The sequence below is a fragment of the Melanerpes formicivorus genome, unplaced genomic scaffold (genome assembly GCF_026170545.1).
Source record: "Melanerpes formicivorus ecotype bairdi unplaced genomic scaffold, bMelFor1.0.p_v2 SCAF_21, whole genome shotgun sequence".
In the NCBI taxonomy this organism is placed as follows: Eukaryota; Metazoa; Chordata; class Aves; order Piciformes; family Picidae; genus Melanerpes; species Melanerpes formicivorus.
In genome coordinates this window covers 12,860,101-12,996,886 of record NW_027142373.1, presented here as the reverse complement: position 1 = coordinate 12,996,886, position 136,786 = coordinate 12,860,101, and the positions used below count along the sequence as shown (strand labels likewise).

General features: G+C 53.8%; 6 protein-coding genes across 8 annotated transcripts in view; 4 read left to right on the top strand and 2 right to left on the bottom strand.

Annotated features, from left to right (window-relative positions):
- Positions 1-877, bottom strand: part of LOC137447820 (uncharacterized) — a 2,108-nt gene extending 1,231 nt beyond the window's left edge. Inside the window, exon 1 of the mRNA XM_068151736.1 lies at positions 1-877. This exon is cut by the window's left edge and continues 636 nt beyond it. The gene's annotated coding sequence lies outside the window, so the exon portion shown is untranslated.
- A 13,640-nt stretch (positions 878-14,517) lies between these two features.
- TMEM220 (transmembrane protein 220) lies at positions 14,518-23,789 on the top strand. 3 transcript variants are annotated; one of them, XM_068151647.1, is made up of 6 exons: positions 14,518-14,627; positions 14,758-14,787; positions 15,679-15,739; positions 21,782-21,905; positions 22,592-22,690; positions 23,212-23,789. In XM_068151647.1, exons 1-6 carry the CDS (start codon positions 14,541-14,543, stop codon positions 23,342-23,344), a joined length of 534 nt encoding a protein of 177 aa, XP_068007748.1. In that variant the 5' UTR covers positions 14,518-14,540; the 3' UTR covers positions 23,345-23,789. The 3 variants fall into 3 exon arrangements, with proteins under 3 accessions (XP_068007748.1, XP_068007750.1, XP_068007749.1); XM_068151649.1 differs by lacking the exon at positions 22,592-22,690 and adding an exon at positions 22,495-22,554 and having other exon boundaries at positions 23,212-23,785; XM_068151648.1 differs by lacking the exon at positions 14,758-14,787 and having other exon boundaries at positions 23,212-23,788.
- Positions 23,790-25,398: 1,609 nt separating this feature from the next.
- Positions 25,399-27,701, bottom strand: ADPRM (ADP-ribose/CDP-alcohol diphosphatase, manganese dependent). The gene is made up of 3 exons (XM_068151645.1): positions 26,935-27,701; positions 26,310-26,426; positions 25,399-26,058 (listed from the first exon to the last, which is right to left on the bottom strand). The coding sequence occupies exons 1-3, from the start codon at positions 27,488-27,490 to the stop codon at positions 25,772-25,774; spliced, it is 960 nt and encodes a 319-aa protein (XP_068007746.1). The 5' UTR covers positions 27,491-27,701; the 3' UTR covers positions 25,399-25,771.
- SCO1 (synthesis of cytochrome C oxidase 1) lies at positions 27,528-38,596 on the top strand. The gene is made up of 6 exons (XM_068151644.1): positions 27,528-27,699; positions 27,794-27,884; positions 29,479-29,676; positions 31,396-31,488; positions 32,305-32,420; positions 37,758-38,596. The coding sequence occupies exons 1-6, from the start codon at positions 27,544-27,546 to the stop codon at positions 37,884-37,886; spliced, it is 783 nt and encodes a 260-aa protein (XP_068007745.1). The 5' UTR covers positions 27,528-27,543; the 3' UTR covers positions 37,887-38,596.
- Positions 38,597-56,857: 18,261 nt separating this feature from the next.
- Positions 56,858-90,738, top strand: LOC137447767 (myosin-3-like). Its single transcript, XM_068151641.1, has 40 exons — positions 56,858-57,030; positions 57,699-57,910; positions 61,764-61,907; positions 61,991-62,147; positions 63,956-63,983; positions 64,065-64,173; positions 65,035-65,127; positions 65,790-65,853; positions 65,937-66,035; positions 68,165-68,268; positions 68,349-68,487; positions 69,017-69,135; positions 69,315-69,464; positions 69,915-70,085; positions 70,785-71,094; positions 71,265-71,341; positions 73,019-73,106; positions 73,984-74,101; positions 76,614-76,737; positions 76,829-76,965; positions 77,043-77,298; positions 78,606-78,848; positions 79,209-79,385; positions 79,463-79,608; positions 79,696-79,786; positions 81,006-81,395; positions 81,500-81,626; positions 81,814-81,932; positions 82,529-82,725; positions 83,602-83,785; positions 84,304-84,469; positions 85,495-85,619; positions 85,818-86,123; positions 86,209-86,412; positions 86,757-86,882; positions 89,020-89,190; positions 89,283-89,387; positions 89,463-89,558; positions 89,678-89,815; positions 90,556-90,738. Exons 2-40 carry the CDS (start codon positions 57,707-57,709, stop codon positions 90,577-90,579), a joined length of 5,826 nt encoding a protein of 1,941 aa, XP_068007742.1. The 5' UTR covers positions 56,858-57,030; positions 57,699-57,706; the 3' UTR covers positions 90,580-90,738.
- A 23,334-nt stretch (positions 90,739-114,072) lies between these two features.
- On the top strand, positions 114,073-136,333 carry LOC137447764 (myosin heavy chain, skeletal muscle, adult-like). The gene is made up of 39 exons (XM_068151639.1): positions 114,073-114,103; positions 115,372-115,614; positions 115,704-115,847; positions 115,940-116,096; positions 116,859-116,886; positions 116,985-117,093; positions 117,266-117,358; positions 117,467-117,530; positions 117,633-117,731; positions 117,830-117,933; positions 118,020-118,158; positions 119,056-119,174; positions 119,269-119,418; positions 119,948-120,118; positions 121,479-121,788; positions 121,898-121,968; positions 123,452-123,539; positions 123,635-123,752; positions 124,124-124,247; positions 124,702-124,838; positions 124,930-125,185; positions 127,392-127,634; positions 127,736-127,912; positions 127,998-128,143; positions 128,384-128,474; positions 128,563-128,952; positions 129,191-129,317; positions 129,412-129,530; positions 132,468-132,664; positions 133,065-133,248; positions 133,334-133,499; positions 133,607-133,731; positions 133,918-134,226; positions 134,322-134,525; positions 134,796-134,921; positions 135,017-135,187; positions 135,277-135,381; positions 135,518-135,613; positions 136,053-136,333. The coding sequence occupies exons 2-39, from the start codon at positions 115,408-115,410 to the stop codon at positions 136,203-136,205; spliced, it is 5,817 nt and encodes a 1,938-aa protein (XP_068007740.1). The 5' UTR covers positions 114,073-114,103; positions 115,372-115,407; the 3' UTR covers positions 136,206-136,333.
- The last annotated feature ends 453 nt before the right edge of the window (positions 136,334-136,786 follow it).

The window sequence follows — 136,786 nt, the reverse complement described above, 5'->3', positions numbered from 1 at the left end:
GGACAATCACTGCCCACCGCGGGCCCCCAGCCCCTCCGCCCGCACTGGGCATCTCCCCTGGCAGCAGAGCCAGCCGCAGCCCAGGGCTGTCCCCTTGCACAGGGAACTCGGCGGCGCGGCCCCTGCCCACGAAGCAGCTCCCAGCACACAGGCATCGCCTCCTGCTTCTCAGCACGTGGCCCGGGGCACCGACAGAGGATGCGGCAGCGACTGAGGAGGAGGATTCGTCTCGGAACTGCGGCGGCCCGGCCGAGCTGCTGGAAGGTTGGTGAGCCGCGGCAAGCAGAGCTGGTGAGGAGCCGGGAGATGGCCTGCTCAGAGAGTCTCGGGCGAGGGCACGAAGAAGAGGAGGAGCAACCAACGGGATCCTGGGAGGCATCAAGAAAATTGTGCCCAGCAGGTCTAGGGAAGTTCTTCTACCTCTCTACTCCGCCCTGCTGAGACCACACTTGCAATACTGTGTCCAGTTCTGGGCTCCCCGGTTCGAGAGAGACAGAGACCTGCTGGAGAGAATCCAACAGAGAACCACGAGGATGATTAGGGGACTTGAACAACTCCCCTGTGAAGAGAGACTGAGAGCCCTGGAGCTGTTTAGTCTGGAGAGGAGAAGACTGAGAGGGGATCTGATCGATATCTATCAATATCTGAGGGGTGGGGGTCAAGTAGAGGGGGCCAAGCTCTTTTTGGTGGCTGTAATAAGCCAGGGAACAACAGGTTCAAGCTTGAACAATGGAAGATTTCACCTCAATGTGAGGAGAAACTTCTTTACAGTGAGAGTGACAAAAGCCTGGAGCAGACTGCCCAGAGAGGTGGTGGAGTCTCCAGCTCCAGCCCCTGCCCTGGGCAGGGACACCTCCCACCAGCACAGGCTGCACAAGGCCTCATCCAGCCTGGCTTGGAACACCTCCAGGCAGGGCACAGTCAGTGTCAGACAGCATCCATCAGGCCCAGCCAGTGTCACACCAGTTCAGTATTGACATGCACCCTGCAGCCTCCTCTCCTGTCTCTGCCAGGCCTGGTGGTGCTCAGGGGCTCAATGTGTTTCCTAGATTCTGCTGAGGTCACAGAATCCCAGCATGAAGGGACAGTCAAGGTGCTGTGTGCTCTGTCTGGCACCCAGCCTGTGTGTCTCACCCAGCGTCCTCCTCCAGCACTGGTGACACTGAAACACACACGCTGGGGCTGGGCACAGCAGTGGTGCGATGGCAGAGTTGTGCTGGGAGCCTCACATCTGTCGCTGGCAGTCTTGTGGCAGAAAACCAAGTGGCCAAGTTCGGCTGTGTGGAAAGTTGTGTCACTTGGGAGCAGCCCCACAAATGGCTTCATTAGCAGCTCATTAACAGTTCATTAGCCCTTGTGGCTTGAAGGGTTAAATCTTGGAGAGCTGAGCTCCAAGCACTGCTGGACTGCTAAGAAGGAGACAGTGTTGGCCTGGATGGTTTGTGAACTATGGGAACTCAGTGCAGCAGTGCTGTTGGAGGAGGGCAGATATTTGATTAGGAGTGGTTGTTATGACCTGAGAGGGTCAGACTTCAGACATCTAGCAGATTGATGTAACAGAGTCCCTGGCTCCTCTTGTAAACTGCTTCTGCCTTGTATTCGTTTAATAAGGAAGAATTTTGGATCCTAAAGTGGACACCTGGCCTGCATCAGGCTGCCTCTCGGCTCTTAATCGCGGCAGTGGCGCCTTAAAGGAACAGCCCCAAACCCCTTAGCTCTATTGTCCAACCACTCTCTGCTGTGGTTCCTCCTCTGGGATTGCCCTGGGCCAGCAGCACTCACTGCAGTAGCTCCAGCACTCCACATGCACGGAGAGCAAGCACACAGCAGGTTACAAATGCAAGTTCTCCTGGGCAGGAGGAATGGCCTTCTGGAGCTCCCAGCCACAACCAGATGCTCAGCATGAGCCCAGAGCACCACTGGGCTGCAGGGGAGGCAGCTCCAGCCACTGGGGCTAGAGCAAGCACAGCACACTCTGGGGAACATCTTCCCTCTCCCTCCTTGATCAGCCTCTGCCTGAGGTGTCCCAAGACGAGGAGCAAGGAGCACAGCTCTGCCTGGGGGCTGGTGGCTTTTGACAGGGAAATACAAAAGAGATTTGAGTGCAGCCTCACATTCTGGTGCCTTTCCATGTCCTTTCCCAGGGCTCTGGGGCAGAGGTGAGCACACATGGGTGGCTCTCCCTCAGCTCAGCAGTGCCAACACCAGCGCACATGAAGTTCAAAGCAGTCCTCACAGGGATCTGAGCCCTCCAGGCAGCCACTGAAGCTGCCCACACTCAAGAGCTCAGCATGACCCAATGCTGTGGGCCATTCCCCCTATGGCTGAGCTTCTGCTGCTCAGCAGAGGCAGGAGCACAGAATCTCCACCTCCAGGGAGGTGGTTGAGGCCCCAGCCCTGGAGGTGTTTAAGCCCAGGCTGGCTGAGGCTCTGGGCAGCCTGATGTAGTGTGGGGTGTCCCTGCCCATGGCAGGGGGGTTGGAACTGGATGATCCTTGTGGTCCCTTCCAATCCTGAATGATACTGTGATACTATGATACTATGATAACCAGGAGAGCTGTGCTGCTGGGCCTTGCTTGAACTTAGAACAAAGAGGGTCTGGGTTTGGGAGGAAAAGCCTGGGGGCAGCCTTGGCTGCAGTGAGCAGCAGGTGCTGGAGATCAGGATCCCAGGAGGAGCAAGCAGGGCAAGAAGTAGGACTTCAGCACTGGTCTTTGGCAGGGCCTAACTCTGACCTCGTCAAAGAGCTGCTGGGAGGAAGGCCATGGGCCAGGATCTAGGCGGTAGGGCAGCCCAGGAGAGCTGGGGGATATTCAAACACCACTTCCTCCAAGCTCAAGGGCAATGCATTCCTCCAAGTCAACCATCAGGCTGAGGAGGCAGCAGGCCTGCACAGATGAGCAAGGAGCTGCTGCAAAAACTCAGAGGGGAGAAAGAAGTTCACAGTGTGTGGGACAAGGCACAGGGCACTTGGGAGGCTGATAGGAACACTGCCAGCCAAGGGAGGGAGGCAATGAGGAAGGCCAAGGCCCTCTGGCCATGAAATCTGGCAAAGGAAGTCAAAGAGAACAAGAAGGCCTTCTTCAAATGCAGCAGTGGTGAAAGAAGAGCAGGCAAAATGTGGGCCTGCAGCTGCATGAGGAGGGAGCCCTGGGCACAGAGGATGCAGAGAAGCCAGAGCTACTGAAGGGCTTCCTGGCTTCAGCCTTTGCTGCCCAGGCTGGGCCACAGGAATCCCAGAGCCTGGGAGGGAGAGAAAGGCTCTGGAGAATGGAAGACTCTCCCTTGGTCGCTGAGGGCCAGAGATCACCTGGGAACTGAGCACTCACAAACCCATAGGCCCTGAGGGGATGCAGCCTGAGTGCTGAGGTGGGGCATGAAGCCATGCCAGAGTTGTGGTTCTGCCTGTTCAGGGATCTTGTGAGGTCATGCAGAGAGGAAAAGAGAGAAGCAAAAGTCCTGCTAGAACTGCCCCTGGCCACTGTGCTAAGAGTGCCGAGGGAGCTGGCACAGGAGCTTGCCAAGCCGCTCTCCATCCTCTCTCAGCAGTCCTGGTTAACAGGGGAAGTTCCACACCACTGCCACTGGCCAATGGGACCCTAATCCAAGAAGGCCCAGCAGGGTTTCTCACAGCATCCTAGAATGGCTTGGGTGGGAAGGGAGCCTGAGGATCACCCAGCACCAACCCCCCTGCCACGGGCAGGAACACCTCCCCCTAGCCCAGCTTGCTGCAAGCCTCCTCCAGCCTGGCCTTGAGCACTTCCAGGCTTGAGGCATCCACATCTTCTCTGGGCAGCCCATTCCAGAGCCTCAGCCCCCTCCTGCTGAAGAACTTCTTCCTGAGGTGCAAGCCAAACCCACCCTGCTGTGCTGGTTTCAAAGCATTGGCCCTTGAGAGATGGCCACAGGCCCTTGCAAAGAGCCCCTGGCCAGCTCTGCTCTGGCCCCTTTCAGCCAGGTCAGCTTTGGGTTGCTCCAGGCCTGGCAGCCTGACCTCAGTGCCGGGGAAGGCTCTGGAGCAGTGCATGCGGAGGGAGCTCACTCAGCATGGGCAGCACAGCCAGGGGCAGGCCCAGGCAGCCTGGCTTCATGCAAGGCAGGGCCTGCCCCACCACCCTGGCCTCCTGTCAGCAGGACAGCTACCTGCTGGGGAGGGGAAGGCTGGGCACGTGTCTGCCTGGCCATCACAAGGCCTTTGGCACTGTCCCCTGCAATGTCCAAGGCCACAGGCAGTCACCCCTCATGGGTTTGGCCTTCCTGAAGGCTTCCCCCAGACATGCTTAGGGCAGCCAGGATGAAGCAGAGACTGTGTGAGCTGGAAGGGAGCTAAGGCTCACCCAGTGCAACCCTCTGCTGGCAGCACCAAGCAGGCCCTGGCACTGCCAGGCTCCATCCCTGAGCCCAGCAGGTGCTGGAAAGCTGCTCCCAAGGGATGCAGGGGGCTGGGCCCAACCCAGCTCCTCTGCTCCAGCAAATGGATGCTGGCTCCATCTCCATTGACATCCAAGATCTGCTGGGGCTTGTGGGTGATGTGAACCCCACTGCCTGATTCCTGCAGCCCAGAGCCAGCTGCTCTGCAGGGACAGCTGCCCATGGAGCCCCTGCCAGCCCCATCCTAGCTCCCAGGGGAGCAGAGGCTGGGCATGGCAGGGGAGGGGCTTCAGGACTCAGGTCTTGAGCCAACACAGCTCTGTTTGTCCTCCCCCAGAGCAGAGCCCCCTCAGCCCAGCAGGACCCAGCCCTCTGAGGGCTGACACAAGGCAGCAGCAAGCTGGCTGCTCCAAGCAGCTCCTCTAGGGCCTGCAGGAGCTTTTGGCTGCGTTGCTCCACGGCCTGCTCAGGGGATGTTTAGTGCCATCAGCCACCTCCTCTGCTGCAGAGAGCCCCCACAGCACGGGGACAGCTGGGACGACAGAGGCACGGCATGGTGAGTGTGCTCCCAGCGCTCGCTCCCTCCCCGGGGCATTCCCTTGCCAGACAGGAGAGAGGAAATGGCCTCAGGTTGCACCAGGGCAGGTTCCCCTTGCACAGGAGGAACAATTTCATCCCCCAAAGGGTTGTCACAGCCTTGCCCAGGCTGCCCAGGGCAGTGGTGGAGTCCCCATGCCTGGAGGGGTTTCAAAGCTGTGGAGATGTGGTGCTGGGGGACCTGAGGTTTAGTGGTGCCCTGGCCAAGGCACATCCCAAGCCATCATAGAATCATGGAATGGTCTGGCTTGGAAGGGACCTCCAAAGGTCATCCAGTCCAAACCCCTCTGCAGTCAGCAGGGACATCCTCAGCCAGGTCAGCTTGCCCTGGGCCCTCTCTCAGACTGCTGCCAAGCCCAAGCAGCTTGCCCAGAGCCAACCCTGCTGCACTGCAGACAGGAGGTTAGCAGGACACCACCAGGCTCCCTTTGGGGAGAGCCCTTCCCTCCCCACACTCTGCCTTGGACAAGGTGCAGCTTGTCATGCAGGTCAGCCTCAGCCCACAGTTTCTTCACCTCCAAGGGCTGGGAGCTTCTGCAGATGCTGGGTTTGGCTGAGATTGAAGCAGGAAGAGCAACCTGGAGACCACTGGAAAGCCCAGGGAGCCATGGGGCAGTGGGGGGGGTTTGGGGGGACTCTAACTGTGGAACAGCTTGTGGCTTTGGTGGAGCAGCATCTGGACCTTAGATGGCCAGCTTGGGGCCAGCTTGGGGGCAGCCTGGGGACAGCTTGGGAACAGCCTGGGGATGTGTGTGCACATCTATGCTCAGCTGCCTTCTCCCCAATGCTCTGTAGCCCTGGAGATGTCATTCACCCAAACCCAGTGCTGGCGCTGGTGCTGGTGCTGGTGCTGGGCAGAGCAGAGCTCACTTGTGTTGTCCTGGGGCAGCTGGCAGGGTCTGAGCCCTCAGCAGAAGTGTGGCCAGCCCTGCTGCTCCATCCAGGCTGCTCTCTGCTTCTCCCCAACAGAAATCAGGGCAAGCCACAGCTCTGGAGTGCAGAACTGTTTGGTTTAGCAGAATCTGGGTCTCCCACAGACTCAAAGGGCAAATGCCCCTTGGGGAAGGGAAAGGACTGTGCAGAGATACAACAGTTGTGCTGCTCCACTCCTCCCTTTCCACAGAGCTTGGCACAAGCAGCAGAAGCCCAGGGGCAAGTGTCACTTGCAGAGTGTCCTGACAAGGTTTGTGGCACAGGTGTAGCTTCAGCTGAATGGCATTGCCAGGAGAGAGTGAAAGGGACTTGTGAGCCCTGAGCCCCTGAAGGTGTCCAGCTGGGCTCCAGGCTGGCAGCTGCCTACAGCAGAACATCCTGCCTGCAGTCCTTGGGCACAGCTGCCCAACAAGATGTGATCCCCTCCCCAGGAGGGAAGCTTTGCTGCTTGTGCTGCAGCAGCTCTCCAAGAGCTGCTACCCTGGGCCAGGGCCTGGCTGTGAGGTCACCACATGGCTGTGAGGGGCCTGGGCCTGACTGTGAGGTCACCACATGGCTGTCAGGGACCTGGGCCTGGCTGTGAGGTCACCACATGGCTGTGAGGGGCCTGGGCCTGGCTGTGAGGTCACAAATGCCCTCTGTTGTCACAAAGCTTTGCTCCCTACAAACACAGCCCCTCAGCCCTTGGGCTCCATTGCAGCAGCAGCAGCAGCAGCAGCCACAGCGTGGAAGTTGCAGCGGCAGCCGCAGCAGAGTAGTGGTTGAGAGAGAGAGCCATGGCCCTCACTCATCACCTCTTCCTCTTCATCCTCCTCTTCACGGCCCTGCAAGTCAGGGCTGTGGCTGGAGCTCCATGGCGAGCCCCAGGAGCAGGTAAGCAGCAGGGCTGGTGCAGCCTTGCCTGGCCAGAGGCTCTTCCCCCCGAGAAGCTTGGGGCTGAAGGCTTTCCCTCCGGCGCTTCAGCAAGGGCTTGCTCTGGGTGCCTGAGGGCCCCAGGCCCCTCTGCAGCTTCAGCAATCTCCACCTTCCCTGCTCCACCTCGGCACCTCAGCCCCTTCCAGTGCCCACAGGACACCATGCAATGAACCATTCCCCATCTGGGCTTGCTTCTAGGTGAGGATGGAGGAGCCCCTGCTTATCCAGCTCCACACCTGCAGCTTGCTCTCAAGCCCTCGGAGCACCGCGCAGGTACCTTCCCACTCTCCCTTTCCTTCAAAGGACAAACACTGACAGTGTGCCAAGAGCAGCTTCTGGTGCACTTGGCCTTCAGATCCTCTCTTGCTCACTCCTCCATCTCTTGGCCCATTCTTGACCTGCAGCCAAGAACAGGGCCAGATGGGGAGTGAGGAGGGCTCAGCCTTGTGCCCCATTTGCCTTCAGAAGCTCTCTCTGGCCCCTTGGAGCAGGAGCTGCTGCCAAGCCAGGGGGCTGCTTGGCCTTGAGCTCAGAGCTCAGGTTGCTACCAGCACGCTGCCACTGCAGGCAGGCTGGAACTCTTTGCAGCCTGCTCCTGAGTGCAGGGCAGAGCTGAGTGCCGTGGGCTGCCCGGCTCTGAGTGGCACTCGCTGCCGCTGCCTCCTGCAGAGCTGTCTGCAGCTGTGTCTCAGAGGCTCTTCCCTGCTCTGCTTCTTTGCAGACCTGCCTGGAGGCCAAGGCACTCCAGCTTCCCGCCCCTGCTCCAAGACTAAGGCTCTGCCACATGGCACAGGTAGGGCCTGGCTCTTCCCTCCCTTTGAGAGCTGCCAGCTCCAAGACCAAGGCCCACCTAGCTGGGTGCCTCAGCAGGCATGAGCACACAGACCTGCCCGCGGTGGCCTCCCTTGCCATCAGCCCCTGAAGGCTTCTGTGCCTCAGTTCTGCCCAGGCAGGTGCCCACAGCTGACAGAACCTTCTCTGGGTCTTTAGGTACAGATGTGCCTGCAGTGAGGACTGGCTCAATGCCCCCCTGGCAACGAGCCCTGCAGCACGCCTGGAATCGTCCACTGCAGCCCGGCTGGCATCGCAGCGGTGAGTCTCTGCTGACCTCACAGCCCAAGCACTGCTTTTCTCTATGGCATTGCTGAGAAACTCAGCTAAACCTCTTCTGCTCAGGTCCTCCAAGAGCTATTTACCCATCTGACCGGGCACAGATGACCAGAAAGGCTTTTGAAGCTGTCAGGAAACTGCTGGAGCAGATGGAGAGAGAACAACAAGGTGGGTACCCTTCCCTCTGCTCTTGTTGTCAGCCTGCTCCATCTCTCTGAGCTGGATTGCCTCCTGGAGATGCCATCTCCCTGATGGGGAGGCTGCTGAGCTGTTGGGAACAGCCCCAGTGAGGAGGTCAGGAGCTCTGAGCCCTGGTTTCCTGTTGTTGCCTCCCTCCGTGTTCCCTGAGCCCCTTCCAGCGCCCGCAGGTCCCTGAGGCAGAGCTGGATCCCCACATGCAATGAAAGCTTTCCCATCTCTGCTTGTTTCTAGGGGAGGATGGAGGAGGCCTCGGCCACCCAGCTAAACACCCGGACCTCCGCATCCTCTTAGAGCCCCCGGAGTTTCGGCCCGAAGGGAGGACTCAGGCAGCTCCTCCCCCGCGGCGTGCACTGCAGCCTGGCAGGCGCCGCAAGGGTGAGTCTCTGCCGGCCTCACAGGCTGCCACTGGCCTTCCCCTCTGCATTCGGCTGAAACTCAGCTAAACCCCTTCTCTTTAGGTCCTCCCCGGGCAAAGGACGTAGCTGAGGAGGGGAAGATTTCCCACAGGGCTTTTGAAGCTGTCAGGACAGAGCTGGATGAGCTGGAGAGAGAGCAGGGTGGGTATCCTTCCCTCTGCCTTAGCCCTCAGCCTCGGCAGCAGGAGGCTGCAGACACAGGGCTGAACACGCTGTGGCCTGCACAGGGGCAAGAAGGGACAGGGGTCCAGGGGTCGATCCAAGCTGCATGAGCTGAGCTGGAAAGCAATGCCCAGGCTGGAGAAAAGGCAGAAAGGGAGAGCAAGGCTCAAGTGCCTTTTGAGAAGGGGCAGCTTCCCCCTCAGCATGTGGGAGCTGGCCCAGGCAGAGGGAGGGGAGGGAAGGGAGGTTCTCCCTGCTGCAGACCTAACGTTTCATTTGCACCTCCAGATATGGCTGAGGAGAGAAGCACAACTGGGGATGCTGCCCAGGACACCCAGAGCCCTCCGTGTCCCCAGAGGGTGCTGGAGAGCTGCATGGTGGCCACAGCTGCCATTGTGGCTAGTGTGCCAGTGACCATTCTGCTGTGCTACCTGGCAATACGTTGTCACAAGAAGAGACAAAAGTGAGTTGGGTCTTTTGCCTCTGCCTGCTTCCTGCCCTGGCTGCTGGGAGCCAGCCAGCACCTCTGGTCCAGCTGCTGTGGAGCAGGGACTGAGGGCTTGGGCAAAGAGCTCCACCAGCAGCTGAGGACTGAAAGGCTCTCCTCTCTGCACAGGGAAAGCAAAGCCAGGGCAGACGCACGAGAGTGGTACAACAGCCGCCACCATCCTGGCTGCCGGGGCCAGTACTAGGCCTCCTCGCAGCCCCTGCAGCCTCCACCAGCCTCCCAAAGCCTGTGCTCTGCATCCACACAGTCACAGGTGTAACATGGCACCCCACATTCCCAGCCAGAACAATTCATACCCCCCTCATTGCCCATCACTTCCCACCACCATCTCCAAAATCAGCAGAGCCTCTACCACCACCCCCCCTCCTTTGTTTGCCCTCTTCCCCATCCCTTGTGTCCTGGAAGCATCTCGGGGAAGAAACAGGAACAACCAGAGACCTTGGGTTAGGTCATGCAGAGAGAAAAAGAGAAAGGCAAAAGTCAATCTAGCCACCGTGCTAAGAGGGATCCACCTGAGAGTGCTGAGGGAGCTGGCACAGGATATTGCCAAGCCACTCTCAATCATCTAAATACATCCTAGAATGGGTTGGGTTGGAAGGAACCTTGAAGATCATCTATTACCTACTCCCCTGTCGTTCGCCCCCCATCGCGGGCAGCCAGCCCCTCCGCCCACACTGGGCATCTCCCCTGGCAGCAAAGCCTATTGCCTATTGCTGCCACAGCCCAAGGCTGGCAGACACAGCAGGGCAGCCTGCCCCTCAGCACCGGCTCCGGGGCACTGAGAGAGGCTGCGGCGGCAGACAGGGAGGAGACTTCCAATGGGGACTGCGGCGGCCCCGCCGAGCTGGCGGAAGGTCGGTGAGCCGCGGCAAGCAGAGCTGGCGAGGAGCCGGGAGATGGCCCCGGCAGAGAGTCCCGGGCGACGGCAGGAGGAGGAGCAGCTCGGTGAGTTCTGCCCGGGGAACCAAGGCTGGGCCCGGGGCAAGGGCGAAAGTGAGCCGGAATGAAAGAGCCTGCAAGCACCGAGCGGGTTCAGCCGCCGCTGCAGGGCAGCGATCGCTCTCCCGCCGCCTTCTTGTTCAGCTAAGGGCAGCGGGCGGCGTCCTCCGGCGGTGCCGCAGCACAGCGGAGCTGGGGCTGTCGAGAAAGCCCGGGGACGGGCGGAGGGCGGCCGGGGCCGCGGGGCAGGGCCAGCCCCGAAGCCGGCATCTGCCTCGCTGCAGCTGCTCGGCGCTTCCCGTCCTCAGCGTCCAGAGCCCGGCGTCGGGGTCATTCACCTGTGGCGGACAGATGCGCACTGGGACCCCGCAGCGGTCGCCTGGCCCGGGGCCACTCCCTGCGGGAGGGCACCGCACAGGAGCGCAGCGGGGCCGCCGGCGCTGCCAGCTCAGACGACACCGTCCTCACCTGCACGGCGGCCGCCAGCCCGAAGAACGCAGCCATGAGGAGGTTGCAGAGCCGCCACAGCCAGACCGACGTCCGCCCGCCCGACAGGGCCGCTCCGCCACTGCCGGAGCGCGGCCACCGGGGGCGGGACGGGGCCGGGCTCGGGGCCTGCTGCAGGCGGGGCGGGCAGCGGGAGCCACCCCTCGCCACCCGTTCTTTAGCTACTTCTGCCGCCTTTCCCGGGGATGCTGCCCTGCGCTCCGCTCTGCTGAGATGCCACTCGCAGTGCCTCACCCTGCTGGGACCCTGCTTCTGAACCTCGACGGCTCCGCGGGATTGAAAGACCTCCAGCAGCCGTGACACAGAGAATTCTCGGGGGGGAATTTTCATCCGCGGAGCAGGGAGCTCGGCGCAAGAGCCCCGGAGACGTAAAGGCATCTTTCCTTCAAGGAATACCCTGCACGTAAATCACACGAAAGCCTAGGGAGCTGGGCTCGGGGCGTCTCAGGGGAGCCGGGGTCCGGGCAAGTCTGCTCAACAAGTCGGGGCCGAAAGCTGCGCATGGAGTGGGCCAGAAGGGGCGGCGGGGAACGTCCTGCTGGAGAGCTGTGGTTGCACGCTAGAGAGCAGCCGCCCGGAGTGCTACGCAGGGTACCGGGACAATCACTGCCCACCGCGGGCCCCCAGCCCCTCCGCCCGCACTGGGCATCTCCCCTGGCAGCAGAGCCAGCCGCAGCCCAGGGCTGTCCCCTTGCACAGGGAACTCGGCGGCGCGGCCCCTGCCCACGAAGCAGCTCCCAGCACACAGGCATCGCCTCCTGCTTCTCAGCACGTGGCCCGGGGCACCGACAGAGGATGCGGCAGCGACTGAGGAGGAGGATTCGTCTCGGAACTGCGGCGGCCCGGCCGAGCTGCTGGAAGGTTGGTGAGCCGCGGCAAGCAGAGCTGGTGAGGAGCCGGGAGATGGCCTGGTCAGAGAGTCTCGGGCGAGGGCACGAAGAAGAGGAGGAGCAACCAACGGGATCCTGGGAGGCATCAAGAAAATTGTGCCCAGCAGGTCTAGGGAAGTTCTTCTACCTCTCTACTCCGCCCTGCTGAGACCACACTTGGAATACTGTGTCCAGTTCTGGGCTCCCCGGTTCGAGAGAGACAGAGACCTGCTGGAGAGAATCCAACAGAGAGCCACGAGGATGATTAGGGGACTTGAACAACTCCCCTGTGAAGAGAGACTGAGAGCCCTGGAGCTGTTTAGTCTGGAGAGGAGAAGACTGAGAAGGGATCTGATCGATATCTATCAATATCTGTCAAAAGCCACCAGCCCCCAGGCAGAGCTGTGCTCCTTGCTCCTCGTCTTGGGACACCTCAGGCAGAGGCTGATCAAGGAGGGAGAGGGAAGATGTTCCCCAGAGTGTGCTGTGCTTGCTCTAGCCCCAGTGGCTGGGGCTGCCTCCCCTGCAGCCCAGTGGTGCTCTGGGCTCATGCTGAGCATCTGGTTGTGGCTGTGAGCTCCAGAAGGCCATTCCTCCTGCCCAGGAGAACTTGCATTTGTAACCTGCTGTGTGCTTGCTCTCCGTGCATGTGGAGTGCTGGAGCTACTGCAGTGAGTGCTGCTGGCCCAGGGCAATCCCAGAGGAGGAACCACAGCAGAGAGTGGTTGGACAATAGAGCTAAGGGGTTTGGGGCTGTTCCTTTAAGGAGCCACTGCCGCGATTAAGAGCCGAGACGCAGCCTGATGCAGGCCAGGTGTCCACTTTAGGATCCAAAATTCTTCCTTATTAAACGAATACAAGGCAGAAGCAGTTTACAAGAGGAGCCAGGGACTCTGTTACATCAATCTGCTAGATGTCTGAAGTCTGACCCTCTCAGGTCATAACAACCACTTCTAATCAAATATCTGCCCTCCTCCAACAGCACTGCTGCACTGAGTTCCCATAGTTCACAAACCATCCAGGCCAACACTGTCTCCTTCTTACCAGTCCAGCAGTGCTTGGAGCTCAGCTCTCCAAGATTTAACCCTTCAAGCCACAAGGGCTAATGAACTGTTAATGAGCTGCTAATGAAGCCATTTGTGGGGCTGCTCCCAAGTGACACAACTTTCCACACAGCCGAACTTGGCCACTTGGTTTTCTGCCACAAGACTGCCAGCGGCAGATGTGAGGCTCCCAGCACAACTCTGCCATCGCACCACTGCTGTGCCCAGCCCCAGCGTGTGTGTTTCAGTGTCACCAGTGCTGGAGGAGGACGCTGGGTGAGACACACAGGCTGGGTGCCAGACAGAGCACACAGCACCTTGACTGTCCCTTCATGCTGGGATTCTGTGACCTCAGCAGAATCTAGGAAACACATTGAGCCCCTGAGCACCACCAGGCCTGGCAGAAACAGGAGAGGAGGCTGCAGGGTGCATGTCAATACTGAACTGCTGTGACACTGGCTGGGCCTGATGGATGCTGTCTGACACTGACTGTCCCCTGCCTGGAGGTGTTCCAGGCCAGGCTGGATGAGGCCTTGTGCAGCCTGTGCTGGTGGGAGGTGTCCCTGCCCAGGGCAGGGGCTGGAGCTGGAGACTCCACCACCTCTCTGGGCAGTCTGCTCCAGGCTTTTGTCACTCTCACTGTAAAGAAGTTTCTCCTCACATTGAGGTGAAATCTTCCATTGTTCAAGCTTGAACCTGTTGTTCCCTGGCTTATTACAGCCACCAAAAAGAGCTTGGCCCCCTCTACTTGACCCCCACCCCTCAGATATTGATAGATATTGATCAGATCCCCTCTCAGTCTTCTCCTCTCCAGACTAAACAGCTCCAGGGCTCTCAGTCTCTCTTCACAGGGGAGTTGTTCAAGTCCCCTAATCATCCTCGTGGCTCTCTGTTGGATTCTCTCCAGCAGGTCTTTGTCTCTCTCGAACTGGGGAGCCCAGAACTGGACACAGTATTGCAAGTGTGGTCTCAGCAGGGCGGAGTAGAGAGGTAGAAGAACTTCCCTAGACCTGCTGGGCACAATTTTCTTGATGCCTCCCAGGATCCCGTTGGTTGCTCCTCCTCTTCTTCGTGCCCTCGCCCGAGACTCTCTGACCAGGCCATCTCCCGGCTCCTCACCAGCTCTGCTTGCCACGGCTCACCAACCTTCCAGCAGCTCGGCCGGGCCGCCGCAGTTCCGAGACGAATCCTCCTCCTCAGTCGCTGCCGCATCCTCTGTCGGTGCCCCGGGCCACGTGCTGAGAAGCAGGAGGCGATGCCTGTGTGCTGGGAGCTGCTTCGTGGGCAGGGGCCGCGCCGCCGAGTTCCCTGTGCAAGGGGACAGCCCTGGGCTGCGGCTGGCTCTGCTGCCAGGGGAGATGCCCAGTGCGGGCGGAGGGGCTGGGGGCCCGCGGTGGGCAGTGATTGTCCCGGTACCCTGCGTAGCACTCCGGGCGGCTGCTCTCTAGCGTGCAACCACAGCTCTCCAGCAGGACGTTCCCCGCCGCCCCTTCTGGCCCACTCCATGCGCAGCTTTCGGCCCCGACTTGTTGAGCAGACTTGCCCGGACCCCGGCTCCCCTGAGACGCCCCGAGCCCAGCTCCCTAGGCTTTCGTGTGATTTACGTGCAGGGTATTCCTTGAAGGAAAGATGCCTTTACGTCTCCGGGGCTCTTGCGCCGAGCTCCCTGCTCCGCGGATGAAAATTCCCCCCCGAGAATTCTCTGTGTCACGGCTGCTGGAGGTCTTTCAATCCCGCGGAGCCGTCGAGGTTCAGAAGCAGGGTCCCAGCAGGGTGAGGCACTGCGAGTGGCATCTCAGCAGAGCGGAGCGCAGGGCAGCATCCCCGGGAAAGGCGGCAGAAGTAGCTAAAGAACGGGTGGCGAGGGGTGGCGAGGGGTGGCTCCCGCTGCCCGCCCCGCCTGCAGCAGGCCCCGAGCCCGGCCCCGTCCCGCCCCCGGTAGCCGCGCTCCGGCAGTGGCGGAGCGGCCATGTCGGGCGGGCGGACGTCGGTCTGGCTGTGGCGGCTCTGCAACCTCCTCATGGCTGCGTTCTTCGGGCTGGCGGCCGCCGTGCAGGTGAGGACGGTGTCGTCTGAGCTGGCAGCGCCGGCGGCCCCGCTGCGCTCCTGTGCGGTGCCCTCCCGCAGGGAGTGGCCCCGGGCCAGGCGACCGCTGCGGGGTCCCAGTGCGCATCTGTCCGCCACAGGTGAATGACCCCGACGCCGGGCTCTGGACGGTGAGTACGGGAAGCGCCGAGCAGCTGCAGCGAGGCAGATGCCGGCTTCGGGGCTGGCTCTGCCCCGCGGCCCCGGCCGCCCTCCGCCCGTCCCCGGGCTTTCTCGACAGCCCCAGCTCCGCTGTGCTGCGGGACCGCCGGAGGACGCCGCCCGCTGCCCTTGGCTGAACAAGAAGGCGGCGGGAGAGCGATCGCTGCCCTGCAGCGGCGGCTGAACCCGCTCGGTGCTTGCAGGCTGTCTCATTCCGGCTCACTTTCGCCCTTGCCCCGGGCCCAGCCTTGGTTCCCCGGGCAGAACTCACCGAGCTGCTCCTCCTCCTGCCGTCGCCCGGGACTCTCTGCCGGGGCCATCTCCCGGCTCCTCGCCAGCTCTGCTTGCCGCGGCTCACCGACCTTCCGCCAGCTCGGCGGGGCCGCCGCAGTCCCCATTGGAAGTCTCCTCCCTGTCTGCCGCCGCAGCCTCTCTCAGTGCCCCGGAGCCGGTGCTGAGGGGCAGGCTGCCCTGCTGTGTCTGCCAGCCTTGGGCTGTGGCAGCAATACGCAATAGGCTTTGCTGCCAGGGGAGATGCCCAGTGTGGGTGGAGGGGCTGGCTGCCCGCGATGGGGGGCGAGTGTCCCGCAGGGGCTTTCCCTGGGGTTCAAAGTGCAGGGCGAGGGCTGTCTGGGCAGCGAGGGGTGGGTAACCCAGCAGCTGCGGAGCAAGGACTGGCACTAGCTGATGCTGCAGGATTTTGGGGGCTGGTGCTGAAGATGAGCAGTACCAGTGGGAGGGGGGCTGGCAGCTGCTCTCCCCACCTGGCAGTCCGTGGTAAAGGGGAGCAGCAGCCATGTCGATGGGGCTGCTGCTTCTCCTGAGAAGCTTTGCTGCAGTCATTCCTGTTTCATCAACAGGTTGTCTACTTAGTGCCAGCTGCTCTGACACTGCTCGTCAGCATGAAGCCCTCAATAACAGGTATGGTCCTGCTGTGCAGAGCAGAGTCTCTGCTCCCACCTGCCCTCAAAATGCTTGGGTGTTTGGTTTTTGGGGTGGGTTGTTTGTTTAATTGAATCACAGGTTAAGAGCAGACCACCTGGAAATGTCCTTCTACTTTAGGAGGGCAAAATGCTGTGAGGCCTGCTTCTGAAGCTAGTCAATGGTTGAGTGCTGGTGGCTGAGTGTGCAGCAGGTGAAGGGAGGAGCCCTGCTGCTGGCATGGCCTCACCTTTGCACCCCGAGCCTGAGCACTCAGCTCCTGAGTGGAGCTCAAGGCTGGGAGTGTGCTCTGGGGCTGGCACCTTTGTTCTCTTCACTTCTAGGAGGCTTCTGAGATACTGGAATGGGCAGCCCAGAGAAGCTTTCGATGCCTCATCCCTGGAGGTGTTTAAAGCCAGGCTGGATGAGGCTTTGAGCAGCTTGGGCTAGGGTGAGGTGTCCCTGCCCCTGGCAGAGGAGTTGGTAATAGAGGATCTTCAAGGCTCCTTCCAACCCAACCCATTCTAGAAGGCATCTAGATGATGGAGAGCAGCTTGGCAAGGTCCTGTGCCAGCTCCCTCAGCACTCTTAGCACAGTGGCCAGGGGCAGTTCTAGCAGGACTTTTGCTTCTCTCTTTTCCTCTCTGCATGACCTCACAAGATCCCTGAACAGGCAGAACCAGAACTCTGGCATGGCTTCATGCCCCACCTCAGCACTCGGGCTGCATCCCCTCAGGGCCTATGGGTTTGTGAGTGCTCAGTTCCCAGGTGATCTCTGGCCCTCAGCGACCAAGGGAGAGTCTTCCATTCTCCAGAGCCTTTCTCTCCCTCCCAGGCGCTGGGATTCCTGAGGCCCAGCCTGGGCAGCAAAGGCTGAAGCCAGGAAGCCCTTCAGTAGCTGTGGCTTCTCTGCATCCTCTGTGCCCAGGGCTCCCTCCTCATTCAGCTGCAGGCCCACATTTTGCCTGCACTTCTTTCACCACTGCTGTATTTGAAGAAGGGCTTCTTGTTCTCTCTGACTTCCTTTGCCAGATTTCATGGCCAGAGGGCCGTGGCCTTCCTCATTGCCTCCCTCCCTTGGCTGGCAGTGTTCCTATCAGCCTCCCAAGTGCCCTGTGCCTTGTCCCACACACTGTGAACTTCTTTCTCCCCTGTGAGTTTTTGCAGCAGCTCCTTGCTCATCTGTGCAGGTCTGCTGCCTCCTCAGCCTGATGGTTGACTTGTGGAAGGGTGGAGGGGGGTGAGCAGTGACAGGAGTTGGGTGTGTGGATGGGGCTGTCAGTTTGGGGGTAGTGGGGGGGGTGGAGGGGGGGTGATCAGTGAGGGGAGTGGAGGGGCTGGTGGGGGTGTAGGCAGTGAGGAGGTTCGGGGGGGTGGAGGAGGTGGGGACTTTGAGGGGAGTGGGGGGGCTGGAGGGGGTGCAGGCAGTGAGGAGATTTGGGTGTGTGGAGGGTGTGGGGAGGGAGTGAGGGATGAGAGGGACCTGTGCCGGGGGAAGGGTGGTGGAGGTGGAGGTCGTTTGGGTTTTAGAGTTGATGTTTCAGTTTGACTGGCAGAGGGAATCTGGGGACGTCCTGGAGGTGGTGTGGTTGGTGGGGCCAAGGGGCTCTGGGGACGTCCTGGAGGTGGAGCGGCTCGTGGGGCCAAGGGGCTCTGGGGACGTCCTGGAGGTGGAGTGCCTCGTGGGGCAAAGGGGCTCTGGGGATGTCCTGGTGGTGGAGTTGCTCGTGCGGCAAAGGGGCCTGGGGGGCGAGGAGGCTTTCCTGGTCTGGGGGGGGTGCGAGGCTGCTCCTGGGGCTGCAGGGCTGCAGGGCTGCGGGAGGGCGAAGGCTCTGTTCTGCCAGCCTGGGGTTGGGGCCAGCTGTCCATCTGGGTGCGCCTGTTCAGCCACCCTCGTGCTTCTGCCCTGGCTTTGCTTTCCCTGTGCAGAGAGGAGAGCCTTTGAGTCCTCAGCTGCTGGTGGAGCTCTTTGCCCAAGCACTCAGTCCCTGCTCCACAGCAGCTGGACCAGAGGTGCTGGCTGGCTCCCAGCAGCCAGGGCAGGAAGCAGGCAGAGGCAAAAGACCCAACTCACTTTTGTCTCTTCTTGTGACAACGTATTGCCAGGTAGCACAGCAGAATGGTCACTGGCACACTAGCCACAATGGCAGCTGTGGCCACCATGCAGCTCTCCAGCACCCTCTGGGGACACGGAGGGCTCTGGGTGTCCTGGGCAGCATCCCCAGTTGTGCTTCTCTCCTCAGCCATATCTGGAGGTGCAAACGAAACGTTAGGTCTGCAGCAGGGAGAACCTCCCTTCCCTCCCCTCCCTCTGCCTGGGCCAGCTCCCACATGCTGAGGGGGAAGCTGCCCCTTCTCAAAAGGCACTTGAGCCTTGCTCTCCCTTTCTGCCTTTTCTCCAGCCTGGGCATTGCTTTCCAGCTCAGCTCATGCAGCTTGGATCGACCCCTGGACCCCTGTCCCTTCTTGCCCCTGTGCAGGCCACAGCGTGTTCAGCCCTGTGTCTGCAGCCTCCTGCTGCCGAGGCTGAGGGCTAAGGCAGAGGGAAGGATACCCACCCTGCTCTCTCTCCAGCTCATCCAGCTCTGTCCTGACAGCTTCAAAAGCCCTGTGGGAAATCTTCCCCTCCTCAGCCACGTCCTTTGCCCGTGGAGGACCTAAAGAGAAGGGGTTTAGCTGAGTTTCAGCCGAATGCAGAGGGGAAGGCCAGTGGCAGCCTGTGAGGCCGGCAGAGACTCACCCTTGCGGCGCCTGCCAGGCTGCAGTGCACGCCGCGGGGGAGGAGCTGCCTGAGTCCTCCCTTCGGGCCGAAACTCCGGGGGCTCTAAGAGGATGCGGAGGTCCGGGTGTTTAGCTGGGTGGCCGAGGCCTCCTCCATCCTCCCCTAGAAACAAGCAGAGATGGGAAAGCTTTCATTGCATGTGGGGATCCAGCTCTGCCTCAGGGACCTGCGGGCGCTGGAAGGGGCTCAGGGAACACGGAGGGAGGCAACAACAGGAAACCAGGGCTCAGAGCTCCTGACCTCCTCACTGGGGCTGTTCCCAACAGCTCAGCAGCCTCCCCATCAGGGAGATGGCATCTCCAGGAGGCAATCCAGCTCAGAGAGATGGAGCAGGCTGACAACAAGAGCAGAGGGAAGGGTACCCACCTTGTTGTCCTCTCTCCCTTTGCTCCAGCAGTTCCATGACAATTTCAAAAGTCTTTCTGGAAATCTCTGCCTGGTCAGATGGGTAAATAGCTCCTGGAGGACCTGAGCAGAAGAGGTTTAGCTGAGTTTCTCAGCAATGCAATAGAGAAAAGCAGTGCTTGGGCTGTGAGGGCAGCAGAGACTCACCGCTGCGATGCCAGCTGGGCTGCAGTGGACGATTCCAGGCGTGCTGCAGGGCTCGTTGCCAGGGCGGCATTGAGCCAGTCCTCACTGCAGGCACATCTGTACCTAGAGACCCAGAGAAGGTTCTGTCAGCTGTGGGCACCTGCCTGGGCAGAACTGAGGCACAGAAGCCTTCAGGGGCTGATGGCAAGGGAGGCCACCGCGGGCAGGTCTGTGTCCTCATGCCTGCTGAGGCACCCAGCTAGGTGAGCCTTGGGCTTGGAGCTGGCAGCTCTCAAAGGGAGGGAAGAGCCAGGCCCTACCTGTGCCATGTGGCAGAGCCTTAGTCTTGGAGCAGGGGCGGGAAGCTGGAGTGCCTTGGCCTCCAGGCAGGTCTGCAAAGAAGCAGAGCAGGGAAGAGCCTCTGAGACACAGCTGCAGACAGCTCTGCAGGAGGCAGCGGCAGCGAGTGCCACTCAGAGCCGGGCAGCCCACGGCACTCAGCTCTGCCCTGCACTCAGGAGCAGGCTGCAAAGAGTTCCAGCCTGCCTGCAGTGGCACCGTGCTGGCAGCAACCCGAGCTCTGAGCTCAAGGCCAAGCAGCCCCCTGGCTTGGCAGCAGCTCCTGCTCCAAGGGGCCAGAGAGAGCTTCTGAAGGCAAATGGGGCACAAGGCTGAGCCCTCCTCACTCCCCATCTAGCCCTGTTCTTGGCTGCAGGTCAAGAATGGGCCAAGAGATGGAGGAGTGAGCAAGAGAGGATCTGAAGGCCAAGTGCACCAGAAGCTGCTCTTGGCACACTGTCAGTGTTTGTCCTTTGAAGGAAAGGGAGAGTGGGAAGGTACCTGCGCGGTGCTCCGAGGGCTTGAGAGCAAGCTGCAGGTGTGGAGCTGGATAAGCAGGGGCTCCTCCATCCTCACCTAGAAGCAAGCCCAGATGGGGAATGGTTCATTGCATGGTGTCCTGTGGGCACTGGAAGGGGCTGAGGTGCCGAGGTGGAGCAGGGAAGGTGGAGATTGCTGAAGCTGCAGAGGGGCCTAGGGCCCTCAGGCACCCAGAGCAAGCCCTTGCTGAAGCGCCGGAGGGAAAGCCTTCAGCCCCAAGCTTCTCGGGGGGAAGAGCCTCTGGCCAGGCAAGGCTGCACCAGCCCTGCTGCTTACCTGCTCCTGGGGCTCGCCATGGAGCTCCAGCCACAGCCCTGACTTGCAGGGCCGTGAAGAGGAGGATGAAGAGGAAGAGGTGATGAGTGAGGGCCATGGCTCTCTCTCTCAACCACTACTCTGCTGCGGCTGCCGCTGCAACTTCCACGCTGTGGCTGCTGCTGCTGCTGCAGTGGAGCCCAAGGGCTGAGGGGCTGTGTTTGTAGGGAGCAAAGCTTTGTGACAACAGAGGGCATTTGTGACCTCACAGCCAGGCCCAGGCCCCTCACAGCCATGTGGTGACCTCACAGCCAGGCCCTGGCCCCTCACAGCCATGTGGTGACCTCACAGTCAGGCCCAGGTCCCTCACAGCCATGTGGTGACCTCACAGCCAGGCCCAGGCCCCTCACAGCCATGTGGTGACCTCACAGCCTGGCCCTGGCCCAGGGTAGCAGCTCTTGGAGAGCTGCTGCAGCACAAGCAGCAAAGCTTCCCTCCTGGGGAGGGGATCACATCTTGTTGGGCAGCTGTGCCCAAGGACTGCAGGCAGGATGCTCTGCTGTAGGCAGCTGCCAGCCTGGAGCCCAGCTGGACACCTTCAGGGGGCTCAGGGCTCACAAGTCCCTTTCACTCTCTCCTGGCAATGCCATTCAGCTGAAGCTACACCTGTGCCACAAACCTTGTCAGGACACTCTGCAAGTGACACTTGCCCCTGGGCTTGTGCTGCTTGTGCCAAGCTCTGTGGAAAGGGAGGAGTGGAGCAGCACAACTGTTGTATCTCTGCACAGTCCTTTCCCTTCCCCAAGGGTCATTTGCCCTTTGAGTCTGTGGGAGACCCAGATTCTGTGCTCCTGCCTCTGCTGAGCAGCAGAAGCTCAGCCATAGGGGGAATGGACCACAGCATTGGGTCATGCTGAGCTCTTGAGTGTGGGCAGCTTCAGTGGCTGCCTGGAGGGCTCAGATCCCTGTGAGGGCTGCTTTGAACTTCATGTGTGCTGGTGTTGGCATTGCTGAGCTGAGGGAGAGCCACCCATGTGTGCTCACCTCTGCCCCAGAGCCCTGGGAAAGGACATGGAAAGGCACCAGAATGTGAGGCTGCACTCAAATCTCTTTTGTATTTCCCTGTCAAAAGCCACCAGCCCCCAGGCAGAGCTGTGCTCCTTGCTCCTCGTCTTGGGACACCTCAGGCAGAGGCTGATCAAGGAGGGAGAGGGAAGATGTTCCCCAGAGTGTGCTGTGCTTGCTCTAGCCCCAGTGGCTGGGGCTGCCTCCCCTGCAGCCCAGTGGTGCTCTGGGCTCATGCTGAGCATCTGGTTGTGGCTGGGAGCTCCAGAAGGCCATTCCTCCTGCCCAGGAGAACTTGCATTTGTAACCTGCTGTGTGCTTGCTTTCCATGCATGTGGAGTGCTGGAGTGAGGCCCAAGGTTTCTTGTTTCCTCTTTCTGAGCAGTATGTGTGATCAGAAAGGTTCTGCAAGCAGTTCCACCTTCCTGAGCTGTGTATTTGCTGGAGGCATCTTTCCAGTGACTCTGTCCCTTTCTGATGTGCAGAGTTTCCTTTGTGCTGCAGTTGCTGGCAGACTTTTTTCCCCTCAGGTAATGGTGTTTGGAGGCTCCTCTGTGCCCTTCATTCTGCTGGCTGCATTGTTGGGATCACTGCCTTGGCTTGCTCTTTGTTTGCTTATGCTGAAGGAAACATTGTGCACGAAGAGGAAGGCAGGTAAGCAACTCTTGCTGCTTTGCCCTGCCCCAGTGCAGCCAGGCCATCTTCTGGTGCTCACCTTTGTGTGGTGCCCTACTGCAGTGAGTGCTGCTGGCCCAGGGCAGTCAGAGGAGGAACCACAGCAGAGAGTGGTTGGACAAAAGAGCTAAAGGAGCACAATCGTGGTGGCTGCCTCCCAGAGCAGGCAGAGTTCACTGGATGCTGTGGGATGTAAGTTTAGGAGTGGAAGAGGCTGCCCAGGGAGGTTGTGGAGGCCAAGCTGGATGGGACCTTGAGCAAGCTGCTCTAGTGGAAGATGTCCTTGCCCATGGCAGGGGGGTGGAAGTAGATGATCTTTGGGGTCTCCTCGAGGCCTAACCATTCTGTGAATCTGTGAAACAGGAACTGGCAGCAGGCCATTTCTGCAGCTACATTGCCTCCCCTGGTGGGATGCAAAGTTACTCCATGGAAAGCTCATTGCAGTCCTAGTGAAGAACCCTGAACTTGTCCGGAGGAGCAGACACTACTGGGTTGGAGGCAAAGTGTGTAATTTTGAGAGGCAAAGACCTGTCTTGTTTTGTGATCTGGTTCCTGCTTGGTTTTGTAGAGAATTGCTTGGTCTGGTGATTATTACAGCATGGATGAGCCTCTGTCAGAGGTCAGCAAAGTAAGTGGTGTTGCCTTCTGTGTTTGTAAACACACAGCCCAGCTCGGCCGCCTGCTGCCCTGCCCCACCTCCTCCTAGCTGAGCAGCAGTCTGCAGCACCTTGCATAGAGAAAAACATCTCTGAGGGGAAGGAAGGGTAAGGAAAGGGCTTTGGGGCTGTTCCTAAGGAGCCACAAGGGCTAATGAACTGTTAATGAGCTGCTAATGAAGCCATTTGTGCCGCTGCTCCCAAGTGACACAACTTTCCAGGCTCTCTGTAGCGGTGTGTGCTGCATCAGGCAGCTGATGCAGAGCTGCAGAAGGCTCTGGGTAGCTGCAGTGCCTCCACACTTTCCTCTCCAGCCTCTTCTGAGGGCTGTTCTGCAGCAGATTTGCTACATTGCTGTTAGCTGGGAGCAGGGACAATCCCAGTCTGCCAAACAGTCCCCATGTGCTGGGAGGACATGGCTCAGATGCTCTGGGCAGGCAGGGCGAGTCTTGTTCACATAGCCTGAGGTGGCAGAAAAGCTTTTTCTGCTAGCCCATGATGCCCCTTCAGTAGAAGAGTCTGCTAAGGCATCCACAGGACCCACATGAAAGAGGCTCCCTTGCTGGCTTTCCAGGAGGGAATGTTTCACAGCACTCTGAAGTGGCTCTCTTGCATCTGTTTCCTCTTAGGGCCCCCCTGGGTGGAGCTGGCTTGGCTGCTGCAGTGGTGGTTGCCCTCTTGCCCTTGGTTTCCTGGTTGTACATTTCAGTGCACAGTGAGATGCGAGCCTCTTGGCCCACACACTGTAAAACAGTCATGTAGCAGCAGAACCACAGAGGTGTCAGGCTTGGAAGGGACCTCAAGGACCATCCAGTCCCAACCTAGAGCTGGGTGCACGTTGTGGGACTGGGTGTTTATGGGCTCCTAAGGAAAAGGCAGCATCAGGCTCCCAGAAGGTCTGGCTGCTTCCAGCAGTGCACTCTGGGGTCTGCCAGGAAACCAGAGGGCCACTCTCACACCGAGGGAGAACTCTTCTCTGGAAGCTGTTGTTCAGCTGGCTGCTCCAACCATCCAATGTGTTGCAGTGGTCCAGTCCTGGCATCCCTGGATCACCCTCCAACCACCTGGTCCTTCGGGAGTCTGTTCTGTAACACAAGGCCAGGGCAGGGCAAATACTTTGTTTCAATAAATGATTACAACAAAGAAAGAAAGAAACTGATGGCTAAATGAATGGCTTGCAGTGCTGGGAGGAGGGGAATGGCTTGAGGCAGGGAGATTCACACTGCAGATTAGGAAGAAATCCTTGACAGGGAGGGTGGTGAGGCACTGGAACAGGTTGCCCAGGGAGGGTTGTCCCACCCAGCAGAACTCAGAATGCCAGAAGGAGAGGGCAGGGGGCAGCACAGATGTTTGACCAGCTGCTCCTTCCAGGGACACAGACAAAAAGCATCCCTGCAGCAGGGAGTGCCACCTCTCCATGGGCCAGAGCCCTTCTCTCCCCTTCTGCCTTTTCTCCAGCATGGGCATTGCTTTCCAGCTCAGCTCATGGAGCCTGGAGCTGGGACTGACCCCTTGGCCCTTTCCCTTCTTCCCCCTGTGCAGGCTATAGCGTGGCCAGCCCTGTGTCTGCAGCCTCCTGCTGCTGAGGCTCACTGGAGCCTTCACCCTGCCCATGGCCCCTGTGCCCACCATCCTCCCTCAGCCTGCTCCCAGTGCTCTCACAGCCAGAGGACCAGCCTGGCACCCCCTAGGGCAACCCAGAATGTGCCACCTGACCTGCTCATTGGGGCTGTTCCCAAAAGCTCAGGAGCCTGGACAGGGAGTGAGTTCAGTCTGGAGACAAGCACAGGATGCTCTCCTCTAGGCAGCTTCCAGTATAGAGCTCAGTGAGACACCTTGGGGGAGCCCAGGGCTCACAAGTCCCTTTCCCTCTGTCTCCTGGCAGTGTCATTCTGCTGAAGCTGTAGGACACAGAGCTTGTCAGCAGACTCTGCAAGTTACACTCCCTGGTAGGCTTCTGCTGCTTGTGCCAAGCGCTGTGGAAGTTAAGGACTAAAGCAGCACAACTGTTGTATCTCTGCACCTTGCCTCCAGTTCTCCAAGAGCTGTTACAATCCAGTGCAGTCATTTGGCAGAAGTTAAGTCCCCTGCTTTCCAGTTTGGCCTCAGATGTCAGCAGGGCTGGGGGTGGCTGAGCTGAACTGCTGAAGGATGCCCAGTTTCACCGGGACCAGCTCTGTGTGCCCGGGAGCAGCACTACAGCTGAGAAGGGAGTCAAGCCCCAGGCACCTTACTGACCCAACAGCAGTGAGGGAGAGAGGAGGGGGGGGGACAGACACAAACACAGAAGGAGGGAGAGTGAGTTTGATATCTACCAGTGGAGGTCTGGTGCAGCTGTGCCTCCCTCAGCTCTGGCAGGAAATCACTACCTTCCATCTTGCCTTTTGCAGCTGCGAGTGATGAGCTTCTGCCAACAATGCTGAGACAGATTTATGTAACTTGTAGTCTCCTACAGGGGCATTTGCCATCTGAGGCCCAGATCCTGCACTCCTGCTGCTGCTGAGCTGCAGAAGTTCCACCAAAGGGTGGCTGGGAGAGAGCCAGAGCAGGTCCTCATGCGGCACAATGACTTCGGGCCCTCCCACATCAGGGCTTCCTCAGCTGGTAGTGCTGCAGGCCAGTGCAGGTGGGCACCCACAGCATTCTGTGAAGCAGCACTAGAGATGGCCTCAGTTTCCCTTGGGCTTAGCTTTCTCTGAAGAGTCCTTCAGTCTTCCAAAGCAGTGCTGCAATAGGCTACAGGGTGCAGCGATTCTGCCAGGCAGGAGACGTTACTGAGTGGTATCAAAAAGGAAACTGGAGTGTGAGTGGGCAGGTACAGTGCTGCATGCTTTAATTCTGACTGACATGAACAAGTGGCTTTTTGGGGGATAATGTTCATAATATGGTTTGCATTCCTCCACAGTCAGTGACAAAGCTGGGCAGGATTGGGTGTTCCAAGTCAACACTCTGCATTCATTTCCTTCAGACACTCTCACTGGCCCCTCTCTGTTCTCCAGGAAGAAGCTAGGTCTGTTTTCTGACAGAAACAAATTCCTGAAGTTCTGTACCCAAAGAAGAACTGTTTGTGTTTATGCTACAAGGGTTAACCATGCACTTCCTCCTTACAAGCTCTCCTACCAACTGAATTCCCTGCTTCTCAGTCGGAGTCCTTCCCAAAGGAGAGCCGTCTGGATTTGCTTACTGCTCTCAGAAGTGCATAACCCTGTCTGAAACTCTGCCCCTCCCCTTTAGTATCATCTTATCTTTGTAGACATAAATAGTTCCAAAGGCATTGCTCTCTGGGGGAGTTTCAATCACCCCTTCCAAAGTCAGATGGTGAATCCCATGAGAGTCCAGACAATAGCCCCCGAGGTGCAAGTGCCCTGCGAGGAAGCAGACCACGCACTGGTGGGAGTGCATGACCGAGAGGGCATCTTGGTAATCCCAGGCTAGGGACACTCCATCTGAAGCATCTGGATGAATGGGCAGATGACCTGCAGTCCAGAGGGAAAGAAGCAGGAGAGTTACTCTAAGTGTAACCAAGCTCTGCCTTCACGGCTGCAAAGTTCAGATACCTAAGTGCACGCAGCAAGGTCACCCAGTATCAGAGAGCTGCTATTCTGCTTCACAGCTTGCACCTGTACCTTAGGGGAGCTACAAAGCTGCTAGGTGTTTTCCTCAGCTAGCACGGGCTGGCTACACAACTTTTTGGGCATACAGACACAGATGTCCCCTTTCCACATACCTGTAACTATAACTTTTTCTTGGTTTTCATCAGAGAGCTTGAGGACTTCATTGAACCAGTCCAGCTGGGCTTGGCCAAATCCTCCATTAAACTCTACAAACTGAGGTTCCTGGAGCCCTGCAATGAAGAAGAAGGTTGGGCACAGGTGGTGTGGCTCCCCAGCTTGCTTGCCTTGCACAAGCCTGCTTACAACAATAGCTGGCTTACTCTTAGAGCCTTTGTCCTGTGTGTGCATCTTCTGGACCAGGACTCTGAGTCTCTTTGGGCAAACCACAAAACGGTGGTTTTGGGGAGGCCGGTCACACTGCACACACAGCAGGGTAGAGGCTGTGCACTGCTCGATGCTCCGCAGCAGCAGCTGCCTTCTCTCCCGGCACCGCAGGGCGCGCAGCACAGCACGAACCCACCCCAAAGCGCCCGGGCAGCGCGGCAGGGATGGGCAAGCATCTCCTGTGCCACCCAGAGAGCGACCGGCAGCAGGGAGCGGAGCAGGAAGCCGGCAGGAACGGGCCACATGCTTCGGCCCCCTGACAACCCGATGCTACCACCAGAGGTTCCTGGCTGCTCTGAGAAGCAGAGGTTCGGCCGCCCGCGGTCCCGGCCGGAGGCTGGAGCCGGGTGGTACCTGCGGGGCTGTTGAGGTTGTCGTTGGGGTTCTTCTCCCGCAGCAGCCGCAGGGACTGCCTGTAGCGGGGGCTGTCCGGCTCCCTGCCCAGGGTGCTGAGCTCGTAGGCGTCCAGCAGCACGACGCGGAACGGCAGGGCCGGGCTGAAGTGATAGGCGTGGCAGGCCCCGGCGGGCGGACCGGCCGCGGCCCCGGCGGGCCGGCTGCTGAGCCCGCTTGCCGCCAGGCGGGCCCGGCTGAAGTTATACAGCTCGTGGTTGCCCCAGGCGTGGTGCACCGGCACCGGCAGCCGCCGCAGCACCGCCAGCACCCGCGCCAAGGCGCCCTCGGACTCGCCGCGGCGGGCGTTGAGGCCATCGATGCTGTCGCCGAGCTGTAGCACGAAGTTGAGCGGCGGCCGCTCGGCGACCCAGGCTTCCACGGCGTTCCGTAGCAGGGTGAGGCTCTGCCGGTAGTACCGCCGCTGGCACCCGCTGAAGTCGTAACCGTCCTCCGCGTCCGCGTACTGGACGTCCGCGACGACACCGAAGGAGAAGAGCGGCGGCGCCGCCTCCATGGCGCCGGCTGCCGGCCGGGGGCGGAAGGGGCGGGGCGCGGGCGGGCGGCAAGATGGCGGCGTGCGCGCTGCGCTGCGGGCGCGCGGCGATGCTGTGGCGGCTGCCGGGCGCGGGGCCGGGCGGCCGCGGGGTGCTAGCCGCCTGCGGCAGCCGCTCCGTGTCCCGCCTGCCGCCCAGCAGCGGCCAGCGTGCGGGCGCGCAGAGGAGGGTGAGTGGGCGAAGGAGAGGGGGAGGCGGCCCGGGCCGCAGCAGGGTCGGCGCCGTCCCCTCTGCTCAGTCGCTAAACAGCTTTTCTTCAGTAGCTGGTGTCGTGGCGGTCGCTGGCGGCCACCTTCGTGGTGTGCGGGGGGCTGCTGGTCCTCATGAAGAAGATGAAGCGGCAGAAGGAGGAGGGTGAGTGCCGCGGGAGGGAGCCGGAGCTGGCGGGCGAGGCCCCGGGGCGCCCTGTGCTGCGGCCGCGGGATGCTCTCCCCGGCGGACGATGCAGTTTCCGCCTGCAGGGCAGGCGCTGGCTGTACTCAGCTGTGCCTCGCACCAGCGCCTCGCCGCACCGCCTTGCCGCTCGGCGCCTGGGTGTGTTTCGGTGCCGCGGAAAATGGCAAAGAACTCCAACCCCCCTTGCAGCTTAAGCTTTCCAAATCCTTTAGCGTCCTTCCTCTTGCTTTCGGAACGGCGTTGGTTGCGCAGGCTGCTGCCCGGCGGCGCAGAGGCAGCGCAGGCAGGGGGCCCTGGGGGCTGCTTTCATTTCCCTGCGTAACTGCTGACCCAAGGAAACAGAAGGGCTCAGCGGCCGAGGCTGCTCAGGAGGTGGTCTGCGATGCCCGCTGTCAGACACAGCACCGGGCACGGGGGAGCTCTCCCCTCCAAAGCCCTGTGTCTGAACGCAAGCTTTGCGGTTGCTATTCAGTCAGGCTGTTCATGTACAGTCAGCTCCTCCCATCCCTGCCTGCCAGTGGGCTTGGGAGGGACTTCCTCTCAGCTGCATTCTTCCTCTCCACATATGCTCTTCGGGTTGTTTTTTTTTCCTGTTCTTCCACTCGCACCTGCAGGAGCATGGGCTGTCCCTGGCCTGTTTCCTGTTACCTATACATGGTCTTAGGAAAGCATTCCACAGATCCACCTGCATCTAAACAGCACAGTGCAGTGGGACAGCTTTCTTCCTGTGTGGTAACCAGGCCTCCAGCTTCTAAATACAAAGTCCGAGGCTGATACCTTCCCTTCTTTCAGTTCACAAGTTAGAAGCACACTGTGATCTGTGGTCATTTTGCCCCTCAAACTCTCTGCTTTCCATACATTCATTTAGTGCCTGTTATTCTGACTTCCATGCATTGGTTTAGTTCCTGTTGTTCTGCCTTCTGTCCATTGATTTCCACTAGGTAAGTGTGGGACCCTCCTGGGGCCTCTCACATGGCTGGAAGGTGCAGTTTCCCTTCTATCCAAAATTCCTGGACAGACATTTCCCTCTCCCTTTGCCCACTGCTGAGGTACTTGGAATTTCCAGACTTCCTGCTCCACCTACTACACATTCACCATTTGTATGTACCCCTCCCCCCTGCATCATGCGTCCCATGGTCATTTAAATTAGCTCCTTCCCTTCTCTGGGTGGAGAAGTTACTGTCCAGTAGCCTGTCAAGCCTGTGCTCTGTCCTAAAAGTTCAGAACTTGAGGCTGTGTGCAGTTTCTGCTGTCTTTGGAGGACACTGTGCTGATTTGTGCTAAGACCCCTGGTGAGGCATAGCAGAGGCTCTTTATTTGCATGTAACAGAAATAAGGCTGAGTTGCTGGGGTTCCTTCCTTTGTTATCTGAAGCTGATCTAGCAGCATCCTCATTTGTGAAGCCACCTTCCACCTCACTCCTGTCCTTTGGAAGCCCTGACCTCCTTGCACTTCTGCAGGATGGGTGTGGGTGGATCTGGGCCACCCTGCTTGCCCTGGAGGCCGCAGGGATTGTGGTGTGGGTGTGTTTGAGCCTCTCCTGGTTTTGTAGCGCTGGAGAAGGAACGAAACAGAGGCATCGGGAAACCACTGCTGGGAGGACCCTTCTCGCTGGTCAGCCACGAGGGGCAGCCCAGGAGCAGCGAGGACTACATCGGCCAGTGGGTGCTGATCTACTTTGGCTTCACACACTGCCCTGACATCTGCCCTGATGAGCTGGAGAAAATGATTCGAGTGGTCGATGAAATTGGTATGGGAATTCTTTTGGTGTAGTGCTCCTGTTTATGGGAGATCCAACTTAGCCAGATTTATTGTGGCAAAATACTGCAGATCACAGAGTCACAGAACATGAGGGGCTGGAAGGGACCCCCAAAGCTCATCCAGTCCAACCCCCCTGCCAAAGCAGGATCACCTAGGGCAGCTCACACAGGAATGCAGCCAGGTGGGTTTGGAACATCTCTGCAGAAGGAGACTCCAGAACCTCCCTGGGCAGCCTGCTCCAGGGCTCTGTCACCCTCACAGTGGAAAAGCTCTTTGTATGTTGCCATGGCACCTCCTCTGCTCCAGCTTGCCCCCAGTGCCCCTTGTGCTGTCACTGGGCATCCCTGAGCAGAGCTTGGCTCTGTCCTCCCAACACTGCCCTGCACATCGTTATCAACATCAGTGAGGTCACCCCTCAGGCTCCTCTGCTCCAAGCCCCAGCTCCCTCAGCCTGTCCTCACAGGGAGGTGTTCCACTGTCTGCAGCAGCTTTGTGGCTCTGTGCTGGACTCTCTCAAGCAGTTCCCTGAGGTTCCTCTTGAAGAGAGGGGCCCAGAACTGAATACAATATTCCAGCTGTGCCCTCACCAAGGCAGAGGGAGGAGAGCCTCTCTCGACCTATTAACCACTCCCTTTCTACTACACCCCAGGATGCCATTGGCCTTCTTGGCCAGCAGGGCACATTGCTGGCTCCTGGGCATCCTTCTCTCCACCAGGATCCCCAGGTCCTTCCCTGCTCTCCCAACAGGTTAATCCCTAACCTGTGCATGGGGTGGTTCTTTCCCAGAATGATGATAACTGATGATCTCTTCTACAAAATGCTGTTGCCTGCTCTCCAGTAGTTGCATCAATTAAGTGATGGATGTATCAGTCTGCCTGTCCCTTTGAGCTGGTAACTGGAGCATGACAGCACTGATCTTACCTTGGCAGGGATTTCACTTAGAAAGGTTGGAGCAGATGGTCCTTGGGGTCCCTTCCAACCTGGCATTCTGTAATTCTGTGACTTCTTGGTAACAAAAGGTGATGTGGCAGGTTACAGGGAATGGTGCTATTGCCTTGTATTTTGGGGGTGGGCTGGATCAGGGGTGGGATGTATCAGGGGCTTTTTCCCCTCTGTTTTATTCATTCTGAGAACAAATTCCTGAGAGAGTTTCTTCTGAGTGTGACTGTAAATTGGTGACTAGGGGGAGACTGTCTGGAGGTGGTTTTCTCAGCCTGCCAGCCCTGAAGAGTTACTGAGCAGGGGTGGCTGTAACCAAATCAGCTTGGGCAGACTAAAGTGAAGAACATACAGTGAAGGCTATGGCTGGAACGTGAGGGAAAGAGCCTGAAATGTGTCTTCAGCTATCCTCATGGTCCACCATCAGACATGGTTTTGCTGCAGCAACCATTGTGCTTTGATCTATACATCCCACTGTGGCACTTCCTGCTGCAGAGCCAGTTTGTCATCTCCAAAGCAGGGCAGGGTGTCCAGCTGGGAGGCTGGAGGTGCAGCTTGCACCTGGCCCAAGCACAGAGCCTTGGGTTTCACATGGAGCCTTGGCCTCATTCACAAGTCACAGAAACTAAGCTGCCTGGGGAGAGCCTTTTGTTGTCATGTAGGGTGGCTGTGGGTGGATGCCACAGGAGGTGAGCTGTGAGCTTGTCTGAAGGGAGGGCAGAAAGGATTTTTAGATTTCTGGGAATCACAGTAATTGTTGATGTTGCAGATGGAATTCCATCTTTGCCCAGTCTGACTCCACTCTTCATCACCATTGATCCTGAGAGGGACAATGAAGAAGCCATTGCCAGATACGTTAAAGGTACTGCTGCTTTCTCCACAGTCTCACAGGATCACCAAGGTTGGAAGAGACCTCGAGGATCATCGAGTCCAACCTATCAACACAGACCTCATGACCAGACCATGGCACCAAGTGCCACATCCAATCCCCTCTTGAACACCTCCAGGGATAGGGACTCCACCACCTCCCTGGGCAGCACATCCCAATGACGAATGACTCGCTCGGTGAAGAACTTCCTCCTGACCTCGAGTCTAAACCTCCCCTGGCACAGCTTGAGACTGTGTCCTCTTGTTCTGGTGCTGGTTGCCTGGGAGAAGAGACCAACCCCTTCCTGGCTACAACCACCTTTCAAGTAGTTGTAGAGGGCAATGAGGTCACCCCTGAGCCTCCTCTTCTCCAGGCTAAGCAATCCCAGCTCCCTCAGCCTCTCCTCACAGGGCTGTGCTCAAGGCCTCTCCCCAGCCTTGTTGCCCTTCTCTGGACACCTTCCAGCATCTCAATGTCCTTCCTAAACTGAGGGGCCCAGAATTGGACACAGGACTCAAGGTGTGGCCTAACCAATGCAGAGTACAAGGTCACAATGACTTCCTTGCTCCTGCTGGCCACACTGTTCCTGATGGAGGCCAGGATGCCCTTGGCCTTCTTGGCCACCTGGGCACACTGCTGGCTCATGTTCAGATGGCTGTCAATCAGCACCCCCAGGTCCCTCTCTGTTTGGGAGCTCTCAGCTACTCTGACCCCATGGCTTAAAGCATGGAACACAGAGCTCTGGAATTTCAGCAGGCTCCTGATGCCATTCTTGTCACCACAATGCCTATATCTCTTCTTCCTCTCCAGAGTTTTCTCCCAAGCTGGTGGGATTGACTGGTACCAAGGCACAGATTGACCAAGTGGCCAAAGCTTACCGTGTCTATTACAGCGAGGGACCCAAAGATGAAGATGATGATTACATAGTAAGTGAAAGTAGGGCCTTGGCCTGCTGAAAGACTTTGGTTAAGAGCAGTGAAGGCAGCTGTTGCAGTCTGTGCTGGAGCTGAGGGAGCCCTGCTGCACCCACGTGTTCAGCTGTGTTTTAGAGGTCTTGGTCATAATCGAGGTCCCCCCCTAACAATCTCACTGAGATGTGTTCCAAACATCTGCACCCCCAGGCCTGCAGACAGAGCTGCATGGCAGCTGGCAAGTCTGGCAGCCCTTTCTTCCTGTCATAACATATTTCTGTCTGCCAGTTTCCTTGCATGCTCCAAAGTGACAATAGAACTGGTCTCTGGTGAGAGCCCACCTGGAGTACTGCAGCCAGTTCTGGAGCCCCTGTTACAAGAAGGATCTGGAGGTGCTGGAGGGTGTCCAGAGAAGGGCCATGAGGATGAGCAGAGGACTGGAACTGCTCTGCTGTGGAGACAGGCTAAGACAGTTGGGGTTGTTCAGTCTGGAGAGGAGAAAGCTCCAAGGAGCCCTTCTTGTGGCCTTCCAGGATCTGAAGTGGGATATGAGAAAGCTGGGGAGGGACTTTTGAGGGTGTCAGGGAGGGATAGGACTGGGGGGGTGGAGCAAAACTAGAAGTGGGGAGATTCAGATTGGCTGTGAGGAAGAAGTTGTTCCCCATGAGGGTGGTGAGAGACTGGCACAGGTTGCACAAGGGGGTGATGGAAGCCTCACCCCTGGAGGTGTTGAAGGCCAGGCCCCCTGGCACCAAGCTGTGGGTTATTCCTAGCAGGATACTTGGGTGATGCAAAGTCTGCCTACAGGTATTGTGTGGATCTTCCTCTTGTGCCAAATGACCTGGGAGAGAGAATGTTAATGCTAAATGCAGTGGGAATATAATGCAGGGAGTAGCAGTGTGAAGGCTGGGGGGACTGAGGGTTGAGTGAGGCTAAGCTTAGAGGTCAGTCTTGCTCTCTGGAAGTGAAAAGGGCTTAGAGCTACTGCCAAGGCCTTCCTGCCTTGCCACATCCTAGCAGACTGGAAGTGTAAAGTAAGTCCCAGTGACACAGAGGCCAGGCATGGGACCAGGCTGCCCAGGGAGGTGGTGGAATCCCTGTCCCTGGAGGTGTTCAAGAAATATGTGGCCACGGCAGCTGGGGCCATGGTTTAGTGGCCATGGTGGTGTTGGGTTGATGGTTGGACTCTGATCTTAGAGGGCTTTCCCAACCCAAACATCTCTCTGATGCTGTCTTAAGCCAGGGGAGGATACACATTCTGTGATCTTCATTTATTCATTACGAGAATCAGAGAAAACTCAAACTGGCTTCAGAAGTCAAGGTGATGGCTCCATGCAGAGGGCACATGAGAAGTGGGATCCCCTGGTACAGATGCAAGTGGCAGAAGGTCATGGGAGTCCACAGGGACAACTGTTGTTAGTCTTTGGCAAAACCAATCTGTTGAGGACTGTGAAATGCACAGGAATCTTGCCTGGCTCAGGAAGCCTGTGGGCTGCCAGGGCTTGGATGTTGGGAGGTAATAGAGGAAGGCAGCATGTCTTTGGGCTTGTGCTAAAGCAGCCATTGTGTGGCAGTGAGGTCAGGTGCTGGAGCAGATTGGGTCATCTCCATCCAGCATTGTCTGTTCTTGATCTGGCTTTCCTTTTTAACCCACTGAACTGCAGCAAATCAGCTACCCCTGTGGACAGAAAGATTGGTGGGACAAAAGGTGGTGCATAGAAAGAAGCTGCATGGGAAGCTGGAATCCCACTGCTGATGTGCACTGCTGTGCAGTACTGAAAGAGGGAGACCAAGAACCTGGTACTGCTTAAAGTGGTGATTCAGTAGCTACAGAGTCTGTGTTTGAAGGGAGGAGTGAAGCTTGCTGCAGAAACTCAGCACCAATGTAGGTCAGACTGGCAGCAGTCTGAAATCAGTCTTGGGGTGCTGCTTAAAATCAGGTTTATAAAGGGAGCAAGGAGAGGTCAGTGAGAGCCTAGCTGGAATCTGTGTCAAGGGCAGTCCCTCAGGGGTTGGTCCTAGGATCAGAACTGTTCAATGTCTTCATCAGTAACCTGGCTCAGGGCACAGAGGGCACTGCCAGCAAGTTTGCTGATGCCACCAGCTGGGGAGGAAGGGTGACACCCACTCAGGCTGTGAGACCTGGACAGGCTGGAGAGCTGGGTGGGGAGAAATGGAATGAAATCCAACAAGGACAAGGGCAGAGTCTTGCATCTGAGAAAGAACAGCCTCATGGAATAGGATAGTTTCATAGTTTCATAGTTTCATTCAGGGTTGGAAGGGACCACAAGGATCATCTAGTTCCAACCCCCCTGCCACGGGCAGGGACACCTCACACTAGATCAGGCTGGACAGAGCCTCAGCCAGCCTGGGCTTAAACACCCCCAGGGACGGGGCCTCGACCACCTCCCTGGACAACACATTCCAGGGTTTCACCACTCTCATGGTGAAGAACCTCCTCCTCACATCCAGCCTGAATCTCCCCACCTCCAGCTTCATTCCATTCCCCCTAGTCCTATCACTACCTGATATCCTGAGAAGTCCTTCCCCAGCCTTCCTGTAGGCCCCCTTCAGATACTGGAAGGCGACAATTAGGTCACCTCGGAGCCTTCTCTTCTGCAGACTGTACAGCCCCAACTCCTTCAGTCTGTCCTCATAGGTTGGGACTGACCTGTTGGAGAGCAGAGGAGAGGGACCTGGGGATCCTGGTGGACCCATGAGCCAGCAATGTGCCCTGCTGGCCAAGAAGGCCAATGGTATTCTGGGGTAGATTGGAAGAGCTGTGGTTAGTAGGTTGAGAGAAGTTCTTCTCCCCTTCTGCCTTGGTGAGGCCACATCTGGAATCTTGTGTCCAGTTCTGGACTCCTCAGTTCAAGAAGGACCTCAGGGAACTGCTTGAGTCCAGCACAGAGCCATGAGGTGCTGCAGGCAGTGGAACATCTCCCTGTGAGGCCAGGCTGAGGGAGCTGGGCCTTGGAGGTTGCAGTAGAGGAGCCTGAGGGCTGCCCTCATTGCTGGGGATGAAGATGTGCAGGGCTGGAGCCAGGCTCTGCTCAGGGATGTGCAAGGACAGGAGAAGGGGCACTGGGGACAAGCTGGAGCAGAGGAGCTGCCATGGCAACAGAGGGAGAAATTTTCACTGAGAGGGTGGCAAAACACTGAGATGAGCTGCTCAGAGAACTTGTGGAGCCTCCTGTGGAGACATTCACACCTTCCTTGGATGTGTTCCTGGGTGACCTGCCCTGGGTGATCCTGCTGTGGCTGGGGGGTTGGTCTGGATGAGCTTTTGATTCTGTGATTAAACCCTGGCCCCAGGAGCCATGGCCGCAGCTTGCTGGAACACCTCCAGGCCTGGGGACTCCACCACCTCCCTGGGCAGCCTCTGCCACTCCCTGACCACTCTGGCACCAAAGAAATTTTTCCTCCTCTCCAACCTCAGCCTCCCCTGGCACAATTTCAGGCCAGTTCCTCTCCTTCTATCACCTGAGACTGGGGAGCAGAGCCCAACCCCCACCTCACTGCAACCTCCTTTCAGGGAGTTGTAGAGAGCAATGAGGTCTCCCCTCAGCCTCCACTTCTTCAGGCTGAGCACCCCCAGGTTCCTCATCTGCTCCTCCCCAGCCCTGTTTTCCAGACCCTTCCCCAGCTTGGTTGCCCTTCTCTGGGCCTGCTCCAGCTCTCAATGTCCTTCTTGGAGTGAGAGTCCCAAAAGTGAATTCAGGATTTGAGCTGTGGCCTCCCCAGTGCCCAGCCCACGGGCACCATCCCTGCTCTGCCCCTGCTGCCCACTCCATTGCTGCTCCAGGCCAGGCTGCTGCTGCCCTTCTTGCCCACCTGGGCACTGCTGGCTGTGGCAGCTCAGGCTGGGCGCCTCCTGTTCCTGCCACATCAGTTACACCTCCTGTGTCCCGAGGGTCCAGCCCAGGAGGTGGCCACAGGAAGCTGTGTATGTCATACCCATAATATCCTGTGCCAAATAAATCCATCTGCAAAGTCTCTCTTCCTCTTCTTTCCCCCTCTGCTCCTGTGGGAGATGCTCCCTATCAGGTAACACTGGGGGAGCATGTCAAGGCCTCTCAGGCCTGGGCAGGCCTAATGGCAGGAGGAGAAGGGGGGAGGCAGTCTCACATTTGTTGCAAACATTGTTCCTCACAACTTGATTTTGTGATCTGGAAAGGTTGAAGCTTGAAGAATGAAACCTTGCTTCACTGACGATTGGAGAGACTCTCTTTCAGGGACAGACATGCCACAGGGCTTAATGCATCCTGCAGCTTGCAGTGCTGGAGGTGTTCTGTGATCCCTTAGCCCCAAGCTCAGTTGTGTTCTCGGTGCAGAGTGCTCTCCAGTGGCTCTGGGGTGATGCAGTCCTGAGCAGTCACTGATTCCTGGCTTCCACTTGCACTGTGCTGTGTCTCTGCTCATAGAGCTGTTGTGGGCTGCAGCTGGTGCTCAGGTGGCACCTTAGGTAGCTTTTCTGTGGAGTTAGTTTTTATCTGAATCAAGTTGTTGAAGCTGGGAGGCTCAGAGGAGGTTGCTCTGAAGGCTTCTAAGGTCATTCCGTGCAGACAGCAGAGGGAGCCCCCTGCCAGCGCAGCTGCCTCCCTCTGGCCAGCTCCTGTGTCCCAGTGATGGGCTTGGTTCCAGTCTTAGCACTGACACTGAATGTGGTTCAGGGCAGCACCACTCTTTGGGCTGGATGTACATCATGTTAGCAGCAGGAGTTTGTTGAGGGGCTCATGGAGCATGGTGAGAAGTAGAGGGGAACGGGGAGAAGTGAGGGGGCAAGGCTGTTATTCCCTGCCTTGCCTGTGCTGCAGGAAGGGTGCCCACAGCTCAGGGAAGACTTGTCTGCATCAGAAGTTCCTTCTGGCATTCTGAACATGCTCCTGTTTGGTTATTGCCTTGGGGGAACCAGGAGGAAGTTGCCAGGGTGCTGCTGAGGTTCTCCTTACCTTGTTTTAGCTTCACAGGGAGAAGTCTGTCAGACAGCTGAAGCGAAGCAGGGGACACTGTGACTGCTGACTGTGAGGGGTGGAGGATGCTTCAGGGACTTGAGAGGCAGTCCCATGCTAGAGATTTGGGGGGGCAGGCACAAGTTACTCTTGGACAGATTCCAATTGGACACAAGAGGGAGATGTTTCAGAGGGAGAACATTTGCCCATGGGAACGGTCTGCCCAGGGCAGTGCTGGAGTCCCCAGCATTGAACACTTGAAGATTCACCTGGACAGGGCCGGGGCCAGCTTGCCTAGACTGTGCTTTTGCCAGGAAAGGTTGGACCAGCTGGTTCTCAGGCCCCTTCCAGCCTGGGGTGCTGTGACCTGCGTTGCCAAGCAGGATGTGCTCTCTTGCAGGTGGATCACACAATCATCATGTACCTGCTCGGGCCGGACGGGGCCTTCGTGGACTATTACGGCCAGAACAAGAGAAGCACAGAGATTGCTGCTTCCATTGCTGCACACATGAGGAAATACAGATCCTAAAACACAGGGCCCTCAAAGCTTGGTGTGAGGATCACCTGTGGGTTTGGCTGTGACTGGGCACTGGAGCTGCAGCAGAAGCACACAGGTCTCACAACCTGTCACCTCGTGCCTCCTGTCTTCCCGACCGGACTGCTGCGAAGCAATCCCTGCAGAGCCTTCCCCAGGGATATTCCCTGCAGCAGGACCTGTGCTACAGAATGAAACTTTTGGACTTCTCTGAAACATTATTGGGAGCAAAAGCTAGAAACTACTTGATGTGGCTGGTAAAATTGCTGGGTGTCTCCTGGCAGGAGGGTGGTGGAGGATGGGGCCCGCAGGAGGGTGACTTCTTGCAGGAAAGCCACGTGGGGCAGCGTCCTCTCACAGCACTTCTGCCCTTTCTGCATTGCTTTGCCACCTGAGAGGAGCAGTTGCAGGACCCTAAGCAGGAGAGTACTTATGAGCCTGAAGGGTGCTTCTTTATCAAGGTGCATCAAGAGCCATCAGCAGGTTCCAGGTGAGAGCAGCCCTGCTTTCCCCAGGAGGATGCGGTTCAACTGTGAGGAAATGAGGAAGGGGTTGCAGTAAGATTCTTCTTTTGGTCTAAATGATTCTGTGCATGGATGCCCTGTGCCATGGGCAGTGGGGAGGGGGGTGTCCATGCAGGGGGCTGTCAATCAGAACCATTTCATGCAGTGCAGCATTTGGAAATAAAGATTGCTCTGGAGAAACTGTTGGTTTTGTGTCCCTGGGTTAGGTTTGGCTGGAAGGTCATCAGAACCTCTTGCACTGCTAGAGAGCCATGTTCTGGCTCTGCTCTAACTGTGGGGGTCTGTGTATAGCAGTGCCAGCTACAAGCTGAATGCCACAAGGATGAGCAGAGGGCTGGAGCACCTCTCCTGTGAAGACAGATGGAGAGAGTTGGGGCTGTTCAGGCTGGAGAAAAGAGTCTGAGGAGACCTAATTGTGGCCTTCCAATATCTGAAGGGGGCTACAAGAAAGCTGGGGAGGGACTTTGTAGGGGGGGATGGAGCAAAACCAGAAGTGTTTCCTCTTCTCATCATGACCTTGGCCAGAGGGAATCCTCTCATTTTTGGATTTCTGATGCAGCTGGTTGGAGTTCATAGAATCACAGAATGCTCTGGGTTGGAAGGGGCCTCCAAAGCTCACCCAGTCCAATCCCCTCTACTGTCAGCAGGAACATCCCCAACTAGAGCAGGTTGCCCAGGGCCATCTCCAGCCTCACCTTGAATATCTCCAGGGATGGAGCCTCAGCCACCTCCCTGGGTAACCTGCTCCAGTGTTCCACCAACCTCATGGTGCAGAACTTGTTCCTAACATCCAATCTAAATCTGCTCTGCTCTAGTTTGGAGCCATTGCCCCTGGTCCTGTCCCTGCAGGCCTTTGCAAACAGTCCCTCTGCATCCCTCTTGTAGCCCCCTTCAGGCTGCTATTAGGTCTCCTTGGAGCCCCCTCTTCTCCAGGCTGAACACCCCCAGCTCCCTCAGCTTGTCCTCACAGCAGAGCTGCTCCAACCCCCTGAGCATTTTCGTGTCCCTCCTCTGGACCCTCTCCATCAGGTCTGTGTCCTTCCTGTGCTGAGGGCTCCAGCCCTGCACACAGCACTGCAGGTGAGGTCCCAGCAGAGCAGAGGGGCAGGATCCTCTCTCTCCATCTCTTGTCACGCTGCTTCGAATGCAGCCCAGGCTGCCCTTGGCCTTCTGGGCTGGTGCAGTTCAGTGCCTTAGGATGCAGAAGGTGGTAAATGGATTTGTCTACCCTTGAGAGAAAAGCAGCAGCCCCTTACCACCTGTGTGTGTGTCTCACTGGCCCAGCTCTGCCCCTGCAGACCCCTGCAGGTTGGGTCTGTAGTGGGCAAGGGCATGTTGAGTGGTCATGGACAGACAGGGGCAGCAGGTGCTGCTGGTGAAGTGGAGCCTGGAAGTGCAGGGCTCCCCAGCTCCTTCAGGGCCCTCATGTACTCTAAGGCCCCAAGTTCTTATTTGGCTGCTTGCATGGGGGAAGGGTGTTTTGCCTTTTTGAACATGTCAGGAGTAATTGGAATGATTTCCCTGGGGGCAAGGAGGGGCATTGCCCTGCCTGCCTCACTGCTGCCTTGGAGAGTCCATCCCTCTCTGTTTCTTGAGAATGCTGATGTAGAAGAGCTGGTGGGGATGTGACTGAGAAATGGAGCAGCTGATCCATGAGGTTTCCTTGTATGCCTCTGGACAGTCTCTTTGTGCTTCTCTTGACTGCTCACAGGTGCTTAAGGTACCCTGTGGAGAAAAAAAAGTGCATTTGAATAGTGTAATTTGATTGTTTTAGGGCCTGAGGGGACTCATAGTGCACATCTCAGCCACATCTCTCTTCCAAGAGGAATGGGAAAGAGACAACATTCCAATGCTAGAAATGCAGCAGGCTGCTGGTGGAGCTAAGGGAGAAAGGAGGTGTGGATCTTTAAACTCAGTTCCACTATCTGGCAGAGGAGGAGAGGTTGGGTTTGTGTGCAGTGGCCTCTGCCAGGAGCTGGACTTGGCCTGGGGATTCATCTCTTCTGGATGTGGGGATCTCCCCAGCAGCAGTCACCAAGTGCCAGGTCTGTGTGTTGTGCTGTGTGGAGCTTCTCCCTGCCCTGCCCATGTGCAGCCTGCTGGGACTGAGACATCCCTGGTGTTGGGGGCCTCTTGTTGCCTCTTCCTGGGGGGCATGTGTGCAGGGTGGGCACTGTTCTGCTGAGTGCTGCCATTCCAAGCTGCAACAGTGAGGAGAGTCTCAATCAGAATCTTCTAAGAGGTTCTACCCCTGCTCAACATGAGGAGGTTCCTCTGCCAACACATCAGGAGGTTTCATCTCTGCTGAGACACCAATCCCCCCTCCACACAATCCCTTCATCCTGGGACTGCTGTCCAGGAGCTGTGTTGCCAGCTGACAGGCTCAGCACAAGGGGCACAGGCACCTTGGGGCAGGAGTGAACTCCTCTCTCCCTGCTGTGCCTCTGCATATCAGTGGCAGAAGCAGCAAAACATTGGTGGTAGAGCAGAGGTGAAATGCACCAAGGCAGTGCAGCTGCTCAGTGCTGCATGAGGCCAGGCAGAGTGGTAGGCAAGATCCATAACCACCTGCCCCAGCACCTGAGCATCATCCAGATCCCCAGCTGCTGGGGAGCCCTGCTTACAGCCAGGGTTTGGAGAACCTTTGCTGCCCCTTGGGAGGTCCTAGCAGTGCCTCCACTCCTAGGGGAGGCTTCCAGGGAGGCTGTGAGAGGGCCCAGCCTCCATATTGCTGAGTAAGCAATTTCCATCACTTCAAATACAGGAACATCTGCCTTTGTCCTCCTGTTAGATTCCTCCCATACCCTGGGGAGGCCCAGGGGGGACCTAAGGAGCATGCCTGTCTGTGTGGTTTTGACCACATCCTTCCCAGCAGGGCCAACCACCTGCCTGCAGGGCCTTGACAGACTCCCAGGTGTGGCCTTGGTAGGCTGCCATTGAAGGCCATCTGCCTGTGGGGCCTTGATGATTTACCAAATACAGCTGGCCATCTGCTACCTTGGCCTTGATCCCCTGCTGCACAGGGCAAGGGAGATCCATTCTCACATCCCCACTCAGGATTGCCAGACACATGTCCCACTGCTGAGCAGATGCCTGGTGTTTAGTTGGGATGTTCATCTAGAGTCAGCTTTGCTTCAGGGCCAATTGCTTGGGCCACAGCACTTCACTGTGTCCTCGAGGCTTCCCTCAGTCACTTAGGTACAGGTCTCCAAGTGGACCTTGTGTAGCTGATCACAACCCTCTGAGCTCTGTTGTTCACCCAGCTTTCAACCCATCTCAACACCCACTCTTCTAACCCAGCCTTCCTGGGCTTGCCCTTGAGGATGTTATGGGAGACAGTGTCAAAAGCCCTGCTGAAGTCAAGGAAGACAACATCCACTGCTCTCTCTGTCCACCCATCCAGTCCACAGGGCCACACAGGATGTTAGGGGTTGGAAGGGAGCTCTGGAGATCATTGAGTCCAACACCCCTGCCAGAGCAGGACCATAGAATCTAGTGCAGGTTGCACAGGAATGCATCCAGATGGGTCTTGAAAGTCTCCAGAGAGAGAAGGAGACTCCACAGCCTTGCTGGGGAGCCTGTTCTAGTGCTCTGTGACCCTCACAGTGAAGAAGTTCTTCCTCATGTTGAAGTGGAACCTCCTGTGCTGTAGTTTCTATCCATTGCCCCTTGTCCTACCACAGGGTGCAGCCGAGTCACACCATCAGAGGAGGCTATCAGATTAGTCAAACAGGAATTTCCTGTGCTAAGTCCATGCTGGCTGCTCCTCATAACCTTATTTTCTACCATGGGCCTTGAGATGACCTCCAGAATGAGCTGCACCATCAGCTCCCCAGGCATGGAGGAGAGGCTGACTGCTCTGTAATTTCCTGTGTCCAGCTTCTTGTCCTTTATGAAGACTGCATTGACATTGTCTTTCCTCCATTCCTCAGGCACCTCTCCCATTCTCTGTGGTCTTTCAAAGGAGATGGGGAATGGAAGAGCACAGTCAGCAGCCCGTTGGGGCCCATGGATTTGTGAGTGCTCAGTTTGCCCAAATGATCTCTGACCCAATCCTCACTGACCAGTGGAGAGTCCTCCTTTCAGGCTTTCTCTCTTCCTTCCAGAATCTGGGCATCCTGGGGTGTTGTCCCAGCAGCAAAGGCTGGAGCCAGGAAGCCCTTCAGTAGCTCTGGCTTCTCTGCATCCTCTGTGCCCAGGGCTCCCTCCTCATGCAGCTGCAGGCCCACATTTTGCCTGCTCTTCTTTCACCACTGCTGCATTTGAAGAAGGCCTTCTTGTTCTCTTTGACTTCCTTTGCCAGATTTCATGGCCAGAGGGCCTTGGCCTTCCTCATTGCCTCCCTCCCTTGGCTGGCAGTGTTCCTATCAGCCTCCCAAGTGCCCTGTGCCTTGTCCCACACACTGTGAACTTCTTTCTCCTCTGTGAGTTTTTGCAGCAGCTCCTTGCTCATCTGTGCAGGCCTGCTGCCTCCTCAGCCTGATGGTTGACTTGGAGGAATGCATTGCCCTTGAGCTTGGAGGAAGTGGTGTTTGAATATCCCCCAGCTCTCCTGGGCTGCCCTACCGCCTAGATCCTGGCCCATGGCCTTCCTCCCAGCAGCTCTTTGACGAGGTCAGAGTTAGGCCCTGCCAAAGACCAGTGCTGAAGTCCTACTTCTTGCCCTGCTTGCTCCTCCTGGGATCCTCATCTCCACTGAGGCTGCCCTGAACCTTTACCTCCCCAACCTTAGCTGCTCCTTAGCAGGGCTGTTCTGCAGGCCCTTCCCCAGCTGTGTTGCCCATGGGGGAGGAGGGTCTGGCCCATGGCCACACTCCAGCAAGTGCCTTGAGGCAGGTGAGCAGCTGACCTCCTGCCAGCTTCTGCCTCTAGGGCTGACCCTGCCCATCAGCCTTTCCCAGGTGAGGAACTTCCCCTGGAAGCAGGGAGGGGTTCCAGTTGTTGGATTGTTTTGGGTGTTTATAAAATACAAATCTATTGCTTAGGCAACTGTCAGGATCTCAGCTCTGCCTTGGTGGCAGCAGGGAGCACAGCTCTGCTCCTTTGGAGTTGCTCCTGAGGAGGTCATGAAGGTAATCAGGGGACTGCAGAACCTCCCCTGTGGGGCCAGGCTGGGAGAGCTGGGGCTGTGCAGCCTGCAGAAGAGAAGGCTCCAGGGAGACCTTGGAGCAGCCTTCCAGTACCTGAAGGGCTCCAGGAGAGCTGGGGAGGGACTCTGGACAAGGGCTGGGAGTGCCAGGATGAGGAGCAATGGCTTTGAGCTGGGAGAGGAGTGACTGAGAGTGGAGAGGAGGAAAAGATTCCTGGCAGTGAGGCTGGGGAGAGCCTGGCACAGGCTGCCCAGGGAGGCTGTGGCTGTGCCCTGCCTGGAGGTGTCCCAGGCCAGGCTGGATGAGGCCTTGAGCAGCCTGTGCTGGTGGGAGGTGTCCCTGCCCAGGGCAGGGGGCTGGCACTGGATGGTCTTGAAGGGCCCTTCCAACCCATTCTGTGTTCCTCAGAAGGAGCAGGGGCTGTGCTGGATGCTCACCAGGAGGAGGCAGGGCTGCCCAAGGGGTGGATTTGTGGGGAAGGAACTGGGTAGCCTTTGTCAGGGAGTGTCCAGGATTGCTCCAGGATTAGAACAGAGCAAACTGCCCCAAACACCCTGCAGCCCAGGGCAGTGCCTGGCCCATGGAGCAGACCTGAGGGCTGGCAGAGGAAGGGTCACCACAGGGCTTGCCTGGCTGTGCCCACTGCTGGAGCTTCACTTGGGGAGCTTGGTGCTGTGAGGGTGAAGCTCTGGGGCCCCCTGGGCACCCCACAGACAGATGGACAGTAGAGTACAAGGCTGGCAGAGGGCAGGCCGTGGGGCACTGCTCTGTGTGCCCTCAGCAGCCCAGCCCAGCCTTCTTTCCCCCTAAAATGCCAGCAGTCACTGACACCTCTTGGAGCAGCTGGGGCTGTGACACTAACTGCAGGGCTGCTGCCAGCCATGGCTGGGGCCTAGGGACAAGATGTCTGAGGAATGAGGGACAGCTCCATTTGTCCACCCAAGGAAGGCAAAGCATTCCCTGTGTGTGCACACAGCCCGTGGGGGAGCTGAGCTAATGGGGGATGCTAATCTGCACGGTGGAGCTGCCCATGTTAGGAATGGTCTCACCACCAGCACAGGCAGAGCCTGGGACTGAAGAGACACAGAGGCTGTGGCTTTAAATGTCTGCAAAGCCTGGTGTTTCACTTGCAGGCCACATCATGGAGTAGCTCAGGTGGGAAGGAACCTCAGGAGGTCTGCAGTCCAACCTGCTCAAAGCTGTGGCAGTTACAGGGTCAGAGCAGGTTACTCCAGATCGCAATTGGCTAGGACTTGAAAACCTCCAAGGATGGAGGCTGCTCTACCTCTCTGCATGAGAAAGAAAATGTTTTCCACATCTTTATATGCAGTCTGAGCTTCTAATTTCAACCAGTATCTTATCTCTTTCACCATACTCTTGATAACCTCCTCATAGGTATTGGATGCCTGCTGTTAGGTTCTCCTGAAGCCACCTCCTTCCCAAGCTGATCAAACCCTGTTCCCTCAGCCTCTCATGCTGCATGCAGTGGCCAGGCCCAGACCCCTCACTGTCTTGACCTCAGATTCTTCCTTTCAAACTCTTGGCCAGCCAGGTCCCACATGTGCTGTTGGAGCAATGGAACAAGTTGCCCATGGAGGTGGTTGAGGCCACTTCCCTGGAGATACTCAAGGTGAGGCTCAACAATGCCCTGGGCAATCTGATCTAGTTGGGAATCATAGTATCAGTCAGGGTTGGAAGGGACCACAAGGATCATCCAGTTCCAACCCCCCTGCCATGGGCAGGGACACCCCACACTAGATCAGGCTGCCCAGAGCCTCATCCAGCCTGGGCTTAAACACCTCCAGGGCTGGGGCCTCAACCACCTCCCTGGACAACCCAGTCCAGGGCTTCACCACTCTCATGGGGAAGAACTTCCTCCTCACCTCCAGCCTGAATCTCCCCACCTCCAGCTTCATTCCATTCCCCCTAGTCCTATCACTACCTGAGATCCTGAGAAGTCCTTCCCCACCCTTCCTGTAGCCCCCTTCAGATACTGGAAGGCCACAATGAGGTCACCTGGGAGCCTTCTCTTCTCCAGACTGAACAGCCCCAACTCCTTCACTCTGTCCTCATAGGAGAGGTGCTCCAGCAGACGTCCCTCTGACTGCAGTGAGTTTGGACTGGATGGCCTTTGGAGGTCCCCTCTGGCCTGGACCATTCTGTGCTGATTCTGTGTTGAAGGACACTCTCCTTGCTGAGTGCAGGACTTTGCTAAGCTTCCTGTCAGCCTGTCCCTCCAGCCTGTCTGGGTCCCTCTGTGTGGCAGCTCAGAGGGTATCAGCTGCTGCCTCCACTGTATTGCCATCTACAAAGTTCCCAAGCAGCTGTGATGCTGCCTCTGCCAGGTCATTGCTCAAGGTGTAACACAGGAAAGCTCCCAGGTCTGACCCATTGCCAGCCAGCCTCTGAGTCTTACTGCCCAGCTGGGTTCTTTGCCCATCTAGCTGCCCACCCATGCAGACCATCAGCTCCTTGCCAGGACACAAGAATATCGTGGCAGATGAGGCTGAGCAACCTCCAGTGCTCTCCCCACTGACCCACAGAAATGGTCAGGCAGTCAGGGTGCTCAGCTGTGATTTGTCCCTCCCCACTCACCTTCTGTTAGGTGCTTCAAACACATTTCTGCTTGGTGTTTCCCCCCCACCCCCACATCACAGTCTCACAGGACATTAGAGCTTGGAAAGGACCTCCAGAGCTCATCCAGTCCAACCCTCCTGCCAGAGCAGCATCACCCAGGGCATTCCACACAGGAATGCATCCAGGTGGGGCTGGAAAGGCTCCAGAGAAGGAGACTCCACAACCCCCCTGGGCAGCCTGCTCCAGGGCTCTGGCACCCTCACTGGAAAGAAGTTTCTCCTCATGTTGAGCTGAAACCTTCTCTGTTCAAGTTTGTCTCCATTGCTCCTTGGCTTATTGCTGTGCACCACTGAAAAGAGCTTGGCCCCCTCCCCTTGACCCCCACCCCTCAGATATTGATAGACATTGATCAGATCCCTCTCAGCCTTCTCCTCTCCAGACTAAACAGCCCCAGGGCTCTCAGTCTCCCTTCACAGGGGACATGTTCAAGTCCCCTACTCATCCTCATGGCTCTCTGTTGGATTCTCTCCAGTTCATTGAAACTTTTTCTTCTGTGCTTAAAAACTAAGCCTATCAGGCAAGCAAGGCCTTGTCTTGGCTGGTGTCTCTTCAGAGCATGTGGCAGTCAGGCTGGGCATCAGCCCACAGTCATCAGGGCAAGATCCAAGTCAGGTTTTGTTTTTCCCTGCTCAGTCATGTGTGCACTGCCAGTGTGAAAATACTGCCAGTGCCTGCCCCGGTAGCCAAAAGGGCTCAGCCCAAATCCAGGTTTGATCTTAAGGAGATTTGCCCTGGATCAAATGGCCTGTGGCAGGGAAATGTGCCTGCTCCCAGGCCATGTGCTGCAGCTGCCCAGCTTGTGCCCCGAGCAGAGGGAACAGAGCCTGACCCAGGCAAGGCCTGCTCCTCAGCATGCATTCCCAGCAAGCTGCTTTTGCTCAGGAGATGCTGAGCAGCTCTGCTCTCCACTTGTGCTGAGCTTGAGCTGTGCCCCAGCAGGGGCCAGGTGCTTTTGGGGCAGATCTTTGCTCCAGCCTGTGCCCTGTGCTGGGCTGGTGAGGACCTGTGCCACACATGGTCACACAGTTCAGCTGCAGGCCCCGGTGTGGCTGAACAATGGCAGCATCTTCAATCCCTTGGGACTGTCCCCAGGGAGGACAGCCTGCTGTGCCCTGGAGGGGTTGTCCAGGGCAGGTATTCCACACAGTGCTGCATTTAGAATCACAGAATTGTCAGGGTTGGAAGGGACCTCAAGGCTCATCCAGCTCCAACCCCCTGCCATGGGCAGGGACACCTCACACTGCAGCAGGTTGCTCACAGCCACCTCCAGCCTGGCCTTTACCTGCTGCCTCCAACCAAAGTGCCCATCCAGTGCAATAACTCACATGAGGGATGAAAAATAAACCATTCCTGCTGTCTGGAAACCCAGTGCAGTGTCCTGGTAGGCTCCAGACACACAGACATCAGTCATCTGCAAATGCTTCTTGGCACTGCCTGCTGGGTCCCTGTGCTCCCAAGGCTTGATGAGTCCCTTGACTAGGAGCTTGCTGAGGCCTGTGGGCTGCCCCTAGGCTGCTGGATGAGCAGTCACCAGGCCTGTTTCACCCAGCACAGATTGGTACCAGCACCTTCTTTGAGACAAAGACAACCTCAGGAGCACTCCCAAGCCACCCAAAGCAGGACCAGCTTGACTTGAGAGCAAGCTGCCATGGCGGGCCAGGGACGAGGGCTGGAGAGCTCAGGGCAGCTCTTCTGTGCTAGTTGCAGTAGCTCCTTGGTGGGAAGCTGCCTCTGTGTGTCAGGTCCCTCTTGCTGTGTATGGTGGGTACAGGGAAGGAGCTGGGAGATTGCTACTAGAGCAGAGTGTGCAAAGGGCATCAAAAGCTGCTGGCATGAGGCCAAGGGATGGGACAGATAGGGGGGTGCATGGGGACTGGGGTGTGCAGCTGAGCTGTGTGGCTGTCACTCTGCTCCTGTCCCTCCATGCTGGCTGCCATGTGCCCTGCATTCCTCCAGGCTCTTCCCAGCACTGTTGCTTTTCCCTGGCCCCCTCCCCTGGAGCTAAGCAGTGCTGTGCTGCTCACACAAACATTCAGCTGATGGATAATGGCAGTCCCAAAGCACTCAGGGTTCAGGTTCCTCAACACTGATGAAAATGCCACAGCCAGCCCTGCTTGGTGGCACTTTCACAGAACCACAGAGTTGTCAGGCCTGGAAGGGACCTCAAGGCTCAGCCAGTCCCAACCCCCCTGCCACGGCCAGGGACACCTCACACTACAGCAGGTTGCTCACAGCCACATCCTGCCTGGCTGCAAACACCTCCAGGCAGGAGGCTTCCACCACCTCCCTGGGCAGCCTGTGCCAGTCTCTCACCACCCTCATGGGGAACAACTCCTTCCTACCATCATTTCTATCTACCTATCATTTCTAATCTAGCCATCATGTTGTCCATGATGGGCTGAGGAGTGTGGCCAGCCAGCACCAGCAAGCACTGCAGGCTGTGGCACAGCAAAGCTGTTGTCCAGCAGTCCTTCAGAACCTGCAGCTGGTGGCACTGAGCTTTGGAGGCACTGAGCTTCAGTGGGAAAGGTGCCTGGCCGTTGAAGAAGGCTGGCTGAAAGGTAGAATCCTCCTGCAGCCACTCAGAACCATCTAATCCTTGCTGCTTGATAGCTGCTAGCAGCCTGAGGAAGAAAGCAAGTCTTCCTCAGCCCTGGGGCAGGGCTAGGGGTGGTTTGAGAGCTCCTTCTCCCTTTCTCCAGTAACTTCACAGCTGTCTGCATTTTCTGAGTCTTCTCTTACTGTATCAGACTTGAGTGGTCCAAGCACTGACCCCCACCTCATGAAGATGCACTCCCAGCAGCCCACAGCAGGCCTGAGGCATGAATGAGGCTCTCCCATGCTCTTGGGTAGCTACAGACCAGAGCTGAAGGCTGACCACTGAGTTGGGCTCCACCACTCACTTGCAAACCTGGATCTATCTTCAGTCAGGTAAAAGCAGCAATGCAGGAGCTGCTGAGGAGTCCCAACAGCTGTGGACAGCCTGCCAGGGTGCATGGAGCTTGCTGGCTACAGCCAAGGCTTTCCAGGCCCTGCTGCTGGTGTGAGGTGCTCAGCTGGGAGACCCAGGAGTTGTCCTCCAGGCCAGTGTGTGCTGGGGCTGCTCAGGAGCTGCCCAGCCCTGGGGCAGGGTGTACCTGGTGAAGGAGATGTTCTGGGCTGTGCTGCTGGGGGGTGGGAAGGGCCACAGTCCTTCCTGGTAGATGTGCCCTGGTAAGTGGGACAGCTTTACTGGGTTGCCCTTAGGCTGGGTAGTCTAAAAAGAAAAGCAGAAAGTGAACTATTTCCCCTCTAGGAGAGAGCTGAGAAGGTTTGGTTGGGTTCAAACAGAAGCTGATCTGTTCCAAGCAAGCTGTGCTGCTCGAGGAGTATCCAGCCCCTGGCAGCTCTGCATCAGTTGTCCACGTTCCTGGGAGCACAAGGAGCTGTGCTGGGGGGACCTGGGCAGGAATGGCTGCATCTGTCCCTGTGCAAGAGCCAGCTCATTCCCTGCTCTAAGCTGTGCATTACCAGTTTAATAAAGCAGGGTCCTTCAGCATGCCAGGGAACTTACTCAGCTGCAGCTTCCAAACCTGCTTGTTCCCCCAAAATCCTCTGTGCAAAAATAGATGGACACCAACCAGTAAATCCACCTTTAATTGAGCTCCCAGTGCCCTCCTCTGGATGAAGGGCACCGATCAAAGACCACTGGCAAGACCAGGGCTGGAAAGCCTTGCAAGGCAATGCAGCTCTCTGTGGCAGCAGCCTGGTGACCTTCAGCTCGGCACAGCTCCGGCTCTGCAAATGGTGCTGGCAGCAGGGGGCTCAGCGCTGCAGCTGCTGCTCCCCAGGGCTGCTTGCAGGCAGCTGTGCTCCTTCATGTGGGACCCCTCTGTAGTGCCCCAGGAAGGTTTTGGTGATAAAGGAAGGGGTTTCACTGTCCTCTGCCTGTGAAAAGCTGAAGCAGGACGTTGTTGGCCAGGAACCCACCACTGTTCCTGGGACTTGCCTTGCCTACCCCATGCCAGGGAGCTGTTCTGAGGTGTTCCTCTGCCTCAGGGATATGAGACCTACTCCTTGCACCCAAGCCTGGGTCCATGAAGAGAGGTGCAAACTCATCAGCCAGGGAGTTGTCTCTGGAAAGGAAGGGACAACCCCAGAGCATGGTGGAGACATTCTGAGGTCTCTGGAGGAGGGCTGTGTGGTTAGTGGATCCTGCTGGCTCCCAGGCCGATGCTCTGGGCTGGGTGATCTTAGGGACCAAATCAGAGCGGACTTTGCAGGGAGATCAGTGTGGCACAGTCTGGCATTGGCACTGACTCTATGGTCCCCATTTTGGTTTTGGGTCTGTTTTCCAACGTTGAAATTCTCCTGGCCTGCTCTCAGCTGTGTGCCCTTGGACCTCCCTGCAGCACACAGTCCAGGTCCTGGTCCAGAGGGACCTTGGCAGGCTGGAAATGTGAACTGATGCCATCCTCAGGAAGTCAAACAAAGCCAGATTCAAGGCTGGGGCAATCCCAAGTAGAAAATCCAGGCTGGGTGGAGAGTGGATAGAGAGCAGTGGTGAGGAGAAGGGCTTGGGGCTGCTGAAGGGTGGGAAGCTGGACATGAGCTGGCAATGTGGACACACAGCCCAGACCCAGCTGTGTCCTAGGCTGATCCCCAGCAGTGTGGGCAGCAGGGGCAGGGAGGGGATTCTGCCCCTCTGCTGTGCTCTGCTCAGACCCACTGCGGTGCTGGGGCAGCTCTGCAGTCCTCAGCACAGACAGGGATCTGCTGCAGCAGGGCCAGAGAAGGCCACAGCAGTGCTGGCAGGGCTGGAAGCCCTCTGCTGTGAGCCAGGCTGAGAGAGTTGGCCTTGGGCAGTCTGGAGAGGAGAAGGCTCCAAGGGCACCTCAGAGCAACCTTCCTGTATTGAAGTGGGCTACAGGGGAAATGGAGAAGGACTTTGTACAAAGGCATGGAGTGATAAGATGAGAGGTAATGGCTTCAAAGTGGAAGAAGCTGGATTTAGATCAGACATTAGAAAGTGCCAGTGCCAGTGAGGCACTGGAACAGACTGCCCAGAGATGCTGTGGAGACTCCAGGCCTGGCAGCATTCAAAGTCAGTGTGGGAGAAACCTTGAGCAACCTGATCTAGTAGGTGTCCCTGCCCATGGCAGGGGGTTGGGACTAGATGATCTTCAAGGTCCCTTCCAGCCCAGGCCACTGGGTGATTCTGGGCACTCCTGGATGGATTTTGCTGAACTCACACAGTATCACAGTGTCACAGTATCACTAAGGTTGGAAGAGACCTTGAGGATCATCGAGTCCAACCTGTCAACACAGACCTCACAACTAGACCATGGCACCAAGTGCCACATCCAATCCCCTCTTGAACACCTCCAGGGATGGGGACTCCACCACCTCCCTGGGCAGCACATCCCAATGCCGAATGACTCTCTCTGGGAAGAACTTTCTCCTCACCTCCAGCCTAAACCTCCCCTGGCACAGCTTGAGACTGTGTCCCCTTGCTCTGGTGCTGCTTGCCTGGGAGAAGAGACCAACCCCTTCCTGGCTACTACCACCTTTCAGGTAGTTGTAGAGGGCAATGAGGTCACCCCTGAACCTCCTCTTCTCCAGGCTAAATAAACTCTTCACAAGCATTTTTGTCGCAGACATGTGGCAGAAGAAGGCCAACCCAAGCCTTTTGTGTTCAAGAAAGCTGAAAGTAGCTGAAACCAGAAGGCTAAGCAGAGGTTTGATTTCAGGTCTCCCATTTGCTGGCTGCTGATCCTGCTAGGACTGCCCAGAGTCAGGCTGCTGAGAGGGGCTGAGCTCTGCTGAAGTCCTGGAAAGGCAGCAGAGGCTCTGGCACTGCCACCGAGGGGCTGGGGGCTCAGCGCTGTCCCTTGGCTCAGGCTGAGCAGATTCTCTTTTTTATCAGACTTGGTGAACTGTCCCTCTGAGGTGGATCCCCTGCACAGTGCAGGCAGCTTTATGGCGAGCCTCTTAAATCCAGCACCCTGAAGCTGGCACCCAGGTGTCCACAGCCTGCTCTGAGCCTGGCCCAGCCTCCTTCCCTTGGAAGCGGTGAGGCATTGCTCTGTGACCTCCTCTGGGGAGTGGGAAGAACAGCCACAGAGGGAAACAGAGTAATTCTAATGCAGTTACTCTCTGGAAAGCTCCAGACACATGGAATAAAAGCAGAAATCTCTTGCCAGCATGCTGAAATGTGGGAATTTCCAGGGCTGGGCTGAAGCACCTGCAGTGTCCCACTCATTCAGCTCCCATTGTCACTTACACAAAGAGATCTAAGTTTTAGATCTTGAATGGCAATTCCTGATTCTCATTTACATGAAGCTCTGTCATCCCTATCCATGCATCTTGTCAAACATTCAGAGGCTCCAAAGTACAAAGAAGGGAAACACAGAAAGGTTTGTACCCAGAAAAGTCTGATGCATGTCCTTAAGACCAAAGGAAAATCACAGAACACAGAAATGTTCAGCTTGGAACAGACCCTCAGGATCACCAAGGCCAGCCCAGAACTCTACTCTGCAAGGGTCACCCCTGGACCATAGCCCCAAGCACCACATCCAAACCACCTTCAAACACCTCCAGGCTTGGGGACTCCACCACCTCCCTGGGCAGCACATTCCAATCCCTGACCACTCTTGCTGGGAAAAAATGTTTCCTACTGTCCAGTCTAAACCTCCCCAGTGGCAGCTTGAGGCCATTGCCTCTTGTCCTGTCACTAATTACCTGTGAGAAGAGACCAGCAGCAGCCTCTCCACAACCTCCTTTCAGGGAGCTGTAGAGAGCCAGGAGGTCTCCCTCAGCCTCCTCTGTTTCACACTAACCATCCCCAGCTCCTTCAGTTGCTCTCCATCAGATTTATTCTCCAGGCCCTTCCCAGCTTCCCTGCCCTGCTCTGCCCTGGCTCCAGCACCTCCACATCTCTTGAGGTGCCCAGAACTGGACACAGCACTCGAGGTGTGGCCTCCCCAGAGCTGAGTCCCAGGGGACAATCCCCTCCCTGCTGCTGCTGGACACAGCATTTCTGATCCCAGCCAGGATGCCTTTGGCTCTCTTGGCCCCCTGGGCACTGCTGGCTCCTGTTCAGCTGCTTGTCCATCAGCATCCCCAGGTCCCTTTCTGCCACAGTGGCTTTCAGCCACACTGCCCCAGGCCTGTAGCATTGCTCAGGGTTGTTGTGCCCCATGTGCAGGCCCTGGCACTTGGCCTTGTTGAAGCTCCTCCTGGTAACCTTGGCTCACTAAATCCACTAATTCTAGGTGTGTGGATTGGTCTACCCTCCCTGAGCTGCTCAGCATTCTTGCCTTGCAGTGACAGGCACAGTTTTATATCCCAGCCCTTGCTCCAGGCTACCTTCTGATAAGGTTTTACAACTCTTGAGAAATCACAGAGGCACAGAATTGTTTTGGTTGGAAGAGATCTTTAAGACCATCCAGTCCAACCATTAACCCAACATTGCCAGGGCACTACTAAACCCTGGCCCTCAGCACCACATCTACAAGGCTTGAAACCCTCCCCAGGGATGGGGACTCCACCACTGCCCTGGGCAGCCGGGGCCAGGCCTGGACAACCCTTTCTGCTTTGCTGTGGTGCTGGAGCTGTTGGAGGTGAGAGTGTGGCTGCCATGAGAAGCAGGACCTTTTACACTATCACAGTATCACAGTATAACTAAGGTTGGAAGAGACCTTGAGGATCATCGAGTCCAACCTGTCACCACAGACCCCATGACCAGACCATGGCACCAAGTGCCACATCCAGTCCCCTCTTGAACACCTCCAGGGATGGGGACTCCACCACCTCCCTGGGCAGCACATCCCAATGCCGAATGACTCGCTCGGTGAAGAACTTCCTCCTGACCTCGAGTCTAAACCTCCCCTGGCACAGCTTGAGACTGTGTCCTCTTGTTCTGGTGCTGGTTGCCTGGCAGAAGAGACCAACCCCTTCCTGGCTACAACCACCTTTCAGGTAGTTGTAGAGGGCAATGAGGTCACCCCTGAGCCTCCTCTTCTCCAGGCTAAACAATTTTTACCCAGTGGCTGTTGTAGCTGGCAGTGTAGATCATGGATCAGAGTTATTTAGGGCTCTGAAGTAACCAATGTGTCCTTCCTTAGCTACCTCCTCCCCATGCTGGGCTGGGTTGGTAACAACCATGGCTCCTGAGAGTCCCTGGGTTGGACACAGGCTGGAGAAGACCTGAAGTGATGTCCCAGCTTCTGGCTCTGCTGGAGGACCCTGGCTTAGAGCATTCCAGACCATCACTGTGTGCAAAGGGTGTCCACGGGTCCAGGATCTGCTGGCGGTGCTCAGCAGGTGCCTGTGGCTAGCTGGGCCACAGCAGGGGCTACCTGAGGGTCCTTGCTCCTTGCCAGTTGCTTTCCTGTCCTCTGCTCCCGGCTGGTTGCCAGGACCAGCGAGAGCAGACACGGCGAGCGGCTCCGGCTGCCCTCCTGTCCTCTGCTCCTGGGGCAGCAGGGCCTGGCCTGCTCGCTCGTGGGCATGGCTGGGAGCAGGAAAGGCCCTGCCTGACTCACAGGGGAGCTCAGGACAAAGCCCCTGGCTGCTAATTGCTCTGCTGTGTCTGGGCTTTGTGCAGCCTCTCAGTCCACCCACGGTGCCCAGTTCAAAGGGCCGATCACAGGGGCTGCTTGCTAAAAAAAGCCTGCCCTCATCCTCCTGGCTTAGGGGGATTCTAGGAAGCCATGGTTCATGAGCTATGTGGCTGTGCTGTCCATTTTTAGTGACCTTAAATGAAATTAAGGGCGACATGGAACATGTTTGTCAGAACACCAGCGACAATGATGCCCCTGCCAGACCACGGGGCCAGCTTGCCCCAGACAAACTGCTGGCAAACACCAGCAGTGCAGGGGTGGTGTCTGAAAGGTGACATCCCCCACGCCACAGCAGCAGCTGCAGGGGCCCCAAGGTGCTCCTCCAGCTGGGTGTGGTGCTTTGGATGGCGGCAGGAGCTCTTTGGAGTAGGCTGCTGGCTTCACACAAGGCTTTGTTCTGGTGAGGGAACCTGGCACAGCCTTGGCTGGGTGTCCGTCCCACACAGAGGGCAAAGAGGTGACAGTGACAGAAGACAAAACAGGTAGGATGGCTCAGGGTGGGGAAGATCCTTCTGCTCATGCACCAGGATCTACCTCTCTCCATGAAGGCACAAACACTCCTGCCATGTGCTGTCCTCCCCTGCCCTGCCAGGTGAGCTCCACTTGCAGCCATTCTCTGCCTGCTCTGTGCCACTCACATAGAGCTCTGGGGACCGGAACGCCTCCATTCAAAGCCCCTGCCTGGCCTGCAGGAGTTTCAGAGCCCCTTGAAAAGAATTGATGAGTTAGCTTTGCAAGAGTTTTGCAAGAGCCAGTGGGGGTTTGTCTCGCTGGAAATGTGCAGCCCAGAGGGAGGTTGCTGGCCAGGCAGAGTGACCCAGCAGAGCTTGGCTGTGCTGCTGCTGGTCACAGAGAGCTCAGCTCTGGGCCCTGCCTGTCCCCAGCCTCTCTCACAGCAGAGCTGGATGATTTCCCTATGTTTCCATTTCTCTCCATGCTAATCCCCACTGGCTCCCTGTGCTCTTCAGGGCACACATGTCAGCTGAAGTGGCCTCGATGATGGTTTGGCAGCATGGTGCTGGAAGCCTGTGGCACATTCATGCTCTGGGGAAGGGAGAGTGGTGTCTGAGCCTGTGCTGGCCAAGCTTTTCTGCCCATCCTCAGTCTGTGCTGGCCAAGCAAGAGCTGCAGAGGTGCAGTGTGTCCTTGCACAGCCTGCTTCTCCTCAGAGAAGCCTTTCCCTGGGCCTGGTGAAACCTGCAGCCCCAAGCATTCACATGGCAGTGGTGCACTGGGCCACAAGTGCTCAGGACTGAGCAGAGCTGCACTGTCCCAGCTGCCATCCAAAGGTGGCTGGTACCCAGCATTTTGTTTGTTGCTATGTCCCCTTACCAATATCCTTCTGACCTGGGAGCTGCAGGCAGTGTCTGAGAACCTGTCAGCATGGTGTTACCCTTCTGGCAGCAAGGTAGTGAATGTCTCAGGCAGCCAAAGCAGTACTTGGAGCTGTTTTTCTGTAGCATATTCAGGGTTTGACCTTCCTGAAATGCCCATCCCTGGCTAGATTTGGGTGTTGTTCTTTCTGATTAGCTTCTATTTTGCCATGGTTTGTCACATCATACTTCAGTCAAAACCTCTCTGCCCATCCTCCCTGACCCATGCAGTGATGGGAAGCCACAAGAATTGCCATAACTGATCCTATATGAATCCTCAGCACCTTTTCCCCTTCTCCTGGCCTTGCCCTCCGCCCACAGGGAGCTGCTTTGCATTCCCCTGCCTCTGTGCATCTCTGCCCAGGCATCCTGTGAGCAGTACTGGGCAGGGCCCTTCTTTGACACAGAGGTGAGAGCAGGCATGAGTGAAGTGCCAGTCATGGCCTCAGCTGGCAGGAGAGCAAGTTCCCAGCGGAAGAAATGCTCACAACAAAGACTCTACAAAGGACAGTAAAGGTCCCAGAGTTACTAAAATGGGAAAAAAGAGCAGCCCCTTTCTTTGCCTACTGTATATGGCAGAAAATGGTCATGAGGTGGTGAGCAGGCAGCAGCACTGAGCCCTTCCCTCCAAATATAGGGAAGGGGCCGAGCCAAGGGATGGAGCTGAGCCTATAAAGGCTGTCAGGGAGAAAGCCCTTGGTGGTGGCTGCTGATGCCCTTGCTGTGCTCATGGCCATGCTGTGACTGAGGGGTTGGAGGGCTCCTACCACAAGTGCTATTCCTCATGCTTGGAGCTTCACAAGGCTGTAGCACTGCGGTGGGAAACCTGCTGTAGGTTCCCTGCTGGGACATTGCTTGGTACCTGGTATCTGTGGAGCTTCACTGGTGCTCAGCTGGAGTGGTTGCTCAAGGTAAGTAAGTGAGAGGTGTCAGGCCTGGAGAGGCTGTAGCTTACAGAGCCTGACCTCCCACTCATTCTCCTTCAGAGATCAGGGATGCCAGGCCATGCCTGCCTCCTTTCTGCCAACTGATTGGTAAGGTGAGAATTGAAGGCGTGAAAGCCAACAGCTTGCCCAAACTGGCATGAGCTGGATCTTCCCTTGTCCTCTCTGGGAGCAGTTCTCCTCCCTGCATGAGCTGCTCTAAGGGTCCATGGCACATGTCCATTCTTACCTGCTGCCCACCAGAGGACTTGGGTGGGGTCCCTGCTACAAGGGAGTGGGGGAATCGTAAATGGAGAAGTGGAAGTGAAACAGGTTTCAGGGCTTCAGTCTTACTGAGGGCTGTGGGAATCCTTCAGAGACCACTTGGCCACACGTCCCCAGGAAACCCTCCTGCTCCTTCAGGCAGTGATCCTCTTTCCCTGGGGCAGTGAAGGATGGCAGCTCTTCTGCACTACTCTTGTACATTCCAGACTGGAAAGGCAAACGTCTCCCTCGGGGCTGCAGCACACATCCCAGAGCTGGGAAGGGCACTCTCAGAGCAGCCAGCTGGGGAGGGCTGGGGGATGTTCAGCTCCACTCTGTCTGGCTCTAAGGGAGCTGCCTGAGAGCCCACCACAGCAGGGTCTGTCTTTCAGCTCCAGTCATGAGCAGAGACGCTGGCATGGAGGTGTTTGGGGAGGCTGCGCCGTACCTGCGCAGACCAGAGAAGGAGAGAATAGAAGCCCAGAACCAACCATTTGATGCCAAAACCTACTGCTTTGTGGCTGACCCCGAGGTGGAGTACACCAAAGGGAAGATCAAGGCTTCACAGGATGGGAAGATAACTGTTGAGACAGAGGATGGCAGGGTAAGTGCATGCCTCCTGGGTCTCCTCCCTGCCTTGCTGAGGGCCCTTGGGTGTCTGCTGGGGGGGCAAGGCACACAGAAAGCACCAGTCTGGCTCAGGCAACACATTTGCCCTGCCCAGCCTTGCCCTGATTAGAACCAGCACAGCCTCCAGAGCAAAGCTGCTCTGGATGCTGGCATGAAGGTATCCCTTGGAAAGTTGTTCTTGGTTTAGCCTTTAAAGCTCAGTCAGTGCTCTGAAGCAGGCTGGGTTATCACCTTGCCAGTCCCAGTGTTCCTCAGCTACTGCTTTTAACTCTTTCTCCACTAACACTGTCATGACCACTCATAAATTCCTTCCTTCACTGGTGGCAGATCAGGCAGCCTCTTAAGTCCCCTTTGCCTGTGAAGTTATCACATCAGTGTCACTGCAAGCAGCTTTCTAGAGGAGCCTCCAAGGTGTTAATCTTGCAAAAAGGCTGCAGTGTCTTAGCAGCTCTGTGCAGATAACTTGTGTAAGAGCTGCAGCAGTCCCAGGAGCCAGCTCAGCCAGCAGCCTGGCAGTGGGTGCCACGAGGAGTCTAAGGAAGCCGATAAAAGCTGAAGCAGTCATCCCTGGGTCCAGCCCCAGCCTCCAGCAGTGAGAGGGATGTGACTGTGCAGAGGCTGCAGCAGGCTGCTCTGCACAAGGTCCTGCTTCCCTGGGGGCTGGCTTCCTTATATCCATGTTTGCTTTTTGCCTCTGTGGGAAAGGTTTCCACATTTACAACTGGAGTGTGTGTAGAGTGCTTCCTTTCCCCTGCAATATGCAGCCTGGTAATTTCAGCACATTGTTTTCACCCTGCCCTGGTGAGACCTCACCTGGAATACTGAGTCCAATTTTGGGCTCCCCAGTTCAGGAGGGACAGGGATCTCCTGGAGAGAGTCCAAAGGAGGGCTATGAGTATGATGAAGGGACTGCAGCACTGCCTGGGGAGGAGAGGCTGAGAGCCCTGGGGGTGTTCAGTCTGGAGAGGAAAAGCCTGAGAGGGATCTGATCAATGTCTATGAATAGCTGAGGGCTGGGGGTCAGGAAGGAAGGGACAGGGACAGCCTCTGCTCACTGTGCCCTGGGATAGCACAAGGAGCAATGGATGGAAATTCCAGCACAGGAGGTTCCACCTCAGCATGAGGAGGAACTTCTGCACTGGGAGGGTCCCAGAGCCCTGGAGCAGGCTGCCCAGAGAGGTTGTGGAGTCTCCTTCTCTGGAGCCTTCCCAGCCCTGTCTGGATGTGTTCTGTGTGACCTGTGCTGGATTCTGTGCTCCTGCTCTGGCAGGGGGTTGGGCTGGAAGGTCTCCAGAGGTCCCTCCCAACCCCTAACATCCTGGGAGCCTGTGAGACAATAATTCTTCTGTGCTGTGGCTATGGTTCATTCTACTATTCATGACTTTGCAGACTCTAAATTAGTGCCTCCTTTTCACCCTCAAGTCCCAGTCAAGTTCTGCTTTCCTCACAGAGGAGCTGCTTCATACCTGTGACCAGTTTTGTTTCTCTTCTCTGGAGCAGCTCCAGTACAACTAGACCCTTTCTGAGGGCTGTGGTCAGCAATGAAGGTGTGGTGGACTGACAGACCCTGACTGTGTAACAGTCTCTCATTTTCTCCCTTGCTTTTCTAACAACTCCTAATATTTTAGACCTTGCTATTCTTTTCTCTAATAATTCCTGATACTTTAGAGCTTCCTGCCCTTTTCTGAGCACTGAGCTGACATGATGTTAGAAACCTCTGAAGTGACATGTAGATATCATAGAATGATAGCATGGTTTGGGTTGGAAGGGACCTTAAAGATCATCCAGTTCCTCCTCCCCTGCATGGGCAGGGACACCTCTCACTGGCCCAGGCTGCCCCATCCAGCCTGGCTTTGAACACTGGCCAGGTTGGAGCCTTCACAGCTTCTGTGGGCAGCCTGGTCCAGTGCCTCACCACCCTCATGGGAAAGAATTTCTTCCTAATGCATAATCTAAATCGAGCGTCTTCCAGTTTGAAGCCACCACCCCACATCCTGCCACTCCATGCCTCTGTAAAATGTCCCTCTCCAGCTCTCCTGTAGTCTCCTTCAAATACTGGAAAGCTGTTCTAAGGTCTCCCTGGAGCCTTCTCTTCTTCAGGCTGAACCACCCCAACAATCCCTCATGTGCTGTGAGGAGCAGTAAGTGAGTGACCTCTTGTACATGGAGACTTGCTCCTCAGGTGCTTGGATGCTTCATGAAGGTACTAAGGGAGACATCACAAAGCTGCTTTGGAAAACTGTGCCTGTAATTCTTGCTTTCTCTAAAGAAGCCCAAGTTCATTCTGCAAGTCAGGATTTGAGCTTGGAAATGGTGGTGATGATGATGGAGTAAGACTATTTCACTAATTCTAGATTTAGGCTGGAGATTAGAAAGAAATTCTTTGGAGTGAGGGTGGTGAGACTGGCACAGGCTGCCCAGGGAAGCTGTGGCTGCCTCCTCCCTAGAGGTGTTCCAGGCCAGGCTGGATGAGGCCTTGAGCAACCTGTGCTGGTGGGAGGTGTCCCTGCAGGGGGGTGGAACTGGATGGTCTTGAAGGTCCTTTCCAACCCAACCCATCCTGTGAATCTATGATTTCCAGCTTGGACTGGAATAGTCATCTTGGATCTGTCCATGGGACAGCAATTACAGCATAAAAGCAACAGGTAAGACCAATGGGAAGAACAATCTGGAGAAATGACAGCAGGATGTTCAAGCTCCTTCATGGCTGAGTGTGGCCAGGATGAGCTGCAGCCCACTGTGTCTGCTCTCCTGCACATCTGCCCCTCACATCCACCGGTGCTGGCTGGGTGCCAGGATGGGCACCCACAGCAGGAGCCCTGCAGACCACTACTGCTGTTTGGTAGAGCCAGAGCCATTCTTTAAACAACAATGGCAGCCGGCAGGGGTCCAGGGAGGTGATTCTCCCTGTGAGACTCCACCTGGAGCACTGTGTCCAGTTCTGGAGCTCCTACTACAAGAAGTATCTGAAGGTGCTGGAAGGTGACCAGAGAAGGGCCACGAGGATGAAAAAAGATTGAGAGAGCTGGGGTTGTTCAGTCTGGAGAAGAGAAGGCTCCAAGGAGACCTTATTGTGGTCTTCCAGTATCTGAAAGGGGCTCCAAGATAGCTGGGGAAGGACTTTTGAGGGTGTCAGGGAGGGATAGGACTGGAGGGGAATGGAGTGGGGAGATTCAGATTGGATGTGAGGAAGAAGTTCTTCCCCAGGAGGGTGGTGAGAGCCTGGCACAGGTTGCCCAGGGAGGTGGTGGAAACCTCACCCCTGGAGGTGTTTGCAGCCAGGCTGGATGTGGCTGTGAGCAACCTACTGTAGTGTGAGGTGTCCCTGCCCATGGCAGGGGGGGTTTGAAGTGGATGAGCCTTGAGGTCCCGTCCAACCCTGACAATTCTGTGGTTCAATATTTCAGGGAACCTAATGCTGTTGGTGTCCTGTCTCTCCAGTACTGGCCAGTGTGAGTCTTGGAGGCTTGAAGGTAGCCAGGGCCAGCAGCTGTGCCTCTGACTACTGCAGCTATGAGCAGCAGCCACCTGAAGCTCATAAGCAGCAATAATGTGTAGAGAGGTCTGGTCCAGCACCTGTGAGGTTGTAGCTATCTCAGGACAATACATTTACATCCTGCTAATTTGGCTGTGCTGTGGAATTCCTGGCTGGCAGCAGTGCTCTGTGGCTACACAGAGCTATGTGCAGAGCTAAACTGAACGAAACCAGGACTCACAGCAGCCTTCCAGAGGTCCTTGCTGCCCCATGGCCATGGCTCTGTGGGTACACAGGGAAGGAGCAGACAGAGCTGCTGAGTCAAGGTTAACTCTTCCTTTCTGGATCCCAGACAGTTGTTGTCAAACCTGATGATGTGTATGCCATGAACCCCCCTAAGTTTGACAGAGCTGAGGATGTGGCCATGCTGACCCACCTGCACGAGCCTGCTGTCCTCTACCACCTCAAGGACCGCTATAGCTCCTGGATGATCTATGTAAGTTCCTTCCCATGGCAAAGGAGACAATCCAGCTGCCTGGGGTTGGAGGTCAGTGGCTCTTCTGTTCTTCTTCCCCACAGACCTACTCGGGTCTCTTCTGTGTCACTGTCAACCCCTACAAGTGGCTGCCGGTGTACAACCCGGAGGTGGTGTTGGCCTACCGAGGCAAGAAGCGCCAGGAGGCTCCTCCACACATCTTCTCCATCTCTGACAACGCCTATCAGTCCATGCTGACTGGTGAGCTTTTCCTTTGTGACCAGACTGTGCCAGAAACACTGCCTTGCATGGCTTGTATTAGTGCAAGCGTGGCCAGCAGGAGCAGGGCGGTGGCCGTCCCCCTGCACTCCGCACTGATGAGGCCACACCTCGAGTGCTGGGTTCAGTTTTGGGCACCTCGGTGCAAGAAAGACATTGAGGGGCTGGAGTGGGGGCAAAGAAGAGCAAGTAAGGTACTGAAGGGCCTAGAGAAGGAGTCTGATGAAGAGCAGCAGAGGGAGCTGTGACTGTTTAGTTTGAGGAAGAGGAGGCTGAGGGAAGACCTCATGGCTCTCTATGACTACCTGAAAGGACAATAGAGAGAGGTTGGTGCAGGTCTCTTCTCACAGGTAGTCAGTGATAGAACAAGAGGGATCAGCCCCAAGCTGCACCAGAAGTGGTTTAGTCTGGACATTAGGAAAAAGTTCTTCACTGGAAGAGTAGTCAAGCATTGGAACAGGCTGCCCAGGGAGGTGGTGGAGTCACCAAGCCTGGAGGTGTTTAAAGGTCATTTAGATGTGGCACTTAGTGATATGGTTTAGTGGTGATCTTGGTAGAGTAGGGTTAATGGTTGGACCTGATGATCTCAAGGGTCTTTTCCAATCTGAATGATTCTATGCCAAAGGCCATTCCTTCTCTGCCATGGGTCTCTTGCCTTTGCCATCCCTGACAGCCTGCTGACCCAGTTCCTTGTTCTGTGTCACGTTGTGAATTACCTGCTTGGCCTCCCAGCTACTGTACTGCGGAATCAGATGTGCTTGTTTTATCCCTAGGGCATGTAAACCAGCTCCAGATGGTTTTCCCTGTGCCGTGAGATAGACTTTTTATTTCTGAAGCAGCTCTGCAGTGTAGCTGTATCTGTGCTCTAAGTACTGAGCTAAGCACCTTGAGAGGTGCCACTGCCCGGGGCAGTTGCAGTTGGAGAGGACACACTCTCTGGGGTGTCCCTGGTCAGCACACCAGCAGGTAGCTGGCAGAGAGGAAGAAATATTTAAACCAAAATACTTGAGGTTAGTTTGAATCAAGTCCTGCCCCTTAGTAATAAAGGTCAAGAATGGTCAAAACAGAAGCAAAAAGGAGAGGGCAGGGTGGAGCAAAGGTGGAGGAGAGAAGCCAGAAAGAGGAGGTGTTGCAGGGTAAGGGCCTAGGGCCATAATTGAAAGAAGTTTTGCCAGAGAACTGGAGTGCAGTGGGATGGATCTCAAAGGGGCTGAGCACAATATAAAGGATACATTCATTCCCTTTCTTTGGTTCTGCAAATTTCTATACAGTTTGGGAGCACAGCTTGATTTCTTTCTCTCTTCTCCTGCTTTCTCCTCTTTGCCTCCTTTCTGAACTTTGTTTTCACCTCCCTCTGCTGATCATTGTTTGGGCTCCTGGCTGGGACCACAGGGAGATAACTTAGCTGGTACACAGCCCTCTGCCCAGGGGTTGTGGGCTCCCTTTGTGTGCAGGGGGGTCTGTGCAGGGGGAGAGCTGAGCTATTGTCTAGTTTTATATGTAATTTTTAAAATCTCTCTACTATCTTCCATACTTTCATATCTAGTTAGCAACAATTTCACTTCCCAGTTCTGGGTCTGTGTAGTTATTCACACTCTGAGGGCAAACTCCACATTCTGCCTGGTGCAAACCCACCACAAGAGTACAGGGAGGGAAAGAGAGGAGGAGAGGGAGTTTTGCTTGTGGAGGTTTTGTTTCATGGCCCTTGATGGGCACTAGGTGCCAGGCTGAGAAGCAGCACCTGCCCTGCAGCCTCCCTGACTGACTGCAGGTCTCTTTCCCTTTGGCAGATCGTGAGAATCAGTCCATCCTCATCACGTGAGTACCTCTGCCACTGTCACCTGGGTCTCCAGCAGCATGAGGGCAGATCAGCCTTCACTCTCTGCTTTGCTTTGGCAGTGGAGAATCCGGTGCAGGCAAGACTGTGAACACCAAGAGAGTCATCCAGTACTTTGCAACCATTGCAGCCAATGGGGACCTGGCCAAGAGGAAGGAGTCCTGGATGAAGGTGTGATGCAGAAAGGCTTGGCAGAGGGGCAGGTCAGGGTGTTGCCCCCCTGGGGCTGCAGACAGTGCTGGGGACAAACATTACCTCTAAGTGTGAAATAGCTTTTATCAGCTTCAGCCAACCTCATAAAAAGCAGTAAGGCTGATGAGGAGTTAGGACCACAACAAATAGGAGCCACCAGAACTGCCTCTGGCACTGTCAGCTATAGCTTCACCTGAACTGAGACCAGGTCTTGGTGACTGTTGTCCAGGAAGAATCACAATCATAGACTCACAGAATTGCCAGGGCTGGAAGGGACCTTAAGGCTCAGCCAGTTCCAACCCCCTGCCATGGGCAGGGACACCTCACACTACAGCAGGTTGCTCACAGCCACATCCAGCCTGGCTGCAAACACCTCCAGGCAGGAGGCTTCCACCACTTCCCTGAGCAGCCTGTGCCAGGCTCTCACCACCCTCCTGGGGAAGAACTTCTTCCTCACATCCAATCTCAATCTCCCCACTTCTAGTTCTGCTCCATCCCATCCAGACCTATCACTCCCTGACACCCTCAGAAGTCCCTCCCCAGCTTTCTTGTAGCCCCCTTCAGATACTGGAAGGCCACCATAAGGTCTGCAGTTTCTTAACATGGCCCAGGCTGTCCCTGTGGCTGGGAGATGAGAGCCCTGGCCATGGGAGAGATTCTGAGTGAGCCAAGATGAATGATTCAGGAGCTGTGCAGGGCGCTGCTGCTTGGCGCTGCTGCTTGGCACTGCTGCTTGGCACTGCAGTCACACTGCACAGCTGCAGTGCAATCAGCTGAGCTGCACCTTGCCCTACACAGAGCCCCTGGTGTTTTTCCATAACTATCCCAATATTCCTGCAGGGAATGCTTGAGGATCAAATCATCAGCACCAACCCACTGCTGGAGGCCTTTGGGAATGCCAAGACCGTGAGGAACGACAACTCCTCTCGCTTTGTGAGTCCTGCTCCTCTCTGCCTTCCTGCATTTCCCATCCTCCTTGCCTGCTTGTTACCTACAACTGGGAGCCACTGGGCTGGGGGAAATGTTCTTTCTGACAGATTTCTTGGTTGGTTGCCAGATGTCAATGTGTTTATAGCTGGTTCATAGAATCATAGAATCACAGAATCACAGGACGCTCTGCATTGGAAGGAACCTCCACAGCTCATCCAGTCTGACCCCCTGCACTCAGCAGGGACATCCCCAGCTAGATCAGGTTGCCCACAGCCCTCTCCTGCCTCACCTTGAATATCTCCAGGGATGGAGCCTCAACCACCTCCCTGGGCAACCTGTTCCAATGTTCCACTACCCACCTGGGGCAGAGCTTGTTCCTCACATCCAATCTCAATCTGCTGTGCTCTCATTTCAAACCATTGCCCCTGGTCCTGTCCCTGCAGGCCTTTGGGAACAGTCCCTCTGCAGCCTTCCTGTAGGCCTCCTCATAGCTGTGTGTGCTGCACCAAACTGTCCACCTTGATTTATCTTTGACTAAGATAATTCAGACTGATTCTGGAGAAGTTGTCCTTGAGATTCAGGAGAGGAAAGCACTCCAGTGTGCTGCCCTGAGAATGCTGCCCTGAGAATGCTGCCCTGACCTCTGCCTTCTGTCTGCTTGCCAGGGGAAATTCATCCGTATTCATTTCGGTACCTCTGGCAAACTGGCTTCGGGGGACATTGAGACCTGTGAGTACCTGGGGGGTGGCTTACTGCTCCACTGTGAAGGCAAGAAGAGCTTGAACAAATTCCTAAGTGCATCCACCTTACAGACCTCTTGGAAAAGTCAAGAGTCACTTTCCAGCTGAAAGCTGAGAGAAGCTACCACATCTTCTACCAGATCCTCTCCAATAAGAAGCCTGAGCTGCTTGGTGAGGACAGCCACCACCTGGTGACACTCGGCAGTAAATTCAGCAGGGGAAACTTTTCCCTAGGCATGCCAGCTCCACGGGGGAGGGCACAGTGGCACCTGCTGGCCTAGAGCCGTGTGGCACATCACCCAGCTGCCTCCCAGGCCGTGCAGGGCACCGAGGATCCCAGCATATGCTTACTTTTGCCATCCCAGCCCAGCACCCGGGGTGACCGAGTTGCAAAGCTGGACACAGCACTTCTGTCTCTCCATAATGGTGTCCCACTAGAGCTTACTCCACCCCCAGTTCAGATTCCCTGGTAAGGCCTGATGCAAACTGTGTGCAGGTGAGCTGCAGGGGTGGCTGATTTGCTCTGTCTTACCCCTTTCTGTCCTTGCTGCTGTGGAAGCTCCAACTTCTATGGGCTAGATCCAATGGAAAGGTCAGGAATTGCCTGGTGCAGGATGGGCAGATATCCTGGTGTACAAACCATGTCTGAACTCTTCATCCTGTGGGCACAAGTTCTTCCCCATTTTTAGCATAGCCCCTCCAGCCCTTTCCCCCTTCCCACTGCCATGACATGCCCTACCCATGCCCTACCCATGTCTGACATCTGTCCCAAACCCTTGGTCCACACAAGTAATTTCTGTGTTCATCCTCACTTCACTGTCCACACCTCCCAGCCACCCACAGAACATTTCCCAGGGTGGAGCTCCTATTTCCATCTTCCCTCCACATGTTTACCACCTCCCTCTTCCCTCTTGCAGAGAATGCCAGGGGGCTGTGCTCAGTGCAGGGGGCTGTGTCCAGTGCATGGAGGGCTTCTCTCTGCATGCTGCACAACCCCACTGCACACCTTCACTTCTCCTCTTACTGTGCCACAGGATTCAGGACAGAAAATGAGCTGAGAATTTTTGCCTTAGATGGAGCTCAGCAGAGGTTTGTGTTAGCCATATGCACCAGCACCCAGCCCCAGTGGGTGGAGGGAATGGATCAGTGCCATGTGTGAGGGCAAGTGTGCATGAGTCTCACCTACAAGGATCTTGCTCAAAAGCTGTGTCTTTGGATGGCCTTTGTTCCTGCTCTGCCAGTGCTGAGTGCTCAGCTGCCAGTTCACAGCATGTTCATAGAATCACAGAATGCTCTGGGTTGGAAGTGGCCTCCAAAGCTCACTCAGTCCAATCCCCTCTGCAGTCAGCAGGGACATCCCCAACTAGAGCAGGTTGCCCAGGGCCATCTCCAGCCTCACCTTGAATATCTCCAGGGATGGAGCCTCAACCACCTCCCTGGGCAACCTGCTCCAGTGTTCCACCAACCTCATGGTGCAGAACTTGTTCCTAACATCCAATCTAAATCTGCTCTGCTCTAGTTTGAAGCCATTGTCCCTGGGCCTGTCCCTGCAGGCCTTTGCAAACAGTCTCTCTGCATCCTTCTTGTAACCCCCTTCAGGTACTGGCAGGCTTCTATTAGGTCTCCCTGGAGCCTTCTTGTCTCCAGGCTGAACACCCCCAGCTCCCTCAGCCTGTCCTCATAGCAGAGGTGCTCCAACCCCCTGAGCATTCTCCTGGCCCTGCTCTGGAGCCTCTCCATCAGGTCCATGTCCTTCCTGTGCTGAGGGCTTCAGCCCTGCACACAGCCCTGCAGGTGAGGTCTCAGCAGAGCAAACTGTCAGAGTCACCTCTCTGGCTCTGCTGGCAATGCTGCTTTGGATGCAGCCCAGGATGTGATTTGCCTTCTGTGCTGCAAGCTCACACTCCCTGCTCCTGTCCAGCTTCTCATCCATCAGCACCCCCAAGTCCTTTCCCTTAGGGCTGCTTTCTATCACCTCCTCCCCCAGCCTGTACTGACAGTGAAGATTGTTCCAGCTCAGGTGCAGAACCCTGCACTTGCTGAGCCTCATGAAGTTCTCTTGGGCCACCTCTCCAGCTCATCCAGGTCCCTCTGGATGACATCTGGTAGGACTGAGAACCTGTCTGAGACCTTCTGCTCACCCAGTGGAAGGCAGCTGAATGTCTTTACTCTGTCTTGACTTTTAGTAGAAACCCAGGAGTGTGGGGAGGCAAAAGGATAAAGAGCCTGGGAACCCTTGCTGAGCTGCTGTTCCATGTGCACAGCCAGGATCTGGCTCTCACTCTCTCCTTTGCTTTCAGAGATGCTTCTCATCACAGCCAACCCTCACGACTACCCCTTCATCAGCCAAGGGGAGATTTCAGTGGCCAGCATCGATGACCAGGAGGAGCTTGTTGCTACGGATGTGAGTACCTTTAGCAAGCACACATCACACCACTCTTACCATCTCCACCCTCATGACCAGCTGATCTGTCTGGTGTGCAGGCAGCCATGGACATTCTGTGCTTCAGCCCCAGTGAGAGAGTGGGGATTTACAAGCTGACAGGGGCAATCCTGCACCATGGGAACATGAGGTTCAAACAGAAACCGCGTGAGGAGCAGGCGGAGCCGGCCGGCACGGAAGGTAAGGCCTCCTGGCTTGGGGAGGTGAATTTCCTTCTGGTTTTATAGGATTCCTCTCTAGAAATGCACAGAGCCTTGCAGGAAAGGAGCTGATCCTTGATGAACACAGAAAAAGGAAGTTGCACCTTCAACTCACCACCTGCATCCACTGTCTTCCTGATGTCTCTGCTGAGGGACCTTGTGCCCGGGACACCTTACTGTGGTGGTTGCCAGTTTCTGGTAACGCATCCGGATTTGTTCTGCTTGGGTGACACTGTGGAGAAGTGGCTGGAAGGGAAGACCACTCTGTTGTGCCATCACAAGGCACTCAATGGTTTCACCACACCTGCTGGGACTGCTGTAGCTGCTCAGTCACGAGGACCAGCCCTACAAGGCTGTTTGGAAATGTACATGAGAAAGATGGTCAAGTTTTGTGGATAGGGTAAAGCCAAGCAGTTTGGCAGGTTCCAGAGGGAGCTTGGGCTGGCTCTGGTGCACTTGATCTGTCCCAGCTGAGAAGAAAGGCTTTCAGCTTTCTCTCTGTTCTGCAGAGGCTGACAAAGCTGCGTACCTGATGGGCCTGAACTCGGCAGACTTGCTGAAAGCTCTGTGCTACCCCCGCGTGAAAGTGGGGAATGAATATGTGATGAAAGGCCAAACAGTGGATCAGGTGAGCGTCAGGGGGCAGCAGGGAATGTCCTCTGCCTAAGGGACAGGGGTGGTGCAGGTCTGAGGACAGTCAGGGCCACTAAGGCCTATGAGTGCACTCTGGGCAGGCAGAAGCTGTGTGTGGTGGAGGGCTGCTTCGCTCTGGCGGTGCTGTGGTGGTGCCCTGACGTCTCCCTGCAGGTGCTGCAGGCAGTGAATGCCATTTCCAAGTCAGTCTATGAGAAGCTGTTCCTGTGGATGGTGATGAGAATCAACCAGCAGCTGGACACCAGGCTGCCCAGGCAGCACTTCATCGGCGTCCTGGACATCGCTGGCTTTGAGATCTTTGAGGTCTGGCTTCCCACAGCACTCTCAGGCTTCTGGCTGCCTTTGAATGCTGTTTGTGTTGTTTGACTTTTCTCACCTCTCCTCCTCCTCACCCCCACACAGCCCTCAAGAATGGGGCAAATCTCCCTGAAGCCATTTCTGCCTCTGTAGATCCATCACCCACTTTGTAAGAGAAAAGGAGCAGCAGAAGTGTGGCCATGAAGCTGCTGCCTTCTTTCCCACAGAATCAGTATTTAGTGATATCAGGGTCACATTAGGATCACCTGTGCAGGCTGCTTCAACCATGTGCTGCACAGCACAACCATCCTGCAGGCCTGGACCACTCAGGACAGATCCTTTATGCTATTATCAGAACCCTTCAGGGATAGTCTACCTGACCTTGTCTTGCCAACTCTACAAAATAGATTGAAGGGAGTCAGTTTAACAATGTTAAGAGATTTACTTAAATATTAGTTCAACAGCCTGGAGCAGCTGTGCATCAACTTCACCAACGAGAAACTGCAACAGTTCTTCAACCACCACATGTTCGTGCTGGAGCAGGAGGAGTACAAGAAGGAAGGCATTGAGTGGGAGTTCATTGACTTTGGCATGGACCTGGCTGCCTGCATCGAGCTCATTGAGAAGGTGAGTTTCTCACACAGCTTGTGCAGCCACACAAATCAGATCATCAGATCTGGAAGAGTGTTTGTACCAAGTGCCTTCAATACAGGCTCTCTGGGAAGCCTCCAGGTCTCCTTACATCCTCCCTTCCTTTAAACATAGCCCTCATAGAATCAACAAGGCTGGAAAAGACCTCAGAGATCATCAAGTCCAACCTGTCACCCAACACCTCATGACCACTAAACCATGGCTTCAAGTGCCACATCCAATCATGATGACTTACCCACTGAGTGCAAGTGTGTTCTGCCCTCTACAGAGACACTCTTGTCTCTCTTCCACATCAGAACACACGGTCAATTCCTCGTCATATTTAGCTCAGTTGTCTGCTGGCTTTGCATATTGGTTTCAGGTTTTCCCCTCAGCTAAATCCAAATGTTAGAGAGCCTCATGTCTGCTTGCTCCTTCTGGACCAGGAGAAGCCACTGCTGTGTGCCTAGCAGTTACTGCACAGTTTTTGCTTGGCTTGCTTTCTTTTTTCAGCCAGTGTCTGTGTCCTTCAGAGCCCTATTTGTGACATCTGGTGCTTTTGAATATCTTGCCAGCTGTTTGCAGCAAATCTTGCTTGCTTGACCCCCCCCCAAGCTATTTCTCTGTTTCACTCACTCCATGTCATTGTAACTTGCATTCATCTCATTTGAAAACAACTTTTTTTTCTCTATTCAGCCCATGGGCATCTTCTCCATCCTGGAAGAGGAGTGCATGTTCCCCAAGGCAACTGACACCTCTTTCAGGGACAAGCTCTATGACCAGCATCTGGGCAAGTCCAGCAACTTCCAGAAGCCCAAACCCGCCAAAGGCAAGGCTGAGGCTCACTTCTCCCTGGTGCACTATGCTGGCACTGTGGACTACAACATCACTGGCTGGCTGGAGAAGAACAAGGACCCTCTGAATGAAACTGTCATTGGGTTGTACCAGAAATCATCTATGAAAATTCTATGCAGTCTTTATGCCACCTTTGATTCCATAGATGAAGGTAAGTAAGATGTGAGGATTATGCCTCCTGTTTGGAGTTTCCAGATGCAGCTATCACTTGACTTGAATCAGTGTTGTGTCAGTCTCTGTGTTCTGTTACATTCACAATTATAATGCTGCCACAGGGGTCTCCAGCAGCACCTCAGCTGGACCCTTCATCTCATTTTCCAGCTGACAGTGGTGCTGTTAAGAAGAAAGGAACCAAGAAGAAGAGCTCTTCCTTCCAGACAGTCTCTGTGCTCTTTCGGGTAGGTGTGCTCCCTGGCCCAGCGTGGGCCAGCTGCAGGAAGTGCAGAGAAGGGAGCTGTGCCCAGCCTGTCTGTGCTAGCTCACCATTCCACCTGCTCTGTGTAAGGTTACCTTTGGGATCTGGGAAAGCTTAATTTGAATTCAGCTTTGCTGAAGAGATCCAGTGGTGGAGAAGGGAAGTCATAGGGTTTGATCAGGTTGTACAGTTTCAAGACAGCCCAGAGGCTGTCTGGGCTTTGACCTTTGATGCTGACAGCACCCTTCCCTTCTTTGGCTGTAAGTGGCATCTTCCAGGATGTGGCTGTCTGGGTACAGGATGCTGTGTGGCTCTCAGTGCTTTGCAGTCAGTGTGGGCCATGCAAATTTCATGTTGCTGCCCCTTGATGCTGCTGTGACTCATCTGTATCTTGGAACGGGGTCAGCCTTTCCTGGCAGGATGAGGAGTGCAGCATCCACCTGGCTGACGTGGGCCCTGCTCAGAGCATGTCATTATTGCCTGAGATGACTAAACAAAGGCAGTCCTGGCAGAAGCTATCCTGCAGAGCTGATGGCTTCTGATGCCACAGGCAAACATGGATTTTGTGGCTCAATTCTCACAACTGATACATCTGGGTAACAAACCAACCAAACCAACCCATCATCCATTTGATCCAGAAAGAGCACTATTGGTATCTCAGAGTGTTGTTCACTCCTCTCCATCCTCATCCTTACCCAGCAGCTCCTATGATAGATTTCTAACCACCAAGGACAGCTTTTCATTCCCAGAGAGGAGGGAAGCTGCTCAGCTGTATCCACTCTTAGTCACTGTTCCCTTTACTGGTGCCTGCACAGGAGCTGCAGAGCAGTCACTACAAGACTAAGGGAAAACTTTGGAACTTTAATTTTTCATCAGAGTCTGTGGTGGCTTTAGGCTGATGCCTAGGAAAATGTTCCACAGATTGAGTAGAAGGTGGTGGAATGTAAATCATAGAATCACAGAATTGTCAGGGCTGGAAGGGACTTCATAGCTCATCCAGTCCCAACCCCCCCCTGCCATGGGCAGGGACACCTCACACTACAGCAGGTTGCTCACAGCCACATCCAGCCTGGCTGCAAACACCTCCAGGCATGAGGCTTCCACCACCTCCCTGGGCAACCTGTGCCAGGCTCTCACCAAAACAAATAAATTATCGTTGGATGTAAGGGGAAAATAATGATGAAGTCTAACTAACCCCATTGGTCTGGTCACTAACATCAAGTTAGTTGTATAAACTAACTCTTGCTCTTTTAGGCTTCTTCACTCTAGCAGATCCCAGCTGGTGCTTCGCTGGCTTGCTGACCTGGGCTGCATTTCTACATTGTGGCTAAGTGCTAGCAAGCTACTCTCTGCTCTTCTCTCTCTCTTTTCCCTTGTACAGGGTGGGGGGGAAGGGAGCAGGGAGGGGGAAGCTGCTGCTAACCCCTGATTTTGTCCAGGGGGGCTCTTGTGTGGTTTCTCAATTGTAAATGAATATCTTGTCCGTGTTCATTGCATCCCACACCTCTAGATGTTAGATCTTCTTTTGCTTTCCAACTGAGCTGGTCTGGCAGTTTTATTCTGGGGGTAATTTCAACCCTCCACAGAGTCAAATGGTACTGAGAATGTTTGTGTGGTGCCCTGAGGCATATTGGGATTGCAGGTCACCTTCTTCTCACAGGAGAACCTGAACAAGCTGATGTCCAACCTGCGAACCACTCATCCTCACTTTGTGCGCTGCATCATCCCCAACGAAACCAAGACCCCAGGCAAGTCATCCAGGTTATAGCTTGAGGCCTTGGGTCCTAGCATAAATAAAAGCCTTCCAGAGTACTAGAGAGTACCAGTGGCCTGGACAGTACCCACAGGGTTGGACATGGGGTGTCAGGGAGTGATAGGACTGGGGGGAATGGAGTAAAACTAGAAATGGGTAGATTCAGATTGGATGTGAGGAAGAAGTTGTTCCCCAGGAAGGTGGTGAGAGACTGGCACAGGTTGCCCAGGGAGGTGGTGGAAGCCTCATCCCTGGAGATTTTTGCAGCCAGGCTGGATGTGGCTGTGAGCAACCTGCTGTAGTGTGAGGTGTCCCTGCCCATGGCAGGGGGGGTTGGGACTGAATGATCCTTGAGGTCCCTTCCAGCCCTGACAGCTCTGTGGTTCTATGAGATAGGATTTTATGAATATTTTCATCCCATCCTCCTGCAAATCTCTATATAATAATCAGGCAAGAACAGTTTGCTCTTTGCTCTCTTGCTCCTTCTCTTCTTCCCCTCTCCTGTTTGGGTTTGCTGTGTGGGAGGCAAGGCCTGGTGCAGTGGGGACAGAGAGAGAGATATCGTAGGGGCACAACGCAGCCTTGGGGCTTGTTCCAGGGGTGAGGTGGGGCCCTGGGCCATTGCTGGCTGATATATAAACAGGCATGTGTATATATTTATACACTTCTTGCACTCAGTCTACTTTTTGTAACTATTCTTTTCATTTAGCTTCCAAATTGTGTGCAAGTGTTGTTGGTTACTCCTTTGGGGTAGTTCTCCAGCTCTGCCTGGTGCAAAACCAGCACAATGCACCTCAGTTAGAAGCTGGCAGGCAGAGCAACTGACCAGTGCCAGAGAAACATCCCTGTGTCCCCATGTTGCTCTGTCACAGGCCTGATGGATCACAAGCTGGTCCTGCACCAGCTGCGCTGCAACGGCGTTCTGGAGGGCATCCGGATCTGCAGGAAGGGATTTCCGAACAAGATTCCTTATGGGGACTTTAAACAAAGGTCTGTGGCAACCTTCTGGGGCTTGCATCCAGCCCACTTCATCTGAGAGAAGGCTTCTCTTCTCAAGGGAGCCTTCTCACGGGACAGCAATGTGCCCTTGTGGCCAAGAAGTCAAATGGTATCCTGGGGTGCATTAGCAAAAGTGTGGCCAGCAGGGCTAGGGAGGTTCTCCTGCCCCTCTGTTCTGCCCTGCTGAGTCCACACCTGGAGGACTGTGTCCAGTGTTGGGCTCCCCAGTTCAAGAGAGACAGGGATCTGCTGGAGAGAGTCCAACAAAGAGATAAGAGGATGATTAAGGGACTTGAACATTTCTTCTCTGAAGAAAGACTGAGAGACCTGGCACTCTTTAGTCTGGAAAAGAGAAGGCTGAGAGGGATCTGATCAATGTCTGCAAATATCTGAGGGGAGGGGGTCAAGAAGAAGGGGCCAGGCTCTTTTCAGTGCCACCTTGTAATAGGCCAAGGAATAATGAATATAAGCTGGAATACAGGGAGTTCCACCTCAACAGGAGGTGAGGGTGTGAGGGTGGCAGAGCCCTGGAGCAGGCTGCCCAGAGAGGTTGTGGAGTCTCTGCTGGAGGTTTTCAAAACCCATCTGGATGTGTTCCTGTGTGGCCTGCCCTAGGTGACCCTGCTCTGGCAAAGGGGCTGGACTGGATGATCTCTGGAGGTCCCTTCCAACCTCTACCATTCTGTGGTTGTGTGATTCTCAGAAAAACCAACAAGTCAGTCAGACAACTCTCAGGGAAAGGCTATTTTAGTATTTAACAACTATGGGAAGTATGAAGATACATCTCACAGCAGGAGCTGTGTGGGCAGTGCCCACCCATGCCTTCCTGAGTGCTTTGTGCCAAAACCTATTGTCACTTCAGGTCCATTTGAATGTGTGGGGACTCTGCTTAGGTTCTCAAAGCTGACACAAGTTTCAAACACGCATGCAGAGGAGGGTGGTGTCTACCACATCCTGTGTTTAATCACTACCTACTGGGAGTTTGAATAACCTTAAATAATTCCAACTAGAATGGTTTTACTGAAGGGAATTTGATCAGAGATCAGAGCTGAGTGGTTTCACAGCACTGGCTGAGTTGCTTAGAAGGGCAATGAAGCTGGTGAGGGGCCTTGAACACAAGTCTTGTGAGGAACAGCTGAGGGACATGGGGTTGTTTTATCTTCAGAGGAGGAGGCTGGGGAAGACTTCATTGCCCTCTACAGTGCTCTGAAAGGAGGTTTGGGCCAGGTGGGAGTTGGTCTCTTCTCATATACAACTGACAGGACAAGAGCAAACAGCCTCAAGTTGTGCCAGGGGAGGTTCAGTTTGGATATGAGGAAAAATATCTTCCCAGGAAGGGTTCTCAGGCCCTGGCACAGGCTGCCCAGGGAGGTGGTGGAGTCCCCATCCCTGGAGGGGTTTCAAAGCTGTGTGGATGTGGTGCTGAGGGCTGTGGTGCAGTGGCAGTGGCCGAGCAGCAGTGGTGCTTTGTGAGCTCTGGGGGAGTTGTTGGATTTGATGGTCTCAGAGGTCTCTTCCAACCTCTATAGTTCTATGATAGCCCTTTTCTGATGCCATTACCAAGCTTGAGTCACAAATGTAGCTCCATTTTACATCTAACTTAGTGCCAGGTGGCCCTCTCCTTTTGCATGGGGCTAACATTTCTACAGGCCAGATTCCTACCTTAATTCATAGATAAAATAACTCCATGAGCAAACAATTCTATCTCAGGACCTTCTATGCAGGTAAGACATTTCCAAAGGGTTGCTAAATTAATGGAAAGCCAGCTGGAGTCCTCTGCTTGTATCTGAACAAAGGCAAATGTAGGGTCAGATCTCTAGGAGCAAAGAGCACAGCACATGTACAGCACTGGACAGGCAGGGACATTGGAAAGGGACAAGTGGCATTTGGGGCACTTACTGAAGACTTCCCAAGGCAGGGATGTGGGTGGGCAGATTGGTGTGTGGGTAAACAAAAGCATGATGAAAGAAGAGGGGGTGGAGTTGTCTCTCAACATAGGACTGGGAAGTCCATTGCTAGGTGCTGTGTCTGGTTCTGCTTTAGACCCTTTGGGAGGTCTGTGAGAAGCTGGATATGGTTCAGAAAAGAGATGCAGGATAAATGTGAACTCCAGTGCAGCTTCCTTGCCTTGCTCTGCCCTGGCTCCAGCACCTCCACATCTCTCCTGTGTTGAGGTGCCCAAAACTGGACACAGCACTCGAGGTGTGGCCTCCCCAGAGCTGAGTCCCAGGGGACAATCCCCTCCCTGCTCCTGCTGAACACAGGATTGCTGATCCCAGCCAGGATGCCTTCGGCTTTCTTGGCCACCTGGACACTACTGGCATCCCCAGGTCCCTTTCTGCCAGCAGCTTTCCAGCCACACTGCCCCAGCCCCTCTATTGCTTGGGGTTGTTGTGCCCCAAGTGCAGGCTCTGGCACTTGGCCTTGTTGAAGCTCCTCCTGTTAATGCTAGCCATGGATCCAGTGATGCCAACAGCTAAGCTTTGGTTCTTCCTTTGGCCAGGTACTACCTTCTGAACGCCGCTGCCATCCCAAAGGGGCAGTTCATGGACAGCAGGAAGGCCTGTGAAAAGCTGCTCTCCTCCATTGAGATAGACCATTCTCAGTACAGATTTGGGCACACTAAGGTAAACACTTCCTTTTTCCACACAGTGAGAAGTCGTTCACTGCACTGAGCTATGAGCCCAGCAGGGACTGGTTGCTGTCCCTTGGCTGCAGGTGTTCTTCAAGGCAGGGTTGCTGGGCGTGCTGGAGGAGATGCGAGATGATCGCTTAGGACAGCTGATCACACGGACACAGGCCTTATGCAGGGGCTACCTCAGGAGGCTGGAGCTGAGGAGAATGTCAGATGGCAGGTGAGTGTCTCCTGCCAGCCCTGGATTCTCAGGGAAGTGCTTTTCTTTGCAGTGCTGATGGAGCAGTTTCATTCCAGGGAGTCTGTCCTCTGCATCCAGTACAACATCCGTGTGTTCATGAACGTCAAGCACTGGCCCTGGATGAAACTCTTCTTCAAGTTGAAACCCCTCCTAAAAAGTGTGGGAACTGAGAAGGAATTGGCCACAATGAAGGAAAAGTTTGAGAGGATGAAAGAAGAGTTGGCTAAATCAGAAACCAAGAGGAAAGAACTGGAAGGAAAAATGGTTGCTCTGGTGCGAGAGAAAAAGGAGCTGCAGCTGCAAGTCCAGACCGTGAGTAGCTCGACCCCAGATGGATAGGATAGGATAGGATAGGATAGGATAGAATAGAATAGAATAGAATAGAATAGAATAGAATAGAATAGAATAGAATAGAATAGAATAGAATAGAATTAACCAGGTTGGAAAAGAACTTCAAGACCATCCAGTCCAACCTATCACCCAGCACCATCTGATCAACTAAACCATGGCACCAAGCACCCCATCAAGTCTCCTCCTATACGCCTCCAGTGATGGTGACTCCACCACCTCCCTGGGCAGCACATCCCAATGGCCAATCTCACTTGCTGGGATGAATTTCTTCCTAACATCCAGCCCAAACCTCCCTTGGCACAGCTTGAGACTGTGTCCTCTTGTTCTGGTGCTGGTTGCCTGGCAGAAGAGACCAACCCCCACCTGGCTACAACCTCCCTTCAGGGAGCTGCAGAGAGCAAGAAGGTCTCTCCTGAGCCTCCTCTTCTCCAGGCTAAGCAATCCCAGCTCCCTCAGCCTCTCCTCACAGACCTGTGCTCCAGACCCCTCCCCAGCTTTGTTGCCCTTCTCTGGACACCTTCCAGCAGCTCAACATCTTTCCTAACCTGGACACAGGACTCAAGGTGTGGCCTAACCAGTGCTGAGTACAGGGGCAGATATTGCTCTTCAGGTCACATCACTTTTGTCTGAGTGTTCAGGGAAGAGCTGAGGCCACACCTCCAATTCTGTGTTCATTTTTGGGCCCCTCACTCCCAGATGATCATAGAGGGGCTGGAGCATGTCCAGAGAATGCAAAAAAGCTGGGGAAGGGTCTGGAGAACAGGGCTGGGGATGACCAGCTGAGGAACCTGGGGGTGCTCAGCCTGAAGAAGAGGAGGCTGAGGGAGACCTCATTGCTCTCTGTAGCTCCCTGAGAGGAGGCTGGAGCCAGGTGGGGGTTGGGCTCTGCTCCCTAGTCTCAGGTGATAGAAGGAGAGGAAATGGCCTGAAATTGTGCCAGGGAAGGCTGAGGTTGGAGAGAAGGAAAAATGTCTTTGCTGCAAGAGTGGTCAGGGATTGGCAGAGGCTGCCCAGGGAGGTGGTGGAGTCCCCACCTGTGAAGGTGTTCAAAACAGCTGTGGCCATGGCGCTTCTGAACGTGGTTTAGTGGCCATGGTGGTGCTGGGATGCTGGTTGGCCTGGATGATCTTGGGGAACTTTTCCAACCAAAACAATTCTTTGACTGGGAATTCTGTTATTTGATGTTCCAACTGCATAATGAGCAGGTGGCTTCTGCAAGTGTCAGTCCCCATGTGACAATGGAGCACACCTCTGTTTTCTCTATGAAGGAAACTGAAAATCTGGCTGATGCAGAGGAAAGATGTGACCAGCTGATCAAAGCAAAGTTCCAGCTGGAGGCAAGGATAAAGGAGGTCATGGAAAAACTGGAGGATGAAGAGGAGATAAACGCTGATCTGGCAGCCAGAAAGAGGAAACTGGAGGATGAGTGCTCTGAGCTGAAGAAAGATATTGATGACCTTGAGTTAACACTGGGCAAGGGTGAAAAGGAAAAGCATGCCTCTGAGAACAAGGTGCTTTGTATTTCTGCTCTTTGCACATTCAACAGTGGTTGTTCTGTCTCTGTGTAGGCTAGGAAGGTGCAGTCAGCTTGGGCAAGAACATGATTTTGTGTAAGGAAATCTGTGGGCCTGGTGCTGGATTTGGTCACCTGTACTGTGCACAAAGAAGTGCACTAAAATGAAAGCTCAGAGTTGCTGTGTGACTTCAGAAGGGTTGATGCATGAGCAGAGAAGGTGCATGGTCTGACCATATAGTGCAACTCAGGAAGTCTCTCTGGTAGTCCAGCAATAAGTTCATTGCCTTTGGGTGATCACAGGGCTGTATAACCCCCCAGATTATCAATGACCTTCAGGTACTTTCCTTTACATTAGGTTAAAAATCTAACAGAAGAAATGACAGATTTGGATCAGACCATTGCAAAGTTAGTCAAGGAGAAGAAGGTCCTGCAAGAAGTCCACCAGCAGGCACTGGATGACCTGCAAATGGAGGAGGACAAAGTGAACACCCTCACCAAAGCCAGAATCAAGCTGGAGCAGCAAGTGAACCAAGTGAGCATGCTGCACAGAAAAAGGGGGAGATGCTTCAGTGGTTCCACCACTCACCTTTATATCTGTCTGTGCTACAGGTTGAAGGATCTTTAGAGCAGGAAAGAAAAGGTTGTATGGATCTTGAACGTGCAAAGAGAAAGCTTGAGGGAGACTTGAAACTTGCCCAGGAAGCCATCGAGGATCTGGAGAACGATAAGCAGCACTTAGATGAGAAATTAAGGAAGTATGAGAAGAAGCATTAGAGCCAAACTCACTGCTTGTTTGTACCTGGATGCATTTTGTGTTTATTAAAAGAAGATCTCCTCCACAGGAAGGACTTTGATTTCAACCAGATGCAAAACAAAGTCGAGGAACAGCAGCATTCAGGGGCTCGGCTGCAGAAGAAGATCAGAGAACTGCAGGCAAGAGCCTTTGTGTCTGCTTCACCTCTGCTGTTTGCCTGCTTAACCCCTGGTAGCACAACTAATGCTTGTCCACAGCTGGTGACCAGCCACAGCCACTGCCTCCACACCTTGTGGTAATGGCCTCCACACAGCTGTGACGGGCTGAGCCTAGCTGGCTGGCAGGTGCCCACCAAAGCCACTCTAGTGCTGCCTTCTTCAGGTGGACAGGGGAGAGAAAATGCAACAGGAAGCTCGTGTGTGTTTGGTTATGGAAAGAGAAGGGCAGGGAGAGCTCCTTCACCACTTACTGTCATGGGCAAAGCAGAAATCAGCTTCACCTATTACCAAACAAGAGTATGATAAGGAGAAGTGAACCCAAATCTCGAGAATCCCTCCCCACACCTCCCCCTTCTTCCCAGGCTTAACTTTGCTCCTGATTGTATCTACCTCCTTCTCATGAGTGTCAATGGAGGACAGGGAATGGGGTTTTGGTCAGTACATCAGACATTGTCTCTGCTGCTCCTCCTCAGTGGGAGGATTCCCCACAGGGTCACAAGTCCTGCCAGCAAACCTGCTCCAGTGTGGGCTGCTCTCCATGCGGTCACAGGTCCTGTGCCAGCAGCTGGGTTATAGCCTCCTTTGGGCATCCACCTGCTCTGGCCTGGGGTCCTTCATGGGCTGCAGGGTGGACATCTGCCCTGCTGTAATCTCTGAGAGCTTCAGGAAAACAACCTGTGTCACCAGGGTCTTCACCATGGGCTGCAGGGGAATCTCTGCTATGACCTCTGGAGCACTTCTGCCCCCTCCTTCTCCACTGACCTGAAGAATTCTTTTCCTCTTGTCTTAAAGATGTGATCCCAGAGGTGCTATCACCATCACTGATGGTCTCAGCCACTGGCAGGTCTAGCTTGGAGCCAGCTGGCATTGCTTGTCTTGAGTATAGGGGAAGCTTCTAGCAGCTTCTCACAGAAGCCACCCCTGCAGCCCCCTGCTACCAAAGCCTGGCCACACAAACCCAACACACCAAGGAAAGCTGGGATCTAAAGTTAGTCTGGGTGGGCCTGTAGGTCTTTTCCTGTTGGTCAGCCTGCACTGCAATGCCCAAGCAGTAAAACTCAAAGGATCTTGCTTTGCTCCTAGTCCCCAGAACTTGGCTTGGGGCTGTGACACATTAACCTAAGCACTGAGTCTGCTGTCCCCTGGGTAAGTGCTGTTGTGCTGGTTCCTTATCATCCAGGCCCACGTCACAGAGCTGGAAGAGGAGACACTGAGCGAGAAAGCGATGAGGGTGAAGGCGGAGAAGCACTGTGCCGAGCTGGCTCGTGACCTTGAGGGCATCAATGCCAGGGTGGAAGAGGCTGGAGGAGCCAGCACTGCTCAGGCAGAGCTGGACAAGAAGCGCGAGGCAGAGTTCCAGAAGATGCGCCGGGACCTGGAGGAGGCCACGCTGCAGCACGAGGCCACGGCTGCCGCCCTGCGGAAGAAGCACGCGGACAGCACCGCTGAGCTTGGGGAGCAGATCGACAACCTGCAGAGGGTGAAGCAGAAGCTGGAGAAGGAGAAGAGTGAGCTGAAGATGGAGGCTGACCACTTGGCCAGTAGTACAGAGGCCATTGCTAAGTCCAAGGTGCTCCTTTATCAGCGCAGTCCTTGCAGTGTCCCCGGTGCTGGCTGCCTGGAGGGGAGCAGCGCAGCAGCAGGCACAGGCCACACTTCCCTGCTCTCTTTCAGGCTATGCTGGAAAAAAGGCACCGCAGCCTGGAAGATCAGCTGAGAGAGATGAGGGCCATGGTTGAGGAAAACCAGAGAAATACCAACGAGATGGTGATGCAAAAAGCCCAGCTCCAGTCAGAGTCAGGTAAGGAAGGCACAAAGATCTGCTGAGGGAATCTTTCCTTCCTCCAGTAGCAGAGACAGAGCTAACGTCTCCCCTGAGTGAGACCTAAGTGGTCCCCGGGTAGGTAAGCTGCTTCCACTTGTTACTGACTGCTGTTTGTATCTGAATGTCTAATCCAGTGCTGGCAACTTGTCTCCTCTTGTCACAGGTGAGCTAAGTCGTCAGCTGGAGGAGAGAGAAGCTCTAGCACTGCAGCTGTCCCGAAGCAAGCAGGCAATTACACAGCAAATAGAAGAACTTAAAAGGCAGCTAGAGGAAGAGAGCAAGGTAGTGCGGACTCTGAGTGTGTGCCAAGGCTTCAAAACCTGTCAGATTCCTTTAAAATACCCTTTGGGAAGCTTCTGAGCAGTGTTGCTGCAATGTAACTCAACAGCATGAGTGCTGGGCAGGGGCTCTGCAGAGCACTGGGCTCTGCAGGTTAATGTGGGGCTCACTTTTGGTGCACATTTTCCATGGTTTTAACTGGAAAGCCTGATCTCCACAGGAGAGCAACGAGACTGGGGAAGGGACTGGAGGGAAAGTCTGATGAGAGAGGCTGAGGGAGCTGGGGGTGTTCAGCCTGGAGAAGAGGAGACTCAGGGGGGACCTTACCACACTCTACAACTAATCTGAAGGGCAGTTGTAGTCAGGTGGGGGTCAGGCCCTTCTCCCAGGCACCTTGTGACAAGAGGAGAGGGCATGGACTGAAGCTGTGCCAGGGGAGGTTTAGGTTGAATGTTAGGAAGCACTTCCTGATGGAAAAGGGAATTAGACATTGGGATGGACTGCCCAGGGAGGTGGTGAAGTTGCTGTCCCTGGAGGTGTTTAAGGCAAGACTGGATGTGGCACTCAGAGCCATGGTCTGGTCCATGGGTCCTGTTTAGGCCAAGAACGCCCTGGCCCACGCCCTGCAGTCTGCTCGCCACGACTGTGACTTGCTCCGGGAACAATATGAGGAGGAGCAGGAGGCCAAGGGGGAGCTGCAGCGAGCCCTGTCCAAGGCCAACAGTGAAGTGGCTCAGTGGAGAACCAAATACGAGACGGACGCCATTCAGCGCACGGAGGAGCTGGAGGAGGCCAAGTGGGTGGAGGATGAGAGGAACAGAGAGGAACAGTGCAGGAGCTGTGTGCATTGCCAGGAGCACAGACCTGCTTTTAGTAGCCTGACCAAAATGATTTTACTGGGGTTAATTAACTTAATTAAAAGTTACTTCTGGGGGTCCTAGTGGGTGAGAGGTTGACCCTGAGCCAGCAATGTGCTCTGGTGGCCAGGAAGGCCAAGGGCATCCTGGGGTGGGTCAGAAGGGCTGTGGTTAGTAGGTCGAGAGAGGTTCTCCTCCCCCTCTACTCTGCCCTGGTGAGGCCACATCTGGAATCTTGTGTCCAGTGCTGGGCTCCTCAGTTCAAGAAGGACTTCAGGGCACTGCTTGAGAGAGTCCAGCACAGAGCCACAGAGCTGCTGCAGGCAGTGGAACATCTTCCTCACAAGGAGAGCCTGAGGGAGCTGAGGGCTCTGTAGCTTGGAGAGGAGCCTGAGATGTGACCTCATTGCTGTTGCTAAAGCTGTGCAGGGTGAGTGCCCAGAGGCTGGAGCCAGGCTCTGCTGGGGGATGCCCAATGCCAGCACAAGGGGCAGTGGTGGAAGCTGAGGCAGAGAAAGTTCCATGGAAACAGGAGTCAAAATTTTACCCTGTGAGGGTGCCAGAGCCCTGGAGCAGGCTGCCCAGGGGGGTTGTGGAGTCTCCTTCCCTGGAGATATTCAAACCCATCTGGATGTGTTCCTGTGTGACCTGCTCTAGGTGACCCTGCTCTGGCAGGGGGGTTGGACTGGATGAGCTTTTGAAGTCCCTTCCAGCCCCTAACATTCTGTGACTCTGTGATACCCTACTCTTTACATGATGTCTGTAATACACTGAGTTATTTTAACCCCATGCTTGTTTTGTTTATATTCCTTAAGGAAAAAGCTCTCTCAGCATCTGCAGGAAGCAGAGCGGCAGGCAGAGGCTGTGAATTCAAAGTGTGCCTCCCTGGAGAAGGTGAAGTTGAAGTTGCAGGGGGAGGTGGAGGATCTGACAGTGGACATAGAGAGAGCAAACACATTGACTGCTGCCCTTAACAGGAAACAGCAGAACTATGATAAGGTGAGAAGTCAGCACAGCATCTCTTAGGCTCAGTCTTCTAGAAGGCCAAACTAATGCTCCCTACTTAAGTCAATGCTGAAATCGAGCTGAGTCTACCCTGGAGCCAGGCTCTGCTGGGTGATGCCCAGTGACAGCACAAGAGGCAATGGTGAAAGCTGAGGCAGAGGAAATTCCATGGAAACATCAGGGAAAATTTGTTTCCTGTGAGGGTGCCAGAGCCCTGGAGCAGGCTGCCCAGGGGGTTGTGGAGCCTCCCTCCCTGGAGATATTGAAAACCCTCCTGGATATGTTCCTGTGTGACCTGCTCTAGGTGATGCTGCTCTGGCAGAGAGGGTTGGACTGGATGAGCTTTTGAAGTCTCTTCCAGCCCCTAATATTCTGTGACTCTGTGCTTTATCAGTCCTCTAAAGCAACAGGACTTTGTCCTGTCTCCAGGAATTGCAGTGTTTATCCAGTACAAATAGCCACAAAGTGTCTTCAGGAGTGGCAGGCCATGGCACATGGAGCATCTCTTCCAGGTGGTGGCAGAATGGAAGGGCAAGTACGAGGAGAGCCAGCTGGAGCGGGAGGCTCTCTCCAAGGAGTCACACTCACTGCACTCAGAGCTTTTCAAGGTGAAAAGTGCCTGGGAGGACAGCTTGGAGCAGCTGGAAACAGCCAGGAGGGAAAACAAGACCCTGAAGCGTAAGTGTTGGCCTTGGCTGCCCATCAGCTGCTCCCAGCCCTGCCACAGCCAGGCCTGCTACTGGCTGCTAGAGGCACTGTGACAGGACTCTGCCTGCACCACTGACTCCAAGTGAGTGGAGAACAGACAAAGGTCTCACCAGAAGCTGTTGGGCAAGTTTGTGAAGTGACTAAGCTAAGACAGCCAATGTTCTGCTCTCCGTTATCTGCTGCACCGATGAAGGGCATTTGGGTGCAGAGGTGATGCCCTCAGGAACCTGTACAGCTTCCAGCAGTGAATGTTACAGGTGCACTGTGAGATCTGTAGTGTAAGTGTGGTGGACCCAGAAATATAGACACGTGCAGACCCTGACATCTGAGACTCTCACAGACCTCTGTGGGGCTGAGCAGGGGAAGGGACACAGGCAGGAAGAAGGGGCAGGGCAGAGGCACCCATGTGTCCAGTGCTGCATTCACTGCACTGTGTGGCCAGGCTGGCCCAGGATGGGGCCATGGTCTCTGGGCCTCTTGGCTTGGGAACACTAGTGACCTCCAAGGAAGGAGTTTTGACAAGGGCTTGTGGTGCCAGGAAGAGGGACAATGGCTCTGAGCCAGGAGAGGGCAGATTGACACTGGAGATGAGGAAGACATTGTTGAGAGTGAGGGTGCTGAGACACTGGCACAGGTTGCTCAGGGAGGCTGTGGATGTCCACTCCTTGGAGGTGTTGAAGGCCAGGCTTTGAGCAAGCTGTGCTGGTGGGAGGTGTCCCTGCCCATGGCAGGGGCTGAAGCTGAAGGTCCCTTCCAAACCATTCTGAGATTCTATGATTCAGATATCTTCCAGGCTGTCTGTAAGGAGGGTTATGAAACCACATTGATGCCCCTGTGCTTGTGGCATCCTGCATCAGCTGGCTGTACCTGGTGTAGCCTTGTGGACATGTGTGCATACAGATGTATGCAGGTGTACAAGAGAGGAGCTGAAAGTCCCAAAGCAGAGAGTTCAGCACATGTGGCTTCCACAGGCTGATGCCATTCTTATCTCACAGAGGAAATCACTGATCTCACTGAACAAGTTACTGAGAAGGGCAAAACGATCAGAGAGCTCGAGAAAGCCAAGAAGCAAGCTGAAGGAGAAAAATCCCAGCTGCAGTTAGCTCTGGAAGAGGCAGAGGTGAGTTAGTGTAGCTATTACTAGAAAAAAGAGAGAGCAATCAGAACAGCTTTCTGTTCTCTCTCCTGGGCAGTGCCTGGGTGCAGGGTTGATTGCCACAAACTTTGGGGGGCTGTGTGGAGTCACTGGGTGGCAGCAGGACTCTGGTGCTCTCTGAAGTATTGCTTTTGTGTTTGTTTTTCCTCTTTTCCTTTAAAGGCAGCTCTTGAGCGTGAAGAGGTCAAGACCCTTGGTGTCAACCAAGAGCTGACTCAGATTAAATCAGAAATCAGCAGGATTGCTGAGAAAGATGAGGAGATCAGCCAGTTAAAAAAGAACCATCAGAGGACTGTGGAGACAATGCAGAGCGTTTTAGATGCTGAGATCAGGAGCAGAAGTGAAGCCCTGAGGCTGAAGAAGAAGATGGAAGGAGACCTGAATGAAATGGAGATCCAGCTGAGCCATGCCAACCACCAGGCTGCAGAGGCACAGAAACACCTGCACAGCATCCAAGGAATACTCAAGGTCTTGTTTTACCTTTCTGATTGATTTCTTTTTAAACACAGCATCCGAGAAATTAATTAGGACATAATTGGCTTTTCATGCTTAGGACACTCAGCTGCACCTGGATGATGCTCTCAGGACTCAGGAGGACCTGAAGGAGCAGGTGGCCATGGTGGAGCACAGAGCAAACCTGCTGCAGGCTGAAATTGAGGAGCTAAGGGCAGCCCTGGAGGAAACAGAGCGGTCGAGGAAAGTGGCAGAGCAGGAACTGATGGATGCCACTGAACATCTGCAACAGCTCCATACCCAGGTAGTTTGCTGTGCTAAGTGAGATGTGGTTTTGGTCCAGAGATTCACAGAGTAAGAAGGAACAGTAACTGATGGTCTCTGTAAGAGATCAGAGACAGAATAGAATAGGATAGGATAGGATAGGATAGAATAGAATAGAATAGAATAGAATAGAATAGAATAGAATAGAATAGAATAGAATAGAATAGAATAGAATTAACCAAGTTGGAAAAGACCTTTGAGCTCATCCAGTCCAACCTATCACCCAACACCATCTAACCAACTAAACCATGGCATCAAGTGCCTCATCCAGTTTCCTCCTAAACACTTCCAGACACTCAAAGCCTCTGTTTTCCTCCTTCACAGAACACCAGCCTCTTCAATGCAAAGAAGAAGCTTGAAGCTGAGATGGCACAAAGCCAGACTGAGATGGAAGATATTAGTGCTGCAGCAAGGGGTGCTGAGGAACGGGCGAAGAAGGCAGTGACAGATGTGAGGATGTTACTCTGTGGTTATCTTTGACCTCTCAGGGCTTCCCAACAGCATTGCTGCTGGGAGCTAATGCAAATAATCCTGCCACAAGCTGGCCAAAGAAGTGTTCTGTGGGCCTGGCTGAAGAGGCTACACATCAGAGGAGCAGCAGGGAATTTGTCCTGCTGACAGATGAGTTGCTGAGGCTGTCAGCATCAGAACGAACTAGCCCCACAGTTAGCCAGGATAAGCCAAGCAACCTCCTCCAGTGCTGCCTGGGGATGCAAACCACAACCCCCCCTGTGGTACTGACACCAGTAAAGTGTCTGTTGAAATATTTATCTCTTCAAATTCCTGTTTCAGACCTTTTCAAATGAGAACTGTGGGTTCCCATTGCAGACTTCTACCTCATCCTCCTGGGCAAGGCCAGTGACGCTCAGCCAGGGGGTAGGGCTGGGGTGTCGTGGGGCCCAGCCTGCCAAGGATTTCTAAAGTATGGGATCCAAACAAAATCTTAACACTTACAAACATTATTTGGAGTTAAAATAGAAGGAAAACTGCTCCAGTTGCTCATGAAACAACTACTACTACTACTACTGGTACTACTACTACTACGACCACCCATTTGTGTCCTGTTTGAATGAAACCAAATCAGAGCATCCCAAGGGGTTGCTCACATTTATAGAGATGCAACATTTCCAATGGCATTATTTTATTCTCACATTTTTCAGTGCAGACTTGCTCAGTTGTTTAGCTGCCAAAGCCATGTGTTGAGTTTTACCTGATTTGTAAGTAGTGGTTCTGGATAGACTCACAGAATGGTCCAGGCTGGAAGGGACCTCCAAAGCTCATCCAGTCCAACCCCCTGCAGTCAGCAGGGACATCCCCAACTAGATCAGGTTGTCCAGGGCCTTGTTGAGCCTCACCTTCAATATCTCCAGGGAAGGGGCCTCAGCCACCTCCCTGGGCAGCCTGTTGCAGTGTTCCACTACCCTCATGGTGCAGAACTTGTTCTTAACATCCAATCTAAATCTGCTCTGCTCTACTTTGAAGCCATTGCTCCTGGTACTGTCACTCCAGGCTGAACACCCCCAGCTCCCTCAGCCTGTCCTCATAGCAGAGCTGCTCCAACCCCCTGATCATTTTTGTGTCCCTCCTCTGGACCCTCTCCATCAGGTCCATGTCCCTCCTATATTGAAGGCTCCAGACCTGCACACAGTACTCCAGGTGAGGTCTCAGCAGAGCCAAGTGGCAGAATCTCCTCTCTGGACCTGCTGGCAACACTGCTTTGGATGCAGCCCAGGCTGCCATTGGCCTTCTGTGCTGCAAGCTCACACTGCCTGCTCCTGTCCAGCTTCTCATCCATCAGCACCCCCAAGTCCTTTTCCTCAGGGCTGCTTTCTATCACCTCCTCCCCCAGCCTGTATTGACAGTGAGGATTGTTCCTGCCCAGGTGCAGAACCCTGCACTTGCTCTTGTTGAACCTCAAGAGGTTCACCTAGGCCACCCCTCCAGCCTGTCCATGTCCCTTTGGATGCCATCCTGTCCCTCTGGTGTCTTGACAACACCACACAGCTTGGTGTCATCTGCAAACATGCTGATGGTGCATTCACTCTCACTGTCTGTATTGGTGTTTCACCAGAATGCTTAATCTGATTGTGTAGGAATCAAATGTTCAAGAGTTAAACATATCCCAATTTTGTCTTAGATGACATAGATTGGGTTACACCTTGTAGCAGTTCCCCTCCTTGTAGCAGTAGCCCTGCAGGCTGCTGTGGCCATCCCAGGATACACATGAAAGCCCAGGGTGCAGACTCCACATCTGTTGTGCAGAGAAGATTTCCAACTGTGCCATGCCTTGCTCCCAAGCTTTGATGTGGCTTCTGCTCTACCCCGTGGCACCTGGGGTCAGTGAAGGTCACAGTAATGAGTGGGTCAGATCTTTTACCCTGGTGTTCCAAGCTCCATGTGTGCAGCAAAGCAGAATTTTCCCCATCCTTTCCCCTACCATTTCCTGTCGTGTCTCTGCCACTGTCACGCTGCAGGAAATGAGGGGGCAGGAATGGTCAGAAGGGACCGTGACTAGGTCCTTGGGTGGTACAAAGCATGCACTCTTCTTTCACACTCTTCCAGTTTCTTGTGTCATTTCCCTTTCAAGACAGCCATGATGGCAGAAGACCTGAAGAAAGAGCATGACACCAGCACCCACCTGGAGAGGATGAAGAAGAACCTGGACCAGACAGCAAAAAACCTGCAGCACCGTCTGGATGAGGCTGAGCAGCTGGCCCTGAAAGGAGGCAAAAAACAGCTCCTGAAGATGGAGGCCAGGGTGGGTAGCAGCATTGATCTTGGGTGTGAAAGTTACCTTTCTTCCTTGAGTCCTGTGTGAGGCCTCAAGGCAGCTGCTGATTGTTCCACCAGGTCCGGGAGCTGGAGGCTGAGCTGGAGGAGGAGCAGAAGCAATCCGCAGAGGCCATGAAGAGCATCCGCAAGCAGGAGCGGCGCCTCAGGGAGCTGACACTGCAGGTGGGGGTGAGGAGAGAGAACTCTCCCGAGGGCTTGTCTCCCCAGGGTGGATAACTGCACATTCCCTTTCCACAGAGTGAAGAATACAGGAAGAATACGATGAGGTTACAAGACCTAGTAGATAAACTGCAGATGAAAATCAAGGCTTACAAGCGGCAGGCTGAGGAAGCTGTGAGTCCCCCGGCGGCAGATGCTGGTTTGCCATTCTCTAGGGCTCTCAGTTTAGAGGTTGGCTCTGTGCCCCAGCACCTTGACAGGTGATTCCAGCTGCTTTTGTTGTGCCATTTCAGGATGAACAAGCCAACACTAATCTCTCCAAGTTCAGGAAAGTACAGCATAAGCTAGAAGAGGCTGTGGAGAGGGCAGACATTGCTGAGAGTCAAGCAAACAAGCTCCGAGCTAAGACCCAACAAGTCCCCTCCACCAAGGTAGGTGTCCCCTGCAGGGGGCAGGCTGCAGGCTGGGCTCTGGGCTCAGAGTCACAGAATCACAGAATCAACCAGGTTGTAAAAGACCTCAGAGATCATCAAATCCAACCTATTACCCAACACCATCTAATCAGCTAAACCATGGCACTGAGTGCCTCACCCAGGGATGGTGACTCCACCACCTTCCTGGGCAGCCCATTCCAAGGTCCTATCACTCTTTCTGTGAAGGATTTCTTCCTCTCAGGCAGCAGATCTGTGCCCTGCTGATGGGTGCAGCCATCACTCAGAAAGGACAGTTTTGGAAGGAAGGGATTCTGATCCTGCTTTGAGGAGCCTGATAGTGTGCAGTATATGTAGGGCATGGGCAGCTGGCACAAGTTCTGGATGCTGCTCTGGGAGGGCTAAAACTGAGCATTGTAATGTCTGAATCTTTTAACAGATCCAGTGGATCAGTGCATTATTTTCCTCTCTTCCATGCTTTACATTCACTTTTGGACGTGCTGGGATACTCCTTGGCCTGGAGAATGGGGGTGTGGGTGGCTTAAGCCCTGTGGCAGAAAAGAGAGCAGAGAGGTTTGTCCATTTCACCCCAGGACCTTTAACGATAAGGGTCACAGACATCACCACACTAACCTGGGCTCCACCTGCACATCCTCACTGGGTGGAGCATTGAGACAGAGTTTTTTAGGGACCAAAAGACTCATCTTGGCACGTGTGGACTGAACAGAGCCTCTTTGCAGGTGGTGTTAGGAAGTGAAAAATGAGCTTCCCCGGGGATGATCAGGATGCACACAAAGTGTCCTTCCAGCTGTGGGTTTGCAGTAGTCAGAGCTACACTGGTGGGAAGTGATCTTCCATTTGCTTCTGGACACAAACAGTTTCTGCCACGCTGCTGCTGTACCAGTGTCAATAAAGTAGATATCCACAACTTCAGATGCTCCACATGTTGATGTTCACAAGAGAGTCCTTTTATTTCTAGGTTAATCATAGTCAGAACTGTGGCTTGCAGTCACAGTATCACAGTCTTACAGTATCACCAAGGTTGGAAGAGACCTCAAAGATAATCGAGTCCAACCTGTCACCACAGACCTCATGACCAGACCATGACACCAAGTGCCACAGTCAATCCCCTCCTGAACACCTCCAGGGGTGGTGACTCCACCACCTCCCTGGGCAGCACATCCCAATGACGAACGACTCTCTCGGTGAAGAACTTTCTCCTCACCTCGAGTCTAAACCTCCCCTGGCACAGTTTGAGACTGTGTCCTCTTGTTCCGGTGCTGGTTGCCTGGGAGAAGAGACCAACCCCTTCCTGGCTACAACCTCTCTTCAGGTAGTTGTAGAGAGCAATGAGGTCTCCCCTGAGCCTCCTCTTCTCCAGGCTAAGCCACCCCAGCTCCCTCAGCCTCTCCTCACAGGGCTGTGCTCAAGGCCTCTCCCCAGCCTTGTTGCCCTTCTCTGGACACATTCAATGGTTTCGATGTCCTTCTTAAACTGAGGGGCCCAGAACTGGACACAGGACTCAAGGTGTGGCCTAAGCAGTGCTGAGCACAGGGCACAATGACCTCCCTGCTCCTGCTGGCCACACTATTCCTAATGCAGGCCAGGATGCCATTGGCCCTCCTGACCACCTGGGCACACTGCTGGCTCATGTTTAGGCAGCTGTCGATCAGCACCCCCAGGTCCCTCTCTGTTTGGCAGCTCTCAGCCCCTCTGACCCCAGCCTGTAGCTCTGCCTGGGGTTGTCCTGCTGCTCCTGTGGTTGTGTTTGAGCCATTCTGTTCTACACTAAAGTCTGGGTGTCTGACATGCTTCCTTCAGCCCTTCTGCTTAAAACCACTTATCCTGACCTTCTTAAATGTGGCTGAGGATAAACATGAGCAGGTGTGGTACATCAAACATGCAGTGTGAACAAAACTGCAGCATTCCTGCCTGGTTTCACTGAACAAGAGTGGCCCAGCTCAGGAGCCCACAGACACCTGTGTCAGGAATCAACTATTTCTAACCTCCTTGTAGTCAAACCATACCTCAGGAGGTTGGCTCAGTTCTGAGCTCTCCATCCAGTCCATGGGGACTTGAAGGCGGATGTCTCACACTCTTGTTACATAGCGAATAGCTACCAAGTGGGGTGCTTGAAACAGTAACTGTTGGAACAAGAACTTCCCCATGAAGGAGGAGCTGCGCCCCTGGTCTGCCTGCTGGACCAACAGAGTCATAGGATCATGGGATCAGAGGATGTTTGGGGTTGGAAAGGACCTCAGGAGATCATTGAGTCCAACCCCCCTGCCAGAGCAGGAGCATAGAATCCAGCACAGGTCACACAGAACACATCCAGACAGGGCTGGGAAGGCTCCAGAGAAGGAGACTCCACAACCTCTCTGGGCAGCCTGCTCCAGGGCTCTGGGACCCTCACAGTGCAGAAGTTCCTCCTCATGTTGAGGTGGAACCTCTTATGCTGGAGTTTATATCCATTGCCCCTTGGCCTATCCCAGGGTACATCTGAGCAGAGGCTGTCCCTGTCCCTTCCTGTCTGACCCCCAGCCCTGAGACATTTATAGACATTTATTAGATCCCCTCTCAGACTTCTCTGACCATGCCAGGGAATGGCTCAGGAGGCTGGGACGATGCCAAGAGCCTTCTTCCAAGAGCATCAGATCCATCCCCCAAGGGTGAGGGATTACATTTGGTGGCAACACTTTATAAGCTGCCTAATGGACAGTCAATCCCTGGCCACTTGCTCCTGCCTGCCAACAGTGCTGCTGTGCATGGCTCCAGCTGAACGTGCAGTCCCAGGGCAGTGTGGCGAGCAGCTGGCCCAGCTGGAAAGCTTTCCTAGGAGAGTGAGAGTTTTTTCCCCCCAAGATCTTGATGTCTGTGGTAGTGTGAAGCTTTAATCCTCCCACCACACAAAGCACAGCTAACTCAGCTGCAGAAGCGAATGGAAAGCAGTGTTTTACAGGCAGAATGAAATGCAATGAATAGATACAAACCATGCAGGATTGACAGTAGATACAAAAATATACAGGGAAGAAAGTGACACAGAAACACCCTCCTGAGGAGAACCCCCCCAGGGTACCCCCAAACCCCTTCTCTCCCTTCCTCCCCTTTCCCCTAGTAGTTAACTGGGTGAAAAAGGAGAAAGAGAAAGCCTGGGATATTAAGGGGAAATAGTTCAAAGCAGCTGTTAAGAAAGTTAGTTATCTTATCTCATCAGTTTCAGTCCAAGGTCAGTTGCATGCACTCCAGCCTAGAACAGAAAGGCAGAGCTGAGGACACACTGTAAGTTCTTAAAGCTGCTTTCTACTGATCTACCACTGAAATTCGTTTAGAATTCTATTGGTTTTCCTTTTTACAGCTAAAGATTCAGCCAGAGAATTCTGCAGCTGTCCTTTTCTTAAGGGCACAGCCTAACACTGCCACAGTGCCCAGAGCAGAGTTCCATGAGTGACTGAAAATGAAACAAATAAAAAGTGAATGAGACAGGAAAAGAAGATGGAAGGAAAGAGATCCATAGCACAGGGAGAAAAAGGATGTCAAAGGCATGGGAATAAATGGAGGATTTGGGATGGCCAGGATGAGGAAAAGGAGCCAAAGAACCACACAGAGGTAAAGATCTTCAGGTGGTGAGAGGCGCAAAGGGTTTGTGTTTCTCTTGCAGGCAGCCACAGACCCTGTGGTCTCTTCTCTCTCTCAGGGCTGGGGCTGAAATTGCAGCTGGAGCCATGGGCCCAAGGCTCAGGGCTGGTGCACAGCCTCGGGGCAGGACTGGCCAGAGGCACCACTGGGCACCGCTGGTGGCACTGGGGCCTGGCCTTGTGTCCTGGGCAAATGCACAGCTCCCTCCTGGCCCCTGCCTCTAGGGCTCTGAGGTCCAACCCAGGCAGCCAGCAGCCCTCCCAAGACTCTTCCCCAGAGGAGGGGACCAGGGCACAGAGAGCTCTGGAGGTGGCCCCCAGCAGGAGGCTCAGCCTGGCATGTGTCTGCCTCCCTCCTCAGGCTCTAAGCTCCAAATAGCTCTGCTCCTGCAAGAGCCCTGCGTGGGGTCGTGCCTGCTTGTGGAGCTGACAGCCTTCCACTAATAGCACTTGAAGACATTCCTGGGGGGGCAGGTTGCCTTCTATAGCTCAGCACAAGCTGCTGCCAGGGAGCAGCTGGCAGCTGGCCTGTGTCCCAAGGCAGCAGATGCTATTCTTACCCCACACATCTCCTTGCTCAGCTGAAATGGTCACCAGCAGAAGCAGGCCTGAGGCTGCTCTCCCTGGGAAGGGTCTCCATCAGGAGGGCTCTCTTTGAAGTCCATGGCATGCGGTGTGCCAGCCCAGCTCCTGGGTGCTCACCATGCCCTGCTGGGATGTGCTGTCCCATGGGAGCACAGCAGCTGCCTTGGTGCCTCCAGTGATCATGTGGGTCTCAGCCTGGGGTGGGTGGGGGCACCTCTTCTCTTGCTAACCAAGAAACTAAAACAATGCCTGAGGGCCTGAAAACCCTTTTGTGCCGACCAGCAGAGACCCCAGTGCATGAATCCCTTCCTTGCTGAGGGAATCAGAGGAGGGACTTGCTCTAATCTTGTTCCAGGAGCAGCAGTGCTTCAGCCAGCCATGTCCCCTCTCTCAGTCAGCTGGAGCAGAGGCAGCCTGTGACCATTGTCAGAGCAGACACAGAGCTGGGGCACAAGTGTGCTCTGTGGTGTGAGCAGCTGAACTCACCTTCATGTAACTGTTGCTGGTGGGTGAGGGTGGAAGGGAGAGTGACCACAGTGCTGAGGAGGGGCTGAAATCGTGCTGGGGAGTGCAGGGAGGAGTCTGGGAGGAGGAAAGCGATAGGGATGTTTGTGAGGAAAAGGGATGAGGGATAAAATGGTAGAGCATGTGGAGGTGGAAGAGATGCCAACTCAGTGCCAGTTTTGGGGGTTGGGAGAAATGCACTGCAATGACAGTGTGCCAATGTCAGTGTGCCTCATGGCCTGCTCCAGAGGGCTTTATAAAGCTTGATTTTTGAAGAGACAATTCAATGCATTTAACCTGGAGAGTGAGCTCTTGTTCCATTGCTGCTGCACGTGGCCCATGGCTCCTCACCCATGCACACTGCTGTGCTGGCAGGGTCTGGCTGCACTGCAAGGGAAGCATCCTCAGGCCAGCAGTGTGCCAAGGCCAGTGGCACACAGTGTGTTGGGAGTGGGCAGCCAGACTTTCCAGAGGGCTGGAGACTTCAGGGGCTACTGACAGGCCCCAGATGGGAGTCTGGAAGCCCTCAAACACGGCCACACCTCAGCTGCCCCATCCTGCTCCCCAGGAGCTCTGGGTGTCCCTGGCAGGGGTGTGATTGGTGCAGCGTGGCTCAGGTTTTGATCTGCTGCTGCTGTCCCACCCCACAGTGACAGAGCTTGTTCCTTGGTGTGAGCCCTGCCTCTGGCTGCCAGCCATGCTCAGGTTTTTTGAGGAATCTTCCAATAAAAGCCACAACCAGTTTGGAAGTGGAGGAGGAGATGGGAGCAGAAGCTAATTGTCCCTGGGTGGTGCTGGCTGCTCCTGCTTGTGCTGGGAGGAGGGAGCAGGCATGTAGTGGGGAAAAGAGCAAAGAGTGGTTCTGAGCCAGGGGAGGATGTACCCAGAGGGGACAGAAACTGAAAAGTCCTCACTGCCAGGCACTGCTGTAGAGCCTGCTGGATTATCAGGATTAAAGTGGGACACTGTGAGGAAGATGAATTGGTCACTGCTCCCTGGAGAATGAGGATCGTCTTGCACTGACACTCTATCTGTGCAAGGAGGCTGCCTGCCACCTGATAAGGACTTGTGCAAAGGTCTTAAGGAAAACATCAGACCACAGTGGCCATAAATGAACATCTCAGAGGGAGAGTTTTAAATAGCTTCAGCTGATGGGTTCATATAGAGCTGCTGCCCCACATGCATGGCCAGGGGTCTCCTGCTCTCAGATGCTGTGTTCCAGTACTAATAGAGCAGGTGGCTGAGAACATTCTCCTTCATCAGCAAAACCAAATTCAACAGCTCACACTGTCAGCTCCTGTCAGGAGCCCCAGAGGAGGAAGAATCCTTTGAGCCTTGCTGTTGGGGTCTCAATACTGTGGTCTTACAGACCCTGCCTCCTCCCAACCCCGGGAGAGAGCACAGTCCCTGTGTCAGCGTGGTGCTGCTGGGAGCTGCACCTGAGCACACGGGAAGGCTTTGGGATCAGAGCCCAGAGAGGTGAAGCCCAGAGAGGTTGGGCTGGCACTGCCTCTGCAGCTGCAGCAGATTTAGGACACATTTTCTCAGGCCATGGCTGTGTTTGAGGCACACAACAGGCAGGCTGGCAGCACCTTGCTGTCACTGTCTTCTGCTGGAGCTGTTCTGCCTTATACAACTGATTTGTCCTTCAGGAGGAGCAGGCACTTGCACCTTTCTCTTGGCATCTCAGGTGGATGCAGAGAGCTGTTAGAATAGAATAGAATAGAATAGAATAGAATAGAATAGAATAGAATAGAATAGAATAGAATAGAATAGAATTAACCAGGTTGGAAAAGACCTTTGAGCTCATCAAGTCCAACCTATCACCCAAGACCATCTAATCAACCAGACCATGGCACCAAATGCCTCGTCCAGTCTCTTCTTAAACCCCTCCAGGGATGGGGACTCCACCACCTCCCTGGGCAGCACATCCCAATGGCCAATCTCTCTTGCTGGGAAGAACTTCTTCCTAACATGCAGCCTAAACCTCCCCTGGCCCAGCTTGAGACTGTGTCCTCTTGTTCTGGTGCTGGGAGCCTGGGAGAAGAGACCAACCCCCTCCTGGCTACAACTTAGTCTGGCCACCAAGGCAATCTGTCTGCCACCAAGGCAATCTGTCTGCCACCAGAAACTACTGAGGAAAAGGAACTTTTCTGCAAAAGTTAGTTCAGAAAACGTGCCTGGGAACTCCTGCTGTGCCCTGCTGGTACCTTCCCTTCCCTGCAGTGACACTGGCACTCAGAACGCTCTGTGGTAGTCCAGAGGGCTGTCTTAACCTTGAGGAGTCTGATGCTTAAAGTGAACGAGGTGGACACAGAATCCCCAGCAGCATATTTCCATTTACAGCTCTGGGATCTCCCAGAAGTGGCATTGGTGCCTGGGTCTCAGATGAGTGGCAGCCTGGGAAGGTATCACCTCATTGCTCTCTTTAGGGTGCAGTTGCTGCCAGTGCTAATATTATGCAGCTAATCCTGACTTTCCTCCCCTTCCCTCCCCCTTTTCCATGTGCTCTCTCTTTTCTTTGTCTTACCCGGAGGTGTCTTAGCCTGCCCACCCCACTGCCCTGCTCTGTAACAGGAGCTCCTCAGCTGCTGCTGGGTGACAAGAAGGACATCCTGAATGTCACATCCTCGGCCAGCCCTTCTGCTGCTATGTGCTGGGAACGTGAGGAGTGTGAGTAGCAGCACAGCTCTGGTACTCATCAAAGGGCTCTTCACCCCCAGATTAGAGTTTGCTGCTGGGTCTGTCCCCACTGCTCTGCTGGCTGGGCTGGGCTGCTCCAGAGCCTCCTCACTCCTCTTCTGTTGGGAACCACGAGGAAGGATGCTGTCCTGTAAGGCAATCGTTGCAAAACCCCTCAGGCAGATGAGACAGAGCACCAACTTCCCTGACCATGCAATGACTGAGCCATACACAGACTGAACCCTACAGAAACTCAGACTCTGAAAGGAGGACCAGGGTTAGCAGCTAGGGAGGTTACCACAATGGTGAACTGTTGCCTCCAAACATCAAATCAGTGCACAGTGGTGGCCACAAATGCAAAGAGTGTCAGAAGTTATCTGGATCAACTGGGAACAAACCAGAAATCATTGCACCAGGCCCACAAACCACCTGCTGGCTGTGGGTCTGGCTCAGGCAGTTAGGAACATGCTCAAACCTGTACAGAGAAGAGCAACAAAGCTGGGGAGGGGTCTGGAGCACAGCCCTGTGAGGAGAGGCTGAGGGAGCTGGGATTGCTTAGCCTGGAGAAGAGGAGGCTCAGAGGAGACCTTCTTGCTCTCTACAACTCCCTGAAGGGAGGTTGGAGCCAGGTGGGGGTTGGTCTCTTCTGCCAGGCCCCCAGCACCAGAACAAGAGGACACAGTCTCAAGCTGTGCCAGGGGAGGTTTAGGCTGGAGGTGAGGAGAAAGTTCTTCTCAGAAAGAGTAATTGGCCATTGGGATGTGCTGCCCAGGGAGGTGGTGGAGTCACCATCCCTGGAGGTGTTTAAAAAGAGCTTGGATGAGGCCCTTGCCATGGTCTGGTTAGAATAAACTTTATTAGAATAAACCAAACCAGGTTGGAAGAGACCTTCAAGATCATCGTGTCCAACCCATCAACCAATCCAACCCACCCAAACAACTAACCCATGGCACCAAGCACCCCATCAAGTCTCCTCCTGAACACCTCCGATGACGGTGACTCCACCACCTCCCCGGGCAGCCCATTCCAATGGGCAATCACTCTCTCTGTGTAGAACTTCTTCCTAACATCCAACCTGAACCTCCCCTGGCACAGCCTGAGACTGTGTCCTCTTGTTCTGGTGCTGGCTGCCTGGGAGAAGAGACCATCATCTGCCTGTCTACAACCTCCCTTCAGGTAGTTGTAGAGAGCAATAAGGTCACCCCTGAGTCTCCTCTTCTCCAGGCTAAGCAACCCCAGCTCCCTCAGCCTCTCCTCACAGGGCTGTGTTCCAAGCCCCTCACCAACTTTGTTGTCCTCCTCTGGACTCGTTCCAGCAAGTCAACCTCCTTCCTAAACTGAGGAGCCCAGAACTGGACACAGGACTCGAGGTGTGGCCTAACCAGTGCAGTGTACAGGGGCAGAATGACCTCCCTGCTCCTGCTGGCCACACTGTTCCTGATGCAGGCCAGGATGCCATTGGCCCTCTTGGCTGCCTGGGCACACTGCAGGCTCATGTTCAGCCTGCCATCAACCAGCACCCCCAGGTCCCTCTCTGCCTGGCTGCTCTCAGCCACTCTGACCCCAGCCTGTAGCTCTGCCTGGGGTTGTTGTGGCCAATGTGCAGAACCTGGCACTTGGATGTGTTCAATCTCCTGCCCTTGGACTCTGCCCATCTGTCCAGCCTGTCGAGGTCCCTCTGCAGAGCCTCTCTACCCTCCAGCAGATCAACTCCTGCCCCCAGCTTGGTATCATCAGCAAATTTACTGATGATGGACTCAATGCCCTCCTCCAGATCATCAATGAAGATGTTAAAGAGCACAGGGCCCAGCACTGATCCTTGGGGCACACCACTAGTGACTGGAGCTTAGCTGTCAGTTGGACTTGATGATCTTGGAGGTCTCTTCCAACCTGGTTGATTCTGTGAAGGGTGCTGAGACAGGGGACAAAACTGCTGGGAGCACCAGAGAGAGAAAGTATCCAGAGTGTGACCTCTCACTGTGGGAAGGGAACAAAGCAGCTGGGAGATGCTGTACTGACAAAATACCCTGAACAGTATGGACCAAGTGACACTGGGTTGTCACCAAGCATCAGCATACTCATGTACAGCATCCCAAGCTGGGCCTGGCTCTAGGCTGGTGCAGCCCTCTGCTTGTTCTCAGATTTATGAGGGATCTCTGCAGGATGCTTTTGCCTGCCCAGGCTTTCTCCCAGCTCAGCAGGCCTTGCAGATCCTCCTTGTTTTCAGCCAGCACATGCAGGCACAGTTGCCATTTCCCAGCCTTTCAAATGGGCTGCAAAAACAGATTATGTGGGAGCAAAATTCTCTGAAGGCCTGGGGAAAGGGAAGGAAAGGAATAAAATAAACCCCTACTGTTTAAGAAAAGCCTGCTGCAGTCCTAGAATCAGAGACTGGTTTGGGTTGGAAGGGACCTTCAAAATCATCCAGCTCCAACCCCCTGCCATGGGCAGGGACACCTCCCACCAGCACAGCTTGCTCAAGGCCTCATCCAGCCTAGTCCTGAACACCTCCAGGCAGGGCACAGCCACAGCCTCCCTGGGCAGCCTGTGCCAGGCTCTTCCCACCCTCACTCTCAACAATTTCTTCCTCATCTCCACTCTCAGTCTCCCCTCTCCCAGCTCAAAGCCATTGTTCCTCATCCTGGCACTCCCAGTCCTTGTCCAAAGTCCCTGCCCAGCTCTCCTGGAGTCCCCTCAGGTCCTGGAAGGCTGTTCTGAGGTCTCCCTGGAGCCTTCTCTTCTCCAGCCCCAACTCTCCCATCAGCAGTGTTGAGGAGCAAGGAATAATGATCACATAAAGATCACAGCAGAATGGCTTTGCCTCTGCAATTGCTCTGCAAGACCAGGTTGCCACCCTGGAAGGCACAGTGGAGCAATGCTAAAGGCCTGCTCCCAGGAAGCACAGCCATGACTTTTCCCTGCCCATCCCTCCAGCTGCAAGCCTGGGCAGTCAGTGATCTCCCTACACCCACCTGCTCAAGCTCAGCCTCTCCCACCTCCCTCTGCAGGAGCAGGCTGCTCCCAGTGCCTGGCATCGAGGTGCCTGAAGCTCCCTTTGCTCAGGTGCTGCTTGTCAGCTAACAGGGAGCAGGGATGAGACAGGGAGACAGCATCAGACTGTCTCTAACCAGGGAGCATCCTGCTGCTGTGTCACCTGTCTGAGGGAGGCTTGTCAGGGAGAAGGAAAGTGTGTGCAGTGGGTGTTTGTGCTGAGGGGGTCTGCTGTGCTCTCAGCTTCTTCCATGCTGCTGGCCTGCAGGATGCTCTTCCTCTGGAGACTTTAAGCCTAATTCCTGCAGCAGATGGAGAAACATCTTTGCATTTCTCAACACCAGGTCGTATTTGGGCATTATAAATGTGAGGAACCTAACTTCAGAGGCATGTCCAAGGAAGCTGCTTGTCCCCAGGCCTGTCACTGTGGGACAGAGTGCTCAGAGACAGCTGGGAGCACACTGAGCATTGGTGACTACACAGACACTGAAGAGATGTCTCTAATCCCTGTGTGATGGGATAGGTGCAGTGTTTTGTGAGGGTCTGGAGAATGGCCCACCAGGCAAGCTTGAAGGTTGAAGCAGGGTGGAGTAATCACCAGTAATTAACTGCCATAACTTCCTCTCCCCTGGGCTCTGCTGTGTGCTCAGAGCTGCAGCACAGCCAGGCAGACATTTTTCACCAACTTGAAGTGGTTTGTGCTCTAGAAGGCTTCAGCACATGGCAGGGACATCGTGCAGGGAGTGGGAATCTGGGGGGTTTGGGATGGTGAGAAATGTCTCAAGTGTAAGAGTCCATCTGCTCCCCTGGTCTCACCCAGCACTGCCAGCCACAGAACAATGCAGAACCATAGAAGGGTTTAGGATGGAACAAACCTTCGAAGCTCCAACTCCCTGCAGCCAGCAGAGACATCCTGCAGACTTCTACTGTGCTGTGTTAATGGTCAGAAACAGCTCACAGAGGTGCTGTTAGCTTCTGTGCACTGCATCACACAGGGACTTTTTGACTGTCCTGGTGTGAGCTGGAGCAGAGCCCCTCCTGCCCAGAGCTGTCCCTGCCCAGCTCAGGCTCTGCTCACTGAGGCTCTTTCTGCACTTCAGGGCAGCTTGGCACAGCCAGGGGCTGCTGCTAGCAGGGAGCAGCTGATGGGGACAGCTCCTGCCAAGGGCTGGGCTGCAGAGAGCCTCTGCCTTGGACTTGCTCCTGGCCGCACCAAGAGCACTGCCACAGCTTGTGCCACACCTTGGGGGCAGGAAGGCAGAGGTGGCTCCTGTGGGGAGGAGCAGACAGCACAGGGCACCCTCAGCTGCCCCCCAAGGGAGTGCAGCCCATGGATGGCTTCCTCAGGAGCAAGCTGAGGGATCCCCAGGGCCAAGCCTCTTCTTCCCTGCCTGCTGTCCCAGCAGGACTCTGTCCCTTCTGCCTTCCAGCCCCATCCCTGGGATCCTCAATCCACTGCCAGAACCTAGCTCCTGGATCTGCTTCCCATCTGCTGCTGAGTCCAGGCTGGGATTTGCCCTTGCCTGCCCCCAGCAGCAGTGGTGCCAGTGGTGCCATTAGGGGTTGGGTTCCACACTGCTTTGTGTCTCTGTGTCTCTGTCCCCTGGCATTGCTCTTCCCATCCCAGTTGGATTAGTTTCTTTCCCACCCCATCAGTCTCTCTCCCTGCTTCCCTTTCTCTTCCCTTTGGGCAGAGCCTCTGGCACTTGCCTGGTGGCCAGCCCAGCCCTGGCCCTCGGCACTAGCAAATGGTACCCAGTGACTCACAATGAAAAAAGCTTTTACCACATCCCTAAATCCCTGTACCTGGGGAAATGTTTACAGGCACAGCAGTACCACTGTGAGTGTGCCCAGCCTGCCAGGACAGGAGGAGCTTCCTGCCCCCTCTGCCTGCCCTGTTGCTCCTCACCTCATGGAACTTCGTTCTGATGTTTTGAGGGTTTAAGAAACTGGGATGTCTTAAACCCTGGAGTTGAAAGTTCTCCAAGTACCAGAGAGGTCCAGGGGTGGACTGGAAAGTGTACTCTGTGTTGTTTCATTCTCAGAATGCCTGCATCTCCCCTTTATAAGGGCACAGCACAAGCTGTTCAGCCCCTTTTCTGCCCTCCCTGCTCCCTTCCCATCGCCTGCTGCCTTCTCTGGGCTTTGCAGGGCAGTGGGGATCCCAAGTGGATTTCTTTCCCTATTGCCTCATTCAGGCCTGGTTTGGGGGGCAGGGAGGCATGGGGTGGGGAGGGGAGGGAAGCACTTGAGGCCTGGGTTTTGGCCTGGTCTGGGGGAAGGTTTTGGGAAGGTGGTGGCCTGGTGAGGCTTGTGAAGGCCAGACTGGAGAGCTGGGCTGAATATGAGCCCTTGGGTCCCTGTGCATGTTTTGGTGCTGCTGTATTTAGTGTGAAGAGTAATTCCACTGACATTTCCAATGCTCTCCAATCCTGCTGGGAGCATTTTCTTTACTCCTTTGGGAGGGGGTGAAGAGCATCTGCCTTGCTCCCTATAAACAGCACTTACAGGGTGGCCAAGGGATCAGGCCCAGCCAGCATGGATTTAGGAAGGGCAGGTCCTGCCTGACCAACCTGATCTCCTTCTATGATCAGGTGACTGCCTGGTGGATGTGGGGAGGCCTGTGGATGTAGTCTACCTGGACCTCAGCAAGGCCTTTGACACCATCCCCCATAGCAAACTGCTGGCCAAGCTGTCAGCTCATGGCTTGGATGGGAGCACACTGCATTGGGTTAGGAACTGCCTGGAGGCTGAGCCCAGAGAGTGGTGGTGAATGGTGCCACATCCAGCTGGCAGCCAGGCACCAGTGGTGTGCCCCAGGGATCAGTGCTGGGCCCTGTGCTCTTTAATATCTTCACTGATGATCTGGATGAGGGCATTGAGTCCATCATCAGTAAATTTGCTGACAACACCAAGCTGGGGGCAGGAGTTGATCTGCTGGAGGGCAGAGAGGCTCTGCAGAGAGACCTGGACAGGCTGGACAGATGGGCAGAATCCAAGGGCATGAGATTGAACACATCCAAGTGCCAGGTTCTGCACATTGGCCACAACAACCCCAGGCAGTGCTACAGGCTGGGGTCAGAGTGGCTGAGAGCAGCCAGGCAGAGAGGGACCTGGGGGTACTGGTTGATGGTAGGATGAACATGAGCCTGCAGTGTGCCCAGGCAGCCAAGAGGGCCAATGGCATCCTGGCCTGCATCAGGAACAGTGTGGCCAGCAGGAGCAGGGAGGTCATTCTGCCCCTGTACACTGCACTGATTAGGCTGCACCTCGAGTCCTGCGTCCAGTTCTGGGCTCCTCAGTTTAGGAAGGAGGTTGACTTGCTGGAACGAGTCCAGAGAAGGGCAACGAAGATGGTGAGGGGCTTGGAACACAGCCCTGTGAGGAGAGGCTGAGGGAGCTGGGGTTGCTCAGCCTGGAGGAGACTCAGGGGTGACCTTATTGCTCTCTACAACTACCTGAAGGGAGGTTGTAGACAGGCAGATGATGGTCTCTTCTCCCAGGCAGCCAGTACCAGAACAAGAGGACACAGTCTCAGGCTGCGCCAGGGGAGGTTCAGGTTGGATGTTAGGAAGAAGTTCTACACAGAGAGAGTGATTGCCCATTGGAATGGGCTGCCCGGGGAGGTGGTGGAGTTGCCGTCATTGGAGGTGTTCAGAAGGAGACTTGATGGGGTGCCATGGGTTAGCTGTTTGGGTGGGTTGGATTGGTTGATGGGTTGGACACGATGATCTTGAAGGTCTCTTCCAACCTGGTTTGGTTTATTCTATTCTAAATAAACCCCAGGCATGATGTGATGCACTGCTGCCGTGGTGAGCTCCACACTTCCCTGACCTCCCTGCTTGCCATTGTGACTCTGCCTGCACCTCGCTGCTGTTCTTCAAGGACTGAAAGATGCTGAAGCCTACCTCTGCTGAGGACATTTCCAGATGACATTCTTGAGAAAGTGGCATTCTGAAGGAGATGCAGGAGATGAGAGTTGGTAAGGGACAAACTGTCTCCAAGGATGCAGTGGGAAGGCAGATTCAAGCCCAAGAGTCCCCTCCAGATGAGCTGCCTTTCAGGACTCCAGGAAGATGTCTGTGCCATGGGTGAGCTGCCTCTGCTGCTGTTACCCACAGCATGCTGCAGGCAGGCCAGCTTCAGAAATGAAAGTGCTGCCTGGAGCAGAGAACAGTGGGACTTGATGTTCAGATTGCTGCATGGGAGGCTCGTGTTCCAGTTGCTGCTTCTGGGTTGTTGGGTTCTGGCTCTTTTCCACAGGGATGGCAGCAAGAGGAGTGGCAGCTGGGTAGCTGCTGGGTCTCTTTATGCTGGTTTTATTTCCCCCCTGCATTTCACTTTTCCTGCTTTTCCTGCAAACAGGCTCAGCTAAGGTAATCATGCACTGTATTATTGGAGTAATTAGAGTACTAGCTAAGGTAATTATGCAATGTGATTATGGTATCTTATGTCACACTAAACTCTTTTCTTGTCTCTTTATCTCAACCCCAAGTTGTTTGTGTCACTTCTCCCTCACTTGTGTGTTGGGGAAGCAGCCAGGTTAGCTCTTGTATTAAACCATTACAGTCTGTTGCTTAGCACAACATATGGAGCTGCAGATCCCTTCTGTGCTTAGCTTAGAGCAATTGTCTGCTTTGGGTAGATGAAGGGAATCTCTGCATGAAAGCCACACAAATGCTGCTGTGAAGGAACACCTGAGGCTCTTCAGCTCAGCCTGCCACTCTGGGCAGATCTGTTGTGGATGTTGGGCAGATCAGGGATGGCTTGGATCAGTCAGGATTTTGGACAGAGGCTCCACAACCTCTCTGGGGGAGCCTGTGCCACTTCTGCTGATGTCTAACTGGAGACTTCCAAGGAACAGTCTGTGGTCACTGTCCCTTGTTACAGTCTGCCACTCAGCTCAGCACATTGTAGCTGCCCCTCATGTACTGGAGCCCCTTTCTCTGTTCACATGCCCCCAAGCTCCCTTCACAGAACAAGTTTTCTAGATCCTTTCCCATCGTGCTGGCCTCCTGCTGGACCCTCTTCTGTCAGCTGGCATCCCCTTTGAGCTGGGGAGCTTAAAACTGAACGAGCTGTTTCAAATGAGTACCCTGCAGTGCCAAGCAAAAGGGCTAACAGCTTCCTGCAGCCAGCTGAGCACACTCCTAACTCCACGAGCACTCCTTCCATCCTGCTTGCAGTGAGCATGCTCATCGTCACACCCACAGGAGCACAGGGGCCTCTCTCTGCCAGGGCAGGTCTGGCTAGAGGAGCAGAGAGCCTGAGAGCAGTGCCCAGGCTGAGAGCTTTGGGGACACTGGATTGCAGCTTCCCTACAGCAGAGCCTCCTGCCATGGAGATGCCTTCTCACATTTGCAGCTGCTGAGCCTGCTGGCCCTGAGCACAGATGAGAGGGAGGATCCCACAGCCTGTGGGCACTGCCATTTCTCCTCTCCAGTCTGGCTCTGCTGCCTAGCTACAAAGCACCTCCTCACCCCTGCCTTCTCAGCTAACCACAGGTATTAGGAGGAGGAAACACACATCTCATGGGCAGCCAGAAAGGGAGGCAGCTGCCAGACCTCTGTCTCCTGAAGGATCTATTTTGAACGCAGATGAATCCTTCTCCTCCACGGGGAAAGTGTGCCCTGCCCACACCCCAGCGCTGTGCCGAGCAGTCCACATCCAGAGATGGCTCTCAGTCCTCTTCTTTTAATTCTGCTGTGGATTGCTGCTGGTCCCAGTGGAGTCCAGCCCTGTAGAGATGGAAACAGGGTTGACAGAAAATGACCAACTGGCAGGGAATGTCTGATTGCTCTTTCTGCGCTGTGCCATTTGCACTTGCAACAGGTCCTTTCCTGGACAGCTTTCTTCTTGGCCATGCCTGGACACAGCAAACAGGGCAAAGCCTGCCCTGATGTGATTTACTGGGCTCTGCACAGGCAAACTGCAGTGGAGCTTCAGATTAAAGAAGTTTTGTGGGAAGCCACCGTGCCAGTGCCAGAGCAGTGGTGGATACCAGGGGGTGACCCAGGAGCTCTGGAAACCAGAACAAGCCCAAAGCAGAAGCCCAGTGCCCTTGAGCCCCTTTCAGCAATGCTTAGGCCAGCTGGCCAAACACTTCAGTTTTCCTGTCATGTCATGTTACGTCTTACGCTAACACAGTGTGCTCTGGGTTATTCTCTCAACCTGTTTGGCATTTCTCCTGCCTCTTCTTCCAGCCTCCACTGACTCAGTCCAGTTGCCAGGTGTCACCCCACAGACATTCACTGAGCACCACCTGTGCTCACCACACAGCTGCCAGTGCTTGAGCTCCTCACTGCCTCCAAGAGGTATTCTCCTGAAGACACTGAGTGAGAAGGTCTTGGTCCTCATGTTTTAATTAGCTAATGCAAAAGGAAATGGATCTGGATCCAGAGCTTTCAAGAGAAAGCAGTCAGTGCTTTAACACTATATTTTCTGATGGTCTGAAAGACTGAGAGGGATCTGATCAATGCCTATCAATATCTGAGGGGTGGGTGTCAAGGGGAGGGTCCAAGCTCTTTTTAGTGAGACTTTCCAACCCCACCTGGATGCATTCCTGTGCAGGCTAGTGCCTGGGTGATGCTGCCCTGGCAGGGGGTTGGACTGGAGGAGCTCTGGAGGTCCCTTCCAACCTCTGATGCTCATTCTGTGATAGACTTCTCCTGCTGCTGGTTCCTAGTGGCTAGAATAGCCTTGGCTCAGTTTGCATGGCCCTGGGCTGTTTCATGCTGCATTTGGTCAGGCTGGTCTGAGCCACCAGGATTATTTCTGTACTAGAGTGCAGCAGACAGAAGAGAGAGCAGGCAGCTGTGTCTTCTCCACACGCTGCTCCATGCTGGGGGCACTATCAGTTAATGTGAAGTGCAGCAGTTTTAGCTGAGCTCAGGGTGCAGATTGTTCTTGGTGTGAGGACCACATCTCCACAGGCAATATTCTGGGGCATTTTGCTAGATTTCAGTAATCCTCTGGATCCTGAATGGTTGATGCCAAGCACCTTCCAGGCATTCCACTCCAAGATACTAGGCAAATCCCACAAACCCAGAGTCCCATTATGGGGTTTACAGAGGTACTGAGGTGCTAATAGAGAGCTGTTCATGTAGCCAGAGGTCAGTACTCCTAATGGACACAGACATTCACATTAGGGCTGCACAGAAAGAGCAGCTTCTTCTCTGGACTCAAGCCAGCCTGTATATTCACACTGCAGTGGGATATGCCCACAGAACCCTTCAGCCAAAGTGGGACCTCCTGCAGCATTTGATGCAGCCCTGCAGCCCTCCACACCCTGGCACAATTTCAGGCCATTTCCTTTCCTTCTATCACCTGAGGCTAGGTAGCAGAGCCCAACCCCCACCTGGCTCCAGCCTCCTCTCAGGGAGCTGTAGACAGCAATGTGGACTCCCTCAGCCTCCTCTGCTCCACACTAAACACCCCCAGCTCCCTCAGCTGCTCCTCCCCAGCCCTGTTCTCCAGACCTCTCCCCAGCTTTGTTGCCCTTCTCTTGACCTGCTCCAGCTCCTCAATGTCCTTCTTGGAGTGAGAGGCCCAAAACTGAACCCAACACTCAAGCTGTGGCCTCACTGCTCCCACAGCATTGCTGCTCCAGGCCAGGCTGCTGCTGCCCTTCTTGCCCACCCGGGCACTTCTGGCTCCTCTCCAGCTGCTGTTAACCATCACCACAAGGTCCTTTTCCGCCAGGTACTTTCCAGCCCCTCTGCCCCTAGCCTGGAGCCTTCATGAGGTTGTTGTGCCCCAAGGGTAGGACCCAGCCCTTGGCTTTGTCAAACCTCATCCTACTGAGCTCAGCCATGGCTCCAGCCTGGCCAGATCCTTCTGCAGAGCCTTCCTGCCCAGCAGCAGATCAACACTGCCACCCAAATGAGTGTCATCTGCAACCTTCCTGAGGGTGCTTTGATCTCCCTGTCCAGATCAGTGATAAAGATATGAAACAGAACTGGGCCCAGTGCTGAGCCCTGGGGAACACCACTGCTGACCAGCTGCCAACTGGATTTCACTCCATCCCCACCACTTTTTGGGCCTGGCCATCAGCCAGTTTTTCACCCAGCCAAGTACCCACTCATCTGAGCCATGAGCAGCCAGTTTCTCCAGGAGGATGCTATGAGGCTTTCTGAAGTCCAGGTAACAAACACCCCCAAGCCCTTCCCTCATTCACTAAGGGGGGTCTGGTGCACAGGAAGTGCAGGGCCCTGTACCTGGGCAGGAGCAGTCCCTGCACCACTATGTGCTGGGTGCTAACTGCATGGAAGGTCCTTTTCCAGAAACAGTCCTGGGGGCCCTGGTAGACAGCAAGTTAAACATGGGGCTGAAGTGTCTCTGCCCATGGTGATGGCTGTGCTGCAGCAGGTGCACCTCTGAAGGGACCCAAGGATAAATCCACACTGGAGAAGGTACAGCTCAAAGCATCAGTGGCTGTGGATTTGTCCATGCTGCAGCAGGTACAGCTCAAAGCATCAGTGGCTGTGGATTTGTCCATGCTGCAGCAGGTACAGCTCAAAGCATCAGTGGCTGTGGATTTGTCCATGCTGCAGCAGGTACAGCTCAAAGCATCAGAGGCCTGTGGATGTAGTTTACCTGGACTTCAGCAAGGTCTTTGACACCGTCCCCCATAGCAAACTCCTGGCCAAGCTGTCAGCCCATGGCTTGGACAGGAGCACACTGCGCTGGGTTAGGAACTGGCTGGAGGCTGAGCCCAGAGAGTGGTGGTGAATGGTGCCACAGCCAGCTGGCAGCCAGTCAATAGTGGAGTCCCCCAGGGATCAGTGCTGGGCCCCATCCTCTTTAACATCTTTATTGATGATCTGGATGAGGGCATTGAGTTCATCATCAGTAAATTTGCTGATGACACCAAGCTGGGGGCAGGAGTTGATCTGCTGGAGGGTAGAGAGGCTCTGCAGAGAGACCTCGACAGGCTGGACAGATGGGCAGAGTCCAACGGCATGAGACTGAACACATCCAAGTGCCAGGTTCTGCATATTGGCCACAACAACCCCATGCAGTGCTACAGGCTGGGGTCAGAGTGGCTGGAGAGCAGCCAGGCAGAGAGGGACCTGGGGGTGCTGGTTGATGGTAGGCTGAACATGAGCCTGCAGTGTGCCCAGGCAGCCAAGAGGGCCAATGGCATCCTGGCCTGCATCAGGAACAGTGTGGCCAGCAGGAGCAGGGAGGTCATTCTGCCCCTGTACACTGCACTGGTTAGGCCACACCTCGAGTACTGTGTCCAGTTCTGGGCCACTCAGTTTAGGAAGGAGGTTGACTTGCTGGAACGAGTCCAGAGAAGGGCAATGAAGTTGGTGAGGGGCTTGGAGCACAGCCCTGTGAGGAGAGGCTGAGGGAGCTGGGGCTGCTTAGCCTGGAGAAGAGGAGACTCAGGGGTGACCTTATTGCTCTCTACAACTACCTGAAGGGGGGTTGTAAACAGGCAGAGGTTGGTCTCTTCCCCCAGGCAGCCAGTACCAGAACAAGAGGACACAGTCTCAGGCTGCGCCAGGGGAAGTTCAGGCTGGAGGTCAGGAGGAAGTTTTACACAGAGAGAGTGATTGCCCATTGGAATGGGCTGCCCGGGGAGGTGGTGGAGTCGCCGTCACTGGAGGTGTTCAGGAGGAGACTTGACGGGGTGCTTGGTGCCATGGGTTAGTTGATTAGGTGGTGTTGGGTGGTAGGTTGGACATGATGATCTTGAAGGTCTCTTCCAACCTGGTTTGGTCTATTCTATTCTATTCTATTCTATTCTATTCTATTCTATTCTATTCTATTCTATTCTATTCTATTCTATTCTATGGATTTGTCTGTGCTGCAGCAGGTACAGCTCAAAGCATCAGTGGCTGTGGATTTGTCTGTGCTGCAGCAGGTACAGCTCAAAGCATCAGTGGCTGTGGATTTGTCTGTGCTGCAGCAGGTACAGCTCAAAGCATCAGTGGCTGTGCATGAGGTTATGCTGGAGCACCTCAAAGCACCAAAAGCCCAGGGCAGAGCAGGCATGCCCCTGAAGGGACTGCAGGCCATGTTGGAGCAGGTTTACTTCTGAAGAGTCTGTGGCTGCAGCCACGTTCAAGCAGGTGGATCTCTGTGGTCCATGGATAAGGCCACACTGGAACAGGTGCACCTCAAAGTGGCTGTGGCTGTAAGGCTACAGCAGGGACACCCCTGGAGAGACTGTGGCTTGTGGATAAGAATCACAGAGACATGCAGGTTGGAACAGACCCTCAGGATCACCAAGTCCAACCCAAAACCCTACTCTGCAAGGGTCACCTCTACACCAGAGCCCCAAGCACCACATCCAAACCACCCTGAAACACACCTGGGCTTGGGGACTCCACCACCTCCCTGGGCAGCATTCTACTGTCCAGCATAAACCTGCCCTTGACAGCTTGAGGCCATTCCCTCTTATTCTATCACTAATTACTTGTGAGAAGAGACCAGCAGCAGCCTCTCCACAACCTCCTTTAAGGCTCCATTTGGAGCAGGTACACTCCTAAGGGACTGCAGTCTGTGGGTAAGTCCAGGCTGAGCAGCAGCCTGGGGAGGAGCTCATTGCAATGCCAAACCAGATGGTGTGGTCCAAAGGAATCCAGGGAGGAGATTCATTGAATTACAGAAGGCATCAGGTTGAAAGGGACCCTCGAAAGTCATCTTGTGCAAGCCCCCTGCAGTGACAACTTTAACTGGATCAGGTTGCTCAGGGCCCCATCAAGTTTGACCTTGAATGTCTCCAGGGATGGAACCTCCACCACATCCCTGGATGTGGAAATGGTAATGGAAATAGCTTTAAAAGCTGTGGTCTGGGACCTGAGTTGCACGGTGCCCTGTTGTTTATAAACACCTCCTCAAAGTGTGTAAGGACCTGAGGCAGGATGCAGCCAGGCTCTTTTCAGTGCTGCCCAGGGACACCACAAGAGACAAACTGACACACAGGAGCCTCCCTCTGAAAATCAGCAAAAACTTTTTCACTGTGAGGGTAACCAAGCACTGGCACATTTCCTGGAGCTGTTGTGAAGTCTCCCCCTTGGAGAAACTTACCCCCCAGAAAGCCCCTCCTTTGCTGCTGTGAAGTGCTTCACAACCCTTGTTCAGACCACATTCAAAAACAGGCTTGAGGTTTCTGGTGCTGGCTTATGGGGATCTGCTGATGCACTACTGAGTGCCTGTTCACACCTGGAGACACTTACTGACCACCTCCCTTTCAAACTAGACCTCCCCTAGGCTGACTGCACACCCAGAGCTGCGTGGCCACATACCTTGCTCCTGGGTCCACATCCTGCACAACAGAAAAGCCCACAAGAGCTCTGCTGAGAAGGAGGATTTTGTCTTTGACCACTGGCAAGTCAAAGAGGTTTCAGTTCCAAACCTCAGGGGACAAAACTCCCAGCTCTTATGTCCTGGGAGAGACCTCACTCATCCCTTGTTCTTATTGCAAGGTCTTCTAAACCCTAGACTGTCTGTCCCTTCTTCAGCCTGGACTGACAGCCACTGAGCTGCTGGACACCACAAGGCATCCCAGCACCCTGGGGACTGAGCTGCTAGAGCCCCTCCAGAGAGGAAGTACTTCAAGTGTGCCTCTATGGACACCATTTCCCACTGGCTGGCTCTGGGCTTCTCCTGGGCAGGGTTCAGGTGTTTCCAGCAGCCACCCCATGCCCTGTGCATGGAGCCCAGCAGTGAGCTCTGGGTTTGGGCTCCAACAAATTGGGAGCTGCTGTGCTGCAGCCCTGCTTGGAATGGGCTTCACAAGCCCAGGACATTGGCTAGTGGTGGCTGCTGGCATCAAATCCATGCACCATCCATCCACACATTACCCACTGAGCTCTTTTAACAACCAAAACGCCTATGAGAAGAGGAAGAATGTGTTCAACTATGACAGGATTTGGAGCAGCTCACATTCTCTCTGTCTGAACCCTGTAAATTGGGAATTTCATCTCTGTCAGCATTATGGAGGGATACCTGCCCCCCCAGGGATGTCTCTGGGCATCCTGGAGCTGTGCCAATGGGTCTGTGTGCAAGATATTTGTGATGGAAGTGCTGGACTGAGGATGCATTGGGTGCAGTGCATGTGGGACTGTGTGCTGAATCATGGAACATTAGAGCTTGGAAGGGAGCTCCAGAGCTCATCCAGTCCAACCCCCTGCCAGAGCAGCATCACCCAGGGCAGTCTGCACAGGAATGCATCCAGGTGGGGTTGGAAAGGCTCCAGAGAAGGAGACTCCACAACCTCTCTGGGCAGCCTGCTCCAGGCCTCTGGCACCCTCACTGTAAAGAAGTTTCTCCTCATGTTGAGGAGTTTGTATCCATTGCTCCTTGGGTCATTGGTGTGCACCACTGAGGCCCCCTCCCCTTGACCCCCACCCCTCAGATATTGATAGACATTGATCAGACCTTGTCTCAGCCTTCTCTTCTCCAGACTAAACAGCCCCAGGGCTCTCAGTCTCTCTTCACAGGGGAGATGCTCAAATCCCCTACTCAATCTCATGGCTCTCCCTTGGACTCTCTCCAGCAGGTCTCTGTCTCTCTTGAACTGGGGAGCCCAAACCTGGACACAGCATTGCAGGTGTAGTCTCAGCAGGCAGTGTAGATGAGAACCTCCCTAGCCCTGCTGGCCACACTTTTCTTGCTGGACCCCAGGACACCATTGGCTCTCTTGGCCACAAGGGCACATTGCTGTCCCATGTGTAGGTGATGTCTTTGTGCCTATGTACAACCCTGTGTTTAGGTGTGACTGATTATCAGTTTTCTATCAGTTGTAGGTAGGAAAAAAAAGCTCATCAACCTCTTTGAGGCCATTCCTAGCTCAGAGTTCCCTTTCCTGGGGTTATAGGCATGGGGACATTTGCATAAGCTTAGAAGTTGCCCGCAAAAGAAGGGAGCATCAGATGCATCAGGAGGTGTAAGCTCTCCTGTAGAGCAAGGAGCTGCATGGGCTCACAGTGACCTTTCCTGCAGGATCTCCCATGTGCAGTCTGAGGTGCACAGCAGCTCCCAAGCCCTTGGCTGGCTCCCTGTGTGCACCTGTGCCTGCATTCTTCCTGACAGCCCTCGAGCTGCCTCGCATCCCTCTGAGAGCAGCGGCTGAGGCACCCTGCTGCAGCCCAGCCTCTCGCTGCTGGGGTGTTTGGCTGTGCCCCCAGCCCCTGCCAGCTGTTACCCATCTGCACTTCTGCTTTCAGGATTTTACAATCACAACTTCCCAAAGCCTTTAATAATGCAGATTTATCCTCTAACATCCTGGTTTATCTATTGTACAGCTGGGACAGCTGCAGCAGAGACATACCAAGCAATCCTCCCTGGGTCATAGAGTGAGTCGGTGGGAAAGCCAGCAATAGAATCCATAAGTCCTGCATCCAAGTTCTCCAAGTGCCTCGACTAGTCCAGATTCCCTCCTTAACACCCTTGTCAGATTGTTTATAGGAGATGTATTCATATAGTCAGTAAGACATCAAAATTTTCTAATTATATCTGGCCATGTCAAATGACAATTATGCCCTTAGTTTGCCAGACAATGCTTTGCCAAAGAAGGTTTGCCAGAAATGTTTTGCCCGAAGAAAGAGCAGGCATCTGGAGCATCTGCAGGGGGCAGCGTATAAAAGGGCCCTGCCGCGGGGCTGCCCTGTCCCCAGGGGAAGCTCCAAGGTAAGTGCCGGGGGTCTGCAGGCTCGTGGGAAGAGGATGCTGCTCCTTGTGCCCCAGCACTCCTGTGCCTCCAATGCTCGGTTCCAGGAGGACACTCAGTGTCTCAGCTCAGCTTTTAAATCTGCTTCGAGGGCACCTGCACGTTTTCTCTGTGGATTTCTGTGCAGCAGCAAGTAAGGAATTGCCATTTCTGTTACAGGATTGAGCAGCTGCCGGCCTGCAAGCCACCCACCTGGTGTCACAAGAGGTAAGAGCCCAATTTACTAATTCTGAGAGACATCCTTCTGGGTGGGATTCCTGGAATGGTCACTATCTCACCCTATATTGAAACCTAGTGCGATTACAGTAGAAGCCGGTGGGGTGCTCAAGGTTTTCCAGTGTCTGTGCTTGAAGTCTCTGACTACTGAGGGCAGACCAGAAAATCCCCATGGGGAAACTCTTCACTGATGCTTAGCTGACCTAATGGAGTGAGGAGTGCTGGCTTCCCATCTCAGCTGTGGCACCAGGAGAACTGGACCAAGAGGAGCCCAGAAGGAATAAGGACAAAACCCTGCATTCTCCTGGAGAATGTATGAATGAATGAAAGACCTGAGCACACAGACCTCCAACCACCTCTGTCAAATGCCAGAGCTCTCTTAGAGACCCATTTTCTCTCTCCAGGCAAAAAAGAGACCAAACCAACCCACCCCACTTATCAGCTCCTGAATGAAGGGGGAGCAGATTTTAGTAATGCAGCTAGAGAACTTTCAAAGGGAGTTGGTTAAATCCAGCTGCCTACAGCTTTAATAAGACTTCTGAAGGAATGCTCTCTTTTTTTCCTTCTTTTTAAATGAATGTTGAGAGCTCACCTGTTCCTAGATGGGTTTTTGTTTGTTTTTTTGCTTTCCCAGTAAATATTTATTTGGGATCTTAAAACAGATTTGGCCACTCCAGTTTCAGTGCTTGTGTTTTATATCACCCAAGTCAGGACTGAAATGCTCTTTGCATACAGCAAAAGAAAATATGGCAGGGTAGGAAAAGGTCACAAAGGGCAGGACCTTTGCTTCCAGTGGAAAACTTCACTGGCAAAATTCATTGCTTTCCCACTGCCTCTCTGCTCACAGGTGCAATGTTTTCCAAGACTGTAGGTCACCTAACCTACAGCTTCTCAGAAAGGTTTCCTCTCTGTTCCTCCCTGTAACAAGATGTCCTACCTCTGCTTCTGTTCCTAACACCCATCTCTTAGTGAACCTTGATCAGCACATTCACTCTGTTCTTATGGACTTACCATTCTTATAACACCAAACCCACAGTTCTAAAAGGTCATTAAAAGTTACTCACTGAAACGTTTGAAGACCTGGAGTCCCTCAATGAACAGCTCTTGCTTTCCAAGGTGACCTCAAGTTGCTAGGTAGCTCATGTTAGATGCTTCAATACTCAGATTATGGAGGAACCCAAGGCACAGGGTAGATTTTCCCCCCCCAGCCTTACAGACCAGATGTCGATACCCAGTGCCCTGTTGTTCCTCTCTATTAGAGTCCTCTCCTGTCGTACCTTCTGTGAGGTGCAGCCATGGCCTCCGGAGATGCCGAGATGGCTGTGTTTGGGGAGGCTGCTCCCTACCTTCGCAAGTCAGAGAAGGAGAGAATTGCAGCCCAGAACAAGCCCTTTGATGCCAAGACATCTGTCTTCGTGGCTCATCCTAAAGAATCCTTTGTGAAAGGGACAGTCCAGAGCAAGGACGGAGGGAAGGTCACCGTCAAGACTGAAGCTGGAGAGGTGAGTGAACAACAAAGCTGAAGGACACCATTTGATTCCCAGCCTCAACTCTTATCTGACATACATGCATCTCCTTCTTCCTCTGACAGACCCTGACTGTGAAGGATGATCAAATCTTCCCCATGAACCCTCCCAAGTACGATAAGATCGAGGACATGGCCATGATGACCCACCTGCACGAACCCGCGGTGCTGTACAACCTCAAAGAGCGTTATGCAGCCTGGATGATCTACGTAAGTAGCAGCAGCAGTCTGCCTTTGGGTGCCAGCAGCATCTGCTGTGCCAGGCTGAGGGGAAGCCAACCTGCTGTCTCCCTTCCCCACAGACCTACTCGGGTCTCTTCTGTGTCACTGTCAACCCCTACAAGTGGCTGCCGGTGTACAACCCGGAGGTGGTGTTGGCCTACCGAGGCAAGAAGCGCCAGGAGGCTCCTCCACACATCTTCTCCATCTCTGACAATGCCTATCAGTTCATGCTGACTGGTGAGTCCTTGACATCCCTCACAGCAATCTAAACCCAGAAACCTCATGATCTCCCTGGAGCATGTGACAAGCCAGCTACAAACATCACTGAGATGTTTGTCTGAGAAACTGATTGAGTTATGCAGGAATTAATTTGCAGTGAAACTGACCCAGAAGCTTGCCTGGGCTCAGCACTGTGTCTCGTTTGCACTTAATTGTATGAAACCCTACACTCTGCACTGCACAAACATTATCTGACTGTGACATTTTGCACTGAGGGGACAGGAATTCCAGTTCCATATAACCTCTGCTTGCACATAGGTAGGCAGCTGGGTTGGATTTCTTGCTGAGAACTGTGTGAAGGGCAGGTGGGCATAGAGCTTGTGTGAGGACTATGTGGCTCTGGAAGCTCTGTGCATCCATTTGAGTTTGTACTTTCTATGACTGAGTTCTCAAGCACAAAATCTCATCCCCAGAGAGGTGGTTGAATCCCCATCCCTGGAGGTGTTTAAAAGACAGAGATGTGGTGCTGAGAGACATGGTTTACCGCCAGCCTTGGCAGAGTTAAGAGTGGTTGATCTTAAAGAACTTTTCCAACCCAAACTACTCTATGATTTTATGATTCTGTGTTCTGGAAGGGAATCAGGTAGTCCTGCACTACTTGAATTACTGCTCCTGTACTTGCTGAAGAATCCCCAGCTTCCATTTACAGCTTTACTTCTTGTTCAGCTTAGCATTACACAGGACAACTGCTAACAGTGTCTTTCACTCTGCCTCTCACAGATCGGGAGAACCAGTCCATCCTCATCACGTAGGTACCCTCCCTGCTCGGGTCCCTGCAGGGCTGCCTGGTGCCAGGGGACCTCCTGCCTGACCCCAGGCTCTCTGCTTCTCCCTTTGCTTGGGCAGTGGAGAATCCGGTGCAGGCAAGACTGTGAACACCAAGCGTGTCATCCAGTACTTTGCAACAATTGCAGCCAGTGGGGACAAGAAGAAGGAGGAGCCTGGGAAAATGCAGGTGAGTCAGGAACAACAGCCTGACCACTCAATATGTCCTTGAATAATGATCACCCTGCATGAGTGACTGCAGATCAAATGGTTAATTAGCAGATATTAGCTTGAATCCATGCATTATCTGTTCCTAACATGACCTTGGGAAAGGATAACCTCCACTAATGACCATCCTGCAGGGCACGCTTGAGGATCAAATCATCAGCGCCAATCCCCTGCTGGAGGCCTTTGGCAACGCCAAGACCGTGAGGAACGACAACTCCTCTCGCTTTGTGAGTTGTTGCTCAGCAGAGCAGTAGTCATGGGCTAGTGGCATTCTCACATAGGCACATGGTGATGAAAGGCAGCCAGGCTGAGATGCTGGTGCTTCTCCTTAACAGGGCAAATTCATCAGAATCCACTTTGGAGCTACAGGCAAACTGGCTTCTGCTGACATTGAAACCTGTGAGAGATTCCCCAGACCTCATCACGCTTCTTACCAAGTTCCCACTCATGCAGTGGGGCCCCTGTGTTCTTGTGCCTAACTCTTTCTGCCATCTTTGTCAGATTTGCTGGAGAAGTCCAGAGTCACTTTCCAGCTGAAGGCAGAAAGAAGCTACCACATCTTCTACCAGGTTACCTCCAACAAGAAGCCAGAGCTGATTGGTAGGAGACATCACTGAACATCTTGGAAGATCACTGAGCAACACTAAAGTGCATTACAGAACCAATGACATTTAACCCATGAATCCCTTTGTTTTCAGAAATGCTCCTCATCACCACCAACCCATATGACTTTCCTTTTGTGAGTCAAGGTGAGATCACTGTTCCCAGCATTGATGACAAGGAGGAGCTGATGGCTACAGATGTAAGTCACTCCCAATACAGGTCAATGGGCACAGGTCATACATTGTGTAATATGCAAATGTTTCACTTTTCTGACTGTGTTACCAGAGTGCCATTGACATCCTGGGCTTCACTCCTGATGAGAAGACAGCCATCTACAAGCTGACAGGGGCTGTCATGCACTACGGGAACCTGAAGTTCAAGCAGAAACCAAGAGAGGAGCAGGCAGAGCCTGAGGGCACAGAAGGTATCAGCAAAGTCAATCATTAACCCTGCTGTAAGCCACTATGGATGTGACAGACAGCTAAGGTTGTTCTTTCTTGGATGTTAGGTTCTCAAGAAAAGCAGTAAGACAGAAAAAAATCCTCTCCCTTGTCCTCTTATCACCACATGAAGTTCCTTATCTCAGGATTGTTCTACCTATTAACAATTGATAGTTCAAAGTGTCCTTGGTACACTTCCAGGAAGTCAGCAGCATGGATGGGTTTCCTTTATCATTTTCCATCACAGCTTTGTTGGAACATGGCTTGCAACTGTGAAGCAACCTAGTGTCTCAGCTCTAACAGGATGAGGGGGACCATGTTCAGATGCTCAGGGAACTCTGGTGTGAGGTGTATTTGATCTCTCCCCTTTGTTAGAGCAGGATTTACAACCCACGTCTCCAGCTCTCTGAGCAGCGGCTCCTCTTAAAGGACAGGCTGGAAATACTGTAGATAAGAGATGAAACCCAGTGAGAACCCAGAAACCAAAGTTCAGAAAGGGTTGTAGACTCTGAGTCTCTCTGAGACAGCCTCTCTCTGTTCCCTAAATATTGGGTGGTTATGATCACCTGAATGCAGATCAGTACCTCCTGAGATAGGAGTGTACCACAAACACTCAGACTGGGGAGCTGCAGCTTTCAGTTTTGTGCCAGGGGGGTTCTGAGCACATTGCTACTTTCTGCATGGAGGTTATAGAATAGCAATTACTTCAGAAAAGCTCTGCATGGACAATGATGGCTCCGATGTTACTGAGATTCCCTCTGTAAGAGTCAACCAAAAGCTTTCAAAGGCCAGAAACCTGAACCCTGCAGCCTGTAGGGAGTACTCCAAAATTCAAAGTTTTTGTGACACTAAGTTCTTCCTTTATTCATCTGTGGTCTCAGTGGCTGACAAGGCTGCCTACCTTATGGGTCTGAATTCAGCTGACATGCTCAAGGCCCTCTGCTACCCCCGAGTCAAGGTCGGGAATGAATATGTGACCAAAGGTCAAACTGCACAGCAGGTAATGAACATATGGTAATCTCAAGCCAGTTTTGAACTAAAATCCTTCTGACTCTGCCCTATGTGCTAACTCCAGGCATTTCTTTTCCTTACAGGTGCACAATGCAGTTGGTGCCCTGGCAAAGGCTGTCTATGAGAGGATGTTCCTCTGGATGGTTGTTCGCATCAACCAGCAGCTGGACACCAAGCAGCCCAGGCAGTACTTCATTGGTGTGCTGGACATTGCTGGCTTTGAGATCTTTGATGTAAGGCACGAGGAGTTTGTAAAAGTTATTTGGAAGTAACAGCTGAACACTATAATCCCTCTCAGCCATCTTTTAAAAGGGGATGTAACATCATCACACAGTTACTTGCAGCTTTATGCCTTTGTATTTTTGGGCACAAGTGAAAAAATGACCTTCCAAAGGAACTCTCTTACTTCAAGATGTGCAAACTCAAAAGTAGAGAATGATTCAATCAGAAAAGATTCCTTGGTTTAAATGATCAAGACAGCATAACAAATACCTATCTAGATAAGCCTAAATTTGGTGGGTTTTCATTCTTCTTGTAATTTGGTCTCAGATTATACAGGGAAGAGATTTTCTCTTCACACTTTTATTGATGAAAAAACCCCAATATTCCTGTGGATGATTACTTTGAGTCATTTCTCTGCTGTATCACATAGACAGTCTGAGGAAATGAACACATTTGACAGCCAAGCCATGACAGCTGCTTTACTGTTCTGTAACTCTTGCTGCATCTTGCAGACACGAGCCTTTCTTATTTGATTTGCAGTTCAACAGCTTTGAGCAGCTGTGCATCAACTTCACCAATGAGAAACTGCAACAGTTCTTCAACCACCACATGTTCGTGCTGGAGCAGGAGGAGTACAAGAAGGAAGGCATTGAGTGGACATTCATTGACTTTGGGATGGACCTGGCTGCCTGCATTGAGCTCATTGAGAAGGTATCTTCCTGTTCAGGTGCATTTCATGCCTGAAAATTCTATAATTCCTTGGTCTCATTTTTCAAAGGGAACTTTTATTTCTATGTCCAAGTCCCACCACGCAGCTTTTGCTGTTCAATGTGCATTGCTGGGTGGGTTTTCTTTTTCTTATCAAATGAGACATGGAGAAGACTCCACACATCTTTGTGGCAGCAAGTCTCTGCTGATTGCAAGTGCCAAAAGATTGTTCAGCTCCGTGTGAGAGTGTTCCTCCAGTACAGAGTCAGTTTCCATGTCAGTGTGTCCTCCACACCTTTCTTCTCTAAAAGACTTGGGTTTGTACAGCAGAGGAGCTGCATCTTTGCAGAAGTAGCAGAGAAGATGGCCATGCATGACTGGCAGCACCCAGTCACACTGACCTGTGCCTGCAGCCACACTGACAACAAGAGAGTGGCTGCTCTGCACATGGGTTGCAAGCACAGTGGGTGGCAGGATGGTCAGGTGGTAGAACCACAGGATGCTGGAATCACAGCATCACAAAAGTGCTGACATTTGAAGGCAGCACTGTAGACTGCTTGCTCTACCCTCTCTGGGCAAGGAGGTTCAACTAAAGCAGGTTGCTCAGAATCACACCCAGTCGGATTTTGAATGTCCACAGGGGTAGAGACTCCACAGATAGTTTGAGGAACCTGTTCTAACTTTTGCCCAGCCTTACAGTAAAGAAGGGTTTTTTTCCTTTGGTTTAAATGACATTTCATGCACGTTCCAACTTGTCCTGTCACTGGACACCACTGAGAAGCCTCTAGCTCTGTCTTCTTTATCCACTCCAGTTAAATAGATAAGAACCCCCAGATCCTTCTCTCTTCCCAGCTCCCTTGGCTTCTCCTTGTCTGTTCCACTCATTTCAATACCTTTGGGGCCTGTCACTGGCCTCACTCCACAATGTCCATGTCTCGCTCCTACTGAGGAGCCAAGAACTGGACACAGTAGATCTGAGAAAAGGGGGAGGATCAGACCCTTTGTGCTCCTGGCAACACTCCTAGTGCAGCTCAGGATGAGTTGGCTGCCTTTGCTGCAAGGCTGTGTGCTGGCTCATGTTCAGTTTGGCTAACACAACACATTGAAAGTCTCTGGATAAGAAGGTAGTGCTCTGATCTTACAAAGCACATTCTCAATAAAAAATAACTAGATTTCCATTAACCTTTATTATTTATTTGGTGTTTAAAAAAGTAGCTATCAGCATGTTTAATCTCACTTTCTAGCTGAAAATGTAATTGAATAATAATGAATTCTGATATGTCTCTCAGCTGTATCTGCCTCAGTGAAAATCATTACTGCCCTGAAAAGGAAATTACAAAGTCTCCTTTCTGCATTTTCCCAGCCCATGGGCATCTTCTCCATCCTGGAAGAGGAGTGCATGTTCCCCAAGGCAACTGACACCTCTTTCAAGAACAAGCTCTATGACCAGCATCTGGGCAAGTCCAGCAACTTCCAGAAGCCCAAACCTACCAAAGGCAAGGTTGAGGCTCACTTCTCCCTGGTGCACTATGCTGGCACTGTGGACTACAACATCACTGGCTGGCTGGAGAAGAACAAGGACCCTTTGAACGAAACTGTCATTGGGTTGTACCAGAAATCATCCCTGAAGACACTGGCCTTGCTCTTTGCCAACTATGGTGGAGCAGATGCAGGTTGGTTCTATGCCTCCCCTATTCTCCTTGCTGTACAACTTCCAAAAGGAATCATAAAAGGCAAAATAAAAAAATCTAACCCCTGTTCTGTTTATTTTCAATTTTGCAGAGGCTACTTCTGGCAAGAAGGGTGCCAAGAAGAAGGGTTCTTCCTTCCAGACTGTCTCTGCTCTTTTCCGGGTACAGTAGAGTTCAGTATTTCTTCCTGAGCTGGGGAGCAAGGTCACCATTTCAAATGTCTTCTCTTTTCCTGGCTTGGTTGTGTTAAAAGACTGTGAAGTTGTTGGTCCATAGTTTGCCACAGATAAATCCACAGTGATCTAATTATGCTTCATTCTACTGAATGCACAACATTTCTGTTGGACCCCTTGTCCCAGGAGGATGTTCTAGATGGAAGAATGTCATACAGAAAACCTCTGAGATAGATCTAACCTGTGCCAGATTTCCTTCTGATGCCCATCTCTGGCTCCCGCATCCTTTATTGACCTTTAACAGCATTCTGCCAACTGGTCTGGAGCATGAACTGTTTGCTCTCTAGTTTTCTCCATGGTTCAGGGATCAATCTCTTCTAGCTGAACTATCACCACTCCTTGGACTAGGGATTTTTAAGGTGTCAGATGCTTGGCAGTTCTTTGTCATAACCAGGTGCTGCTGCTGGCTGTTCCATATACTTTTGCCAGGAGAAATACTTAAGTCTTGGCATATTCACCCTTCATTTAGGACTCCCTGTCACAGCCTAGTTTCTTCTACACATCTGCTGTCATATGATTCCTTATCACCTGACAGCCTCCAGCCAGTGCTCTGAAGCAGGGCAAGAAATAGAGTTGCGCCTGCAGTACCTCGGCCTTGCAAGCGGGCAATTATTGCTAGCATGTGACATTCCAAACCAGTGCCATAAGTCTCTGTCCAAAGGCCTGAAGAGGCAATGTTATAGCAGAAAGACAATTTGCTGCATGTGGGTTGCATTTCTCTTACGTTTTCAGACTTCCTTCCACTCTCCCTTCTGTGCAGACACATTGGTGTTTAGACATCTTCATGTTTTGGCAGCTTAATCTCTGTCTTGCAGGGTGTCCTCTGAAGGCAGCTGCTTCCCTCCAATAATCATAGGCAGCACTTGTTTATAAATAAGTATACAGATGTTAATTGCAAGCCAAGGCTGGGATTCACCTGGCTTTATGCTCACCTTACATGGCACACATGTAGTCTAGACAGATAAAACTCAGCCATGACAGGCTGAGTTTGTCATCTCTTCCTTTTGCTTTCAGTGGGGAAACCAGGAGAGCTCTGTGTGGTGCTCCTCAAGTGCCCCATCTTAAATGCACTCTGTAATATAGCTCAAACTGTCTCCTGGGGTGCCAGCTTATCTCTCTAGGTACAGCCAATGGAAGATGAATATAAGATCTGATGAAGGCATTCCACTGGAGTCATTGAAATGCATTACAGTTGTAGATTTAAGAGTACAGTATCTCCTACAGATTAATTAGAAGAGCTTTATGCATCAAGCTAGTAACAGTGAAGATCTGTGGAAACCCAGAAAAACGGGAGCAGGGGGCCTGAGGTCAAGATTCTGTAAGCTAGTTTTGGTCTGGTAGCTTCAGAAGGCTTGCTGCTCACAGTGGAAATTACATTCACTAATAAAAACTTCTGTTAATGACCCTTCCAGGAGAACCTGAACAAGCTGATGACCAATCTAAGGAGCACTCACCCACATTTTGTGCGCTGCATCATTCCAAATGAAACAAAAACACCTGGTAAGAGACTCACATACAGAGGGTTCTCAGTGTGGTGCAGTTCTTCCAGCCTGTGTTCCAGAGTATTTACATCTGTCTGTGCTCTGAATTGCCAGGTGCCATGGAGCATGAGCTGGTGCTGCACCAGCTGCGCTGTAACGGCGTGCTGGAAGGGATCCGCATCTGCAGGAAGGGATTCCCCAACAGAGTCCTCTATGCTGACTTCAAACAGAGGTCAGACTTCTCTCCCCTACTAGATGTGTTCCTGTGCCACCTGGACTAGATTCTGTGGTCCTGCTCTGTCAGGGGGTTGGACTAAAAGATCTCCAGAGGTCCCTTCCAACCCTTAACATCCTGTGATCCTGTGATCTCGTGTAGCTTGTGCAATTTTTGGTCTCTGGTGGCTGGAGCCTTCTCTGATGTTTCTGTTTAGCAGCACTGCCAACTAACTAACTAGCAGTTCTTAGGCTCTTCCCTGCAGTGCATCAGCCAATTGCTCTCAACATCAGATCCCTGTATAGTCATAGAATCATAGAGTCCCCTTATCTGGAGAATACCCTTAATGTCATTGAGTCCAATGAAAGCCTTTCTGTTTTATCCCCCAGATACAAAGTGCTGAACGCCAGTGCCATCCCAGAGGGACAGTTCATTGACAGCAAGAAGGCTTGTGAGAAGCTTCTTGGGTCCATTGATATTGACCACACCCAGTACAAATTTGGTCACACCAAGGTATGAGAACTGCTTGTTTCAAGTACTGCGTGCTGGTTTGCATGGCTGAGAATGGTACTCAGATTCTCCAGACAGTACAGGAAATGATTAACCAATGTATATGAAAGAAATCAGCTAAGTACTTACTGCTGTGACACCTGAATAAAACAAACATTGTTTGCCCTAGGATGATTTAATTAAGGGTAAGTTATGGGTTCCTTATTTAAGACAAAGGTGTAGAACAAAAGAAGCAAGGGTTAATAGAAACCAAGGCAAAATGTCTGGCTGTTCTTCTGCCTCAACTGCAGGTGACTGCAAGCTTGGAGACATAAAAGTGGGTCCATCACTGCACACATTCCTTGTGCTTTTGCTCTTTTGCTTAACCTCCCACCTGATCTGCCATGGGGTGCAATGTATTCAGCTATGCTGAGCAGCAAACAGATACACTGCACCTATTTTCATGTTCTTACCCAAGGTGTTCTTCAAAGCTGGCATGATAGGCCTCTTGGAAGAGATGAGAGATGAGAAGCTGGCACAGCTCATCACCCGCACACAGGCCAGGTGCAGAGGCTTCCTGGCAAGAGTGGAGTACCAGAGAATGGTGGAGAGAAGGTAGACATTGCTTCAAGTTAGCTTCACTGTATTGGTCTCACCACATGCTCATGGTCTAAATATTTAACAATTAATCTGACTTACCTCTCAGGGAGTCCATCTACTGCATCCAGTACAACATCCGTGCATTCATGAACGTCAAGCACTGGCCCTGGATGAAGCTCTTCTTCAAGATCAAGCCCTTGCTGAAGAGTGCAGAGTCTGAGAAGGAGATGGCCAACATGAAGCAAGAGTTTGAGAAAACCAAGGAAGAGCTTGCAAAGTCTGAGGCCAAGAGGAAGGAGCTGGAGGAGAAAATGGTGAAACTGGTGCAGGAGAAAAACGACCTGCAGCTGCAAGTGCAGGCTGTGAGTACCACCTGTGTGCATCACCCTACTAGAGCTATGACTATCAGCTTGACAGTTAATACACTTTCAAAAGATACACAGAAAGCACAATTTAATCCAATTCAACTGCAGGTCATTAAGTGATGCTCTTAAAAATACTACTAGCTTCAATACAACTGTCGGGAGGCTGTGCTCAGGATAACGCAAGGTGAGAGAGTTCCATTGCATATGCTGAGGTCTCTTTCATTTACATTCAGTTAAACCACATCAGAGCAGTCACAGAATGGCTCAGGTTTGAAGGGACCTCAGAGATGATCTCCTCCAACCTCCCCACCATGGGCAGGGACACCTCTCAACGAGACTCAGCTGCTCAAGGCCTCATCCAACCTGGCCTTGAACACCCCCAGGGAGGAGGCATCCACAATCTTCTTGGGCAACCTGTTCCAGAGTCTCACCACCCTTGTACTGAAGAACTTCTTCCTAAGATCCAGTCTAAACCAACTCTCCCTCAGGAAAAAAATAATTTATTAGGATCATGTTTGTCCTTCTGGTAATTTTTTCCTGCCTCTCCAAAATTCCACATGCCTGTTCTTAGACACACAGGATTAGGAATTCTTAAGACAAGTTAAAAGGAAATTTTGTTCCTCCCCTTATTATCCGATTAAGCAAGAAAGCATTGGATTGTAGGTTGTAATTCTGAACTAACTGAGAGGAAACAGAATTTAGTATTTCTCCTCACCCTCTTAAATCTCTCAGAATCATTACATAAAACTTTGTGGTACCTAGACTCACAGAATTGTCAGGGTTGGAAGGGACCTCAAGGCTCAGCCAGTTCCAAGCCCCTGCCATGGGCAGGGACACCTCACACTACAGCAGGTTGCTCACAGCCACATCCAGCCTGGCTGCAAACACCTCCTGGGCAACCTGTGCCAGGCTCTCACCACCCTCCTGGGGAACAACTTCTTTCTAACATCCAATCTGAATCTCCCCACTTCTAGTTTTGCTCCATCCCCCCCAGTCTTATCCCAAAAAATCCTTCCTCAGCTTTCTTGTAGCCCCCTTCAGATACCGGAAGGCCACCAGAAGGTCTCCTTGGAGCCTTTTCCTCTTCAAACTGAACTCTCAGGCTGTGTCCATAGCAGCACAGCTCCAGACCTCTGCTCATCCTCGTGGCCCTTCCCTGGACACTTTCCACCACCTCCAGATCCTTCCTGGCACAGAGGCTCCAGAACTGGCCCCAGAGCTCCAGCTGTGGTCTCAGCAGAGTGGAGCAGAGGGGCAGAATCCCGTCCCTGGCCCTGCTGGCCACACTTCTCTTGCTGCAGCCCAGGCTGTGCTTGGCTCTCTGGGCTGCAAGTGCTCTCTGCTGGCTCCTGTTGAGCTTCTCCTCCCCCAGCACAACCAAGGCCTTTTCTTCAGGGCTGCTCTGTTGTGCTGTGATGCTGTGGTTTCTAAAGCACATCATTCAGAGAATCGAGTGGATCGTCAAAGCACTGCTATGCAGTCTGTGTGGCATGTAGGAAAATGCACATGCTCCCCCTTGCTGAAGAATCTTCAATTGTAAAAAAAATGAAAACCCCCACTCCCTTCTAAAATTATCTTTTCCGTGTTAGTTCAGCCAGACTGAAACTTGATACACAATACAACAAATGTCACAGGACATCTGTCACAAAAACCCCAGCCTAGAGGCCAATTTTCCAGCTATTCCTTTTCTTTGTAGTTTATGAGGGTCTGAGAGAGAAAATCCAAAGCTCCCAGCTGCTGAGTGGGACTGGGCTGTGGTAACAAAAGCCTAAATCAGAGACAGTTGCTCCAGAAAGGATGAAAAAGGAAAACCACAGGAATGCTGTGAGCATGACTGTGATGCTCAGGCATCACTCATCACATTGCAACTGTGGGAGACATTCCTATGGCTAAACCCAAAGATTTGTACTTTGTTTTCCCAGTTGATATTATGGGATGATATTGGATTCCACACCTTGCACAAAGGTGTAAGTTTTCAGGCCTTCATGTAGATGGAAAAAGGTTGTATATGCTTTTAGCTTTCCCATCTGGCTGTTTGAAAACCAACAATATAAAATCAACTCAAGATTGCATTTCATGCTGCTGGGATGGTAAAAGCTAAATTTTAACTACAAAACTGCTCTCCAGAACTGTAAACTATGAAGGTAGGCATGTTGATGTTCCCACAAAACACATATCCCTAAACATGGAATTTTCCCACCAGGAAGCTGATGCTTTGGCTGATGCTGAGGAGAGGTGTGACCAGCTCATCAAAAACAAAATCCAGCTGGAAGCCAAAGTTAAAGAAATAACTGAAAGGGCTGAGGAGGAGGAGGAAATCAATGCTGAGCTGACAGCCAAGAAGAGAAAACTGGAGGATGAATGCTCAGAGCTGAAGAAAGATATTGATGACCTGGAGTTAACACTGGCCAAGGTGGAGAAGGAAAAGCATGCCACTGAGAACAAGGTATGAGGCAGGAGGGGTCACTCTCACAGGGAAGACCTCTGGTTTGCCATTCAGGTTTAAAACAATCTTTTTTATCTGCATTTGCTCCTTTCTTCTCAAAGGTGAAAAATCTGACAGAGGAGATGGCAGCCCTGGATGAGACCATTGTGAAGCTGACAAAAGAGAAGAAAGCTCTCCAAGAGGCTCATCAGCAGACACTGGATGACCTGCAGGCAGAGGAGGACAAAGTCAACACTCTGACCAAAGCTAAAACCAAGCTGGAGCAGCAAGTGGATGATGTAAGCACGCAGGCAAAGAGCAAGAAGAGGACAGGTGTGGAGTTGGAGCTGTGTGGCAGAGCACTGATGGCCTTCTTGTCTTTAGCTGGAAGGGTCCCTGGAGCAAGAGAAGAAACTGCGCATGGACCTGGAGAGAGCCAAGAGGAAACTGGAAGGAGACCTGAAGCTGGCTCATGACAGCATCATGGACCTGGAAAATGATAAGCAGCAGCTGGAGGAGAAACTGAAGAAGTAAGTGAGGCTGTGGGGCAGCTGAGCACTCTGCTGCTGAACTTGTCTCTTTACTTTGGGTATTAAAATGATGGAAGAGGTTGCTCAGGGTGGTTTTCATGGACAGGTTGGACAAGGCCTTGATCAACCAGGTCTAGAGGAAAGTGTTCCTGCCCATGGCAGGGAGTTTGGAAATAGATGATCTTTAAGGTACATTCCAACCCAGATCATTTTGTGATTCAGTCTTTGATTTGCCCAAAGGAAAGACTTTGAGATCAGTCAGATCCAGAGCAAGATTGAGGATGAGCAGCTTCTAGGTATCCAATTACAGAAGAAGATCAAGGAGCTGCAGGCAAGTCTCTGCTGCTTCCTCTCTTTCACCTAGACTCAGGTCAGGCAGGAGAAGGCCATGGGTGTGAAGGGTCTCTCGTGTTCTCCAGGCTCGCATTGAGGAGCTGGAGGAGGAAATTGAGGCTGAGCGAACCTCTCGAGCAAAAGCAGAGAAGCATCGAGCTGACCTCTCCCGGGAGCTGGAGGAGATCAGTGAGCGCCTGGAAGAGGCAGGAGGAGCTACATCAGCTCAGATTGAGATGAACAAGAAGCGTGAGGCAGAGTTCCAGAAGATGCGTCGGGACCTGGAGGAGGCCACGCTGCAGCACGAGGCCACGGCTGCCGCCCTGCGGAAGAAGCACGCGGACAGCACCGCTGAGCTTGGGGAGCAGATCGACAACCTGCAGAGGGTGAAGCAGAAGCTGGAGAAGGAGAAGAGTGAGCTGAAGATGGAGATTGACGACCTGGCCAGTAACATGGAGTCTGTCTCCAAAGCCAAGGTACGCAATAACTTTTATTAGTATATCAAGGATAGTGCAATTGTTGTGTTTGGTCTTCCCTTATCTAATTGTTATCAGGTCATAGTATCGCTGTATTCTCCAGGTCTCCTGTATAGAACTATAGGGCTCACAGGCCCCAGATATAGAAATTATCTTCTGGACACATCATCCCATCCTATGGCAACTAAGGCAGGATTGAGGTATTGAGTCTATTTTGTTATCTGTGATTGGCACCTAGGCAAACCTGGAGAAAATGTGTCGCACTCTGGAGGACCAACTGAATGAATACAAGTCAAAGGAGGAGCAGAATCAGCGCATGATCAGCGACCTCAGTGCTCAGAGAGCTCGTCTGCAGACAGAATCTGGTATGGAACTTCCACCTCTAGCTTGGAAATAGAAGACTCCCCTAAATATCTCTCTTGGCTGAGGAAATGTTTTCATAATGACAAACTTTTGCAGGTGAATATTCACGCCAGGTGGAGGAAAAAGATGGTTTAATTTCTCAGCTGTCCAGAGGGAAGCAGGCTTTCACCCAGCAGATTGAAGAGCTGAAGCGGCAACTAGAGGAAGAGATAAAGGTGAAGCTATCTCATGTTGCATAGGAAATAGGTATTTTGTGGGGATTGAAGAAAAAGTGTTGATCTCTTTTGAGTCTGAAACACAGTGCTCTGATAAAGAAACTCATAAAGACATGTTCAGTAAAACAAAACCTTGGGAGGTGCTAAGGTAGAAAGGGGTTGAGATAATGAACATCTGTCGTTGAGCTCAGTAGTGCAAGTAGCTTTGAAATACTCAACCAGTGACTATTTAGATAAGTTTTGTTTTGCTAGGATGGAAAAGTACTGCTAGAAACAGGCTTGCTTTGTGCTGTTGCTGAAGTGTATATAAGCCGAGGGTATTCTCATAATCAAACGGATCCTGGCCACTCTTTGAGCTCTCTGCAAGTCTTGTCAAGTATTCTTCAGGGCTCCATGCCTTAGATTGCCATGAGTGGTGTGCTGAATCGGGCACTGGAAGACTTGGTGTCTCCAGTGGCATAGCTCAGCTGAACTGAAGGGGAAAGAGGTGTTGAAAGGAAACACACGTAGATGTGCACACAAGAATTACCTCTTGCTGCATGAAAGGTAAGTGGCTGAGAACGAGAATGAGGGGGAATAATCTAACTCAGGAACAGAAAATTGTCCTGGAAGCCTCTCAGAAAATCTTTAAGCAACATGGGAAATCTATCAGCAACTTGGCTCTTTAAAAAATGCTTTTGTGGGCTAGTAAACACTACCCCTCTATTACCAGCCAGACCTGGGATAAGATCAGAGTTCAGCTCTGGAACTCTGCTATGAAGGATGATAAGATTGGAGCAATCAAAGCAGTGTCTGATGCTGGTAAACAAAGGCAATCATTTGACAACATAAAGCAGGGACCTCAAGAGCCTTTTATGCAATTTATTGATCATCTGAAAGATACTTTGGAGAAGCAAGTTGAAAATGACCAAGCAAGAGAGCTGATGTTTAAACAGCTGGCTATTGAAAATGCAAACATTGATTGCCAAAGAGTTTGGGGCACCTTAGGGTAGGTATGTCCACTCAGGAAAGGGTAGCAAAAGCCTTTTATGTTCTCTAGTTGTTAATCCTACAAATTGTGCTGAAGCATGAGCAGGATGGACACCATATCTGAAGCACAGGGGGTTAGGACCACAAGAAATAGGTTTGTTAGGGAAGGTTAAAATGGATTATTGTTTGTATTTTAATTAGAGTGGAAAAAATAGCTCATCAAGTCCATCTGCAAATGCCAGCTTAGCTGCTTGTAGAAATAGTAGTGCTTGGTGTAATTATACTGCTGTAAATGTGTCTAAGTCCAGCAATAGTCCACTGAGCCTACCCCACAGTCTCTTTTTTATTTGTGGGGATAGAGCATGGTCTGGCATACCCTCACACATCAAAGGGGGACCCTGTAGTTCTGGAAGGTTGACAATATTAATAAACTAGGTAGTAAACTAACTCTTTCTCTTTCTGGTGTCTTTGCTCTGGCAGATACTGTCTGGCTTTTGCTTGGCTGTTGCTGGCCTTGGCTGTGTTTCTTTGTTGTGGCTAAGTACTAACAAACCACTCTCTGCTCTTCTCTCTCTCTCTTTTACCGTGTATGGCATGAGATTTAACACATCTAAGTGCCAGGTTCTACATGTTGGCCACAGCAAACCCATGCAGTGCTACAGGCTGGGGTCAGGCTGGCTGGAGAGCAGCCAGGCAGAGAGTGACCTAGGGGTACTGGTTGATAGTAGGCTGAACATGAGCCTGCAGTGTGCCCAGGTGGCCAAGATGGCCAATGGCATCCTGGCCTGCATCAGGAACAGTGTGGCCAGCAGGAGCAGGGAAGTCATTGTGCCCTGTGCTCAGCACTGGTTAGGCCACACCTTGAGTCCTGTGTCCAGCTCTGGGCTCCTCAGTTTAGGAAAGATGTTGAGCTGCTGGAAGGTGTCCAGAGAAGAGCAACAAAGCTGGGGAGGGGTCTGGAGCACAGCCCTGTGAGGAGAGGCTGAGGGAGCTGGGGTTGCTTAGCCTGGAGAAGAGGAGGCTCAGGGGAGACCTTCTTGCTCTCTCCAACTCCCTCAAGGGAGGTTGCAGCCAGGGTGGGGGTTGGTCTCTTCTCCCAGGCAAACAGCACCATAACAAGAGGACACAGTCTCAAGCTGCACCAGGGGAGGTTTAGGCTGCATGTTAGGAAGAAGTTCTTCACAGAAAGAGAGATTGGTCATTGGAATGCACTGCCCAGGGAGGTGGTGGAGTCACCATCACTGGAGGTATTTAAGAGGAGCCTGGATGAGGCACTTGGTGCCAAGGTTTAGTTGATTAGATGGTGCTGGGTGCTGGGTTGGACTCAATGATTTGAAAGGTCTTTTCCAGCCTGGTTACTTCTATTCTAGAGAAGCTGATGGAAGGAAAAAAAATTATTCTCCAATAAGTATAAGGTGGGGGAAAGGGAAGCTGTTGGTAACCCCCTGGTTTTGTCTAGGGGGGTTCTTGTGTTGTTTGTAAACTGTAAATATTGTACATTTTGTACATATTCATTAAATTCCATATTTCTAGATTGTAGTTTTGCATGTGAATGCAGCTTTATATGCTCTCAACTGAGCTGGCCTGGCAATTTATTGTTGGGGGTTAATTTCAGCCCACCACACTGCCAGACTCCCCAAGTATTTTTCAAAGGCCCATGCCTTAATATGCCACAGTATTTGACATCACTTGGCTTGGGGGGCAGTGTGCAAGAATTCACAAGGTCATCAATTAACACACCCCATTAGGTCATGCCCTCTGCACCCTGCCAGTGGAGGACTCCCAGCTCTTTGCCACACATCAGACCCGGGGGGGTTTGTGTTCTTGTTGGTTGGTTGGTTTGATTTCTTTCTTTTCATGCAGCCAGTGAATGACTTTTTCTCTGGGGTATATTCCAGTGTCCAACTGCCAATAAGAGAACATTTCCCAGAGTATTTCTACTCTTTATCACTATCTTTTTACCACCAGGCCAAGAACGCCCTGGCCCACGCCCTGCAGTCTGCTCGCCACGACTGTGACTTGCTCCGGGAACAATATGAGGAGGAGCAGGAGGCCAAGGGGGAGCTGCAGCGAGCCCTGTCCAAGGCCAACAGTGAAGTGGCTCAGTGGAGAACCAAATACGAGACGGACGCCATTCAGCGCACGGAGGAGCTGGAGGAGGCCAAGTACGGGGGGAAGGAGGAGTAGGGTGGAAGAAGCCTTTAATAGAAATCCAAAGAGTCTGTTGAGATAGCAATGGGAAAAACCTAGTGGCATTTTAGGGAGGAGATAAATGAAAGAGAGCCCTGTACTGTGCAGAGTGGGGTTCTGAAAAAAACAAACAGGAAAATAGGTTACAGCATAAGGAATGATGAGAAAGGCAGTGTGTGGTGTGTGCAGGGGCAGAGAGAGAGCTGGAACCTGGGATAAGATTAAGAGAAGAAAGAAAGATGAATAGAGAGGACAGAGCCTGCACCATGAGAGTGGTAACCAAATAATCCAAAGCATATCAGCACTGTGGTGAAAATGGAATATCTTAGAATTCATTTTAGGCCCCAATATGAGCTGTGCTTATCTCCCCCCCAGGAAGAAGCTGGCACAGCGCCTGCAGGAGGCAGAGGAACATGTTGAAGCTGTCAATGCCAAATGTGCCTCTCTGGAAAAGACAAAGCAGAGGCTGCAGAATGAAGTGGAGGATCTGATGATTGATGTGGAGAGATCAAATGCTGCCTGTGCAGCTCTGGACAAGAAGCAGAGGAACTTTGACAAGGTCTTTTGGACTCCACCCTTGGGTTCCAGGGCAGAGCATGTCCTCCTGACCAGCACAGCCATACTCACATCCCATTTCTCTTCAGATCCTGGCAGAATGGAAGCAGAAGTATGAGGAAACGCAGGCTGAGCTGGAAGCCTCCCAGAAGGAGTCTCGCTCTCTCAGCACAGAGCTGTTCAAGATGAAGAATGCCTATGAGGAGTCCTTGGACCACCTGGAAACGCTCAAGCGGGAGAACAAGAACTTGCAGCGTAAGTGCCTGGCCCTCTGATCCTGGATGGGCTTTTTCATAAGCTTGGCAGAGGCCTTCCCATGCTACTCTCTTGCTTAACCATGCCATTGGTCTTTGCTCCCACAGAGGAGATTTCTGACCTGACGGAGCAGATTGCTGAGGGAGGAAAGGCAATTCATGAGCTGGAGAAGATCAAGAAGCAGATTGAGCAGGAGAAATCTGAACTCCAGGCTGCTCTGGAGGAAGCTGAGGTACATGCCTCACTGTTTCTGCACTCAACATATGAGCAAAGGAGAAGCATGGCTGAAAGATGCTTGGTCCCACTCTGGGCTGGCTGGAGATGGCAGCCAGCTGAGCTTTCCTGAGATAGTTCCTAACTACCTGGAGAGCAGCTGGAGCTTTATCTGTGTTATAAATGTTTGTGTCCCCTTCACCAGGCCTCCCTGGAACATGAAGAGGGGAAGATCCTGCGCCTCCAGCTTGAGCTCAACCAGGTGAAGGCTGAGATTGACAGGAAGATAGCAGAGAAAGATGAGGAGATCGACCAGATGAAGAGAAACCACCTCAGAATTGTGGAGTCCTTGCAGAGTAGCCTGGACGCTGAGATCAGGAGCAGGAATGAAGCCCTGAGGCTGAAGAAGAAGATGGAAGGAGACCTGAATGAAATGGAGATCCAGCTGAGCCATGCCAACAGAGTGGCTGCAGAGGCACAGAAGAACCTGAGGAACACTCAGGCTGTTCTCAAGGTCTGTTCAGCAAAGCTGCAGACAGAGAAATGACATTGCTGACATTTCTGGCACCAAGCTCACTCCTTGCAATTCCTCTTGTCTCTCTTTTCCAGGATACCCAGATCCACCTGGATGATGCTCTCAGGACTCAGGAGGACCTGAAGGAGCAAGTGGCCATGGTGGAGCGCAGAGCAAACCTGCTGCAGGCTGAAATTGAAGAGCTAAGGGCAGCCCTGGAGCAAACAGAACGGTCGAGGAAAGTGGCTGAGCAGGAGCTTCTGGATGCCACTGAACGTGTGCAGCTGCTCCATACCCAGGTCTGGCTGTGGTGCCAAAGCAGTTGTGCTGATACCTAACAAAAGCAGAGGGCTGTTTTATGCCAGAGGGTAGGGCAGGGCAGAGGTCTAGAATGGCCTCTCTCCTACTGCCCTTGCTCAGCTCTCACCACCACCAATATCTTGTAAACAATATTTTGAAAAGAATTCCAGGTTTTGAGTCTCAGTCTTGAAGAGGAAAGACTTGGCTGAGGCTGCAGGTTTGGCATTGCAGGCCTCCCAACACGAGTCCTGCACTCTCTCTTTGCACAGAACACCAGCTTGATCAACACCAAGAAGAAGCTGGAAACAGACATTGCCCAAATCCAGGGAGAAATGGAGGATACCATCCAGGAAGCCAGAAACGCTGAAGAGAAGGCCAAGAAGGCCATCACTGATGTGAGTTGGGGACTCCTTTTGGTGCTGGTTGTGGATGGATTCTGCCCCAAAGTGTCTCCAGCACCAAAATGGCTTTGACCCTTTGCTCTACTCAGGCCGCCATGATGGCAGAAGAGCTGAAGAAGGAGCAGGACACCAGTGCCCACCTGGAGAGGATGAAGAAGAACCTGGACCAGACAGTGAAGGACCTGCAGCACCGTCTGGATGAGGCTGAGCAGCTGGCCCTGAAGGGAGGCAGGAAGCAAATCCAGAAGCTGGAGGCCAGAGTGCGTAGTAGGGCTGGGATTGGTGTGTGAGTGAGGAGATCCCTTGGAGAGGTGTGAGGGAAGCTGCAAAGTTGGGCTTGTCCTTGCAGGTGCGAGAGCTGGAAGGGGAGGTGGATGCTGAGCAGAAGCGCAGCGCTGAAGCCGTGAAGGGTGTGCGCAAGTACGAGAGGAGGGTGAAGGAGCTGACCTACCAGGTAAGGCAGGAGACACACCTGGCCTGACAGAGCTTTCTTACCCCAGGAAGCCAAACTTTTTCATATGGACTCCATGAGCAATGTAATTCAAGACATGGATAAAGCAATAATTCTGTCTCTTTGCCCTCTGCTTCAGTCTGAGGAAGACAGGAAGAATATTCTGAGGCTGCAGGATCTGGTGGACAAGCTGCAGATGAAGGTGAAGTCCTACAAGAGACAGTCTGAGGAGGCTGTAAGTATCACTCTGAGTGCTCGGTAAGAAACCTCCCCAGTGGGTGGCATTGGCATTGAGGGGGTGAATGTAAGGAACTTGGAAAGTGCCACAGCTCAGTAATGGAAGGCTTCAGGTTCTTTGAGATGCTTGGAAATTGCCCTTTGAGAATGAAATCAGTGGGGGAATAGGAAGCCTCATGGTGGGGAATGACAAATCTCCTGAGGGGGGAATGAGAATCCTCATGAGGGGGCAAGTGTTGGGAACTGTGTGTGGCATTAGCACAGCAGCAGCTGTAAGGAGATCCTCTGGACAGTGCTGGTGGCGCAGCAGGCTGAGGAGGTTTGGAAAGAGGTTGTGGGAATTTTGGCATTGCTGTAACCATGATGCTGAGAGATGTGCAGCAGGAGTGAAGCCCTGGCCCTGGGCCCCTCCCCACTGACTCCCTCTCCCTGCACAGGAGGAGCTGTCTAACGTCAACCTCTCCAAGTTCCGCAAGATCCAGCACGAGCTGGAGGAAGCCGAGGAGAGAGCTGACATTGCAGAGTCGCAGGTCAACAAGCTCCGCGCCAAGAGCCGCGAGTTCCACAGGAGGATAGAAGAGGAGGAGTGAAGCTGTCATGAGGCAGCAAAGTGCCCTGAGGGCTGCACAAAATGTGAACCCCTTGGGCACTTTCTTCTGTGATAGTCTTTGTACCCCCTCTATGTGTCTAGAGAATAAAGAGTGTAGAGTCCTCTGCATGCACACTGTGAGCAGAGTCTTCTTTGGGGTTTGTTTCTCAGCGAGCCTGGGACACTGCACTGCTGGGGCAAGGGAGCAGCTGGCACAGACTCTGGATTGAGGACTCACAAACTCAGAGGCTGGCCATTGCTGTGGGGACTACTGATGGTTTGGCCTCCTCTCTTCTGCCTCCAGCAGCTCCTTGCCCTGCCCCTGCCCTCCCAAACTTTGTTGGATAGCACAGCTGAAGGGCAAGAGAGGCTGATCCCTTTCCTGTCTCCTTTCCCTGCTTTGCATTAAGATCCTGGCAGTCACAAACCCTAACATCAGCCTCTCAGTACATTCCCACAAGTCACAGAACCCTGCAGCACTAAGGCCTGGCAGGTCCCTGGCAGAGGTGGTTTTCAGCACACAGAGCACTCTTATGACACATTGATGGTGCCCCTAAGCTCTGCATTCTCTCTTACCCTAGA

Bases quoted from the DNA above. Each gene is read 5' to 3' on its own strand.
- TMEM220 (XM_068151647.1), top strand. From the start codon at position 14,541: ATGTCGGGCGGGCGGACGTCGGTCTGGCTGTGGCGGCTCTGCAACCTC. The intron at 14,628-14,757 runs GTGAGGACGGTG...TGTCCGCCACAG, and splicing joins GGCTGGCGGCCGCCGTGCAG to GTGAATGACCCCGACGCCGG. The intron at 21,906-22,591 runs GTAAGCAACTCT...GTAAACACACAG, and splicing joins GTGCACGAAGAGGAAGGCAG to CCCAGCTCGGCCGCCTGCTG.
- ADPRM (XM_068151645.1), bottom strand. From the start codon at position 27,490: ATGGAGGCGGCGCCGCCGCTCTTCTCCTTCGGTGTCGTCGCGGACGTC. The intron at 26,427-26,934 runs GTACCACCCGGC...TCTTCATTGCAG, and splicing joins CAACCTCAACAGCCCCGCAG to GGCTCCAGGAACCTCAGTTT. The intron at 26,059-26,309 runs GTATGTGGAAAG...TCTGGACTGCAG, and splicing joins AGAAAAAGTTATAGTTACAG to GTCATCTGCCCATTCATCCA.
- SCO1 (XM_068151644.1), top strand. From the start codon at position 27,544: ATGGCGGCGTGCGCGCTGCGCTGCGGGCGCGCGGCGATGCTGTGGCGG. The intron at 27,700-27,793 runs GTGAGTGGGCGA...TTTCTTCAGTAG, and splicing joins GTGCGGGCGCGCAGAGGAGG to CTGGTGTCGTGGCGGTCGCT. The intron at 32,421-37,757 runs GTAAGTGAAAGT...GCTCTCTTGCAG, and splicing joins ATGAAGATGATGATTACATA to GTGGATCACACAATCATCAT.
- LOC137447767 (XM_068151641.1), top strand. From the start codon at position 57,707: ATGAGCAGAGACGCTGGCATGGAGGTGTTTGGGGAGGCTGCGCCGTAC. The intron at 77,299-78,605 runs GTGAGTAGCTCG...TTCTCTATGAAG, and splicing joins TGCAGCTGCAAGTCCAGACC to GAAACTGAAAATCTGGCTGA. The intron at 78,849-79,208 runs GTGCTTTGTATT...CCTTTACATTAG, and splicing joins AGCATGCCTCTGAGAACAAG to GTTAAAAATCTAACAGAAGA.
- LOC137447764 (XM_068151639.1), top strand. From the start codon at position 115,408: ATGGCCTCCGGAGATGCCGAGATGGCTGTGTTTGGGGAGGCTGCTCCC. The intron at 116,097-116,858 runs GTGAGTCCTTGA...TGCCTCTCACAG, and splicing joins CTATCAGTTCATGCTGACTG to ATCGGGAGAACCAGTCCATC. The intron at 116,887-116,984 runs GTAGGTACCCTC...TTGCTTGGGCAG, and splicing joins AACCAGTCCATCCTCATCAC to TGGAGAATCCGGTGCAGGCA.